The sequence below is a fragment of the Amblyomma mixtum genome, chromosome 3 (assembly GCF_055824585.1).
Source record: "Amblyomma mixtum isolate Tamu chromosome 3, ASM5582458v1, whole genome shotgun sequence".
Taxonomy (NCBI): Eukaryota; Metazoa; Arthropoda; class Arachnida; order Ixodida; family Ixodidae; genus Amblyomma; species Amblyomma mixtum.
In genome coordinates, this window is record NC_143014.1 from 103,824,387 (window position 1) to 103,927,617 (window position 103,231).

At 46.7% G+C, this 103,231-nt stretch overlaps 5 protein-coding genes and 1 long non-coding RNA gene across 6 annotated transcripts; 2 read left to right on the forward strand and 4 right to left on the reverse strand.

Moving 5' to 3' along the window:
* Nucleotides 1–1,167: 1,167 nt before the first annotated feature.
* On the reverse strand, nucleotides 1,168–2,438 carry LOC149351225 (uncharacterized). Its single transcript, XM_089576998.1, has one exon. It carries the CDS (start codon nucleotides 2,436–2,438, stop codon nucleotides 1,407–1,409), a length of 1,032 nt encoding a protein of 343 aa, XP_089433124.1. The 3' UTR covers nucleotides 1,168–1,406.
* An 11,330-nt stretch (nucleotides 2,439–13,768) lies between these two features.
* LOC149351226 (uncharacterized) lies at nucleotides 13,769–16,618 on the forward strand. Its single transcript, XR_016289493.1, has 3 exons — nucleotides 13,769–13,835; nucleotides 14,173–14,442; nucleotides 16,565–16,618. It is a non-coding gene; the product is annotated as an uncharacterized LOC149351226 (long non-coding RNA).
* A 10,137-nt stretch (nucleotides 16,619–26,755) lies between these two features.
* On the forward strand, nucleotides 26,756–86,448 carry Gdap1 (ganglioside induced differentiation associated protein 1). The gene is made up of 7 exons (XM_089580497.1): nucleotides 26,756–26,818; nucleotides 27,392–27,587; nucleotides 29,273–29,446; nucleotides 30,845–31,063; nucleotides 35,422–35,623; nucleotides 37,091–37,134; nucleotides 86,291–86,448. The coding sequence occupies exons 1-7, from the start codon at nucleotides 26,756–26,758 to the stop codon at nucleotides 86,446–86,448; spliced, it is 1,056 nt and encodes a 351-aa protein (XP_089436623.1).
* Nucleotides 35,679–58,444, reverse strand: LOC149351228 (protein disulfide-isomerase TMX3-like). The gene is made up of 13 exons (XM_089580496.1): nucleotides 58,335–58,444; nucleotides 58,190–58,247; nucleotides 57,932–57,971; nucleotides 57,683–57,846; nucleotides 53,776–53,856; nucleotides 51,817–51,934; nucleotides 50,573–50,726; nucleotides 46,608–46,785; nucleotides 45,209–45,262; nucleotides 44,599–44,797; nucleotides 40,445–40,513; nucleotides 37,880–38,009; nucleotides 35,679–36,692 (listed from the first exon to the last, which is right to left on the reverse strand). The coding sequence occupies exons 1-13, from the start codon at nucleotides 58,369–58,371 to the stop codon at nucleotides 36,664–36,666; spliced, it is 1,311 nt and encodes a 436-aa protein (XP_089436622.1). The 5' UTR covers nucleotides 58,372–58,444; the 3' UTR covers nucleotides 35,679–36,663.
* An 8,267-nt stretch (nucleotides 86,449–94,715) lies between the features above and the next one.
* Nucleotides 94,716–96,705, reverse strand: LOC149351229 (uncharacterized). The gene is made up of 3 exons (XM_089575600.1): nucleotides 96,111–96,705; nucleotides 95,630–95,771; nucleotides 94,716–95,117 (listed from the first exon to the last, which is right to left on the reverse strand). The coding sequence occupies exons 1-3, from the start codon at nucleotides 96,437–96,439 to the stop codon at nucleotides 94,716–94,718; spliced, it is 873 nt and encodes a 290-aa protein (XP_089431726.1). The 5' UTR covers nucleotides 96,440–96,705.
* Nucleotides 96,706–97,589: 884 nt separating this feature from the next.
* On the reverse strand, nucleotides 97,590–101,630 carry LOC149351230 (U-scoloptoxin(18)-Er1a-like). Its single transcript, XM_089580498.1, has 3 exons — nucleotides 101,163–101,630; nucleotides 99,232–99,418; nucleotides 97,590–97,789 (listed from the first exon to the last, which is right to left on the reverse strand). Exons 1-3 carry the CDS (start codon nucleotides 101,274–101,276, stop codon nucleotides 97,722–97,724), a joined length of 369 nt encoding a protein of 122 aa, XP_089436624.1. The 5' UTR covers nucleotides 101,277–101,630; the 3' UTR covers nucleotides 97,590–97,721.
* Between the last annotated feature and the right edge of the window lie 1,601 nt (nucleotides 101,631–103,231).

Below are 103,231 nucleotides of genomic sequence, written 5' to 3' on the forward strand. Positions count from 1 at the left end.
GCTTCTTGCATTTCAAGGTAGAAGAATTTGAGCAGCACCGCATCCGAGACAACACAGCGTGCAATCTAAAACAGCCCGGATTTCAAGCAAATAACTAAGATATTTCCCTGTTCTGTTCGGTCGCTTCCGTAATGCCTGCCTCTATTAGTTAGCACTTTCTGGAGAAAGGGGTTTAGGCTGCAGGCCAGCATTTCGCGCTTTGACCGCAAGCAATGGCTACTAGGAATTAACTGTTCCTTGCCCAATAGCACTGCAAAATGAGATAACTGAACTAACGAAAATAAGTGACGTGGCATTCAAGCGTACTCGAAAAGTTCCAAGCCACATTCAAAAGGTAAAATTTCAGTCAAGTTCAACATCACTGAAAGAGACGTCACAGGTAGCATGATGGCGGACCACGTACGGCTTTCATTGTACACGTCAGAACAAGTGCACAGGATTTTATATTGGTTGTAGTAGACCAACATGGCAGCTGCTATGACGTCAGTTCAAGCCTTTCTTCTTTCACTCCCACCTTCCTCCATTCCATTACGGTGCGGTTCAGGTGCCCACCGAGATATGCGAGACAGATACTGCGCCATTCCCTTTCCTCAAAAAAAAAACTGATTTTCTTTGAGCAGTCTCCACCGACAGGTTCGGAAAGATTTCAGCTAGAATGTACAGCTCTGCAGCATGCCATTACCATGACTATTTCAAATGGTGAACAGCTGCATGTTTACAGACGTATGACCGAATATGCGGGATCACTGATCCCGCCAGGCTGCTTTGTGATGGCAGCGAATTTAGAGGAAGTAGAACAGTGTGCAAGGTTCACCTCTGCACACTGTTATGAGCATGTAGCTCATAAACGCATTATCAGAGGTGCAGTTACGCAATCCGTCACTTCCAAAGAGTGCATGTGAAAAATGACGACGTGGTGCATTGTGAGCGACTGAGCGGGACCAGCGCTCGGAACGCCCAGCAGCAGCCTGCGCAGCCATCCATGAGGTGCAAAAAGAAAACTCGAGAGTGCTTGGGCCGGAAGTTTTATTTAGAGCCACCCTGGTCATGCAGCACAATGATGGGCAGAACGTAAAACGGCTAAAATTTCTCGAGGCGGCGAAGTCAATGCGAACAAAATGATAAGACGATTTCCTTCGCGTCGTCATATCAGAACGAGGAATAAAATCAAACGTGGAAAAGCAGGCCCAATTGAACGAGGCGGGCTTCAGGGCGCAGGCAAGTTTTACAAAAGCACAAGGTGGTAACGTTATTGCGACAGCTGTTTCCAAACTCTTAAAACATCCAGGAACCCCAGAAAAATATGTATGGAACTGGCGTTGCGCCACTTGTAGAAGACGAGACCAGTGAAGGCTGTGAAGAGAAATGTGCTGTCCACGGCGCAACATCCCCGACGTGTGCTAGGTCTACGGAGAGTTCAAATCTACATCGTAGAAGCTGCGTGTCGGAGACTCAAAGGAAACGTCCCTAAGCCTCGCGGTGGCACCGCTGGCACCAGTAGGAACCGTGCCGTCGCGCTCGAGGTCCTTCCAGGCACTCGCGTATCCCAAGCCTATATCGCGTTCGCTCAGGACGAAAACCGCGTTATCAGCGCCTCGCAGCTCTTCCTTGCGCCTAGACTTCTTGCAGCAGCACTTCGTGCATCGCTGACACCAGCAGCAACAGCAGATGGGCGCGAGCAGTACGAACGCGCCGATGCTTACGCCGGTCAGCCCCTTCATTCCCAACAGGCCACTTCTGTTTGCCGGTGGTTCGGTCGCCACGTCGTGCGGAAGAGCCGTGGTCGTCTCTTGGTTCCTCTCCTCGGTGTCGGCGAATTCGGAGTAGGCGGCTATTTCGCACACGGACAGCGAGCCGAATCCGCCGAGGTGCACGCTCAAGTAGCGGCCGCTCTCCGGAGACGTGCATGGCAAGAACAGCGAGCGGTCGCGCACGAGATCCGCTTCGAACACGCTGCACACGGCATTCTCGAAGCTCGTGGACGAGTTGCCGACGCGTACCAACATCGGAGTCTCGGCGACGAGATGCGGCAAGTCGAGCTTCACTACGCTGATGGGAAACGCGCGCCGCAAGTCCACAAGGAACCAGGGCGACAGATGACTTAGCGTGGAGCTGCAAGTGGTTCGGTTCCCATCCAAGGCGAACTTCGGGTCGTCGCGCGGTTGCGAGGAATGCGCTCTCTTGGCCGTCGCGACGTCCACGAGGCAGTAGGGCAGGCCTCGTGGGTACCAGCTGCCGTCGTCCTGGCACGTGCGGCGGCGGCTGCCCAGCAGTTGAAAGCCCTCGTTGCAGGCGTAAGTGACAGTCATTCCAACGGTGAAATTCCTCGCCATCTTGTCCCGTTCGGGGAACACGCCGTTTCTGGGCAGTCCTGGCGTTGGGCACGACAGGAGCTGCTCAGCCAACAATACAAGTAGCAACAGAGAAACGGCCTTCATGCTGCGGACACGATGTACGGTGTCTTCGGGTTAAAAAAGCACTATGCTTTCAGAGCGCGACTTCACAGCCTCTTCTAGCAGCTGTAACTGCATGATCGGTTGTGCGAAAGCAATCGTTATCAAATGGGCATGATCTTCACGATGCGCGCTCGCAGGTTGCGCGGCCAGTGTGCTTTATCACTCTGCAGCGGCGCGAAAGCGATGCAGTTCCATTGTCTGGTACGCGCTTCTCACTTCTCGTTGGAACTACTGCGGCCTTCTATAGAAACAAGCCCACGCAAGCTAAACTGCACTGGTTCATATGCATACTCTAGTGATGCGATGCAGGTTATCTTATTTTGATGCCCCTTAGCCGGGAGCTTAGTCGGGAAATTCAATTTCCCTTCAGTGATGCGTATTTGTAAGCGGCGGTTCTTTCCTTCAGCCATTATCTATTGCTATGAATAATTTTTCTAGAGACAGAAGCCAGGCAAACACGAACACGAAGGCTGTTGCCGTGCTTGGTGACGCTTGCTGCTAGGTGGTCGATCTTTCTGCCTGGTATGCGTTGTAAATATTGAAAAATGTATTCTCCTTCACGCAGCAATATATTCGTATGTTTCTTACAATTTACGCAGACGTGACAACGAGCGGAGGTAGTAGGAGCCAAAGTAAATGAAACACTTATTGTGGTCTGATGTCCGTGAACGCTCTGCCTTGCGGTATTTTAAGTGCCGTGAAGCGCATATCAGTTCTATGCCTGCGCATCGACACACTACGGCTTATAGTTATAGTTGGTTACTTTCAGTGCTGCCTGGACACTCCTGGCCAGTGCGACTCGCAACACTTCGAAGAAGTTCACCATGACAGCTGTCTTTCACGGGACGACGTGAAGATATAGTGCCTACTGATAAACAATAATAATTCAAGGTGGAATGAATTTAGTAATTTTGCTCTTACATTAAAAACTGAAAATTGACTCACGATCTGATTTTCTTGTATCTTCATTTTGTTATTGCATACTTGTCTTGACATCGAATTTCCCAGCAGTCCCAATATGAGGGCAGATATGGGTGGACCAAGACCCGCAACAACAAAAACAACAATTTCCCCACCGTCGCAAAGTTCACTAAAACAATGCTGAATTATGTGTTTGTACTGGAAAAAGCAACTAGCTTTTGTATAGCTTCCAAGTGCAAAAAAGAAAATTGATTCTATACGAAAAAGAACCAGTTAGCAAAGCGGGGCCAGTGTCTGGTTGGCTGTCACCTTTCTTTTTTATTCCCGTGGTGCAGTTTACAGTTATTACAATGCAGAAAAACTAGAGCCAATTCCAATGAGTTGTCGGTCACCTGTGAAGCAGAAGCGCTGTATTTGAACGAAACGCACTTCGCTGTCTTTCGTTACAAAGAAAAAAAATTAGCCTTATATATTCTATACCAGAGCGGAACAAGTCTGTTCGGCTCGTTGACTGTTTTGAATTGTGGATAAAGGAAAGGACACGAGGACAGCGTACGGAATACAGAAACTGAAGTAGCGCTTACAAATTGTATGGATATAGTTCGTTGCGCTGATCGACGCCGCTCCACTTGTCACTAAAGGAAAACCTTTGGCGCAGCTCGGACGCTTTGCGATGCGCAGAACATATCCCAAAATAATCCTTGCTAGTCACGATCACGGCGACCGCGAAAGGCAACCGGACGGTCGGCCCAGCGCATTTTAGTTTTTGGTGCAAAGTTTCAGCGGCAAGGTCTGCCCTCGTTCAGCCCCTTCCTTAGGCGCTGCCGCGTCGTCTGGGAGATGCGCCGAGTGCATTTAGAAACACCCGGCTTTCCGAAGCCACCCACGTGGAGAGGCTGCAGCCTCCCGAACCGTGAGGAAAGGACGGAGGAGCCACCCACGCACGAAAGGTCGCGCCGCTGGTAACACCTCTTTCACGCTGTTTCGGCCAAGGAAACAAAAGGAAACAGATACGTTCAAAAGTCCACTGCCAAATAAAAACCAGCGATACAAATCTCAGTGAAAAAAAAAAAAACTTAGGGAGACGCATTCTTGCGTGTCTTTCACAAACTTCTCTTCAAGAGGACTGACCACTTATTTGTTTCATAAAAAAGGAACTTGAACAGGTGTGTTTTTATACCCGACATCACCTGCCAGCCGGGAAGAGCTGGGTCAGCATTTTACTGCCGGGACATATATAGATGCGCATTAACAGAGGACAATGTGACCGCTATCACCGCATTGGCGGAAGAGCTATGGTTGTGCTCGCTGCAGCTCCGCTGTCTTAACCTGCTGCCGTTCATTCCTTCTAGCAAGAGTGTGAGCCTCCGCGGCCCCGCTGCGGTGGCTCAGTGGTTACGGCACTCGGCTGCTGACCCGAAAGACGCGGGTTCGATACCGGCAGCGGCGGCTGAATTTCGATGAAGGCGAAATTCTAGAGGCCCGTGTACTGTGCGATGTCAGTGCACGTTAAAGAACCCCATGGTGGTCGAAATTTCCGGAGCCCTTCACTACGGCGTCCCTCATAGCCTCAGTCGCTTTGGGACGTTAAACCCCAATAAACCAATAAACCAAACCAGAGTGTGAGTGCACACATCCGTTACGATCTCCGAGAAGAGCGCCAGAGACGTCCGTTTTCATAGTCGACGACTACCAGCTTTCGAACCGTCCTCTGTCTCTCTTTGTGCAATGCCGGAACACGCTAAGCAGATGTTGGTTTCGAGTCAACACTGGCGCTCTTCCATGAAGACACGACGCCTGAGCCAGTGGAGAGCTCTGTTGACTCACACGTCCCGCAAACGCCAAATGATTATTTAAAGCAGGAGGAGAGCACTCGCTATACATCAGACCTAGTGAAGCCCAGAATGGTGTAATCTTCGAATAGGTGGCGCTAGCTGCATATATATGTGCGAGCACATGTGTACCAAGCGTTCAATAGCCTGCTCTTAACGCCATTTGTCGCGAGTATGGTACGGTATGGTATGTCGGGTTTAACGTTCCGGAGCGGCACCTGGCCTATGAGGGAAGTGGCGTAGTGGAAAATGCCGGTTTTTTTTACGAAGTAATTGGGTTTCTTTAACATACGCTGACATTGCACAGCAGATGAGCATTTTTGCGTCTCGTCTGAGCTATTCGATCCCGCGACCTTGGGATCAGCGGCCGAACGCCAAAGCCACTGAGCCAATGAGGTGGTTCGCGAGTACCGTTTAAATAAATATTTCCCCAGAATAATTAATATGACTATATAACAAACTAAAATATAAATTGTTTGCGACGTGTTAATTTCGCGAGCATCCAGTACATAGTCGTAGGGCTTCCGAACGCAAGAGAAAACTGAGAAAAGGCTAACTGCGTTTGTAACGATGAAATGAGTGCGAGAAAGGTGATGATGAAGCGAGAAAAAAAAAAGGCTACTGCGCACTTGTTACATAATGCAGTTTATCATGTGTTCAGGTGACCTTAGAGCATATTTCTTGGTACGAAAAGGGCTGAACAATATATCACTGTTTCATGCCACCAACAAAACATCAGATATGTGGAGTTCGAGCATTGAATGTTTAATTTCTTCGAATACTCGGCATGGGCGGGCGTGGCACGAGTTCGGCACCATCGAAACCTGAAGCACCTTATCTGTGGCTAGCGGAAATAAAAAGACAGAGAGAGGGCAGGGAGGGGGAAGAAAGAGGGGGGCGACAGGAAGAAAGGACGGGGGAAGGCTGTATACAAAACTGTGCACGATACTAAAACTGCAATACAGCGCGACGCCCGCGCGCGTTTGTCCGGTAGTTCTCTGCACGCGGGCGCGTACGCACATGAAGTTTAACGCGCGGGCACGCACACACATTCCAAACGCGCAGGAGCAGACACGTGAAACTCTGCGCGCACGCGCACACGCACAGAATATAGCCCGCGACACACACACAAACACACACGCACGCACAGATTCAGCGCGCTGCGCACATACACAATATACCTTTCCCTCGGCTTTCACTGAGATAAGGCCCGTTCACACTTGCGAGTCGCAGAGGTCGCGCGACTGTTTTGGTCGAAAAGCGACAGTCGCAAACGGTCGCCCTGGTCGAAAAGCGACAGTCGCGGGCCAGTAGCTCGGTGCTCGATTTTTCAGCCTCGCGACTGCGAGTCGCAAACCTCTGAACCAATCAGCGAGCGAGCCAAGCTTCCGGCAACGACACCGCTCGCGGGCGCGCCGGGCGACGACCTGCGCTGCTCCCAGCGGGCTGCCGTAGTCGTCGCTAAGCCTAGCCGGTTTCATATCGATGTCGCAACTGAGGGCGCTTCGGATCCTGGCCAGCGCTAGTAATTAAGATGCTGCTTTCGTCACCACTTTATTGCGGACCTTGTATCATAATAATATCAAGACATGCTCGACTTCTGCGACGCCTTCAGCAGCGGAGCTAGCAGACAACAGTCGAGCCGCATGGAGCAGCAGCAGCAAAGCGGCTCTGGGAAGAAATTTGCTTTTGTCGCTGTTATCCCTTCTACCAGCAACTCGGTACTGGCCAGCGATCTTCAAAAATGATTCATTTTTTACATTCCTGTACCCAAGGGCTTGGTATGAACGCGAACAAGCAATCTTTGCGCATTTTTGTGACGCCGCGGCGGCCGACATACTGCAAGCTGGTAGGCCGGCCCTACAGAGAAGCGCGCCTCTGTCTTCGTGACGCTTGTACGACCTCGGTGCACATCAAAACCGTCACGACAACCTAATCTTCGCTCGGGTAGTTGTATTACATTGCGAATAGCAGTGTAGACTATCGAGCGCGAGTACAGGAGGCGCGGCCAAAACAGACGAAACTCTCGAAAGCGCGCGAACAACGTCATTCCCGAGAGTTTTCGCTTCAAACGAGAATCTAACGAGAAGGCGACCCGCTGGTCGCGCTTGCAAGTGTGAACAACGGTGTTGTCGAGCTGCTACTTGGTCGCAAGCGACTGCGAGTCGCACGCCCTTTGCGACTCGCAAGTGTGAATGAGCCTATATGCTGCCGAGCTCAGGGGCCTAAATTTACTTATCAACTGAATTGCGCAGTTCGAAGGATGTAAATCGGTTTTGTTTACGCTCTTCCCCACGCTGTAATTTAATTTTTTTAACAAAAAATAGTCGTAATTCAATTTGATATTTTAAACAAACCTTTTTCCTACTGAATTCGTATTATATTAGAAAACTTCACTGTTCCAATACTCTTGCTGTCGTGTGCGGGCACTAAGCTCCGAAATTTCCTCATCGAACCAGTGAAGTTCGCAGTGCTGTACATTGCTTTGCCGCATCTGGTTCGCGTTAGTGGAATATCCATTACGTTCTTTCTCTTGTGCCCTCCGCACAACTGCAGAGAAGGGGGTGAGTCCACTCGCTACCCAGCGCCGGATAGCGGAGGATTACGGGAAAGGTCAAACTCCCCCCAGGGACGGATTCATTAGGTCGCATCCTGTGGTGCATGTGCTTGCGGCGAGGCGGATCCGCGTCACAGTGCGTGGCTTTTGTCCCATGTGTGCAGCGGCGTGCGTTGACAGCTTGAAGCGCGGTCAACAGGATATTGCCACGCTGGCTGCAGGCACGAAGAGGGACGATGCTGAACAGATGGGTTGAAGTGACTTTCCTTGAACTTGGGTCAACCGGACGTTGGGAAAGTGAGTGTTCGCGAAGCTCGCAGCAGGAAAGCATCCAAAATCGTGATGGTAGAAAGTGTACATATGTGTACAGTGTTTGTCGCGATGGGTTACCTTCTTTTCCCAGTCATGGATTGGTTGTGTTGTCCTTTCCGAATTGTTTATGGGTGATGTTTTCCTTTCCCCTATAATTTATTGGGTGGATGTTTGTGCAGTTACCTGGTTAGTTATTCTCCTCACCGAGGGCGGGGACATAGGGTTTAAAACCAGCTGTTTCGGCAGGACCGAGGGCTGGTTTCGTCACGTAGAACTACGAGTCAGTCAAGTGTAAATATGTTTTCTCCTTGCTTGTATCTTCGTTTGTGTTATTAAATGTTATTAAAAGTTAACCTCTCCTGAAGTGTCCTCTAGCAATGCGACTGAGCAATTCGAATCTGCAAGACCTCAAGCATCCTTCAACAATCATTATCAACCCAATTTCCCTCTGCAAGATAAGAGAGGGGACATCAACTGAACCGGTTCTCCCTTATGACTTCATATACACCAGTATCGCGCACTTCGCCTCAAGCGGATAATAGCTTGAAGTGGAAACGAACTCTTTGTGCTGCGCGCCAGAGATTACCGAATGCAACATACTTTCGACGTTGGTGTGTTAAGAATCTTGAATACTCAAAGCAATACGCAGTAATTTATTGGTCGGTTTGTTTTCCATGTCTTCGAAAATGTATTGAAAAAAACGAGTTTCAAGGTCGCTGATTGTAGACCGTTGAATCGAGTTTATGGCAAAATTAGTTTCTTTCACAGGATTATGATATTTTGCGAGAGGTACTGGGATCGATACCCAGCACCTCCACCACACTGTTACAGGTTCTATTTACAATTACTATTTACAAGACAGGTCGAGCAGAGCCTGGTGCGCCGGCGGCAGGATACTGGACTTCCTCTTTTTCTTCCAGCTTGCGTACATCTTCTTTGTTCCTCAGGGCCCATGCGTAGCACGTGACAATATTACTGCCGAGCGCTCATGGAGCCCCAGGGGCAAGAGATAGAAGGCAAAAACATGACAGAGGCGTTGGATAGCTTCTTGCTTACGTGTAAGATTAGCCATGCAGAAACAACAGTAAAGTTGAAACAAACTCATGTAAGCGCTAACTCATCTGGGCTGCTTTCACATTTGAAAAACTGAACTATTTCAGAATGCAATCTCAGCTGCGCATGTTAAAAGTGGTCCACCCATGCATATGTAACCTATGTAGTCTGCAATATATTTGTTGATTAAAATGCGCTTGCTAAAACCAGAGAAGTGAAATGTCTGTCCCTAGAAGAGAGGATGTATCTTTTAATGGACATCGCTCCACTTGTGCAGCTAAATATGAGTGTTAGCAATACGCGCCCATCGTAGCTCCAACAGCTGCACTGCAGAGTAATTCTCCTCATTCCGAATAGTCAGCTCCGTTTCAGGAACAAGTTTTTTTTTTGCTCTTCCCTACGCTCTATGCGAATAGTGGAAGCAAAGTTCACGTACTGTCGCACCGTGGCTATACCGCCATGGCTGGCTGCAACGAAATGAAAACGGTTTTCGCCTTATCTGGGCGCAGTTCCTTTTTGCCAATCGAAACTTATTGCGACGGGCAGGTGAACAGGAGAGGCGAATGAGATAAGGTCACTCGGACGCCTCTGCCCAGCAGACCAATTAAGGTACGGCGCGAGACGATGCCTATCAGTGCGTGCTCTGCGGCGACTCCAGTCTGGGGGGACGCCGTCACGGTCGTCTAGGCAAAAACGCAAACGTAAGCACGCCCCTTGTAGTTACAGCTAGTGGTGAAGGGAAATTTTTCAGCTTTCCTTTCGTTTCTCTTTGAACGGAAGGGAGAGTATCAGCCTCAACTTGGAAAGCTCCCGGCCTCACCACCACCCTCCCTCCCTGTGCCCCGCACACAACTTATGCGTAGAGAGCAGAGGCAACAAACACCGAGCTGCACTGTGCGCGGATATTTCAGGCAGAACGGACGGTCAGGGTGAAGTAGACCGTGAATATGAGAATGGACGGCGGGGTTTGCACTTAACGATGGAGGTTTAAAACAACCAAGACAGTCCGCCAACGAGCATTCTGCGTCGAGAACGATTAGGAATGGGATGTAATTAAAAAAAAAAAAGAACGGGGGTTGAAAAAGAAACGATACAGTGATGAATAGTTTGCCGAGATTGTTTAACAAGCGTTTAGATGTACACTGACGGGAGACCTCTGGATAGGATCGGGAAGCAGGGAAGAATACAAGATCATACACTTTTCAACCAGGGAGGTTTTGTCTCAAGTGAATTATATACCTGTTTTTCAGAACTGCGCCTTTTTGTGCCCGCTTTTATGCTACATCATGCCAGCGTTCCCTTGCCACAGAATCGACGCATCTCGACCTAAAGATGGGGGCACCGTCGCTCCGTGCGGATCGGCAGCCGGCGGCGCCCCTCTGAAACGTATGCGCGGCGGTTCGCTTCGAAGTTTACGGAGGTGGTTTCTGCCGCAGAAAACGTGCGCTCTGCGATGGATGAGTGATATGCTTCTCAAAATGTTTCCATTTTGCCTAGAAAAGTGTACAATCGGCAAACGCTGCGTAAAAGAAGCGTGTATTGAAAGAAAACATAGTATTGGCACGCAACCACATACCCCCTATTTTGTGATTTTCTCACGTTTTGGCGAGCGTTTTTCATGTACGGCGCTCACGGGCCTGACATATTTATTGCGTCACACTTGCCTAACGGTAGTTTTGTTTTTTCTTCGCCTTTCCCCCGATGTGCGCACCATTGCCTATGCCAAAGAAGTGATTTAGTTACACGGGTGTCAGGCAGGCAAATTTAGTGTGACTGCCAGCGCGCATTTCGCCTCATGAAGTGCCACTGGCGACACGGTTCTACACTTAGAAGATAAGTGTCATTCGAAACGTACTTTCTCCACGAAGGTACTACGCATGCGCTTTCTCTCCACTATTTTCTAAGGCGAAATCGCAGTGCCTGTCTTCCATGACAGGGGCTTTACTGGGCAGAGACACGACTAACTTCGGGATGATACATTAGTCGCTGCGCTAGCATTTTCTAAGCCGACGCGAAGGCGCACGTACTTTCCGCCTTGGCATTCCTCAAGAAAGACGGACTGGTTCACTATAGCGTTCTTGAGTCTAGGATTAAGCGGGTTAAGTGCAGCGCTGGCAGCGCACTGCCCGGCATGTGTGTCCACAGATGGTGAGCGCACATATCTGCTCTGGCTAGATGACGCCGGCACCTCTTCGAACTGTTCCCCCAAAGTAAATCATGCCCGCATTGTGCAAGGATTTTTGCCGCACAGGAAAGCTGACTGTTCACGAGTACCGTGTGAAGAGTGTTTCAGCTGAGTGGAGTGAGCTCGCCGATCTTACTGCGAGGCTATGATTTCTGCAGCCAATTTTAGAGTTAATCGTGTGACGCTACGCGAATTACCCTAAACGGGAGTGTGACTCGTTTAAAATGACAGTCTGGCCATGTTTATTTATTTCCATGGAAAGAGGAGCTGAGGCAAACGGCTGACTTGCCTGACGAAGACCTCAGCACCCTCAGCATGTGACAGGAGTATTACGGTTACCAAAATTTAGCAGCTTCGGCGATTTATTTCTTACACATTGGAGTGCAAGCTACGAATTAGTCGCTGCGAAGACACTACAGATTACTGCGCGTGAGTGCGGTTAGGTGTGTGCAAGGACTTTTGAGGGAATAAAGATTTCTTTCGCGCTGTAATTATCGGCAGTTCCAGTCTTATGCAAACGTAAATTGGGGGATATTTGGAAAACAAGTACCGGAAATAAAACCTTCCATATTAATTAGCTGTTCCGAAAGAAACTGTTTGTTTTCGTATTCACGCGACTATTAAGATCTATTATTCCTCATCCAGTAAACACCGCCACGTATGAAGGGAAAGATAGTCAAGCGTGTATGATATTCAGTGCTATTATATTCCGGTCCGTAGCATGACGTAGTACATACGTTGCTAGCATTCTTATTTTAATTGTTACTTTTCAGGAGCAATGAGCTTGGTCGGGAAAACACTTGCATTTAGCCGAATACCGGCCTTACTTGGCTGACCATGGCGTACCTTTATCTAGTTTGGCCACGTAATATTAGTTGGGCATGACGTGAATCCTGAAACATTTTCGAAGTTTTGTGCGGCAAAATTTACTCACTGTTGCGATGTAGCGGATACGCAATAGCTTTAAATTTAAGCAATATTAAAGAATATATAAAAGCCTTCATTTTCCTTTTGAAACCGATTAGCATAGCAAGAATAAAAAATCAACTTGATCATGCAGACAGAAGGCATAAAATGGCCCGTTCAAACTGCTGACGGCAATGTACAGCCGGCCAAATCTTAAGCTGGCGTGCGTGACGGCCGTGTTTTCTGTGCTCCTGTAGCTTATGACGGAGCAAACTTGCGAAAATATCAAATCTAAGCACAGGCTCACTAAGCCCGTGCTTAATATTGAGCTTTCCGCAAGTTTGCTTCATACCAAATCGCAGGAGCACAGAGAAAGCGGCCGTCGCGCACGTCAGCTGAAGATTTGGCCGGCTGTACAATCTATGGGCGGCTGCATTCAGTTGTATGTGTGGCAGCGACCTGTTCGTTGTGCTTTGACACGCAACTTAACGCCATCGTCGCTGTGTTTAAGACGCCGCGCAGCTAAGAACCTGAACGGCCAAGGACCGACGGAAGATGTCATGATCCAGCATTACGTACTCGATATAAACAATTATTGTCTTCATTGCAGTGTAAAATGCAGACAAGTAAATAGGAGCACACTGAAACCGCCAAACAAACAGTCACAAGTAATGTCTGCAATACGCGCGCAAGCAAATACTGCTGGCTAGTAGACAGGCTCAAGGTGCCCACTCTGCCCGACTCTGCAAGGTGGCGACTCTGCACGTTCCCACAGGTGTGCCGGTGCGCTCCTTGCTCACCACTTTCCCTGGCCTCTCTCGTTTACGGCAAGAACCGAGCAAGCGGCGACGACTCACCCCTCTCCCCAACCCATGTTGCCAGTGGCGGCGCAAGACGGAAGAATTTTTCCAATGGGACAAGTTTTTGTCGTCCCCTGCGCTGGCCGCGACCGCCCTTTCCAACGGGTCCTCTCGAAAGGGCTGTCCACGAGTGCGAAGCCATTTTTCTCGGGAAAGTTTCCGAAAACAGGGGAAAGTGCCCGTCCCCCAAAGTGGGCCGCGAGCGCGCCCATCCAGAAAGAAAAAGAAAGAAAGAAAGGTCCGGAACGCACCGCGGTCAGACCCAGCCAGCGTGCAGGCGCCGCCGGCGGTCCAGGAGCGGGGACCACGATGCCGATAAGTGGCGACCTTGGCGGAGACAAAGACAGCAGCTGGGAAATGGCCCTACAGACAAGCGGCGCGCGTGCACGGAACCGAGCCCTTCCGAAAAAAGCCGCTCGGCGCGTTGACGTGGCCGCGGAACCGTGGAGGCCCCGGGGCCCCCGGTGAAAGATCACCCGGCCTCGACGGGCAAACACTCGGTGCAATGGACGGTGTGGCTTCGGCCAGCCGGAGGGCATGGGGGATCCATTTTGAAGACCCCCACGATGCCTCTTCTGGGGGCATTCCTCGACGGGGACACTGGCTCCTCCCTCTCTTTAAGGGGCCCGGATGCATAAAAGGGCTCCAGTCGGCCGCCGGAAAGCGTGTTCCTCAAGCCTGCCCACTGGAACAGGCGGTCCGATTCTGCTTGCTCCAGCACTGTGTTCAGCAAACACGAGCATGAAGCTATTGGTGAGTTTTCCGTCTTATATGGCTTTCGTCTTGGGCTGCTTGCAACATGCTAAATTTAATAGCGCTGGATGTACCAGTCTGTTCTTCGCTGAGTGAACTTGCTTGATAGCAATCACATCGGTAAACACCTTTTGTCATATGCAGGCCTCATGTTTGTGCTTGGATACGACAAAAGTGTTGCCTGCAGGTGTGGTTTGATTTGTAGCCTCCCATTTCTGCACTTTTTCGCATGGGCAAAGGCAGTGTTCTTGAACTTTGAAAAAAAATATTTCTATGGCAGTGGCGGCCCGCCGTACTAAGTATCATTTTTTTGTTTTTTTTTTGTCCTCCCTCCCAGTTCTTCGCCACCCTGTCGCTAGCGCTCGCAGCAGCAACGCTCGCTACCGTCGGCCTGGGGCTAAACATCGGCTATGGCGTAGGAAGCCCGTATGGAACCGGTTATGCTCCATACAGACCGTACGGCTATAGTCCTTACACTGGTTATGGCTATGGCTACCGACCATACGGAACCACTTATGGCTACGGCTACAGGCCTTACGGCGTCTCCTACGGCTACCCCGGCTACGTCGGCTAGCGCGCAGGCATCGCAACTCGAACGTTTACTCCGGTACGTGCAAAGGCTCAGTTTGCTTAACGGGATTGAATTGAACGAAGTCCACAACTTAAAGGAGCACAGACACCAAACTTCGGTTGCATTTTTCTTCTTTTTAATGACGCTTAAGACATTACTAGACGCGAATCACCACGTGGCATTCGCCCTGCGACCGCTTAATAATTTCTGATAGAATTTCTTCTCTCACTTGTTTCGGTTTCAACATCCGAGTGATGACTATGAAGTCAAAGGTCCGCTTAGGTCGCATGAGGCGTGAAGAAAACTGCAATATTATCGCTGCTTCTCCAGTCGCTGTAATTCCGACTTTGTTAGGTAGGCTGGCTTTAGCATTGTAGTGAATGCCTCACGTGACCTATACTGACATTTGACGTCATATCCATCTATTGGCTGTTGCAAACATAACCGAAATAGATGAGAGAATAAATGCGATTATAAATTATTTAACGGTAGTAGGGGAATACCACGCGGAGATTCATGTATACTAATGTTTTACAACACCATTACAAAGAACCCAACACGCAACCAAAAATTGTTGTGTCTATCCTCCTTTAAGCATTCCCTTTACCCTCCATGATGAATGTGCTGCCAATATTTTGCAACGCACCGTCCTTTTCATCCCAAGCCAACGGATTCGCTTCTGGGTTGCCATGCGGCTCATGTAGTGTCCCCATCACTCCAACTCTCTGGATGCTGAGAACTTTCCTGTTTACTCCTCTAGAAGTTTGAGGAACCAGGGGGGGACATTAGAGCTCTGTTGCAGAGTCCAGCTGCAAACCCTGTTGCCTGGGATGCTTGAGAACGGATGACATGCTCGAGCAAAGATATTTACACAAAGTGCTGCTGAATACCACCGACGAAACATGTTCAACTGAGTAGATTTTGCTTCCAAAAAATGAAGCAAAGTGGATTTTAAAAATGTGATAGGATTTGAACGTAGTTAAACAGAGTAGATCTGCGAAAGCGTGTGTTTAGCCTGGTTGGCTCACGATTTTGCTTTGCTGGGTCTTTGGCACGTCTGCCGACGATATTAGTTCGATAGTAGTGAAGGTTGCTTCATTGGTACGTGGGAAGCACCGGCGACGAATACTCTTGCACAAGTAATCGATGAGAGAGAGAAGCTCATTAATTTAAAAAAAAAAAACAGAATTTAGCTATTCAGGTGGCAGCTTGGACTTGTTAGTAGCCGGCGTTTAAATCAGCTGAGTTGCTACTCTGCATGGGGAAGGGATTCGGAGAGAGAAAAGATGACAGAGGTTAGGAAATGGAAGGACAAAGTTCACTGCATAGAGATTGCGCAGTGAGAGTGCTGAACGGAAAGTTTAGAGCTTGTCTAGAAGGCCAGTGTCGTCTAAATAATCAAATAAGAAGTTCATAGCGAGTAATCGATGAAGTGGCGGGGCGAGAGGCAGGATCACAAGGAGCAGTTCTCCAGCATGTGCGTCAGCCGGCCGTCTCATGAGCTTCGTTGTCGTTGGCGTCGGCGCATGATCTTCTTCATTCCAGTATTATTAGTTGATGAAAACGGTGATGTGCAACACACAGCGTCAGAGTATGTATATTACGTCCATAGTAGTATCAGTTTATGAAGACGACCATGTGCAATGGACAGCGCGAGGGTGTGTTGCAGTTTAACACGAGGCGTGATCGGCTGTGGCGATAGCATAGTGCTCTCGTGCAGTGGCCACTAAAGCTGACCTGTTCACGCCTCCGCGGGTTCGAATCTCCGTCGCGGCAGTATTTATTAACGCGATAGCATTAAAGGCCCCGTTCCTTAGAAAATCGGATGTTGGCGTAGTAGGCGTCGGCGTTGGAAGCGAAAAATCACGAGCATGACTCTGGCAGGTGGACCACGTGACCTCGGGGTGTCACCACGACCTGCCCACCGGATAGTGAGCAAACTGTCGACCGTGGCAAGTGACAGTTAAATCGGCATTCTGCTTCCAGTGCTTAACTTTTGTCTGATAGCCCGTCATAAAATTGCTCATCACACATGCGCCAATAATACTGTTTCTCTCGCAATTTTAAGGACGTTTGAATAGGGAACACTCATTTGTTTTGTTCATATGCTGCCTTACAACATATTTGACCTGTTGTCTGGTTTCATTCTATCCCATAGGACCGGAACTGCTACATCGCAAGATTCATCAACCTCCGCACTGCAGTAAATAAATTTTGTTCAGAAATGAGAGGCATGTATTTTTTGTGACAGATTCAGGTGTAGTCTGGAAAAGGGGAACGACACAACATTCTCGTATCATTCGCGCAGATCGTGCAACTCCAGCGCCGGATGCGCACAGTAACTGCACAACCTTTTACTGCTGGCAGTAAACGAGTTCGATATCAGTGTTGGGCCATGGGCATATTTAAGTGCGTGGTGGTGGTGGCAGGGGGGGGGGGGGGGGGGGGAATAGAGCAGCCCTAGAGTTGGCAAGAGCTCCTAGAGTTGCCCGTAAACTCATCCTTTTCTACGCCCACTGTTAAACCGTCAATTCGTGCGGACAGTGAAACATAACGCGTTTTCGTGCATCTCAAAATTTTACACGCCGGGGAAGGATAAGCAGCATTGCATACGTGATAACAGACACCATAACAATAGTAAGAGCCCGCCATTACTCACTGCCCCAGAATTGCTCTGGTGCATAATAATTAGCCGTTGACACCTCCTACGTCAGGTCTCACAGTACGAGCCTGAGTAGACATTACAAGAGTCTTCATATTCCTGTTTATTCTACAGCTGAACGACAGTTGCTTCATGGATGGCAAAATTATTGTTCAGGAATTTCCTGTTTACATTGCATGCTATCCAGCATTTAAATTATTAGCATTAACAAAAATACGATGACAACTAATCGAACTACATTCAAACAGAATTGTAATTCAGGCGACCGTTCATGAGCGTTTTCTACGCAATTTAACATACACGTCCATCTCAATGGTTCCTGTAGCAACACAAAAGCACCTGAAGCTTACCCGAAAGAGATGACGCCATGCTAACGTTCAGGTGAGAAGATAGCATGAGGAACGAGTTTCCGAGTCCTTTCCATGTCAAAACTTCTAGCGAATGGCCCATTTGAAAATAAAATGGAGTTTGAATGAATCCCCGCAGCTCCCCACTACATCGACTAGAAAACCGTCCTTAAAACTGTGGTTGCATGATGCCGTGAAAGTTGTTCATAATTTCAATATACCTGTCGAGAAATGGCATCGATTTCAGCAAATTTTCAGAGACCACGAGATAGAAACGTCTCCTTGCTGGAGGTATTTGTTACGTCTCACAATCACACCGCTGTAGGCAAGTCCGTCAATTCTACAAAACTAAACGCATGTGTCTTCAGTGCAAGGTAGATCAGCAGAAGACACCACCACAGTGCTAGAGGTCTGCGGCTACCAACTGTAACCTGCAGAATGGATAGTTCGTGCTAACGATTTAGCACAAGCAGTCAAAATTTGCTAACGCAGCTACTTCGAATTTCGCACAGCGAATGGTTCGCGCTTGTGAATCGACGTAAGGCTTGACCCTTGTATTTTTTGTTTTTCTTTCTTTTAGCATCGCTTTGGTTCCTCAGTAGCTTTGGTGTTCGGCTACTGATCTCAAGTTCGCGAGATCGAATCCCGGCCGTGGAGATCATGCAAGAACGCCTGTGTGCTGTGCAATGTCAGCGCGGGTTAATGAACCCTAGATGGTCTAAATTAATCCGAAGCCCTTCACTACGGCGTCCCTCATAGCCCCCTTGTCGCTTCGGGGCGTTAAACCCCGAAATTTACCATTTTTTTTTTATTTTAGCTCCCGGGTGGCTCCACATGTTCACCGACATACACCAGTCTCTACTCGATCGGAACTCGCCACAAAGCCGCTTTCGAAGGTAAACATTTTAACGCGACAGCGTTAAACACCTCGTGTCGCGGAAAATCCGACGTCGTCGTTTGTGTCATAGGCGTGCGTCGTTAACCGAGAGCGAAAAATCCCCAAAGAAGCAACCTAGGAGGCAGGTGGCCCACAAAGGTTACGTAACCTTGTGGGGCCATCACAACCTGCCCACCGGATTGTGATTGAACTGCGCACAGTGGCAGTGGCCGTTAAATTAATGATTGGTCGCGAGAGTTTGCTCGCGATGAGTAACCTGGGTCGCACAAGTCCCACCGGTGGCAGCATCTGTCATCGCAGGGCAGTGCCGCATCGCTTAATCGCTGCACCACTGCGCCAGGAGTAGTATGAGGACTCCCAGGGATATATGAATATTAATTAGAGAATGATAAATTCTGCATATGTGTGCATTAACCTATTAAAGCTATCGCGCTTTACCCTTAAGGCGGAGCTTAAGTGTATCCTCCAATTTTTACGACACTTATGACATGTTTCGCCTCACTGACAGTCCTCGAAACAAATCTTCGACGCAGTTTCTTTGACATTCAGTTGAACAGAAAGCATTGCTTCTGGGAAAGACGTACAGTGCTGAAGGACGTATGCCAGGCCTTTCATGCCGTTCCAGGGCACGCACACAAAGAAATTTCCGGAACTGTGTTCTGGCGAGCACCACTTGACAATTACCGTTTTTCTGTTCAGACGCCCTGGGGGAGATAAAACAGTTCAAGATGTTTTTCGATAACTATAGCTTCCCGACCACAGCCTACGGGTGACCAAGTTCGGCTTACTGAGCTTGTCCCAAGGAAGGCGGCTCAAAGCTAACGCCTGTTCATTTACAGTACCACATGCTTTATGTCCTACACAATGCACGTCTGCCATAAAACATGTTGTGAGTGACTAGGGACTGACATAGCTTTTATTGCGTACAAATTCTGTGGCAGTACGGTACGGGAGTCGCAGGTAGAAGCAGACGGATTATAGCGTAGGGAACAGGAAGGACGTGATGCTCCAGTCTCACACACGATGGCATTACTCATCTTTTGGAATAATGGGCCAGAGGCTACTGTTACAAAGTTGTGCTCTTACATAATTTATTTGCGTTGTTTATTTACCGACGTCGGCGCCCCGTTTAACATTTTCAGTTTAGACACGCAGATCGAGTACCTGGCGTACTTAAAAGATACGATTAGTTCGTCCAGCTAAGGAGCGCGATCAGGCACACGTACTTTTACTGCGATGCTCCAGACAATTTGCAACGATGCTGGTTGGTTATCAACAGATTTATGCGTCACGCTTAATTATCATGCAAGTGAGAGCTGCGATAATGCGAGTTTCAGTTTATGGGCAAGAGTTCGCTAACGCTTTGCCTTCGAAGCCTTCCTCTGCCTGTCTGCGAGTCTGCCTGCCTGCCTGATAGCTTGTCATAAACGCCTTGCGACGATATGTGGCAACGGTAAACCCATGGACGGTGACGGCGCAGCAAGCTAAAAATATATTTGTACCTGTGTCACCTGACTCTCCAGTCCGCCGCAGTAGAGGGCTATGAGTCAGGGCTGGTTTCGCCTCCTCCCAAGCGAGAAAGAGAGGAACAGATGAACAGAAAGGCAGGGAGGTTAACTAGGCGACGCCCACCATGGTACCCTAAACGCGAGAAAGAAAGAAAGAAAGAAAGAAAGAAAGAAAGAAAGAAAGGAAGAAAGAAAGAAAGAAAGAAAGAAGGAAAGGAAGAGAGAAAGAAAGGGAGAAAGAAGAGAAAGAAAGAAAGAAAGAAAGAAAGAAAGAAAGAAAAGAAAGAAAGAAAGAAAGAAAGAAAGAAAGAAAGAAAGAAAGAAAGAAAGAAAGAAAGAAAGAAAGAAAGAAAGAAAGAAAGAAAGAAAGAAAGAAAGAAAGAAAGAAAGAAAGAAAGAAAGGGAAGAGAGGAATGGGAGATAAGTTAGGGGTTAGGGTACATTTAGAACACAAGGGCGCACATCAAGGTACACAGACGCACACTGAAAGTTTATAGTCTAGAGCTCAACCCCGAGTCCTTTAATAATTTCACAAGCGCTTTCACGGCTTTCCTCTGACAGGAAGGTTCAGTCCTATGCCCCAGAACCTTGCCTTCTGGAAAAGGACGAGGATCCAAGTGGCGGACAGTGGCAGCCAGGAAGACACGCTCGCGCTCAAACCGATCGAGGGAAGTCACAAAGCAGGTGGTTAATCGCCTCAACGCACCCGCACTTCTCACACGCTGAGAAATCAGCCATTGCGATAAGGTTGGGGTAGGCATTTGCAAATGCCACTCCCAGCCACAGGCGACACAGCAGCATAGCATCGCAGCAGAAGTCGGACGGTGGTGGTCAAACTTAATTTTGTCGACCCAAAGAGTCTCTTGATCAGTGTGAGGTCAGCCCCCGACAGATGGCAACAAGCCCTTGGCTCTCGGCGACCTCTGTGGCTTGTCTCATTACCCAGAGTTGTATCTCAGGGATGGAGCTGAGCCGACGAAGCAAGACATCTGCGAATGCTTGCCCGAAACGTGGCTTTAGCGTGGTATTCACCCCCCCCCCTCCCCCCCCCGGAGGCTCGGCATGGCGTTTTGCACCACCTGGACCCCTTACTTCAGCTAAATATACTGGCCGGCCTCCCACTGCTCGAGAGCTGCAAGTACTCCGAACAGTGGAATGTGACGCTAGTCACATTTCGGGCAGGCATTCGCAGGTGTCTTGCTGCGTCGTTTCTTGTCAATGGTATGCGGATAATTTTGGCTCTGGTGTGGGCGGATCGAGCTCCATCGTCAGCTAAGTGGTTTTCGACAATGCCACTATGGCCTGGTAGCCACTGGAAGATGATGTCGTGCTCTCCTTCCAGTGTTCCGGGCTGTGGATGTCTTATCTCCGCTGCTAGTTGTTCGTGGTCGCCATGGATTAATGAAGATTGCGGACATTGTAGTGCAGCTTTAGAATCGCACAACGCAGCCCATTTATGGGGTGTTTGTTGACTGATGTATCGCACAGCCGCGCGAAGTGCGTCTAATTCTGCCCCAGTAGATGTTTTATGCAAAATTAAGAGGTTAAATAATGGCCTGTCTCGCAGGAACGACCATGGCTCAAGCTGAACTAATAGATGAGACCGAGCCAACCGTATATAAGCGAGTATGGTGGAGTAAGGACAGTGGCAACTTCTTAAGGGGTAGCGTTGGTAAGACCGATTTCTTCGCTATCCCCGGAATTGTAAGGCGCACACATAGGTCCCGCGCATACACCACAGCGGAGAGGAAGGTCGCGCAGCCGGGGTGAACTGTGACGGCAAGGGTGACTGATGGGCTGCTAAAACCTTTGAAAATGCAGCGTGCGGGCTCTCTTTGTACTGCCACGGACACAAGGCCATGCCGAGGAACCCTTGCAAGATGACATGTACATTCGCAGAGTGTCAAGGGTGGTTCTTGGTGAGTGCAATGGTTGCAACTGTTGATGCGTTCTGAGAGACCCAGGCCTGTGCGAAGGGTGACCTTGTACGGTTTGCAGGGTACACCAATTTGTCTTGCACGTGTTTGAAAGTACGGGTATACTTTAACGGTTTTGTGCTCTGTACAGCTCCAGCACTGACTGAATCTACGAGCCCCGTGATTTTCGGTCACGAAATTTCAGTAAGTGAGAAATTTTAGATAAGAAAATCATGCTCAAGTCTTTTTTCGACTAAACAAGTCCAAGAAATACATGATTCAAATGAGACCACCCTCAACCCCCCCCCCCCCCCCCCCTCCTCCACGAGCAACCCATAAAAATCTGCCCCTGCTATGGACCAATTCTGATCACGTTAGTTTCTTTTACGTGCAGAGGAATCTCGATACCCGAGAATTTTTTTTTTTTCGCCTCCATTGAAATGCCCGACCATGGCACCCAAGAGTCGAAACCACGAAGTTGTACTCAGCATCAGGATGCCGTACCCTATTAGGAGGAGTTGGACTTTTCGGTTTAAACTGAAAAAAAAAAAAAACGATAAAAGTACGCCGAATTCGCTTTTTGAAGTTCGGTTTTGACCGAAAAAGGTCATTATATTTGGCTTGCAAGGCATAGCTAGCTCGCTGGTGAATGCAAGTAGCACTCCCTTAAAGTTGAAAATTAACTAACCATGGAAGCCAGGGGCATGATGCGACGATGAGGATAAGCAGCACAGTTGTGCGCTTTGAGATATTGCTCCGCTAGCTTTCACGCCTCTGCAGACCGGGAAGCACCATCTCCTTGCCGCCTTCTAGCTAAGCACTTTTTCGTCACTAGATAGTCGGTTAATTAGGTTAATGAAGCGTGACAACCCAACGCTGACATGTCAATCTAGTTCTCGGAATAAACTTCCACTTCCGTTTTTGTCTGCTGGCTATCTCATTGTACTTGAGTTACTCTTTTCATAAGAATAGCAACTTCTTCTACAAGCACAGCTCCAAGTACTACCATTTGCACGTTATTTACTGGTAAATAAATTGTTCAGGGCGACAAAAATACCGATAGACTTTAAATGACTTTTGACAACATTGAAGTGCTACATTAGGTCTCCGAAAAATGTCAGTATTTCATTCGTCGAAAATAATATTCGCCGAAAAAAAAACGTAAGTAGCGTCCTGAAATAGAAACCAAAAAATGTACGCCGAATTTTCGAAAAATAAAAATTTAAAGGTCCAACCCCTACCTATGAGCTGCACCACAGCGCCGGTTTAACAAGCTTCAAGCACTGCACCTAGTCTCAGTACAGTTGTAGAATGAATGGGTTCTAACATGCAGCCAGCCTTCCTAGAGGGCATCACGAAGGATTCATGCATATAGAGGTCGAAGGTGGTACACACTCAGCGAAAAGTAATGCTGACAAGCCAGAAGCGCGCTTAAGTGCCAAGGTTTGATCAAATAGATGAACGCAACAGCTTCGCTGCAGAGCATCAGTGGTTAAGAAAGACAGGGGAGGCTCTACTCTGAGAAAGGGTGAATACATCGGCCGAAGAAACATGAATGTATCTGGCCTGCTGCTCACACTGGGGGTGAGGGGAAAAGACAGAAAACCACAGAGAGTAGTGGTAGAAGGTGATATTGTCATTGTAAATAATCTCCACCCATGCTGTCCAAGACAAAATTATGTAACTGCACGCACATATCCCACACACAGCCTTCACAAGAGCTTCAGAAACGGGCGTTCGAGTCGGTCTCGCTCAAACAGTGGAGCACCACCTTTGCCAAGCGCCTAGCCAACGGCCAGGAGCACGGCCAGGCGTCCTCACACCTTCTCCTTCCTCTCAACATCATCCCTCCTGCATTCCTTTCTCTGACATGAGTTTAACACGGGCGGCAAAGAACGCTTGGCCTACCGCTAACGCTTGCCTGTCTTCAATCCCTAAAACTAGATGCATGTTATGCACAAAATATAACACAATTAAAGGCTAAGGGGATTGCGTGCCCTAACCGAAGCAAGGCTGAGAACAGAGGTTTCCCGAGGAATTGAAATCATATAGGAGCCTAAATTTCTAGGTGGGGGAAGGGTAGAGAAGCGGTATTCATTTTGAATTTTTATTTGTGTCGTTAATGTGTCGCGTAGAACTAGCAACGTTTATGACTATACAGCACTCATGACAGTGATTGCGAACAATTGCTCCACTTTACACAAGGACTAAAGTCGTATTTGTGGACGAACAAAACTAAAGAAAAAGGACTACATAAAATGTGTCGAGAAAGTATGCATCAATTCGGATCACTAGCAATAAACCTTATAAAAAAAATTGCTGTTCAACACCGCTCGCATAGCGCAGACGCATGGAAAACGCTGTACAACGTATTGAAGTTCGTGTGGAAGTCCTGGTTTCTTCCACCACAATCCAGCTATGGACGATGTGTCCCTTCATGTAAAGCATTTGCCAAAAGTAACCAGGCTGCATGTTTTTTCTTCTCAGTCGTATATTAAAGCTATTATGCCAGCCCTCAAGCTCTAAATCTCTGTATGGTAAGAAGAACCCCTGTTCTCACCTTCAATGAACTTTTTGATCTTTAGGGAAGCCGTGAGGGCTCTGTTATACGAATGAGAAGCAAAGAATGGAGCCTGGTTACGTTTGACAAAGGTTGTACATGCCATTTTTCAGGCACGCACTATTAAACAAAATTTCCCGTCGTATGTAAAAAAAAATTGTTACAAATTGTTAAAAATAATTGTTAAAAAATTGGCTAACACCATCTGCCGGGCTAGTTGGTTGCGATCAATATGTATCAGCAGCGCGAACACAACACAGGAAGAAGAAGGAGAAGATGGGGGGGGGGGGGGGGGGGGGGTAATCAAGGCGCGCTATCGAACTGGGACCCACGTACACTCTGGGAACGCACAAAATCTTGTGAACACAAGTTGCAGGACAGTTTTTAGAGCCAAGTGCTGAGGCTGACGCAATCAGGGTACCCGCAATCTCTCCTTTCGTCTGTAGCAAAAAAAGTCCTGATAGGTATGAAGCATGAATGTGAAGCCCTGGATGATACGCGACAGCGGAACAAAAGGGTCGCTGTTCTGCCATACCTGCACCAAATATCGCATAATTTAAAGAAAATTGGCAGAAAAGCAGGTGTAGACGTAGTCTTTTCCGCCCCTCTGCGCCTGTCAAGTCTGTGCAACAAAGTTAATAAAAAGAAAAAGAAAAAAGAACAGTAGCTGTACAACCAGGCACCGAGATCCTATTGTGCCTTGTGCGGAGGGTGTTGTATACTCCATACCTTTAGCTTGCGGTAAGGCTTACATAGGCCAAACAGGAAGATGCTTAAATGAAAGGTTAATGGAACATAAGAATGATCTAACTGGGGCGCCATTGAGGAATCTGCCCGCCCATTGTCGCGTATGTGACAGTAAAAAGAAATGCATTCCTCATTTTAAGAAAGCAACTGTCTTGAAGAAACATAAAAACCAACTAACGCGCGAAATCATTGAAGCAACATACATCTCAGGGCTCAAGGAAAGTTGCGTTAGCACCCCTTCTATCTCATTATCTGAAAAAGAAATCACCTTCCTCTCTGGTTTTATCTGATTTTACCTGGTTTTTAGGGGCACACTGCATTTTCGTTCTAGCTGTGTTAATTGTTGGCGCTCACCCTTCGTATCGCTTACCTTTTTTCTGTGTTCTCGCCTTCTCATGTTTTAAGCAAAATTCGCGCCCTCAACTCTGTTTTTCCATTTTTTCCATTTGCGCACACTCAACCCTGTTTTTACATTCTCTTGTTTTCCGCATGTCATTCGTGCTTCATTTCATTGAACTCATTGTATGTGCGATTCTAGTTATCTTCTTGATGCCCTGGACATCGTGTGGGTCCCAGTTCGATCGCGTGCCTTGATTACCCCCCCCCCCCCCCCCCCCCTGGTGGGATTTTCCTGGTATGTGTATATAAGTGCGGGTTCAGTTTTGTTCAAATAAAAGTTGGAAGCTCAGCGCTCTGTACTATCTTCTCCTTTTTCTTCCTGTGTTGTGTTCGCGCTGCTGATACATATATGGATACATATAAAAAAATGGCGCCTTTGGAAAAAAAAAAGAGTTTACCTTCCCGAAGGGGTGTGCATGGAGGAGGAGGAAGAGGAAGAAAATGTTATTAAAGTAGTAGAGCTTTGGGTGGGGTCCTTATTCCAGGGCTCCACTAGCTTGAGCTGCCTTGCGGACCTGTTGAATGAGGGCTCGTTGCTCCTCCAGGGAAAAACCACTGGCTCTGAGGCCCTAAGTAAACCAGCCCCTCTGACTGATCAAGAAACTCATTCACGTTGTATGCAGCTAAACTGCACACACTGCCGTTACAAAAATGAAAAAAGCCCCCCAAAAATTTACTTCCTTGAAACGAACACCCGCAACGAACTTCAAAAACCTGACTCATCCCGTTGGAACTCGAATGTGTTTAGTTTTGTACCTTGCATTTGCGCAGATGCTCCGTCAACTTTTTTTGGTGCGTGTCCAACGCTTTCTTTCCTCCTCTTTTTTTTTTCACCAATAAACGCTAAAGCTCTACAATTAATTTAGGTATGCTTCCGCGACATCTAATTCCGCATATTTGCAGCATCCGTCATGTGAAACTTCTGCTCAGATCTGCGCCACCAAACAAGAGAAAACGCACTGGTGTGTTCAGTTCGGCGGCTAATGTGCGCGTTTATGCCGTAACCATTGTGCAGTGGTCACTTGTGAGGGCGAATGCGGCTAGCCGTGTCCTAAACAAAACAGGACAAGCCACCGGGGCAGTTGCATACTTCATCTTTCAAGAGGCAGCCGCGAGCGATCGCGAATGCGCGCGCTGGCTCGCGATGGGGCACAGGGCAGCAGGGGAGGGGTCCACCTGGCTGAGTGCCCTGTTGCCCCAGCGCATTCAATGGCCCGAAGATGAGGACGACGAGGAAGGCGGTCCACCGCGGGCTAGCCGCCCCGGATCGCTAGGGCCCTGGGAGAGAGGGCCGTCGGAGCCGCCGGCCGCCATGCCGTACACAAACGAGCAGATCATCCTATTCTTCTACCCCAACACCATTGGCTCCAGAAAAGTAAGCATTCATCTCGGTACGCAGCGCACAAATCGTGCGACCCGATGGTGTGGACGTGACTCTTGAGTGCCATGCTCTGGCTTGCAACTCTCGACTTCCCGGCCTTTCCAGAGACGCTAACATTACCGCGAGCAGTGTGGAGTTAATTGACGGAGCTGCTTAACGTTTTGAGTTGGCGGCTTTATCACCTTTTGTGCTGCTCTGCTCGTATGATCTTAAGATATTAATCACGAAGTCACAAACGAAAGCAACAAGCTGCCAGCGCCTCCACTAGCGCGCTGACCGCCCTGCGGATCCGCAGCTTCGTAAGACGCAGTGACTTAGCTACTGTGAGGTGTGCACGTAATGCAGACTTCCATTCCAAATATAAGCGGTCATGTTTTTCTGGCAGTGCGTTACAAACTTAGGACCATAATCGCTAGAGCGGTCTGCCCATGCTTTTGAACCCGACTTCAGCATCACAAAAAGTCTGTGCACTACCCCAGCAGATTTGTTAATATTGTTTAGGAAAAGCAACAGCGCGCGGTTTTACCCGGTGTATGTGAATTTCTCTTCCTACGCATACTTATGCAGATGTTACTGGTCTTGTACACGAGAGGAATTAGCTTCATGCCTCGAGTCATGGACGTTCTGCACGGAGAGCAGATGGAGCCCTGGTTCTTGGACATGAGTCCGCTCGGAGAGCTGCCCGTACTCAAGCATGGCGACAGTATCTTCACGGACGTTGACCAGATGATGCTCTATATCGACCAGATATGTCCTTCCACAGGTAACTTGTCCCTCTGCATATGCACTAGCATTTCGTGCGAATAAACTAAACTGCTCTACGTCAAATTTCCTCTTCGCTCAGATACTTCATTAATAGTCATCGGGCAAGTGGTCTTCAATTAGTCATTTTTTGGATAGATGCTTCTGTGCTGAATGCCCCGAGGTGCTTTCCTCGCATTTCCCAGTAAGTGGAGAGTGTTTGTGTGCGTGGTGTGCACTCATTCGTCAGCGAATAAAAAACGACGCTGCGTAACGCGTGGCCTAGCATAAATTAGGCGTCGCGTGATAGTTCGCCGCTGAACTTTTCAATGACTCGTTTAATGATGGAGGTGCGCGGTGCACATGTTAATCGTTCGCTTCTCACTACCTCCCCATAGCTGCTCGCTTGTAGTTGTAGTTAATAAGTGTGGTCGTAATAAGGAGCGAAATATTGCAAGGCAATAGACGGCAGTATACCACTGAATCATTCTGGTACAGAAGACAAACCCAGCCGCTATTTGCGCTCGTGCAGAGAATGATGATATTCACCTTCTTGCACCAGACTTCTCAAAATATCAAGCCGACAATGTGTAAGTTGTTCAACCAGAACAAATATTCTGGGGTATGCCTGATCTGCACAATGGCTTCTACTTTCACGTCAGCGCACTCAATCTGCCGGCTTTTCTTGTATCTAACGCGAACGTCTGAAGGGCGCTCTTAGCAAAAACTACGAGTGGCGTAAAAGCTGCACCTCCAAAAAGAATGCCTGGGTCGTGCGAGAAAAGGTGGTGGAGACTTTCTGCAGGTAGCGTTGGGTAGCGTTGAGAGACAGTAAGAGAACCGAATGGGTTAGGAAACAAACGCGAGTTAATGATGACCTGGCTGAAATCAAGAAGAGAAAGGGCTGGACGCGTAGTGTGCAGAACAGATAACCGATGGTGCGTTAAGGTAGCGGAATGGATTCCAAGAGAAGGTAAAGGTAGCCAGGGGAGGCAGGGAGCCAGACGGGTAGATAAGATAGGAAATCTGCGGAGACGGGGTGGTCGTAGCTGGCGCAGGACAGGGTTAATCGGAAGGATATGGGAGAGGCCTTTGTCCTGCAGTGGACATAGATGGTCTGATGATGACTGATAGAAAGTCAAGCAAATATCATTTTCTCAATTAGGTACTCCACTAAGCGATCACAAGCGTTGCTTGTGAATTACTAGCGGTATGATATGGGTGAAGCATGATGTTGGGCTAATCGCTTCATAGATTCAGGAATTATAAAATTGCGCGGAGAAGACAGGACGAGAAGAGTCACGAAGACGCACACACAAGAGCAGGCGCAGTGTGTGCATCTTTGTGTCTCTTCTCGTCCCGTCTTCTCCACGCAGTTTTATAAGTGCTGCGCTTTGGTGCTTCTCTGATAGATATTCCCCTGCAGAGGTAAAGGGACAGAGATGATCCCGGTCAAAAAGTACCAGTTGGAACTGGCCAAAACAGTTGGAACCAAGTGGAACCAGTCGGATTCCAATTGGTTACAGCTGCGTTTTTGCCAGTTCCAAATAGTCTTTCTCGACTGCGGAGGAATCTTTCGCGCATGACAAGCGTTGTCGAGAGCAGATGTGACGTAGAGCACACGGCCTGCGAGCCGTTTACCGCGCTACTGCTAGCTAGGGACAAATTCATGAAGTGTGCCGTCCTCTCTTGTTTGTACTACTACAGATCCCATAGGAAAATTGTTCCCCGACAAAGGAACCGAACTAGGCAACATGGTGGAGAGCCTCGTCAGGGACCTTTCAAGAATCAACATTCCGCTCATCGTGTACGGCACTCTGTTTCACCCCGAAATGGCCGTATCGTCCGGCATGACCGACGACGAGCAGAAGAAGAAGGCTAGTGAGTAATCATCGCAGAAACATGTTGCCTGGAATAACAATAATAGTAATAATGATTTAGATTATTGGGAGTAAGAGTGCTAGGGAATTAAGGCCCCAATTCAGAAAAGGTAGAGAGGTTGGGCTGTTGGGTTTGTCTGTGCTGCTTACGCAGGGGGAGGGTGTGGAGAACAGCAAATATAAAGACGGAGGCCGGTGTGTGGTGATGATGCAGGGTCTACGCCAATGAAGACTTGTTAATCTCTACGGTGCTCATCGCGGGCGTGTGTGTGTGAGAGAGAGGTGGCGCGTCGACCAAATCGTTTCTGCGAGGAGGGTGCACGGTGAAAGGAGAAACAGTGCACGAAAGTGCGTCGGGGAACGGAGGGGAAGCAGGGAAACGCTGAGTGCGTGACGCTAGTGCGGCATTATCATCGTGTGCCTAATGCACTGCGGCGCACTAGAGTCGACCCTCCCGTCTATCCTACTCTGTGCGCAGGATGCTGTTGTCACATAGCACCATCACACGTGGATGCCAAGCACTGCAAGCCTCACGTACAAAGTGAGATTATAGTACGTAGTTCTCGATGAGCCCGTATTTTGTTCGGCTCCATCCATGGCTTTAAGGGCTAATGCTAGTAATGCCAGTCGTGTTATATTCATGGGATTTGTGGTTCCTTAATCTCTCGGTCTATGATCATCCGCTGCGCCATGCTCGGCACTGCTGCTGTGCGCGTGGTCACCAACAATGCCCACATGTTTAACTCAGCCTCAAGGTTCCATAGTCATAAGACGAAAACGGGACATTCGGCCCACTCAGCGGCGCCACATTAAACAGCTTCGAGGAAAGCATCGCTTCTCTTTCTCCTGTCCATTCGATAGCGCGAAAAATCCATGCCGCCGCTGTGGCGTTGTTTCGGCGTCAGCATAATTAAGGGTATTGAAGCAATGACTCGGCGACGACAGATCCCTGCTTGGGTCCGTATGCCGAGCGCTGTAGCAGGCGTGACATGATGCAACTAGTACAAAATTCTGGTCAATCCAAGCGTACATCTAACGATCAGCTTGCGGTTTCATATTTTAGCTTCGGAAAATGGCGCGTTTACTCTACTCGCAACGAAATAAACGAAGTCAAGACGCTCCTCAGCTCGAGCGGCGGAGTGCAGAAAGCTCCTCAGTCGACGAGGGATCTTGAGAACAGAAACACGACAGCACAAGCACTTCCAGTGTATTGTCCTACGGCCGCAGTTGATTTTTGCGCAGTATCTGGAGGAATTAAATAGCTGTTTTTCTTCTGTAAATTTTCTCCCACATACCCCGCATCGCAAGTGAGGGGCAGCAGAGAAAGTGGGGAGGGGGGGAGCGAGAGCAAAGCATAAATGTGAGCGCACCGTGGCTTCCCCGCGTTCGGCGCGCGCAGCGTTGGTGAAGCAGGGCAAGGCGCAGATCATCGAGCTGATGGAACGTAACCCGGACTACGTGAGCTCGTACGTGGAGAAGCAGCGCGCGTACGACACCTTCCTGGGCCTCGCCCAGTCCGAGAACGCCGTCAGCAAGGAGCTCGAGGAGGTCGAGAAGGTCATGGACAGCATGGAAGAGCTGCTCAACACAAGGAAGATCTCGGGCACCACCACCCCAGGTACGTCAGCGCCGACAGCGGCTGTGACGAAGCGCTCCGCTGCCGCGCGGGCGCACAGCAACTGGCATGAATACGGGACAGCTAACACCGCAGCAGAAAGCTCTAGGTCTACATGAGGAAATTAAATGCGAAAGAAGAAAAACGCCTCGCCCTAGCCGAGCCCTGCGTGGTGGTGCCGAACAGAAGCAAAAATAACGTCGCATTCGAACATCCAAAACTGATCTTGCAGTATGTTCACATGTATATGAGCGATGCAGAGAGGCCAAAGAGATGGCCTACATCTAAACCAGAAATGTAGAAAAGTGCGCATAACCTTTCGATGACTATCCTTTCACTCAAAATTGTAAGAAGCTACTAGCCTGGGTTCTAATTTTCAGACAAATGCGCAAACTGCGAACTTAGGGCCACCTTGGACCACATACTATGGGAATGTCCTCATGCTCCCCGGGAGGGACGAGGTATAAACACAAAAGATCAGTGGGAGACCTTGCTACTGAGCTCCGACCCGGCGACTCAGTTACAACTCGTCCGACTGGCCGAAGCCGCCGCCGAGAGTCAAGACCTTTCGGCCGTCGTGCCAAGTCCGATGCATCAGGCAGGCAGACTAAGCACTGAGTGGATCGCATGCAGGCACCCCACCACCACCGCTGGTCGTGCGTGGCTAGTTTTGACAACAGGAAAAAAATATATATATTACTGTGAGCTATTTTTCTTTCGCGAGCAAGACTTCCACGGTTTCCTATCGTGCTAAAATTTTGGAACATTTCGCAGACAAAGTTTTGTGGTACATGGCCAGAAAAAAACTTTGCACGCCAGCCCCAACGTCTGCAGAAAACTGGAAACCAACATGAACTGATGCCAGTCGCCAGCAAAAGACTCTAGCAGCCAAACACCCTCAATATTCCAGACAGCCATGATGAACTTTTATGCACTGACAGGTTGCATGTGTATAAGAGGGCTTTGAAAATATGCAATGGTGAAGCAATGAAGCATAACGATGAGGTCTATGCACTGGCATCACGTAATTGTGTCAAAGAAGTCCACAAGACAGGCTTCAAATCTTACTTTAGCCACTATTTTAGATATGTTAATGACACAGGTTACATCGTTATAACACGATCATCTCTGAATGTGCGTTTTACCAAATGTAAACTGATGGCAAAGGAAGCACAATGCATTAATAAGCATATTACATTATCACACCTAAAATTTTTCTTACAAGCAATTTCTCGTGAACTGCACGGGCTATTTAAAAATCAAACAAAAATTAGGCATTCACAACAGCCATTTATTATAACGTGATTCTGTGCAACGTCAGCATTACATCATGGCTTCCAAGATTTGGAACTTGATTAAAGGTGGCCTTAGAGGCAAGTTCTAAGTATTCTTGAATTCAAATACGAAACATTAAAAAGGAAATTATATGCTGATCATTCCCAATCTATTTGTAAATATGAACGTTTGCACACTGCTAACATATCTACAGTTCAATTCAATTACCTCAATCCATTAAGGCAATGTCATGGTAATCTTTCATTATTCAACGATGTAGTTTTCAGACATACAAACAGCTGTTATACTCGCTCTCAAGTGACCTGTGGCTTATAAGCTACGGGCAACAAAGCAGAAGTCAACATGGTGCCAGTGAGAGCCACACCAGTGACTTCTACCTGTTGCATGTGGTACCATATCGATCGAGCTATGCAATGGCTTCCACTCACTTTCCCTTCACGAGTACATAAGTGCACAAACATGTAATCCACCCTGAAGAGAGTGAGTTAACAACCAAAACGGTGAACATAAAATATCCTATAAGGATGCAGGAATTATGGCAGACATGATCGAAGTTGGATGCTTGGAAATGCTTGCTGTTCCATGTAATCCTAACTATGGCACCAAGACTTCTAGATCTGATACCGTCCCGATATTATATGCTAAACAGAATAACAAAGGCTCATTAAGTCAACGAAATAGACCAGCATTCAACAGTAGAGGGCACTAAATTATTCATTTAGTATATTAATTCGCAGAGGAGTTTGATTTGGGCTTATTGGTCCATTATATCAAGAATGTAGATAACCAAGACATTTGAAGGACAGTCTTCTGGAAAGCTTTGTCACATTTTAAATTTTTTCCATTTTTGAAGCGAAAGCGTCACTACGCTAGGTAAAGCCACAGTCACCGTGTCTGGAGATTTCACCTTCATTTGACCTTCAGATAAATCAAAGGAAAGGAAAGGTGCATAACTGGCTCCCTGGGTCAGTGGGCACCTTAATCGCGCTTTAAGCTACGAAACCGATGAAGAGCGGGAGCTTTGAAAGCAAAGGAAAGGCGCATAACTGGCCCCCTGGGACAGTGGACACCTCAGTCGTGCTTTAAGCTATGTGGCTGTAGAGACAGGTGTGCGCTGCATGCGTTGGCATTGACAACGTTGTGGCAGAAACACGGCACTGAAGCCATAGGCCGTCGGCGTTCATGTTTTAGACTCCAATGATTTTAAGGAAAGAAAGTGCGCATAACTGGCTCCCTGGGTCAGTGGACGCCTGAATCATGCTTTGAGGTATGTGGGATGGCGAGAGAGAGATCTGGGCTGCATGCATTAGTGCTGACAATGTTGTAGCAGAAACGTGGCACTGCAGCAATACGCCGCAGCGTTCATTGTATGCGCAAACTCTCGCGACCAGCCATTAACTGCCACCCGCCAGGATGGGCGCGCTGCCTATCCAGTGTCCGGAACGCACTCAATTCAACATTACAGACGCCAAGCCGCATACAGTTGTCCGATATGCCTTAGCTTTCGCTCTCTAACCACGTTCAGCAGTAGTTAAACTACAGCTAATTTTTTTTTTCCGGGTGGTGGGGCATTCAATAACTGAACCTTCAGACAACTGCTGCATTTCTTTCACTACTTTTAGTCGAAATTAATGACAGTTTACAAACCATCATGTTATCTTTGGTTGCCAGCCATATGTCATTCATGGGTCTCTTTTTCTTGCTCATTTCTCACGACTACAGTACAGGTTGCATACCGCTTTGCTGTTTAATCAAACAGTACACATTTCTATGCCCATCATTTAATTATTCTATGATAGTGAATCAGTCTAGGCCTGTTTATTTCGGTTGCAATGACCATACATCATTTTGAAAAAAAAATAAGTAGATCATTTGCATATTAATCTTTTTCTGATTTTTTTTTTTATACTGAACAGATATTTGGTTCAATACGTGAAGGCATTTTTTCTTCAAAACCATATTCGGTTCATATTCTAAAATTTTAATATCTGCACATCCCTAGCGAAAAGTGATGAAAGAGTGCTGTTAGTAGAAGCACCACTGCAGGGGCATGGCCTGCCGTTCGATATACTGAACAAGCAGCGAAATTTGAATTACATATAGTGCCAGACTTTCCTATTCTTTTATATAGGTTTTTCAAGAGGAGAAGCAATGTGTTCGATATAACCAATAATTCAAAATATCCGGGTTAAATATATCAGAGTTCAACTGTAACTTCATATTTTTTCCCAAACACTTGCGTGGGCACCTTGTTGCATGCCTTTTCTTGGCTACAAAGTGTAGACTTCAAGTGCCTTTCCGTATTTAACCCTTTATAAGGCGCAAACTGTGTGCATGCCTCACATGCATACAAACGGAAAAATTGAGCTCAGCTCTATTAATTAAATCACACCACTTTCAATACATTTTGACAATTGTCAATACATTTTGACGCCTTCTTAAAAAGTCCTCAAATGTGGCATTTATCCTAACCTCAGTCTTTTAGACATACAAGAAACCATGCATTATAACTGAAAATCGCTTTAATGTGTATTATGAGGCAGTTGACTGAACGTAGAGGCTAAAAAGCTCAACAATTTTTCAAAATTTATTTTTTCTACCTGAGACAACAGCACGGATGCCCATTAGCAAAAGATGAAAACACGCTGAATGGTTTGTTTGATAGTTTAGTATTCAGCATGCAAAAATATGGTACCTACATGCAGCGTTGTGCATGTGTCAGCCTTTGAAGCAAATGGGACCACGTGTGTCCCATTGTCCTAAACGGGTTAAGCTGGCTAGCTTTTGGAAGTAAAATCAGTTGGTAGCGCCCATCTCTCTCTTACGTGTCCTTCATTTGCCTTTTTTTGCGCTATTTTACATTTTTGTTACTATTTTAAACAAGAATTCCACTCAGCAGCGGCTGCAGCTCATTTTTTATTTATGCTTTTGAGTGAGACTTTACTTACTGAAGCAACGCAACGGGCTGTGAAGCCCCAATGTGGTGGATGGCTCTGAATTAATTTCCTTTGCCAGAGGTTCTTTCGTTCAACTCACCAACATCTCCCTCCTCTCCTTGCACACAGATGCAACTCAGACCTGGCTGTTCTCAATCTACGTGTCAGCGGCCGACATCTACCTCATGGTACTGCTCCATGCAGTCTACAAGGCAGGCCTGTGGGACCGCTACTTTGAGAAGACACAGAAGAAGCACAAAAACCTGACGAGATACTTCAAAAGGATGCGGCACGACCCCCTCATCAGCAAGGCACTCCCAGGGCTCATCAAGTAGAATATCTCCGACACCTCCACTGCCATGAGAACAAAATCAGACTCAGCCAAATTTGAGAATGTCTGTTTATGAGACAAATACAGTAAATTGAGATGCAGACACTGCTGTCGTGCATTTCTTTCAGAAAAAAATGCAAGCATACAGTGTAAAAATGGTGGGACTATGTATATCGAAGATGGCACGTAGCTATTCATGCAGCACATTCGCACACTTTTGTACCACTGCCTCTCCTCTAAATAATACCACATCACAATAAGTGTGCTAAACATATACCGGCGCTGCCACATGTTCACAAAACAAGACAAAAGGTCCTGATGTGTCTTGACAAGTCATATGTTTGACTGCTGGGCACATTTCATGTGCCCAGAGAATAAACTTGTGGTACCTGTTTTATAGAAAGCAAGACTATGTAGAGTGATCTAAGAAGCATTGCACTGTGCGGCAGATCTATAAGTAAAGCGACCCCAGCTCCCCCGAGATAAAGCTAAATGTAAAATAGAAGAAAGCTAAATGTAAAATAGGCCAAGCCTGAAAAAATTTTTCACAATGCCAGAAAAAAAGCAATATATACAAGTTCCCCAAGTTCATGACTTTAGTAAAATAAAATTAGCCCAGACAAATATGCCGCACTCAGCTGTACGAGTGTCACTTCAAAGGTACCAATTTTATACTTTGGATCTTTTCTGGACAGGTACAGCTTAGCAAAATACATTTGTCAAGTTATCCCCGCTTCATGAAGATGACAAAAGTTTAAAGCTTATATCCTAAGCTTTTCACAGAGTAGTGCTAAAATAGCACATTCAGAGAGGCCAGCACACCCCACATGCTGCAGATTTGCCAGTCTGCTGTGTTATTTCATTTTATAAAGTTGATCCGCTTTCATTTGCACTGTGGGTGAGAGGCCTAACAAGCGAGATGTTGACTGCATGCAGGCAGTGTGATCTGACGGTGTCCACTGCTCGTTGGTCATTAAATTAAACCGCACAGAAGTGCCTTATGCTTCCTCTTAAGTGTAACCACAGTTGACGTGCGCTTCTCACTCCTTCTTCTCATGACTTGCTTCATCTGCAATGGTAGATAATTAAATGCGTTTGAGATTAACATGTACACAATCAGAACACAGAATTATACGACTGTCTGTGCAATTAAATTTAAAATGTACTATTATATCGGAATGGCATTAGTTAAAAAAATAACTACACATGTGCGACGCAGGTAAAAATTTAGACTTGCTTCTTTTCGAAGCTTTATAAATTAATCTGTATGCGTCAAATGTGTTCACTGTTAATGCAATCTGTGGCCGAGAATCAGATCTTAATTTGGCACCGAGTAGCAATTCTGTGAGAATATGACATTTTGACAAAATCTGACAAGTCACAAAATCAACGTAGCCACAAAGTATGTGCGCTTATGCTGCCGCATGACAACATATGCTCCCTTTGCCTTTGCTCTTTGCTTTTCAGTGCCCTTGCAGGCCCTGAAGAAGCCGAAGATCAAGTGCCGGATGGTAAGCGTCACAGATTCTTTTCTTCAGGCTTTGAATGTAAGAAATTATTACACAGAGCATAAGCGCCGAGATACATAAATACCAAAAAGAAAAACTTCTCAGTACCTGAGAACCATTTGAAAGCAGAGGCGGGAGTAGAATGCAGCAGCATAAGCAGTAACCGAGAATACTCAGTTTCAACAATCAAAGAATCATTACAGCATTGGAAAAAAAATTCTTTCTCCCCAGTTTAACCAGACAAAGTGCTTCTCATGATGCTATTGCCCCAACTGTAGCATAGAATGATTAGTGAACAACACTACAGCAAACAATTACACATAGCAGTGCCAAGAGGCTTCCTTGCCTACAGCAAGCGGCATTGTTGTGCTTTGGCTGCACGACGTTTGGTGTCTGTTTTGTTTTACATTGCTTTCCTTCTTGAATTTACATGCCGCGAACTATAGGAGCTGCAGGGTAATGACCCCAACAAAAGAAAACGTTCTGAAGCTCTACCAAAGAAAAACAACACAGCTCCAGCACTTAACAAACACTATACAGATAAAATAGAAATTAATGTTAGAGGTCAGTGGAGGCAAACATGGATTATTTTTGCTTTTTTTAACAAGCAGTACACTGCCTTTTTTTATCTTCTGCATGCAACAATGCATTTCTTTTTAAATTAAGACAACCAGTGCATATAAGGGAAATGAGGACAGGCATTTGATGGCCATGTGCCAGGCAATTTGGTTAGTAAAACAGGACTTGCCTGCTTCCTCATCATCATCGGATGCCTCAAGGACATCACAGCAACACGTAGTGTAGCAAATAATACTCAGGAAGCCCAGAGGAAGCCCAAACAGGACAGCAGTTAAAACTGGATTCCCACGCCACATTCCCTGCAAAAGAAAGAGAGTTTGCAACAATTGAACGGCATGTATACTTGCACCTTTAATTCATAAATACCAGTAAAAAATTAATACAGCTAAAACTGAACTCCAATTTAGCAGCCACCATACAAAGTGCGCTTTCAGACATCCCCCCCACACATATAAAACATAAAACACGCATATAAACATATAAGGCACACATATAAAACATGAACAGGCATGCATATTCCTAAATATAATGTAGGCATGTAACAAACAATACCATTAAGGCCCCTAGTTTCCTGCAATTCCGCAAAAAATTGCAGACTTCAGCTTTTTTTGCAGAATTGTGTTAGCAGCCACACGCTCTTTCTTTGATGACATTGTGTGTGTGGATGTCAGTGGGAATAATAGAATAATGGAAATGCAGAGCTGGGAATGGCCAAGAGCATTTTGGAGCAGGCTTTGTGGCAGGTGAAAATTCTATTTGCAGCAGCTTCCTCGTGTTTTGTAGCAGGAGCCCTATAGTGAGAATGCTACGGTTAAACGCACTGCATACGGTTAAACGCACGGTTAAATGCTACGGTTAAACGCACTGCATTCGAAAGAATAACATAACGCCTGTAATAAGCCCACCCCTCATGTAATACCCCAACTGGGGCATTTGAGGTATAATAAATAAATAAATAAATAAAGATTTGAGTGGTGCAGGATTGTATGCAGCCGTCTTAGCTAGCTCTGCACATTTTTTTAAAATGCGCCCAAACTTATTTATTATGTAAGAACTAAAAATGAGTGCAATTTCGGAAATTTGCAAATTTTTTGGTGAAAAAGTTGCAGAGAATGTTTAGAAACAAACCATTTCAGTTGTTTACTTTTATATTACTTCACGCGATTTCTTTTTTAAAACTTAAAAAAAGCCCGCATGATTCAAAAATCTCCACATGACTGCGCTCCTTTGTCGTGATGTGCTTCGATTAAAGACAGAAACCAGAATAAGAAAAAGGCCACTGCAGTCACAGCGATCATTCCGTTTCACGGCATAGCAAGCATTGCGCAGGTCCACAGGAAGGCTATGACTAGTTTCTACAGTCCAACACAGCCACGCCTCTCGCGATGAAGCATTATATCACGCATGCGTGGTCCTCATCCCAAGGAGCACTGCCATTTTCTTCCAATAATGGGTTCAGCGTTGACGTGTGCTTCCTACGTGTTTCACCGCTTCCACTTCAAATTTTTGCGATGAAGAGATTCTGTTCAGACTTCCTCGCACCATAACATATGATTCAAGCTCATGTGGCAGAAGATGTTTGGCAACAACACAAGCTAGAGATTACGCATGCACAATGTGGTCACCGTATGCCAACACATGTAGAATTCCAGCCCATTACTGGAAGTAGCTCAATTTAGTTAAAATTCCTATTCACACGAACCAACTCTCTATGCTGAAGTTTCGAGTTAACGTGGTCTACTGTACAAACAAATCAGAAGCTTGGATCTTGACGGCACTGTTAAAGCTAATAAGCACGAGTGAGGCCCGCAGAATCGAGCTATATCAGCTGGGGCACGTCCGAAACCTTTCTCAAGGTCTTGCACTGACCTCATAAAACACATGGCGGTGCTGCACAAAATCCCTATAAAGCTAGCAGGACCAAAATTTAGCACTAGTTCTTTGCATGTGCATTCGCCATGAAAAGGAATGAGGTTGGATTCTGTTGGTCATCTTTCTTATCACGTATCGCGAGAAGAAACAACTGCCACGCCTCTGCACATTAGGCGGTAGCTCCCGCCTCTTCATACCGGTCACGGCTCTCATTGCTGGAATACTATTATGGTGCAGCCGTGGCACAATTCTATCGAAAACCAGTAATTTGTAGCAACATGTAGCAGGTTTAATGCAATGGCGCAGGTTGGTGCAATTGGCGTAGCATTCGCACCACTGGAAATGTGACTAAGTTATTCGTTCAAATTTTCTTTAAATGCAAAAACTGCTAACGAACAAAGTTCTGGTGGTGCCTTGACAAGCTTGCTTCACCATCCAATCAAGCAAGCTAGCGCGTCAAGCGCTGAAGTTCTCGCAGCAAGGTGCTTGCACGCTTCTATAAGATGAGTCATGATACTGCCTCCTGTAGAAAGCCATATTACAGTATTCCCACAAATATAATGAGAGTTTTTTGTCTTCAATCATCTGCTTCAGAAAGCGCCTCACGTTATATTTGGGGCCAAACCAAAATTTTTTTCTCGCCGCTCGAGATACTCTTAGCGCGCTCATCCATTAGGCTTGTGCGCTTTTTCTCAACTTCTCAACGACCATGGGTCATCATAGAGGCGAAGCACGCGGCTGCTTCTGCGCTAAAGCATATACAGATTCTTTGTTCTCACTTCGCACAATTTAACACCTTCCGCCGCAGAAAGTTAGGGACCTTAAATATGATATATGGAATGGTATGAATGTATATACAGACCGCTAATGCTGTCTTGGCTTCAAAGTAGGCACGGTACAGCCGATAAGGAAAGCTGTCTCCACCATAGGGCTGCCAACAAAGAAAAAGAAAATATGCTCGTTAAACTTTTGTTTTTCATTCAGTAGTACTAGTACACTGCTCACCACTTGATGCAAAATTTCACTTCATTTCAGTTTATTATGCCATCACAGCCTAATGGCACTACAGAGAATACCAAACAATTTTGATGACAGCATACTGAAAAGGTATTAAAATCAGCATCACAGAGAATGTTTTGCCCTTATATACTGGCAATCCTGCCAGAAGTCAATGGGAGGCTGCTAGTACAAAAACTCTATCCTCTGTGCCACAAACTGGGCTGCACTTGCACCTCAAGAAATCCGAAGCCCGAAAGACACATTTGGTGATTCATTGCAAAGCGCAAAACTGTTAATCAATTTTTACTAACACAGTCATTTTGGGATGCCCTAATAACAAACTAAATCAAGAGACTGTCACAGCGTTTCATGTCACACACCATGGGAACAAATCTATCCATCACCCACCTGTGGCCTTGACATATCACAAAATTATCTGTAGCACTGCTGCTGTCTGTAGATTTAACATCTAACAGATCTTCCATACGCTCTTTCTTTTGATGGTTTTGAGTTTTTGTGTTGTTACGTGACGAAGGTAAATATTCTTTGTCTATTCAAATGAAACAAGGCAGTTATGAGCCGGGACCTGACCCGCTGTTCTTGCTGAGGTTCCAATTTTTTGAGCCATATGTTTCTTGGTATGTCACCATACCTACTCACCCATTTTCTCTAATTTTACACAGGATTAATACCTAATTGTAAAGGTAAAAAAACCTGGAGGACACCTAACTACCATTAGCTGTGACAACACCATAGCATAAGAACCTCATTGTGAGCTGCCATGCATGACCACACATAAAAGTGGAGAGGAGTTTCACCTGCCAAACATGGCAGGTTGCAGCTGACTCTTCCATGTACCACCCTTGGCAGGTGACAGGGTTCTTCCTACCACAGCCACCTTCCAGTCTCTCCCTCCTCTTTCCACCTGGCCACCTGCCAACCATGGCAGATGGCTCTTCTGTGTTAGCAGGGGGCAAGAGCCACCTACCAAGGTGCCACTTGCCACCTTGCAGGTGGCAAGCGGCATTGTTCTCTCTTCTTTCCCTAGAAGGGGAGGAGATTTTCCTCCCTCCCCTTTTCCACCTGTCAATCATGGCAGGTGGCTCTTCTGTGTACCAACCTTAGCAGGTGGCTCTTTCCACCTGCCAAGGTGCCAAAATGAGACACTGGTGGCGGGTGCGAGGACATGGGTCTATTATGCTATCACATAAAAATATTTACGACCGCAGAGGGCTGCAGTAACTCAAAGGTTGTAGAGCTGAGTGCTACAGTGATGGAAGTCAACACCACAGCATTCAAGGCAGCCTCCCTGAGGAAAATATGCACGCTAAAAATTTACTGTTACACATGCATTAAAATGTAGTTGTGCCAGCATACTAAGAATATGAAATAACTCTAAACTATGAGACACGAAGCTTCCCGGGCACTACCAGTGACTGCACCGCCATTAAAGAATGCAATAATGATCTCACAGCATTCCCTGTAGCACATGTGTGTAGCATGACTCCACCTGCCATGCCCAGAAAAGCTGGTTTTTCAAAACTTTTGACAGTTTGGGTTGCCAAGAGCAGCAAATAATTAGGAGGCGAGAAAAGCAACAAAGTTTTTCACACATGCAGACAGCCTGCGCTGCAGTCAGGGTGGAAAACAGCATGTGCAACCACCAACAGATGAAATGCTGGCCTAGTGCTTGGCTTCTCTGGGGTGAAATGCCTGAAAAATGGGTCTTTGACTTTACCTTGTGCCATGGCTCTCTTTGGCCAAAGCTGCCTTTGAGCTATTAAAATTCATTATCACCAACAAATGAACTCTGACGATGAGAGCATGTGGCCATCAGTATATTCAGCACTGCGGCAAACTTTGCGTGCTTCAGAAGGTGCTCGCAAATGTGCCACTTGTACAAGCATTCTCATGGCTTATATCCCAAAACTCTTTTTGAAGCCCTAAAACAGGCATCGTGCAGTTCAAAGTTTTTTAATGCCCATGTGCAGTGAAGTATTGCCTTTGATTTGTTCATTACTCTACCTGGTGTTGTGTGATGGTACATCAAGGTTGGGCAGAAAGCTGCACAAATGAATGTACTTGCTGTAGCAATTTGTACTTTTTATGCCTTTGTTAAAGTAATGCGACTTATTTTTACCGATGTTAATTATTAGCGCTCCTCACCAATGTGCCTCTGCGTGCACAGCTTTAGTAACTAGCCAGGAAAAGCACACTGTGATGCATGCAAGTATGTTTGGTTTGGTTTAGTTTATGGGAGTTTAACATCTCAAAGCGGCTCAGGCTATGAGGGACGCCATAGTGAAGGGCTCCGGAAATTTCGACCACCTGAGGTTCTTTAACGTGCACTGACATCGCACAGCACATGGGCCACTAGAATTTTGCCTCCATCGAAATTCGACCACTGCGGCCGGGATCGAACCCGCATCTTACGAGTCGGCAGCCGAGCGCCATAACCACTCAGCCACCGCTGCGGTGCATGCAAGTATGTGTCAATCAACATAACACTGAAGAAAACTAGCAGACTGAATTTGCGACCGAGATGAACATGTGCACCACATGGCTCTCTAATTAACTGAGTGCACATTTCCAAATACATACAAGCAAAGGGCCATCTCCACCTATTCGCAGTGTTTGCATTGTGCCACCTAAATGCATGTCCTAACCCCCCAGGGATGATGAAGACAATATTAACATGCCTGTCCTAATATAACACTTATCCTAGCTCTCTGACATATTATGAAGCGGCATTTTCTGTAGCTGCAGCACAAAAATCTGAAATTTGCAGGCATGCTAGTTGCTATTTGGGATGCGCATCACAAATGCATTTGAAGCTGTCCCCTGTTTCATTTCACTACACGCATAGCACACTATATATTGCCCAGGCAAAGGAAAATGCCCACAATATTCATTGCTGCAGCTCTATGTGCAAGAAACATCGCTTTACACAAAACACATCGCAAACACAGTATTTCATTGCAATGCTTGCATGAGAACAGTTCTGTAAAGCCTGGCTTGATTTAGCACATCTACCAACATCACTAAGAATGAGAAAATGCCTTACACACTGGCACATCTACCCATGTTTGAAGCGTGGATATGGCTGGAAGCCAGCACATTTCCTGGCGGGAAATGCCTGTAGGCCCTTGAGCTCTGAAAGTGACCACTTAGGACAAAAGCTTCACTCATGGTAGGGGTGTGCTGCTCTTGTTTGCTATCGCTGGCATCACACAGAACACTACCACAGGGGCTACACCACTGTCACTGCTGTTTTTCAGCAGGCACCTAGCATCTCTAGGCTCTCATCTACAGAACACAACATGCAACAAATTTTCACCAAAATGTCAGGCTCTAAGAAACTAACAGTACGAACTGCTAAACATCTAGCCGTTCATGATCATATCGCATGACTCTTTCCCAAAGTTTCTAGCAGGCCATCTTCTATCAAGGCAACAAATTGCTATAAGAGTATCATTTCAATTCATGACTTTCTTCCCATCATTAAAAGTAAGCCTTCGTCAAACATAAACAGTGGCCCATCATAATGCTTTCTACATGCTCCTTGTTACATGAGAGCTTTGCTTTGCTGCTACAAGTAGTTCTTTCTTCTTCAGCCTTCCTTGATGTGCAAAGCTCTTAATTTTGTTTCAACACAGTGGAAATCGGCATGCTACAATTCACTTGTCATCAGCTATATCTTTTCTGTATCCCATTATGAAAATCACTAGTTTGTTCCCTAGGCAATTTGTAAATTGTAAAAATTGTGGGGTTTAATGTCCCAAAGTGACACATGGGCAATGAGGGATGCCTTAGTGGAGGGCTCCAGATTATAGACTGCCTGGGGTTCTTTAACGAGCGCGACTTTGCACAGTATATCAACGCTCTATGTGTTTGTTCTCTATATGATCTCAAGTATGCAAAGCACTGTAAAATGAGCAAAAAGCACATGCGTGTGAAGGTCAGGCCAACAGATAGCCACAAGTTAGGATTGTTGGAAGGTAAGCAAGGCAGACAGACCACAGCAGAGCCATCCAGGATGGTATTGAGTAGCTCCAGCACTGCCTGCGGAGATGGGGGCTGCTCGCGAGAGTGACCTTCGGGCAAGAAGTACTGGTATGTCTCGGGCTGGATCACAAGCAGGCTGGGCACTGGCAGGTGCATCATGGCCACGGAGTTGGCAATCTCAGGAGTGCCCACCCAGCCAAACACAAAGTGCCTGTGAAGCCACGATGCAATGCACATGCGCACAATTATCCAGACTGCTAAGGAGTTACACATAAATCGGGAGAAGATACCAAGCATTTACTCAAATCTGCATGACCTATCAATACAGAAATCAACAAATGCTTCTATGAAAAACGTAAAACATAGCAGTGAGATACATTTAAATTCTTTCCGGGCTTTTATGATGGCTCGGAAAAGGATCAGGCAAGTGGACAACTTGTCCATGCCATTAATGTGGTGAGAAATATTGCCACTTAAAATGAATAGGATCCACTTGGTAGTTGCCATCAAAATACAGACCACAATAACCAACAGCCCTTCTCTCCACTATTCACGAGAAATCATAGCACAAACACATGCAAGAAATGTTGAAAACATCATGCACTTTGCTCTCTAAACTTACTCATGAAATAACTCTCTTGTGTTCAGTGCAATAGCTTCAAGCATATCTTTGAACCTGAAAAGCAGAAATAATGAGCAAATGTAGTAAATCCATACTGTACAATTTTCTTCTCTTGCCACTGGGAGCCAAAGTAATTTAAATATGATTTCAGAAGTGCTAAAATTTGAGACTAACACAGGGAGACAGACACAGAGGAGCGCTAGTCCATTTCAGTCTCCTTGTGTCCGTGCCAAACTTTAGCACTTCTCAAATGACGTTTAAGCACCAACTAGCCCGATCCACCACCCTTGTGGAATTTAATTTTAGACAGTTGCTATTATTTACAAAAAAAATGCAAGGCTAACCAAATGCATCTGAGCCTGGCCTCATATAACAATATAGAACTGAGATCTGCGAGCTACACCACTGCCTTTTTAAAAACAAATCTAGGCTTGGTTTGGGTTATGGCGTTTAACGTTGCAAAGCGAACCAGGCTATGAGGGACACTGTTGTGGAGGGCTCCGGATAAATTTGGCCATCTGGGGCTCTTTTTAATGTGCACTGATATCACAGAGTACAAGGATCTCCAGCATTTCGCCTTCACCACAATGCGACCACTGCGGCCGGGATCAAACCCACGTCTTTCAAGTCACCAGCCGAGCACCGTAACCACTGAGCCACCACGGCAGCAAACACAAATCTAGATGAGAATTCGACTGACACGCTTGGGTGATCCAGTTCACTAGAACACAGGAGAAACATAGCAACCTGAAAGCAACAACCTACAATCTGAAAGCAGCCACACCAACAGTGCAAAGTGCCTGTCCAATGCCAAAATGCAGGCAGCATATTGGACATTTTTGATACTGTCTCAGGCTGCTAGCATCAAAAATATCTAATTATTGTTTTTTGGTGAGCACACCAGACCAAACAGTACCTGACATCAAGCATGGTATAAGGTGAGCAAGGCTGTGAATGCTGTTAAGTTAAACAGCACTGTTTCCTGCTGCTCTCATATCTACCGAAGGGGTGCATCTTAGTATAAATACAATGTCTACCACTCACAGTACTGAAACACGAAAACCAAACACATGGCATGAGAGAAAAAAATAGTGCTAGCCAAAACCTGAAACAAAGCTTTAAAAACTTTACAAGTATGTTTGGTGACTGTACTTGATCATCTATATAGTTCGTAGCACCACCGCAAAGGAAGAAGAAGCGGTGGGCTCGCGCAGGGCAGAACACTCCAGACCTTGGCCTCAGCTGGGCGCTGCCGCCACTGCTCTGCCAATCGTTACATCAGCTAGTCTTTTTATGAATGTGGCTGCAGTCGCCTCCTAGGTGACCTCCACAAGTTTAATGCAACCCCACACCCTTTCATGTTCCAGTTAAGATAGATCAAAAGGACAAAGCGACATACTCTTGCATGCGCATCGTAATTTTTCCAATTTGGTTCTCCTCCAAAACAGCAGTCACTATCTTCTTCCCTGTTTTTAGTATTTGATGGAAATTGCCATAAGTTATTTTTTGGAATGTTGGAAATCTCTCTCTGTTCATCCAGTCGAGAAACGTCATGTTTTGTTCCAGAGCACTGTTTTCTGGAAAGAAAGAAAAGACAGCAGATAAGAATCATTAAAGGGACACTAAAGGGAAATGCTCGACTGATAGGTTAGCATCACGTGATAGCAAATATGCCATTTTTGCCGAGAACAAAGCTTTTATAAGCCAGAAAACTGTGTAAAAGTAAAGTACACGTGGTGCCACTCCACACAGATTCACACTGCTGAAACTGCTGATGTATTCTTGCATTCTCTCGAACACTATTTCACCGTCAATGGTCAATCACCGTTGAAATACAAGAAAAGCAGCATGGCCAGTGTAGCCAAGAGTGCGAAACGTGTCATATTAAAACAGTGCAAAACATACGACAAAGGAGAACACTGGTGAGGAGGCGTTCGTGACGCTTCCCGATAGCCCGATAACATCCACAAGTACCGTAAAAACCCGCGTATAATACGAGGTTTTTTTCCATAATTAGCGTCCTAAATTTTCGCCTCGTACTATTTGCGGGTCCGAACAAAAATTTTCGAAGTTGCTCGAAGTTTTGGTTTCGTTTTTGCGGCCTCGCTACGGCTTGGCTTTGCTATTGGCACGTGGCTACGGCTTGGCTTCGTTAATCTCGACAAACGACGTCACGACGACGTTTTTTTGTTGATCCGTTGGGTGCGGCGGGGGATCGCGGTGTGCCGTGTGCCTGTTGACAACGCACGTGCTCGCATGTACGGCACGCTTCGCGAAGTGGGTATTGTTTTGGGGAGTACGATGTCAGGGTCTTGAAAACCGTACTCGGCTGCTTTCAAACGAAAAGTGATTTTTAGCTGCGGAGAACATCGGCAACGGTGCGGCCGGGAGGCAGTTTTCTGTTGTCGAAGAAAGCATTCGTGGATGGCCATGACAGAAAGAAGCCCCTTTCGCGTGCAGCGGAACGCGACGAAGCTTTCGCGGCCGCTTGATGGTTGTGTAAACAAACCGTTCAAGGATGCAGTCAAGCGGTGCTACGCAGAGTGGATGCGCTCAGGTGAGCCTGCAGTGACGCCAACTGGGCGGCCGAAGTGGGCTTAAGAAGTGCAGCATCTCGAACGCCCTCGATGGCACGGAAGATGAGTACATTTGGGATGATTTGTCGGACAAAGAAATGTCCGAAGGAAGCGCTACTAAAGAAGAAAGTGATTGAAGTGGAGTGCGGGAAGCGATTTGAATAAATGTCTTCTATGAGCTTGCGTCACTCGTATTATACGCGGGTAAGACGTTTTTCCCATTTCGCGTCTCTAAAACTTCCCCTCGTATTATATTCGGGTTCGTATTATACGCGGGTTTTTACGGTATATGCCTGCACATTTCGAATATAAAGCCTACGACATTTACGTACTGCATGCGACGTAATGCGGGGACCTCAGTGATACCAGTATCGCCTTTCCGCAGTGGTGATACTCCACACAAAGAGAATTTAAGGCTATAGACAAACATACGATGGAGAGAATTTAAGGCTATAGACACAAAAACGATGGAGAGAATTTAAGGCTATAGACACAAAAACGAGAGTGCTGAATTTTTCACCTCGCTTTCTGAGCACTCAGGCGATTCACAAACGAAGAAATTGCAACCACAGAAAAGTCAATCAAAAGGGTCGTCTGCAATCATGCTAACTGTGTAGTTAGAAGGGTCATCTGCAATCATACTTACTATGTAGTTAGTTAACAAACACATGATAATTAACAGCAAAGCATGCCGTTTCATGAGCAATGCGCACACAATTTTTCACTCTCATGAGGTACGTTAAGAGCACGACTGCTGCTCGCATGCTTTTTGAGGATCCCTCATAGCTTATGTGTGCACTTAACGACAGTAGATAAAAGCCGCCTGCTCGTGTCGTCGTCGCCAATGCAAATGTGCTAGAGCGCAATCAGCAGTTTATTCTGCATCTACCCTTAATAACTTCACATAGTTTCTTTCGCACACAGGTGCCTATTTCTACTGTATGCGTGCGTTGCAACCAGATGCAGCTGCACACCATGCAGAGGAATCTGCCTTTCGATGGGACGTGCCTTTTGATGGGGGGTGGGGTATAGTGGGAGGGCAGAGGCAGCCTGCATTTTGCCAGTTTCCAGTCGCATTTCCGCTTTTTGGAAGTGGCCTCTTTGATTGGTCAGAGAGCTCCATTACAAATGCGCCAAAGAAATGATGCAACTTTGATTCTTTTTCGCAGGTGGTTTGAATGTGAAGAGTTTCAAGACTTTCATTTGCAATTTTCTCAACAACACAGCCATGTTTCCATGTAGAAAACACTATCCATCTTGCACGTTTTGATATTTTACTTTAGTGTCATTTCAATATACAAAAAAAGAACCCTAGTGAAATTAAGCCCAAGGAAGCGCAAAAACTGCATCAGGTACCTGGAACGGCTTCACTTCATCTGAAAATATAACCAGAGCTCTTCAATGCACTTATGGGTCATGAAACTACAGAACAACTTAGTACAACTGACACAAAAGTTAACTAGACGCACGTATGTAAAAAATATTTTGACACCATCACACAAGCCAATTACCCCAAATTCCTGTAAGTATAAGGAAACTCTCAATTTTCATCCGCTCGTACCAATCATTCAGGCCACTTCCATGTATGACAGGCGCGGCAGGAGATCGTTGAAACAGCCCTCCTCAAAACATGAGTTCATAACGCACAGTGGCTCGCACACCTCTGACATGCACGTGACAGCAGGCGTGATGACAAACGACAAACGGATGGCCCATTCTCCGAGAACAGCTCGACTGCTTAGTTTCAATTTCGTTTTTCCGAGCTTTGTGCCAGCCCGAGCAATGGTGGCTCGACCAGCCAGCATCAGACAGCCTACCTATCCCAGCTGAGAACCAATTCAGGCCCTGAGTGCGTTGCTGATGTGCCTTTCACCCCCCCCCCCCCCCCCCCCCCCCCGCCTATTTTCTCACCACTTCGGCACCGTTTTGTCTGTGCGGTTTCGTTCTTCCAGTGCACTGAAACTGCGCGCTCGTCAAGTGTTACTTGCGGTTCATGCGGTGAAGCCTCCTCACACGCGATGGTACCCCTTATGATGGGTGTTACACTGCAGTGGTGGAGCTCCACTGGGTTGCACTGTGAAGGAGGCGGAAGAGCCTTACGATGTTGGAGCACTCCTGCTTCGATGCTCCCAACAGTATGCACGCAATAAAGTACTGACAGAAACACAAAAAAAAAGTCTTTGTCAAGTTGTTCTCATCATAAAATCAGGCAACCAATACCCAGTCTTTCACCAAATACAATTAACTGAGCTGCTAGCAATTCTCGGCAGCTTTTTAGGGTTCATTCAATGGATTCAAAAATTTTTTTGGTCCCTTAAGTTCGAAATGACGACCTTTTATTGTACAATAAAACTGTAATGAAGGTGCAACCATCGCTTCAGTTTTGCATCATGGTAAAAAATAATTACAGCACGGGCGTGCAAACAGTTTTTCATAATATAACTAAATACTATATGCCACCCGTGCAGGCTACCACTTGCAAACACCTACAACAAACACAATCATAAACTTGCTTCAATACAGAGCTTGGTCACTGAATCTTAGTACTTAATAAAGTACATTAGTACATTGAAGCAGAATAAAAGAAACTGAATAGTAATACACAAATGTAAAAACATGAATGCACTTTGACATGAGCAGCAATAAATGCATACTGCTGGCTTTCACACAAAGCTCTCTTGCCCTTTTCAATAAAAACCTGACACACAACAGCTGCACTCATAATGTTTTTCATAATCATGACCTGACCCCCTTGTATCTCAGTCCGCCACAAGTGTTTCGTTCTCACCGTCATAGAGAAAGCCAGTGTTGTCCTTGACTACATAAACAGCAGGTGATGCAGGAGTGGTCATGTTCTCCCCCAGCTGGCCAACACAGGAAGGAGGCACCGTGAAAAAATAGTTGACTGGCTGGAACTCCTCAGCCATTTTTGTAAAATTTTCCTGAAAAGGAGGTGCAACAAGCATGTAAACACAGAAGTTCTACTCTGTCCTTCGTACACAAGGTTTCTTCATAGGTTCAGTTGGGTTATTGCCCTAACACACTATAGCACCACACTGCTGGTTTTAGACTACAGCAAATATCCTGCAGACCTTTGCACAAGACTTTGAAGTGGCATGAGAATGCTGTTTTCAATTCTGAAGTGCCTAATTCATTAAAATGTACAAAAAATTTGTCTCAATGACACTTAAAGAAGAAGCAAATTTTGCACAAGTTTTGCAACTTAAACTTTGGGTGCAACTTAAACTTACAAATGGTAAATATTATATTACCATTATTACTGCAGCTATACATACGCCTGTCAGATGGGCAAGGTGAGGTGCACCTCATGCAAGGGCCAGTCAGATTGTGCCATTTGCATCTCGTCGAATGGGAACTTTTAGTGACATTTCATCTTAAAGTGAGTTAGCAAACTCACTTGGCTCATACACTGCCCTAACACTATCTGCATAACCTCGATAACAGTGCTTCCAGAGTACACACTTACTAAATTATTGCAATATTTTACTGCTAAAAAGTGCCCATGAGCATGAGCTTAATGTATTCTGCCCTTTCATGCATGCAAGTGCTCGACTTGCTTCAGTGGCTACGCTGCTCAGCTGCCAACCCAAAAGACACGGGTTTGATCCCGGCCACGGAGGTCAAATTTCGATGGAGGCGAAAGTCTAGAGGCCCATGTACTGTGCAATGTCAGCGCACGTTAAAGAACCCCAAGTGGTCGAAATTTCCAGAGCCCTTCACTAAAGCATCCTTCATAGCCAGAGTCACTTCGGGACGTTAGACATTCATAAACCAATCAATCATGCTTGTCGTTACTTTTAACATCTTATTCTGCTAATAATGTTGTGTTGACTGCTTTCATTTTTAAAGAAGGCTTTTTAAGGGTACTCTAGTTAGGATGACAATATAATGTGATGCAATATAATCAATATTAATACGAGGGCATATCTGCTTCACCTACAGTAACACTTTACTTTCTGGTGCCATGCTTTTGGTTTTTAAATACTAAGAACTGTTGGACGAGGAAAGTACCTTCAGGATACTGGAGTCATCTTTTCCCTTTTCACCATCAGTATAGATGAAGAAAACTTTGTGGCGCTCCCGCATAGCTTTCAGGTCATCGCAACTTGTCAAGTGATGCACTGGTGGCCTAGTCAACAAAGCCAGTTAAACAAGGATAGTTTTGCACCCCGAATTGGAACAAGCAAGTAGCATACAAAAAATAATTAGCATCAACTCGCAACTTGTTTTCTTTAAATTACATGCATAAAATTTAAACTGCACACACGTTTAATTCAGAATGAAACACCAAAGTCAAATGTAAATATCAATATTAGCTGTGGTCGACAACTCAATACACTGAAATTCTCACAGAGAGTTAAAGGCAGACAAAAGTAAGAGACAGAGCACTGCTCAATGTAAGAGTCATAAAGCTGGCATTCAACAGACATAATCAACTGAAGGTATAACCTTGAAGTAGGTCATTTAAATTAGCCCAAACTCCCATTACAGCACATCTGGAGTAAGCAGTGAATAATACAGTTAATAATAATAATGAATAATAATACAGAATAATCATCTAACATTCTTTTGTTTGCTGACGACTGTGTTGTTTTCCGCGAAATAAAATCCCCCGACGATGCTAACCTCCTTCAGCGTGATCTCTTTAACATTTCTCTTTGGTGTAATGAATGGCTTATGGAACTTAACACTAATAAGTGCAAAATTATGCGAATATAAAGAAGTGCCAACGCTCCACCTGTGTACTACCTAAATAACGTTCCTCTAGAAGCGGTTACTTCATATAAATACCTGGGTGTTCATATTTCTGCTGACCTTAACTGGATGCGCCATATTGAGTACATTACTAACAAAGCTAACCGCATGTTGGGCTACGTGCGCCGTAACTTTTCCAAAACTCCGTCTTCCTTGAAACTATTGCTTTATAAAACACTAATACGTCCTAATCTGGAATACGCCGCCGCCATATGGGATCCCCATCATGAAAAACTGATAACTTTGCTTGAGTTAGTTCAAAATAACGCTGCTCGTTTTATCCTGTCCAACTTTAACCGTACCGCAAGTGTAACAAACATGAAAGCTAATCTTTCTTTGCCTCTTTTAGCATCCCGCCGGCAGACAATTCGTTTGAGCCTCTTTCATAAACTATACCATCATCCCATGCTACATGATGCCCTCATTTCGTCCCCCAGATATGTGTCAAACCGCATTGATCATCGTCACAAAGTTGGCATTGAAACGTTTAACACTGCAACTGCATTTCAGTCTTTCTTGCCTCGTACATCACGCAAATGGAACCACCTTCCTGCAGATATCGTCGACATAAGTGATAACCAGCATTTTCGTTCTGCACTAGCTAACATTGTATAACAGGAATATGACAATACTTTGTTTTGTATCATGCATTGCATCTGTTTATGTATTTTCTTGTTTTTGTAACCACTCCCCTCTTTAATGCCTTTGGCCTTGAGGGTTCAATAGATGAAATGAAAAATGAAATGAAAAGTGCAACACATAGAAACTTACTTCATCATTCCTTCCACTTCTTTTCCATTGACCATGGTCAAATCAAGACTAAGCTTAAAAGCACAGCATGTCATGCACTGAGAACCTGCCAAATTTCATTCATCCAATACTCAAGGCAGATTGTGGCTACTTTCCATAAGTGGCCAGTATTTAAAGGCGTGATCTATTCGCTACGCAACAACTAATGAAGGTATCAGCTGTCTAACAGTCACATTGAACCAACACAATAAACGAACAGCCAAGATATTAACACACCTCTGGTGGTTTCCAGTATACATCATGCACTCACAAATGCAGCTAATGAAACTAAACTGGCACAACTCATCCCTGAAACTAGCACATGAACAAAGCATACTACATATTTGTCTAAAGCAAGTAACAGCCACCTGCACTGTCGCACAAGTACCATACAACAAAGAGAAAAATTTTCACAATCGTATTTACCCATCCATCCTTCGTCCAAACTCTGCAAGCTCCTCCCTGTTACGGTCACCCTTGTACTCAACTGTCTTACCACCTTTGATACTGCAAATAACAAAAAAAAAAACCAAAATCTCAATGGAGCCATAATTCAGTGATCAGAATCTTTACCACAGTGAAAATTTTTGCACAGAAACACACTGCGTCATTAATGAGGATAGGAGCCTTTTTCCTTTAAACTACTTGCTCCATGTGTCTGAAGAGATGACATTTGGCAGTGGATTGTTTATAACACCACATCTGGTTACATTACTTTACTCTTTATTCCAAGACAAATAATATGACCCATAATTTGTGGAGATGACAGAAAAAAAAGTGTACAATTTATGAGCTCAGTGCTACTTGTTACTATAAAGGGGAAATAGATATCTTCCATTTTTCTTGTTTCGTCTTTTGCTGAATATATAATCGTTTCTTGTGCCATGGTTTCTTAATGCGCAAAATTGTATGTTACCAGGACAATACAGTTGCACCATTTCAAAAGTAAATACATAACATCTGGCCAAACTTTTAATAAACTGCCCATCTGGACCTGCTTCCTGGAAAGCAAGGATAAGATTTTGTGACCCTCTCTACCTCTTTGCAAGGCCATAATATTTGACTTGATATTTGATATTACGGCCTGTAAAGATAAATATAAAAATGTTGCTCACCACTCTTATTATAGTGATTGCCCTAAGCAGATAGGTGTAAAAAACTAAAATTCACATACACAAATGCTCACAAACAGCAGTCATCACAAATCAACGCGCACATGTCTAAAAAGAATTCTTTTCCAACAGCTACAACTGTACTTCTAACTGTATCCTTTTTGTTTGTTAAAATTTAAATGCAGCTCCCAGCTGGGAGCCTTGAAATAAAATGAAAAATAAAAATAATGAGAAGGAGCCAACTACACTGCTGTGTGGCTGGGAGTGATGAATAAACAGAGTAGCTGAAGAGGGAGAGAAGGCCACATAGCGTAATCACTACCATGCCCGAAACAGTGTGAGGGGCGGCACTTAACATGTCTGGCCAGGCTTCACAGTCACCTTAAAAACAACAGTGACAGTACCATTACAAAGCTTGGCATTGGTCCAAACCCAAGCCCTCTATGAGGTTCAAGCACAGGATAGTTGAGCACAAACGAAGAAAGCCATTTGCACCTATTATTAAAGCAAAGGTCACTACAAAGCACAAAACCACAGATAAGCACAGAGAATAACTACAGTCTCACATTCCTGTGTTTCAAAACTCATATAAAAATGAGTTTAGCTCAATGCAGCCAGCAAAACTCATGTACACAAGCAGTCTCACGGCAGTCGGTCAGCGTTCTCCAATACAATCAGCATAAAGCTACCCACAGTGCCACCCACAAGCTACCCACAGTGCTTGCTTTGAAGAGGCCATCAAGCATGGGTTGCTGTAGAGCAAGTTCACTGTGTTTATTTCAACACGTGACTGCCTAAAGTTTGACCCTATCAGCACACAATTTAACAAAGAGGTGTCTATCAAGATGGTGACTCACAAGAGCAAAAAGTAATTTAGGATGCCTAAAATGCTTTGACAAATTATCAGTGTAGTGTCAGCACTAACTTGAAGCAATCAAGGATGTTGTTGTTGTTCTTGATGCCTTACTGACATGGCACATAACCCCGGCAGGGGATAGGCCAGGGTTCAGTGAAGAGAGCCAAAAGAAGAGGGTAAATTGGTGCTAAGCTAATGGTTTTGCTTTGGGTAATAAATCAGAAAGATATAGAGGAAAATGAATAATAATAATAATAATAAACGGGAGAGAAGATTAGAGAATTGAATTCATGGAAATTGCTGAAAGATCCTTTTTAAAGGCGGAAATTTTGGATATCATTAGCAAGCGAATCTGCCAGTAGCTATTATGTAATCATGGAGGCATTTGCAAACTTGATATACAATGCAAAACCTCTGGCGCTAGCACAGAAAGAGAGAAGAAGCGGGACCAACAAAGTGAGTCCCAACCTTGTAATGGGAATTTCTAGATGCGCCCTTCTCTAATGTGCAAACCTCCGGCAAGAGAGTAGGAAATGCTTCAGTGTTTCTACATCTCCACAAGCCGCGCAAAGGTTTGAGGGACTGAACCCGCATCTGCATAAGTAAAGATTTAAGCGGGGGATCCTGCTCCGCAGGAGAGTCATCGCTAGAAATGTTGGTAGTCAGCGGTAGAGAGCAAGGGATCGTTGCACATGGCGGTTATATACTGAAAACACTGAAAACGAGACATTCCGAAAAGGATGAGATTAGGAATGCTACAGGCGACAGGTGCATTGAGAGCTGATTTTGCCAAGAAGACTGCTGCATCGTTTTGAAAAATACCGCAGTGACCTGGAATCCAAACAAAGCGCATCTTTTTCACCCATCCAGGAATAAAAGACTTTAGCGAAAGGCTCAAAAGAGCGTCCCGTGTGGACTCCAGCGCCAACAAAACAGAGAGACAATCTGAGAGGAATATCACCTGGGAAACATTGGAAAGCCAGCCCAAGACCCATAAATTCCACTAGAAATATGAGTGCACAATCCGGGACTCGAACCGAAAGGCTCCAAGAGAGAGAGACTGAAAAAATACCAACTGCTGCCTTCTGGCCAGCCCCAGACGCATCTGTAGCAATCAAAGTGTGGTGCGGGAAATTGCTAAGGCGATCAGGGAGGACACCAGTTAGTGCTCTGGCAGGCAGACGCTTCGCATTAGGTGGGAAACTATAATCAAAAGCAATATCCACAGGGGACATTTCATATCCTACTCTAAGCACAAAACTGAGATCTACACCAATGCTCGATGAAATGTTTTGAGTAAAAACAACTTGAGGGAGGCAAACCTTGGCCAATGATTAGTGAGAAAAAGAGCCGGGTGGCAGACAAAAATAGGTGTAGCCACACCAGGAGCAGACTCATTTTCCCGCAAGTAAGTTCTGACCGCTAAAAGGTAGAAATGGGAGTTAAGGTCGGGAGTACAAGCCTCCAGGTACAGAACTGAGGTAGAAACTGATTGAGGGAGACCTAGGCAGAGGCACAGTGTGTGCCTTTCTAACAGCACCAATGGATGAACCTTGTATTTAGGGGAGCCAGAAAAAGAGTATGCAGCCAAATTCCAATATGGGTCTGACATAGGCTTTGTAAAGAAGTAGGAGCGTGTCCCGGCACATGCCAAATTTCCTATCCTACAGAGTGCATGCTCACCTTCCTCAACGTTAGTCTCGATGTGGGGCTGCCAATCCATACTGGCATCATAAATAACGCCTAGATACCTCAAAGATTCCACCTGTGGTATGTTGTCCGAGCGATAGTGTAACGAGATATGTAAAGGCATGTTGGATTGAAAAACTAACACGCAGCTTTTCTGCACATTTAATAATCGGGTTGGTTCTGTCTTAATTAGCAACACATTTCTACCAAAAGCGTCACGTGGGCAGGCTGGATGTAGTTCATGGTAAACACAGTTGACATGAAGAACTCAAGTTCAAAATCTACGAAATCTGTTTATGCAAGTCACATTACAAGAAACCTGAACAAAGGTTTTGTGGACATAATAATATGCAGTACAATGTTGGTGAGCAAAGTTAAGATGATAAATCATGAGCAGCGTACTAGGCAGCAATGTGACCATTGCATACAGAATGATCAAACCATCCCGAGAAAACACTACAAATGCAAAACTTCAGTTTACTTGCTCTATAACTGCATGTCATCAGCTTGCATAATAAGCAAGTGCTGCAACTACTTGTGCTCTTCCCGGCCGACAAAGCCTGCAGCATTACTGCATCTTAAGGTGACTAAAAAGAAAGGTCTGGCGTTGAGCTATACTTGTTTCATTTGGCATTTCTTTTTGTAACGGGCACACAATGAAAAGAAAGTTCCTCACAAAAGTACGGTGGGGAAACCTTTGACGCTGTACTCCATAGCGACGGACGTAAACCGCGTACAGTCCACGCGGCTCACACGGATGTCGGTGTCTGCAAGGCTCTGAGCAACCTGACTCCAGATAGGTTCCAGCATCTTGCAGTGACCGCACCAAGGCGCGTAAAACTGCACCACGACAAAAAAGGGATGAGCCAGTGGAAACAAACCGTGAATACTGGCGAAATTGCAAAGTGTAAACACAAGCATCTACCTTGACAAGCCATGAGCCTTCGTGCCGCACGTCCAGAAATCTGGCAAAAAAACATAATTAGCGGATCACTTTCATTTTCGCAGGTCGTAAGACCGAGTGTCCAACCCGGAAAAACATGCTCAAAAAGAAATGTAGGCACTTTCCTCGAAGTGCGCCTCTTTAACAGCAATTAATGAGCAATTATCGCGAAACGCGTTTTCAGTAGGTGCTATATTACGCGCCAACACTCAAATAATAATCAAGAAAAAGGCACACAACCTGTCACTGAGTTCCAAAACTTTGCTCGCATAGACGACCGGCACACAGATCAGCACACCTATCAGAGGAAGTAAATTTTTAAGTTTACACAGTACATTTACACAAGCTTAGCACCATATATCACTTCGCACTTTTGTCTGCTTACCAATTAGTAGAGACATGATTAACTGCGAATGATACATGATTAGCTATCGTAAAGCACCATCAATGAACGTCGCTTTCACCGCACAGCCGCCATATCGATGTGATGTGAAGACTTTTCCGCGGGTTCATAAAGCGCTCGCCAGATGGCGCCACAAGTATTGTTTAACTGGCGCCAAGAATTAAACATGGCGTAGAGCAGCACATCGGCCAAAATAATACTATGGTGGCTCTCTCCGCACCTTTCTCTCACACGGCGCGTGTATGCCGCCTGCCGCACTGCCCCTTCTCGCCACCTTAATAATAAAAAGTACACTTCGGTGTTAGAGTTTTTTTCTCACATTTCCTGTGAAAATGTGGTTTTCGGTTAGACCTAGGGGTTGGACATTTCGGTTTGAACCGACATAAACGGATAAAAGTACGCCGATTTCAGCTTTAGAAATTCGGTTTTAGACGAAGAATGTCAGTATTGTTGGCATGCAAGGCACATATAGCTGGCTATTGAATGCGAGTTGCACTCGGTCAAAGCTGAAATTAAGCAAGAATCCAGGCGCATGATGCGACGATGTTGTTGGATATATAGCTCAGTTGCGCGATTTGAGGTATTGTTCTGCTCGCTTACACGCCTCTGATGATCGAAAAGCACCAACTCCTCGCCGCCTGCAAGCTAAACACTGTTTGTTCACTATCATCGCCTGCTTAGAGCAATTAGTCGGTTAAATAGGTTAATCAACTGCATGCAGCAGGATACTGACACGAAACCAAACATGGGCACCACGAAAATGCATGATCTGGCTACCGCGACAATTCAGCGGCAGTTCCATCGCTGCCATCGACACGCAGACCATGTGATTCCCACCCTTGCGCTCAACCCAGCGCGACAACCCAACATTAGCATGTCAACCTAGTTCTTAGAAGTAAACTTCAACTTGCGTTTTTGTCAGCCGGCTATATCATTTGTCGGATTTTACTATTTTAAAGACAATAGCAATTTCTTCCTTCCAGAGGCACAGCTCCAAATATAATACCATCTGCACGCTAATTACTTGTAAGTAAATTGTTCATGATGACAAAAACGCTGAGATAGACTTCAATTGCCCTTTGACTACGAAGGATTTCCGCATAAAATCCGAAAAAAGTCAGTATTTCATTCGTCGAAATTAATATTCGCCGAAAAAAAAAACTAGACTTGGGTTCTGAAATAAAAACCGATAAAAGTCCACCAAATTTTCAAAAATAAAAACCAAAAAGTCCAACCTCTAGACCCAAGCCCACCAGCGGCATTTGCTGGCATATCTATCAAGTACCTTCTCACTCTGGATAGATAAGGCGTGAAAGGAGTTTGACCGCCGAAGTGTGATCCGTATTATCTTTGCCGAACCTGTACATTCAAGCATGGAATAAACAAGCAACAAGCAATGCGTAGACAAATGGTTTGAACATTCCCACGACTCTGTGCCAAGGTGCTTGCAACTGAGAACTAAATGTCGAGTTCTTCGCGATTTGTCCAGAAACCTCTGGTGACGTCAGCACCAAGCAAGAGGGAACATCTTTGTGTAATAAGCTATAAAAGCACAATAGCATAAATCACGTTAAGTCACTAGAGCGGCTTGTCGCGCGAAACCCGACAGTCAGCAGAAAGAATTAGCCACAAAATTTGACTAATTTAGAGGAAAAAAAATCAAAATTAGCAATTCAAAGTAGAAAGAGTGGAGCGCAAGGCGCAACGCAAATAACCACAATGAAAATTTTGCAATGGCGTCAAAATCCATAATTAGTCTATTTGCAAAAGCTTTAGGTTTTGCGAATATGTATGAACCATGTACAGGAACTCCCAAGGGAAGAGCATTAAATATGTCCGGAACATAATAGGATCGAGTGTATCTACCGAACTTGGTACGTGTATGAGGAATGGAAAATGAAGGTGCATGACGTATGCGCCGATATTTCACCACGGGTATATTACATAATAATAATAACGATAATGAATTGCTTTTGAGGAAAGAAAGGCGCAGAAACGGTCTCTCTCTCGGTGGACTCCTGAACCGCGCCTTGAGATAGGGAAGGAATGAAGGAGGGAGCGAAAGGAGGAACAGATATTAAAGAGGAACCGTAATGGAAAGCTGCAGATCAATTTCGACCACCTGACGTTTTTTAGCGTGCAGTGATATGCCATAGCACATGAGCGTCTTTTGCAATTCGCCTCCATCAAAACGCTGCCGCCAAGGCTGGGATGCGATTCCGTGTCCTCGGGTTCAGCAGCCGAACGCCATAACCACTGAGCCACCGCAGCCGGTGTCTTGTTCTAACGTTATCCCCACGGCTACAACTGCTGTGCAAAGTTTCAAATGCCTTCAAAGTACTCCCAAAGATCCCTAGCAGTTCTCATACCATTCCTGGCGCAGGGGTGCAGAGGTTAAGCGATGCGTCACTGCCCGACAGGTAGCTGAATTCAAACACAGCCACAAATGGGAGCCACCAAGGTTGCTTTTCCGGAGCAACCTCTTGCGAATAATCGTTAATTTAACTTGCCCCTGCCATGTTGAGCTGTTTGTGATGACGCCATAAGGTTACGTGACCTATAGGTTGCAAGTGGGCCACCTGGTTTTTCCTTCACGAGGATTTTCTGCAGAACGGCAGCTTTAACGCTATCGCGTTAAAAACTTATTTCTGCGTTGCCTCACTATAGTCGGATAATTAAGTAAGGCAGCACGAATGAAGGTGCCCGAAAATGAAACGAAGATGGGACAGGAAAGAGCGCTGTATGGACCGACTAGCCCAGCAAAAAGTTTTACTTGAATACCTTTCTTATATAGTGGATCATTCGTTATGTGTTTCTTCTCCTACGGCACAACTGGATGCCCTCGTCAATCAGCGCTCTTTCCTGTCCCATCTTCGTTTCGCCTTCGGGCACCTTCATTCGCTCTGCTTTACTTGTGTCAAAATGGACCAACAAGCCCAGCAGAAATTGGAGGAAGCACTTGAGCTCCGTTTCAAGGGTATGACGTGATAGCGTAATGGGTTAATTCCCACATATGCACAATGTCATTCTCTACTTAACATTCATAGATCCCTGGGTGTCCTCGTGCCCCTCCTGGCGCTGTGGTGCATCGGTTAAGCGATGCACCACTGCCCTGCGATGGCAGGTGCTCCCAGCAGTGGGAGCACCTATCCGGTGGACAGGTTGTGATGACGTCGCAAGGTCACGTGATCTAGGTGGACCACCTGCCTCCTAGGTTGCTCTCTGGGCACCACCTGCCAGAGTCATGCTCGTGATTTTTCGCTCACAACGCCGACGCAGGATTTTCTGCGAAACGGCGCCGTTAAAAGCTCTGCGAAGCGGCAGAAATAAGGCCCTCCAGCCAATGGCGTCTACTGATTTTCATGATCCCGCGATCCCCTTCTGTCTGCCACACACTGTGATGTCACGCTAGCAGGTCTAAGGGGATTACCCATGACGTCATGAGAATCGGTCGACGCCATCGGCTACAGGGCTTCATTTGAGGTGCATTTGCCGTTTCGTTCTTGAGTTGTATGTATCCGACTATAGTGATTAAGTTGTTATTCTTGCAGAAGAGAGAGCACGCACACCCCTTCACGCTGCTATCCGTTTCTCAGACCTGCTTTGCCTCTTTTTTTTTTCGCAAACCCGCCTCCCGCAAACTTTTGTCCACAACTGTACATACAGGGTGTTTTACCTAAGACTGTTTTCAATTTTTGAAAATAGGCTTTGTGAGTTAGAAGAGCGCTTATTTTCGGCATAGCATTGTCAATGGTGGTGTGACGCGTCAAGTAGCAGGCTGGTTAACTAATATGAAATGGTTAACTTTTAACTGTTGTCCCCTTTTATTGAGAGGTTTGTAGCCCACCGGAATTAATACCTACGTAGTTTTCAGATTTCCGAAAATGCCATTCTCGCCGTTGCTGCAGCGGAAGGAATTTTGGGGCCTCACACAGGCGAAACTGAAATTGTGCGGTCGGAGAGAGCGCTAGCGACGCCTACAAGTGCGCGTCACACAACGGCGCGAAAGTCACGTGCTCTTTTCGCAGCTCCCGAGTGGTAGGGGCAAATGGAGAGTAGTGAAGAGAGCAAGTGACAAGCACGCCACTGTGCGCTGTCTGGCCGGCGGTTTCGGTTTCGCCCATGTGGGGTCCCGGAATTCCTTGCGCTGCAGCGATGACCAGAATGGCATTTTCGAAAATGTAAAAACTGATACGGATATTATTTATGGTGGGCTACCAACCTGCCAATAAAAGAGGATCCCAACTTGGATAGTTAAAAGTTGGCTATTTAGTATTAATTAATCACCCTTCTAGTTCACACAGCTGTACTCTGAAGCGTATCACGGCTAACAATACTGTTTCGAAGAAAGCTCTTCTAACTCAAACAGCTTATTTTTGAAAATTGCTAACACTCTTGGGGGAACGCCCTGCAGTATATGAGACGGACAAGCTACTACTGAAATATAGGCGCGGCCAAAATAGTATGCACGCTTCGGCGTGCGGAGTTAAGTAAAGCTTTCAGCAGAAAACAAATATTAATTTTTCTAGGGTTTATACTCAAGTGCACCAGTGGCACTTGCCAACATTAATTACCTTCTAATTTTCCTAGGAAAGGCAGGAGGGAAATGCGTCCGTATTATTGTGGCCGTGACTGTACGTGTGCTGTATGCATGAGATATAAACGCGCATTATCACGTTCGTAAGCTACTCCATGCTTTCCTAAAGTGCTTCACTACTTTCAACTTCACTTACTGTTTACTCCTCTATCACGCCACATTGTATTTCCAAACATACCAAAAAAACATGACGCCACACCTCCATGACGATCTATGTCAAGCATAACAAGCCATCGGCGCAGGGACAGGACATGTATAACATTATACACGGACGCCACACGCTCTAATATGGGGCCATACGCGTATGCAATATATGCATCGAGAAAGACAATCACCCACACAGCTGGGCCATATTCCAAACCTACCAATATAACCACTCTAGACGCTCATGCGATAATACATACGCCATACAAGCAGCATCTCTACTCACTAAACACCGAACCACAAACATCAACATGTATACCGACTACAGCAAAGCCATTCACAATAAACAACGCCGACTACTGTAAACCAAGCCACATGCCATTCTAATAGAATGCTATAACCGCAATCCAAACATTACAGTCAGCCTGCGTTGGATACCTGGTCATGCTGGGATCGAGGGAAATGAGTCGGTTCATTAACGGGCCCACGAAATTAACATCCGTGCGCCCTTGATCTCCAAACCAAATCCAACGTCAGCGGAAGACGGCGCAACATACGAACAGCAAATAACAGGACACTACAAGGACACCACGCGAACCGCACAATTTTATTCCACCCTCATCCGTCACTCAACGCGCAACAAGCCCATGTCCTTCGCAAAGTTCAACTAACACTCTACTCACCCTACTAATACTCTGCAACTTCGGATGGCGCACGTCACACAGCTCATGGTCCGAACTGCAGGGAGCTCAGGGCAGACACAGAACACATTCTGTACTCTTGTAACGCTGTCATGACCTCCCCTTATTTCCCTTAACCTCCCCCTTTCTCCTGGAGCGATTGACTACAATATAGCTAGGCAGGCGACCAATGGGCCTTAGCGGAGCAAGGGATATTTTTCACTTGGCCTTAGTGCTGGCCTTGAACAAAATTTTTTACTCCTCCTCTTCCTCCTCACTACTTTTGAAATTCAGTCGGTATATAAAATTTGCATGACTTGCCAGACCCTCCCAGAAGCAACTGAACACGTACAAAGTACAGAATCCTGGGCCAATCATATGCGTCGCCATGATTCTTTGTGAGCTTATATTAGTGATACACGCGTAAACGTGCTGTGCTCACCCCTTCCGTACAAGCAAATCTTATTCTCGGTCATCTTTTTCCCAGAGACACACATAAACCACGCTGGTGAGATTTTGAAACTTGGAGGAAGCGAACAGATAAAATCGGCGCTCAGTGGATGGTCCGTTTTAACGAGCGGGTTTCGAGGTCCTTGTGGTAAGCGCGCCAGCCAGTGATTGCGAACAATGCGCCGTACGTCGTTAGGGCACAATCCGTTTCGGCAACCGCGCTAGCAGTGCAAAGGGTGAGGGTTCCCATTACTTCATAGGATCTCGTTTCTGTTCAGCGAAAATGCGGCGATATGGCAGAAAAGCGTGATGAGCGCTGCCAAGATGCCTTTTTTTGTTTTCTTCGAGATGAACAGTTTTCTTTCGCCTTGTTGCACCTCATACAAGGGAGATACTTTCCCGATTGTGCCATCCGTATACCTCTGGACTGTCGATACCGGGTAGCATCGCTGGAAAGGGATCATTCGAGCGCACTCAAAAGAGGAATCCTAGTTCGTCTATCCGAGTTGTTGACTCCTTTTGCTTTGTGTCATAGATGCTCAAGACGAAGTGCTCCAGTTTGCCGGCATTCTTCCTCTTTCCGAACTCTTTTGCGAGAGGGCTGTATAAAAAAACAGCAGAAGGCACTTCGAACGTTGGTAGCAATGAGATACTTCGTCTCTTCATGTACTTCAGGGGACCCTGAGCAAAAGTTATCTTAAACGAAAGTTCGCCTAAACGAAATGAATACGCTACGGCTTATTTTGACGAAGGAGAACCAATATCAAGATTTTAAATGCCGCCGCGGTGGCTCAGTGGTTATGGTGCTCGGCTGCTGACCCGAAAGACGCGGGTTCGATCCCGACCGCGGCGGTTGAATTTCTTTGGAGGAGAAATTCTAGAGGCCCGTGTACTGTGCGATGTCAATGCACGTTAAAGAACCCCCGGTGGTCGAAATTTCCGGAGCCCTCCACTACGGCGTCTCTCATAGCCTGAGTCGCTTTGGGACGTTAAACCACATAAACCAAACCAAACCAAGATTTTAAATGGATCTTAAAGGCATTTATTTCTTAATGCTGAATACTACTCGAATGCATGAGTATTGTGCACTTGGCACTTTTGATAAAATGGAGCAGTTTTCTGCTGGGCTTTTGGCATTGCGTATTGCTGTATCATTGTAATCTGAGCGAGTTCAGTGGTGCTGTTATTTTCATTTGGTACAATTGCTTGCTGAACCGCAAAGGCTTTCAACTCCTGCAGCCTCTCGCGCAGAAATCCTACGCTCATTGACTTCTTAAACAGTTTATAATTTTAGAGCGCGAAAGAAGGACAAGGATGACAAAGGAACACCTCAAAGCGCTGTGGCTTTGTAGTGTTCCTCTGTCGTACTTGTCCTTTTTTTGCGCTGTGGAATGAGAAGCATGAGGTACCAACTAGCTCAACAATTCGTTTTGAGCTTTTTAAGCAGGAGCCTCCTTCACCTAGCTGTTCTTGGTATAATGTGATGTAAGCTCTCGAGTAGGAAGTCCTGCACACATCTCAACGTTAGAGAGACATAATATATATTCTTCAAAAGGAACAGCGCTACATACAGTTGTTGCGCACATCGTTAACTAGGATACATTATTCCTTCGAAATGCTCAGAGCTATGGCACAATTTTAGAATTGCGCTGTACACTCTCTCACCGGCGAAAATTTCTGCATGTCTATCGAAAGAATTCCGACCCGGGTTAGGGCTTTCTGAAACGTTCGTAGGACTGAAAGTTGTAACTTGATGAAATGCGTTCAACTTAGAACTCTCTTACATTGCATACAATGCCGTTTCGGCAGGGGATTTCGCAGAAGTTCGTTTATCTGAAAAAAATTGTTCAGGCAAATTTTTTTTTAAATAGCATTTCACTGCATAACGAAGTTGAGCATATATTCCATGCGATGAAGGAGCCGAGCACAGCTTACTTTTGTGCTTGAAGTGTAGAGTAAGTCGAAACGCATCACGTATAATCGAGGTGCGGTTGCACGGGGGACCCGACCTGAAATACGCTTTGCTCTTTGAAAGGGTCTTCCTCGACGCTGAGGTGTGGAACTGAAACAGAAAACAGTTCATGATAACAGCGAGGTGAACAGACCCCATTTCACTCGGGCACTCTCCCTCTCGCTTCGCGGTCATCGTTTAGTAAACACCAGCGCACCACGCAGGCATTGCAGTCAGTCGGTAATCTGCCTCACTATAAACTGTGCATCACCGCGGACGCTGCCGCCGGGGACTGCATTTCACGAGGCGGTCTGCATGCGGCACCACTTCCTCGTTGGCGGACGCCCTCGCCCCAACCAATGCCGATAGCCGAGACTGTACAGAAAGTCGTGAAACGCCCTCGCGTGCGAAGAGGTTTGCGAACTTAGGTCACGCGAGCTCCGCCTTTCTCATCGCTGCACAGTTTTCGTGAGACGGAGCACATAAGCGCTCTCCGTTCGCTCGTTTGGCTTTATTTGCTCGGCACGGCGACGGGCGCAAGTTTCCGCGTATAGTACATACGCAGCGTTATCGACCAGCGATGTTTCGAGCCGCGTCGACCACAAACAAGCGCGCGGCCGTGCCGTGTCGTATATCTCCAGCCAACTATTCCCCCTGGTCCTCGCCCTTACGCGCGTGCCTGGCGTGGCCAGCTGGAAAACGAGACACGGAAGAGCCGCGGCCCCCGTCGCCCTCGCCTCGCCGCGCGCCCGGCTGCGGCGGCGCGCCCGGCTGCGGTGGGGAACAGCGTGTTGGCGTCGCGCGCGTGCCCCGTCGGCGAGTCTTTATTGCTGCGCACCTGGGCAGGTCGATGCGGCCTCGTTTCCAACTCACTTCGATTATTGCTAATACTAATTTGGCGCAGGTCTATGAACCGCGAGTTCACCGCGCGGGGGAGGGCACGTCCGGGTTCTTCTGCCTAGCAGAGAGCGAATCCGTTCGTCGCTACCCCCGCGCGCTCCATCCTGGGGGCTCTGAAACGATCTATACGTACGCATGTCCGGATGCACTCAAATGCCTTCCCATTAATACGACGCGAGTGAGCAGTTAATTTTGAACCTGTTTTTCTGCCGGTGAAACCACACCAGACAAAAAAAAAAATTGGCATGGTAGAATGGCTATAGCTGCGGAGTGTGGGTGTGCTTCCTTCCTGACGGCGTTCAGAAATCTCGAATTCTTTCATAATAAGCGTCGATGGATGGATGGATGGATGGATGGATGGATGGATGGATGGATGGATGGATGGATGGATGGATGGATGGATGGATGGATGGATGGATGGATGGATGGATGGATGGATGGATGGATGGATGGACGGACGGATGGATGGGTGGATGGATGGATGGATGGATGGATGGATGGATGGATGGATGGATGGATGGATGGATGGATGGACGGACGGACGGACGGACGGACGGACGGACGGACGGACGGACGGACGGACGGATGGACGGATGGGTGGATGGGTGGATGGGTGGATGGGTGGATGGGTGGGTGGGTGGATGGGTGGATGGGTGGGTGGATGGGTGGATGGATGGATGGATGGATGGATGGATGGATGGATGGATGGATGGATGGATGGATGGATGGATGGATGGATGGATGGATGGATGGATGGATGGATAGGAGCGCCCCCTTTGAAACGGGGTGGTGGCAATTGCCACCATGCTCAGCTTTTCTTTATTAATTTTTTTTGTTTACTGTGTTGGCAATTCTCATTAAGATTCTCCATCACCTTTGCCTACGGTTTCCTACAATTCTAACCCTATGCCACATCTCTGCTTTTCAGCCACCAATCCTCCAATCGCTTTTTGCTGACTTCCACTGCAGATTTATTTACATGACCGTTGTTATCTTTAAACCCTAGGGCCTCAGAAAGAGTGACTGTGCCTGCATCGACATCCGGATGGATACCATCACATTTGATTATGAGGTGTTCAATTGTTTCCATAGATCTACCACACACTGCACATGTGTCATCTTCTTCGTTAAATTTCTTTTTGTAGCTGCGCGTTCTAAGACTCCCTGATCTAGCTTCAAAAAGTAGGGCACTGCCTCTTGAGTTATCATAGAAAAATTCTTTCCTGATCTGCCTTTTCCAGAATCGATATAGTTCTACACTATGTTTCTTTTCCATTGAATTCATCCAATTTTTAACTTCCGCGTTTTTAACCTGTCGTTTAATGTTTTTTTTTCTCCGTCCTCATGACCGGCATACTTACTGGTTAGTTTTCTAGTTCTTTTCCGCCACTGTGAGTCAACGTTCTTTCTGTATAAATATTTAAATACCTTAGCTGCCCATCTGTTATCGTCCAATTTCCTCAGGCGTTCTTCATATAGTATTTTACTCTTAGCTTCCCGTGCCTCGAACGATGCCCAGCCCATATCCCCTTGTACTGCCTCGTTTGTGGTTTTACCCTGGGCACCTAGTGCTAATCTTCCAACAGCTCTCTGATTTACGTCTAATCTCGACTGAACTTCTGCCCTTAAGCACAGAACCGCATTGCCGAAAGTAAGTCCCGGCACCATTATTCCTTTCCAAATACCTCTTAGTACTTCATATTTGTTGTACCCCCATAATGCCCTATGTTTCATTATCCCGGCGTCTCTTCGTCCTTTTGCCCTAAGAGCCTGTTCATGCTTTTCCGTGTATATCTGCCCTTCGTTTAGCCATATCCCGAGGTATTTGTATTCGGCCACTTTGGGTATTTCGTGGCCTTGTATTTTAAGCACCTGCCGCAGCCTTCGCTCGCAGCCTTCCAGCGCTAGAGGCGGATTTTACGAGAACTGCTTCGATTTCACTCCATTATTATGCATCTCAGAGTCGACGAGGTGATTCAGACGATAATGGAAGCGCTGGAGACCTCGAAACCGAGTTGTGGACGGGAGAAAATGAAATTAAAAAGAAAAAAAAAGAGTTAAGATGATGTTTGGACGCGCCTGTTTAATTTTTCTTTAACTGTCACTATACTGAACACTTATTCACGTTGAGTTTATGCGTGTGTCCCAGTGAGGCAGTGTTCAGCCGTTTGTGTGGCACAGCCGCGCTTACCGTGCCGACCGGCAGGATGCAAACAGGAAGATACACCGCGCTTCGTCACTGCACGTCAGGCTTCCACTCTGACATTCCCGCCATCCGCGTCCCTGCGAGGGATTCAACATTCAAAAGTTTAAAAGCGCCGAGTGACGATGGTTAAGGGCGAAAGTCGAAACGAGGCTTGCTTTATACAATCATTCACTGAAAGACGAACGGTGCACTCTCCAATTTTATAGATTAATTAAGCGGAAAATCAAAGCGAACATGCACGCGTGTCCATAAATATTTCGATTTGTAGACGATCTCTCTTTTTCAGGAAACAGTCTAGCACGGCGTTATACTACATTATAACTTTAAGAAAAAAAAAGAGATGTCATTCGAATATGTTATTTTCTGTGTGAGTTATCGCCTACTGCCTTGCTGATTCGCAGGCCCATCAAGCTGTCAGAAACAGCTCTTTCCTCGAAAGTGCGCCATAATTCTCTGGGAAATAAATGAATTATTAATCTGAAGAAAAAAAACGAAATACACTCAACTCTTTCTACCAAACAACGCTGTGCACGTATGATTTGGCGCTGCAGTATAGGATGGGTACATGTTTTCTTTCTTCAAATGCATTACGCGCGAGAGGTCTGTGCTGTGTATACTAAAAAAAAAAGCGTTTTCTGCTTAATTCAAGGGCAATTTTTTTCACATTTGAATTGTGCATGCATACTCACACATAGCTTCTTGAGGGGATTTTAAACTGTAAAGGTCATCTTAATCACTCTGCCTGCCGTTACTGTGTTGGTATCGAAATAATCTACAGGGACTTTTCTGGCGGTCTGAATGCGACTGCTGTGAGCGTACCTGCGTTTAGTCTTTGGTTTTCTGACAGTTTAATTTGTCGTCATGTGCGGTCAAAAGTAACACACGATAAATTTATATTTCTTCACTGTCCCCACCACTGCACCAACAGTCATCGAAACTATTGAAAATATACAGCCTGCTGAACAAATATCTGCGCGAAAATGAATCAAGCTGGGGGTATTCCAGCTGACTTTGCTCGGGTAAAGCAACCTGGGTCTCACACTCCACACCGGTGGCTGCGTTTTAAACAGCCACGTGCTAGTGCAATGGCGCATCGCTTGCCGCTGCGCCACTGAGCCAGTAGTGGCATCAGGACTCACCGCGTGACGCATTTTGCGTATAGTTGCGTAGTCGGAATTGAAACAAGTTCGGTACTGAAAAGATTTGGAAGTGAAAGATAATGGACTTGGAATTGGAATAGGATCAGAATTGGAATACAATCAGAATTAGAATAGATTAATTGGAGAGTTAAAGAAGAATAATGCTAAAGCTGTTTTGACGAGTTCGTTTATCATGACGAAAAATGTAGCGCTCGAAAAACAGCACGAAACGAAAAGGACACCACATGCACTAACTTTCAACTTAAATTATTCAACGCAAGTACACGTCTTTGTACACTGCGAGAACATGAGCATGTCTTCCTACAATCCTATCGCACAGCTAGTCACTTTCCGCCGCACTTTCTAGATTTTGTTCGTGCCATCAGAAAACACCATATCCTTCCTTGATAGCGAAACAGAGGGAGTGCTCGCACTATCATCGTTCCAGTTTTTTTTGTTATTTCTCTAGGCTCCGTGATCTCCCGTGTTTGTTGTTTTCTACTCCTATTTATGACTTTGCATTCATTGAACATCGGACTGCATACTCATGGCTTGCACTCTTACTGTTCACCAAGGTTTCCTTTACAATTTTGTGCATTGTTGCTGTGTTCTCGTAGCCTTTCAATTAGACACGTGCCGGTTTGGCCTCGGTCGCATTTCGAAGGAGGCGAAATGCTTGAGGCACTTGTGTTGTTCGATGTCAGTGCACATCAAAGAACCCCAGGTGGTCGATATTATCTGGAGCCCTCCAATACGACGTCCCTCATACCTTGAGTCTCTTTAGGACGTTAAACCGCATAAACCAAACCAAACCAAACTTTTCCGCACGACATTGGCAAGGAATATAAAACCCCTTCCGCACAGTCAACAAATTTTTCTTGAGCTTCTTACTGCAGATTTTCTTGTTTACAGGAAACGGATTTGTCATCTTACAGGTTTTTGCCAGTTTGTCTGGTGCTGAAAAAACTACTCGAACATCTGCTTTCTGGCCTATTTTCTTTGGATAATGTGAAATATTGTGCATATACGGGAGGACTGCCGTTTCCTTATACTTCTCAGGAAGGAGCCGCCGCGGTGGCTCAGTGGTTATGTCACTCGGCTGCTGACCAGAAAGACGCGGGTTCGAACCCGGCCATGGCGGTCGAAATTCGATGGAGGCGAAATTCTAGAGGCCCGTGTACTGTGCGATGTCAGTGTACGTTAAAGAACCCCAGGTGGTCGAAATTTCCAGAGCCCTTCACTACGGCGTCCCTCATAGCCTCAGTCGCTTTGGGACGTTATATCCCCATAAACCATAAACCAAACTTCTCAGGAAAGCCTCGAGAATGACGCTTACTGATCAGGCCTTCGGCTACAGACACCAAGATATTTTTGCTCTAACCTGCTTCTCCAAACCATTTCACTTCATCTTGAAACTAATCTTTATCAGGTGTTCGCACGACTTTCCCAGGTGCTAGAAAAGTCGCGAGAGCACTTGATAAACACTAGTTCCTAGGATGAAGTGAAACGGCTGCAAGAAGCTGGTTATCCAGAAGATAATAAGGGAGTAATTACTCGTTTCCATCCACCCAAGCGCAGCCATACTGCTTTAAAGAAAAGCTATACAGCACAGAAACTTCGTAGTTGAAGAAAAATTCTTCCTGGTCCGGAGTTCGAACCCACGACCACCGCTCCACCGGTGCAGCCGCTCTACCACCTGAGCTAACCGGGATGGCTAGTATATAGTAGGGCGAGAGCAAATTGATCAATAACTCGAAGTTGGAACAGTGTCAGTCAAATTTTTAAGGGAATCCCCCAAAGTGGAGCAGATTCGTAACAAGGGAGTAATTACTTATTAGCTTCCACCCACCTATATCAAAGATATCTTGGTGTCGTCAGCCGAAGGTCTGATACTTCATTCTCGAAGCCTGCTTGAGAAGTATAAGCCAACTGCAGTTGTTCCGTATTGTACAAGATTTCACATTATCCAAAGAAAATAGGCCAGAAAGCACATGTTCCAGTAGTTTTTTTTAGCACCAGACAAACTGGCAAAAATCGTATGATGACAAATCCGTTTCCTGCAAACAAGAAAATCTGCAGTAAGAAGCACAAGAACAAATTAGTTGACTGTGTGGAAGGCGTTGTATACATTCCTTGCCAATGTTATGAGGTAAAGGATACGCAGGCCAAACCGGGAGGTGCCCAATTGAAAGGCTACACGGACACAACAAAAAATGTAGAAAATGGCAAAGGAAACCTCGCTAACACTATCAAGAGTGCAAGCCAGGTGTATCCAGTCCGATGTTCAATGAATGCAGTCATAAACAGGAGTATAAAACAGCTAACACGGGAGATCACGGAAGCTATAGCAATAAAAAAACTGTAAAGATGATTGTGTGAGCGCTCCCTCTGTTTCGCTATCAAGGAAGGATCGAGATAGTGTTTCTTGATGGCGCGAGCAAAACGTAGAAGGCATGGTGGAAAGTTATTTGCTGTGCGATAGGAATGTGGGAATATATGTTCATGTTCTCGCAGTCTACAAAAACCTGTACTTGCGTTGAATAAAAATCAGTTGAAAGTTAGCGCATGTGGTGTCCTCTTCGTTTTGCGCTGTGTTTCGAGCACGTCATTTTTCGTCGAAAAATGAAAGTTTTTTTTCTGCATCAAGACAAATGATCGCCCTTTAATCTTTTTTTCTTTCGGGGAGAGGCATGAATTTAATTTCGGACAGTTATCTCAAGAAACGCTTATCCATGCGGACAAGCCGCAGTATATATATTTTTTCGTGTATTTAAACGTACGCGTCGGAAACGCGTGTTCGACCTTCCCTCAAAACAACCTCGTCATATGCGAGTACAGTTATCATCCTATACTTTTAAACTCTTTCCAGTGGTTCGAAAGGAGAGAATCCTGCGCGCGTCAAGGTCGCATGACGTGTAGCGTTTTAGTATGTTGCGTCCCGACTAGTGGCTCCCAGCCTCCAGTGCGTGTATACCAGTTTGACACCGGCCACGCCCTTGCCGCTTCTTCAAAGCTAAGCTATTTTTCAGCGAATGCGCAGCCTTATATAGGAGAGTCTCAACTAAAAGGGGCAAGCGTTCGCCGCCATTCGAGCCCGCGGTCTTTATGTCCGTCCGAGCCGACCGCATGTCTCGGCCAGTAGAACCGGCGCGTACTGTACATTATAACGACGAAGTCGTTAAAAATTACGGCACACGGGGGCGCTCGTTTCTCTCGAAAGCCGTATTTGCCGGCTATCACCATGGACCTTGTACAGCTGGCTCGAAGCGGCGCCGCAGATAGCGGCACTCTGCGCCCGTTGCAACAGCAGTGTCCTCATTTCTCTAGGACAACGCGAACAGAGGCGCAAAACGCCGGACACAGCCTCATTCAGTGCAAGTATAACGCTTTCTTCGGCGCGCATACCATTGGATGCGGCAGTTTATGCTTCGGCGAACCTTGCGCTTATCCGTCGCATATTTATGTCAACTAGCTCGTCGCAATGACATTAACGGCAGCAGACACGGGGGCTGTGAACAAACGCGCCTACTATTGCTACACTGTCGAGAAACTGAACAAAGAAAAATAGAGGTTTTGCTTTGCATTGATCGACGCACTCGTTTAGGCACACGTGCCCGCGCATATCGCCGACATAGCTGTCGCAACAGCGCTCACGAGCGTCCATGAAGAAAAAAATAGTAGAAGCGCGGCTTTTGAGCATTGCGCGCTACCGCCGGGATAAAACGCGTGCTGTTGGTCGTTCTGTCTGTTTGTTGTATCTTCTTCCGCGCGTGCTCTCGTCGCTCGGCCTCTGTCTCGCGAATACACCGTTTCTAAACGACCGGACACAGGCACTGCTGTGCTGCGGTCACTGCGAGCTCTACTCCAATAACGAGGTGGAGAGCTACGGGAGGGCCGTTGCAGGTAAATGAAGCAGTAGGGCGGGAAGCCTACAACACGCGCGACGCCAAAGACTGACAGTGGGAGACGCCAGTGAGCCGGCAACCCCGCATCCGCTCGCTAACTCAAACGAAGTGGCCCGCCCGCCGGAAAGATTGCCCCCACCCCCATGCAGTCAGCGGGTGAGCCCGGGCAGTTGCTACGCTCGCCAACGACTGCCCACAAAACACCTCTCGCCACCACCCTTCTCCTTTGTCTCCTCTCGTTGCGAGAAAGGCAGGATGAGAATGGCGGTCGCAGGCCACGGGAGCGGGCCGTCCGCGGCGTGCCGCCAGCATCCTCAGGGGAGCAGCGTCGACAAGCGTGGCTGGACACAGGCGTTTCCCGGGGCGCGCGCGTGTGCCGCCGCCGTCGCTGAGCGCCGGTCGTTACGGTCGTTACGGTGCCCAATGCACAACGCCGGCGCCAACGTCGCGCTGGCTCCTTTCTACGGCGCAGAGCGCCCACCAAAGTTGGCAAACGTGCCTGCGGTGAAAAAGGAAAGCTGAAGAAATGGAGACAGGAAGAGGGGGGAGGCGTAAAATGTTCCTTACGGTTACTTTGCAGGAACGTGTACTGAGCCGCTGCGACCTCTTTACCTGCTCGTCTTTTCCTTTTTTATTTGATTTTCTTTCGCTCAGTACCACACTGTCAACGAAACTAGAAGCAAGACGTCGAGCGCCTACTCGACGTGCATGTCACAAGGAAAGAAAAGAAAAACTGGATGCCCGCATATATTAGACGAAATTGGGGATATGTTATAAGGGAGGGGACGTCATGGCTAATACTGAAACGATACCATGATTTAGAGCCGTGGCGAATTTCATCTTTTCACGCTATTCTTCAGCGGCCCTTCTTCCAGTGGCTGCCTTCGCCAGCTGCGGGCGAGAGGGCGAAAGGGGGCCGTACATAACACAGGGCCGAAGTGAGCCCTCGGCTCGAGCGCCGACCATCGTGTGGCGCCCGGGCAGTGAGCCTCGCAAATTGCAAAGGCCGTTCGACCAGCTCGGCCCCGAGGCTCTTTGATCATCGCTCGAAAGCGAAAGTTCCCTCCGACGTGGCTATCAGATGCACCCGACGACGGCTGCACGCACTCCAGAGAAGGGTGCGCGAACGAGATGTGCGCGAAGAAGGAAAAAAAAGGGGGAAAAGGACGGTGATCGCGCGAATGGCTCGCTGACTGAGTGAAGAAGGCGCGGATGAGAAACTTGGCTACCACCTCCCATTTTTGGGCTGGACATGAGAAAAGTGCACAGCGAGCAGAAATGTCTCAGTGGCATACGCGAGGCTTCGCCGCCGCGCCCCTCTTTCGGTGCGTGGTTGTTTCGTCCTGGACTACGTTTCACGACGTAAAATATGCGCCGCTATAGACACCTCGTGCTGCCTAATAAACGTTTCATCTGAATGCAGTTCAAAAGGCTCGCGCTCAATTCCGATGAACGAAGAAATTATTCTGCTGCACGGAGTACGCCGTACGCGAGCAGTGTGAGCAAACGAGGGTGGATGCTTTGGCCTAGACGCTTAACTGAAACGTTCGCTGTGCCTCTTCTGTCCTGTAGCTCTGCGGCGGCAGGTACAGAATCAGGGCGGCAGTCACCCGCAGCTTGCATTAGTATATCTTTTCATATTTCCTGTAGTAACGTCAGTGTTGACGGGCCGCCGTGGTGGCTCAGTGGTAACGGCGCTCGGCTGCTGATCCGAAAGGCACGGGTTCAATCCCGGCCGCGGAGGTCGAATTTCGATGGAGGCGAAATGCTAGAAGCCCGTGTATTGTGCGATGTCAGTGCAAGTTAAAGAACCCCACGTGGTCTAAATTATTCGGAGCTCTTCACTGCGGCGTCCCTTAGCCTGAGTCGCTTTGGGACGTTAAACCCCCATAAACCATAAACCAGTGTTGGTGATGCCGCCACTGTCTTGCTTAGTAGCACATAGTAAGAGAAAAACAAAAGAGGCAGGAATCACCTGACGGGGCCGATACGATCGAATAAAAATTCGAATGAACAATCGCACCGTTCCAAGACGGGACTCCGAAGCAAACAAAAAGAACGGTGCAGCGTATTGCCTCATAGACAGTATATCGTTCTCGCTGTTACGAGGCTATCAGGCTGTACGAGCGGAAATGTAAAGGCCATGCGAATCGTTTACCACGCGCTGATAACAACCTTCACGAGCAAGTTTACGATCCAGCGGTAGCTGAAGGTCCGGTTCTTTCTATTTGCTTTTTTTTTAACTCTTTCCCTTCACGCCCAGAATACGACCCGATCGAATGGAACTGAAGGCGGTGTTGAGCAACAAACGCCCACTCGTCTCGTGGAAAGATAGCCGACGTGCGCTATTCACGTTTGTAACATCCTTCTTGGGTTTTTCGTGCGGGTCACAGGTTCGCCGATATTCGGTCACATGACGAACCGAACGGCCCCTGACGACTCACTCAAGAGCGGGCTACCAGGTACTGTTACTCAAACGCCAATCACGTTGTTGCTTGCGCCCGAGCACAAAGACCTTTGGTCACCATTTGTGACCAACTGTGAGTACGGCTATAGAGCAGGCGACGAAACACCGGGCGCATCGTGTGCTGGTATCGGTGCTCTTTACTCGTGCAGTCAGATGGCAAAGTACGCTCGGCTGTTTAATAACCATTCGCCGTTGCAAGCTGAACAGAGGCACCCCACTCGTTCCATTGTCACGTCTGTCCTCAGTATTTAGCCTTACTTTTTTTTTTTTTTGCGCAGCAAGTGTACGCATTTCCGTGTCAGTCTGCGGTTTCAGTGAAACGACATGCTCTCAAGCTGCTGAGGTCACCAGCCGAATCATATGTGGTCGGGCAATCGGATAGTGCTGGCACCGTTACCAAGGTGTTGATGACAAAACTCTTCATGAAATGTGAGTGAGAACATACTACTTTACTATTTATAATGTTTAGGCGTACTATTTGCATTCCTCGTGTTGGTTACGCAAAGAACTAAAAAAAAAAGATCAGCTAGCTACAACCAAGAAATGTTCACTGTCAGAGACACGGGGATAAAAAAATTCAAAGTTACCCTTTAAGGTCTAGTTAAATTCGTCAAACGTTTCTATGAAATAAACCCATCTTTACGGAAGTTTTCTTTACGGTGGCGTCTTACCGTAAAACAAGAAATCATTATAGCAAGACGGAATTCCTGAAAACTGAAGGATTGTTTGTTCACTTGAACTAGGCCAAGAATACCGTGAACCGATTTTCTATGCTTTACTTCAAACGGATGTTATCTCCCAATGGAAACGTCTTGCTCAAAGAATAGCGCAGGAAAACCAAACTGTCCGTTCGCCTTCCTTCTGTTTCACGCTGTTACGGCCCTGTCCAATGCACACACGCAGCCGACTTGCAGCCAGCCGTATCTTCTGGCCCGCTAGTGGCAACGTTCTTGTCATTGTTTTCATATTGCTCGCGGTGGTCTCTGTTCCTCACTTTGCTTCCTAGCACTGGTTCCATCTCACTGCTCTTCACCTCTGTCTATGAATTATTATTTTTTTTTGCGTGAGTTCCAAACAGTGCCCTGCACTTGCCAGCAAAGCATCTTTATCAGTATATTCGCAGAACTGCGCAGGAACCGCAATAACATTCGTGAAAGCCATGCACGGGCGTTTACGACTTGCGGATAGAGTGAAAGAGAGGAGGTAAAGGGTGAACAACCGCGATATTTGAGCGCAGTTCTGTCGCTCGCGTCCTGCGTTCCTCGTGCTCCGTATCCTCCCATTTAGCGTTCAACTGCTCCCGCGGCGCCTCCAGGTGCGAGTATGCACGATGTCCTCCGAAAAGCGTGGAGGCGGAAACATGCGAGTTTCTTTTCCTGGAGTGGCCAGAGTCATTTTCGGCCGGCTATCTTGAAGAGCAATGCCAACGACTTGTTATCGCGAAAATGTGGTGCAGTGAGTCCCTCCTGTGAACTGGCACGGGCGAAGACAGAGATAAGGAAAGGAGGAGGAGTTCTGCCTCTAGCCGCACGTCTTGGGAAGACCGCTTTACGCTGCACATTCGTAATGATGCGGAACCTTGTTTCTCCAGCTTCCTCTGCACGAAGGAACGAAGGGAGAGGGCACAAAAAAACGTCCATGATGTTCGCGTGCGAGGAGGCGCAGAACTTCGTCCTAATAGTTACAGCTAGCCGCAGTGACCTGGCACTAAGAGTAACGAGTTTCTGCGCAGCGTACCGCTACACATCAGTTACTACTACCCGACTATTTCGGGCTAATAAAAAAAAACAGAGGTGGGAATTTATTACTAAATGACCGTAGAGGTTGATCCCTCAGTTCGCGCTAGTTGATGAACATTTCAGTCTGCGACCAACCGGCATTTAGCTGCATCATGGGACAGTTGCGCACGCAGTGTGTCATAATGGCAGGAATTAACGGATACGATGCGTCAAAGCAGCCACTAACTCTCCGGCTTTTTCCCGTTGCTGTGTGCTGGTTCGCCTGTGTTCGACATACAGTATGTGTCATACTTAGAGAGAACACGAGAAATTGTTAAACCGGCTCTTAAGGTGGATAAAAGTAGGTTGCACCGCGAAGCAAGAGCGAGCTTCACTTCCTCCTCTCGAGCTTTCTGCGCCTTTTTTCTTCGCGTCGCGGTGAAACCTGCTTTTCTCGAGTTAAGGGAAAGTTTAACCCTTTCTCGTGTTCCCTCTAAGTATGACACATACTGTACGCCTACACCTTGAGATCCCGTACGCTTTCTTGTACCATTACGTAATCGCTCGCAAACAGACTGTGCTTTCCGTTTGGCACATTTACCATGGACAAGTGTACGTGTGTAACTTACTTTTTGTTATGCTCTGCCTCAGGCATACCGAACTGGCTTTGAAGCAATGCTATGAGTACGCATCTCTGGCTGCTTTTACCTTTTGATTCTGTAACATTTACGTCTTTTCACGTCATTACATTTTGTTTCTCGACTTCATGAGTGCTTTTATTTTTCATTTAATCATTTCTTCTTCTTTTTAACGCTCGAGACGAAGCATGTAGCTAACTACCACGAGCTCTGTTTCGTGCATACATTTATTCACCTTCACCTGTCGTCTTTACTGCGACCAACGGCGCACCACTACGCACGCCATGCATGAAGGCCATCATGGCGAAGCATACATTAAATCTTGCGCTAAGATTCTAAACATACAATGAGAAAAATATATTGCGTAGCTTACGCAAACATTTATCTTGACCTACTATACAAGGTATAAAGCAAAAAGTGCTAGTCTACGGCGTTCCTTTCCATTCGATCTTTGCTCTGGGTTTGAGTACAAATAAATCCAGTCCAACGAAGAATAAGAATTTGCTAAATGACTGGCATACCATACCTTAATTGTGCATCATCGGGCTGCATTTTTTTCTATTCCTCTTCGTTCATGGGCACAGCGTCTCTGAATACTGTTTGCACTAAGGATGAGGCCTATATACGGCACTGTTGGTGTGTTTTCAGTAGTGTATTGCATTGCATACCGGCAATAACTTGATCAGATCTGCTTGTTCCTCTAAAACATTGAACGAAAAATGCATACTGGAAAACAAGACCCTTCAAGTTATGGCCTCAAAATGAGCCCGAACCGATAGCATAAAACAAATGCTGTTTTCGCGTAAGACGGAAAGGAAATAGAACAGCTTGGGCAAACAAGACCAAAATTAAAAGTATTGTTTTTAGCTCATGTCTCATTTTCGAATATTTTCTTCGATATTTTTAGTGCGAATGCGTTGCACTTTGAGTCACACCATTATGATTTGCATTGTTGGTGCATACGATGCCCTCAAGTGACGTAGGTAGGCGACGGATACTTAGGAGCACCGACGTTCTGTAGTAGAAGGAATAAAACAATGAGTGGCATATGGAACTGTAAAACCTCCACACGCAGGGGCTTCTGTGCTCACCGCATAGTCTGACGTATATGATTTTGCGCCAACCTTGCACAGAAATGCAAGGGCATTTTCTGAGCTGTCTCTGTACACGCCTGGTAACTAGCCCCTTCTTAGGTGCTTCGCTTTGTTGCAATTCTTTATTTTCTGAGTGGCATTCTGCAGCGTAGAGCATTTTATTGATCACTTGCTTAATACGGTTCACTACAAAAAGCTTTTTTGGCAAAAATGAACGCATCGAAATTGTTGCGTTCAGTACTATATATATATATATATATATATATATATATATATATATATATATATATATATATATATATATATATATATATATATATATATATATATATATATATATATATATATGACAGAAGCCAACAGCCACAGAAACCAAGGGGCACAGGGGATTTTTTTTTAGTTATTTATTTTGTGGTGTTGAGCAATTTAGAATATTACTGAATATGTTATCGTTTAAAGATAACTGATTAGAAAAGCAGAAGAAAAAACAACCACCTGCCGCCGGTGGGATCCGAACCCACGACCTCCGAATTACGCGTCCGGTGCTCTACCTCTGAGCTACGGCGACGGCTGTCAATTTTTCTGCTTTCGGGGGTATTTATGTTTACAAGTAACCTAATCTTGAGAGTGTTCATCAGCGCCACCAACGTTCATAAGCGGCGGACGTAGAACGTCCTGAGTTACCGCAGGTGTGACGTAGAACGTCATCGAACGGAGAGGGTGGAAGCTGCGTGAGAACTCTCTTATGCTTCCTAAGGCGTCAAGGCTGCCAGAATCGAGGCCCTCGCTAAGCAATTAAGCAAACAAGGGAAGGGGATGAGGGGCTCGTTATAAATATGACAGAAGCCAACAGCCACAGAAACCAAGGGGCACAGGGGATTTTTTTTTAAGTTATTTATTTTGTGGTGTTGATCAATTTAGAATATTACTGAATATGTTATCGTTTAAAGATAACTGATTAGAAAAGCAGAAGAAAAAACAACCACCTGCCGCCGGTGGGATCCGAACCCACGACCTCCGAATTTCGCGTCCGGACGCGTAATTCCCGGAGCTTCCCGGAGCTTCCCGTAAGCCCGGAGCTTCCACCCTCTCCGTTCGATGACGTTCTACGTCACACCTGCGGTAACTCAGGACGTTCTACGTCCGCCGCTTATGAACGTTGGTGGCGCTGATAAACACTCTCAAGATTAGGTTACTTGTAAACATAAATACCCCCGAAAGCAGAAGAATTGACAGCCGTCGCCGTAGCTCAGAGGTAGAGCACTGGACGCGTAATTCGGAGGTCGTGGGTTCGGATCCCACCGGCGGCAGGTGGTTGTTTTTTTCTTCTGCTTTTCTGATCAGTTATCTTTAAACGATAACATATTCAGTAATATTCTAAATTGATCAACACCACAAAATAAATAACTTAAAAAAAAAATCCCCTGTGCCCCTTGGTTTCTGTGGCTGTTGGCTTCTGTCATATTTATAACGAGCCCCTCATCCCCTTCCCTTGTTTGCTTAATTGCTTAGCGAGGGCCTCGATTCTGGCAGCCTTGACGCCTTAGGAAGCATAAGAGGGTTCTCACGCAGCTTCCACCCTCTCCGTTCGATGACGTTCTACGTCACACCTGCGGTAACTCAGGACGTTCTACGTCCGCCGCTTATGAACGTGGGTGGCGCTGATGAACACTCTCAAGGTTAGGTTACTTGTAAAACATAAATACCCCCGAAAGCAGAAGATCTGACAGCCGTCGCCGTAGCTCAGAGGTAGAGCACCGGACGCGTAATTCGGAGGTCGTGGGTTCGGATCCCACCGGCGGCAGTGGTTGTTTTTTCTTCTGCTTTTCTAATCAATTAGCTTTAAGCGATAACATGTTCAGTAATATATAAATTGATCAACACCACAAAATAAAAAATAAAATTAAAAAACATCCCCTGTGCCCCTTGGTTTCTGTGGCTGTTGGCTTCTGTCATATTTATAACGAGCCCCTCATCCCCTTCCCTTGTTTGCTTAATTGCTTAGCGAGGGCCTCGATTCTGGCAGCCTTGACGCCTTAGGAAGCATAAGAGGGTTCTCACGCAGCTTCCACCCTCTCCGTTCGATGACGTTCTACGTCACACCTGCGGTAACTCAGGACGTTCTACGTCCGCCGCTTATGAACGTTGGTGGCGCTGATGAACACTCTCAAGATTAGGTTACTTGTAAACATAAATACCCCCGAAAGCAGAAGAATTGACAGCCGTCGCCGTAGCTCAGAGGTAGAGCACCGGACGCGTAATTCGGAGGTCGTGGGTTCGGATCCCACCGGCGGCAGGTGGTTGTTTTTTTCTTCTGCTTTTCTAATCAGTTATCTTTAAACGATAACATATTCAGTAATATTCTAAATTGATCAACACCACAAAATAAATAACTTTAAAAAAAAAATCCCCTGTGCCCCTTGGTTTCTGTGGCTGTTGGCTTCTGTCATATTTATAACGAGCCCCTCATCCCCTTCCCTTGTTTGCTATATATATATATATATATATATATATATATATATATATATATATATATATATATATATATATATATATATATATATACACACACACACACATATATAGCGAAGTATACGCTTCGTTAAAGGAAACATATTTATTCTACTCTACGTTTCGATCGGAAGACCGATCTTCTTCTTGACTCCTGAAGAAGATCGGTCTTCCGATCGAAACGTAGAGTAGAATAAATATGTTTCCTTTAACGAAGCGTATACTCCGCTATATACTCTTGTAAGCAGTCAAGTACTCCATGCTTTCGCAACCTATATATATATATATATATATATATATATATATATATATATATATATATATATATATATATATATATATATATGAAGGAAGCCAACAGCCACAGAAACCAAGGGGCACAGGGGATGTTTTTAATTTTATTTTTTATTTTGTGGTGTTGATCAATTTATATATTACTGAACATGTTATCGCTTAAAGCTAATTGATTAGAAAAGCAGAAGAAAAAACAACCACTGCCGCCGGTGGGATCCGAACCCACGACCTCCGAATTACGCGTCCGATGCTCTACCTTTGAGCTACGGCGACGGCTGTCAGATCTTCTGCTTTCGGGGGTATTTATGTTTTACAAGTAACCTAACCTTGAGAGTGTTCATCAGCGCCACCCACGTTCATAAGCGGCGGACGTAGAACGTCCTGAGTTACCGCAGGTGTGACGTAGAACGTCATCGAACGGAGAGGGTGGAAGGTGCGTGAGAACCCTCTTATGCTTCCTATGGTGTCAAGGCTGCCAGAATCGAGGCCCTCGCTAAGCAATTAAGCAAACAAGGGAAGGGGAATGAGGGGCTCGTTATAAATATGAAGGAAGCCAACAACCACAGAAACCAAGGGGCACAGGGGATGTTTTTTAATTTTATTTTTTATTTTGTGGTGTTGATCAATTTATATATTACTGAACATGTTATCGCTTAAAGCTAATTGATTAGAAAAGCAGAAGAAAAAACAACCACTGCCGCCGGTGGGATCCGAACCCACGACCTCCGAATTACGCGTCCGGTGCTCTACCTCTGAGCTACGGCGACGGCTGTCAGATCTTCTGCTTTCGGGGGTATTTATGTTTTACAAGTAACCTAACCTTGACAGTGTTCATCAGCGCCACCCACGTTCATAAGCGGCGGACGTAGAACGTCCTGAGTTACCGCAGGTGTGACGTAGAACGTCATCGTTCGTCATCGTAGAACAGCGTTGCGAACATAAGCGAATGTCTTTGCTTGACCGGTCGTCTGGGAGCGCTAAAACTGCTTCCCTATCACGTGGTTCTTTTTGTATTTCGCGCTCTTTCTTTTAAGGCGAATAAAAGAAGCCGTATCAGTGGTACTTGGTTGCAAACACGGCAACTGGTTATTTTTCTATTGTACCTACAATTCCTGCATTGACACTTTCTTCCTGAAGGCAATAATTAAAAATTTAGCTAATTAATCTCTGCTAATTAAATACGTTTGCATAATAAAAAATACTACAGACTAGGACGCGCGACTGGCAACAACCCTCAGTTGGTCTCACTGGGGCTAGGGCACTTCGTCTTTTTTAAAAGCTTGGTTACATTTAGCTGGGACACCCTGTATACATACATACATACATACATACATACATACATACATACATACATACATACATACATACATACATACATACATGCATGCATGCATGCATGCATGCATACATACATACATACATGCATGCATGCATGCATACATACATACATACATACATACATACATACATACATACATACATACATACATACATACATACATACATACATACATACATACATACATACATACATACATACATACATACATACATACATACATACATACATACATACATGCATACATACATACACGTACGTACGTACATACATACACGTACGTACGTACATACATACATACATGCATACATACATACATACATACATACATACATACATACATACATACATACATACATACATACATACATACATACATACATACATACATACATACATACATACATACATACATACATACATACATACATACATACATACATACATACATACATACATACATGCATGCATACATACATACATACATACATACATACATACATACATGCATACACACACACACACACACACACACACTGGGTGTGTCAGGGAGCACTTTCACAAATTTTCAAAAATAGGCGTTTTGGGCAAAAATGTGGCTTTTGCGGCATAGTATTACCAGTGTTGGCGGACACCAGAAAACCTGTGAATCAACTTAAGTAGTAAGCTGGTTAACTAATTATTAATAAGTAACTTTTAACTAGTAGAGCTAGGCGCCTAGTTGCAATAAGAGATTTGTATCCAGTCCTTAGTAATAGCCATATAAGTTTTTAGTATTTTGGAAACGCGGTTACCCTTGGCACTGTGGCTCGACAAAATTTGGCTTTTTCGACTAGTTACGTGTACTGGAGGGGTTGCTTTGCCTGCATGCTTTCGAAAGCGCAGGGATTTTCGCCCGATGCAGCCAATTTTTGTCGAGTCACAGCAGCGAAGGTAATCGAATTTTCGAAATTCTAAAAACTGATATAGCAATTACTAACGACCGGCTACAAATCGCTAATCGCAACCAGTTGCCTATCTGTGATACTTAAAAAGTTAGTTATCAGAAATTAGTTAACCATCTTACTACTTGAGACAATTCACCGGCTTTCCGGTGTGCGCCAACACTGGTAATATTATGCCGCAAAAGTCACATTTTTACCGCAAAAAAGCCTATTTTTGGAAACTTTTTAGTCTTCCCTGAAACAGGTAGTATATGTATATATAAAATGAACCATTTAGACGCAATATTATCCGCTACTTTCTTTGGCTCTAAGGCTGAACCGGAACTAAGCCGTTTTCTCTGGACCGGAACTAAAGTCGGGACGGGAAATACTTCGATTCGACATCCAGCTTTCCACCACCTACCCTCTCAAGCAACCCACTTGCGCACGGCTTACCCCGCAGATGGGCGCCTGTAAATGTCGTTTTTTCCTCATAGAGACTGCTAGCGCAACAAAGCCCTCTATACGAATGAAAAGAACAGGGGACTCTTCAATTCTAGGTCTTTGTCTAGGAGATTCTTATTGCTTCTTCCCTTTCCTCTTTCTTGATCAAAACTTCTTATCAAACGTGAAACCTATAGAATAGGGTGGTGGACGAGGCAAAAGAAGAAAGGAAAACTCAGACGTGACCGACGGCTTCACCCAAGGAGGGAAAAGTGGATTAGCGGGTTTCGCGTCTCGCCGTCGACAGAGTAAAGCTTCTTTAAGAGGCGCCGTTATTTCTAGTTTCGTTTACGTCACGCGGCAAACGTCGGCCACAGAGCGATCAATGAACATCTGCGCTTTTGTTTTATGTTATTGAAAAAGGTGGGGCAATCCCCACCGTAGGCGTCCTGGCTGCGCCGCAGACGCCACATTTCGACAGCCCGCGTCTACATGGAAGTGTCCTTGTTTCACCGATTCGATTGGGCCCGGTTCGCAGGCGGTGACGCTGACCCGCCGTCCGCTGTGGAAGCCGAGAGTGACAGAGCCGAGAAGGCCGGAGCCGAGGCGCCGACCCGTGCTCGTGGCCTGATGTGCACCGCGTATCGCGTTCTCCGCGTTCGCTTCGCCGTTTCGTCGCTCCACTGCTCCCGCTGACCGGCCACGGCGCGTGCGCTGCCTTCTGTCGCAGACTGAGACCGACCACATCTGTCGCAGCCGCCGCGGACTCCCTTGGTCCAAAGTGCCGGCTGTGTGCCGATCCCGGAATGAGATTGGATAAGAATTACGACCAGATGTTTGGCCAAATTCTAATAAACGAAATTGTAACCCTTTATTTAAGAATTTTAACTACTTACATAAAGTAAAGGGCTCCGGAAATTTCGACTCCAGGTGGTCGAAATTTCCGGAGCCCTTCACTACGGCGTCCCTGATAGCCTGAGTAGCTTTGGGACGTTAAACCTCATAAACCAAACCAAACCTAAAACTTTCACATATTCAGCATTTTTCAGCGTCTTCTACTCCCGTCAGTGGGATGCTGCTTGCTCGAAATTCACAAATCCAGGCAACGAAGCTATGCACGTTGGCCGTACGCTACGATGTGGTGACTGCTTCAGATGGCGCTTAACAAAAGTGGCCCATTACGAATGCAATTATCACATAATTTAATTTGTTTTGCGGAAAAATAATGACCAAATTGCAAAACATTTGCGGATAATATGAACTAGCAAGCCGCTGTCATTAATAGCGCATAAAACAATGCGCCAGTATTCAGCAGTATGCACACTGCAGAAACTTAAAGAGCTATCTGTGATCGCCTATTAAAATTTGCAGAGTAAAAGTAATGACAAAATGCACGTACTACGTATTACTAGCCCGGAGGACCAGAGTTATTCTTGCCTTCGAGATCTGGAACGCTAGGAATATATAACGAGCCACACGGTGTGGCTCATAAGTAAACACCCCTGGGATCTAACTTTTGACAAAGGGCGTACCGTGCGTTCTACTATTCGTCCAGTGGCTCAGAACGGCAACGTGCAGCAGCGCTGCTAAAAGGGTGACTGGCGCTTGTGCCCTCTTACGTCGGTCCTCTGTAAAGTTTCTTTAAACAGCGTAAAAGGCACGAACACAGACAGAAGGGACACACACCGTGTCTTTTGCGCTGTTTAAAGAAGCATGTACCACCAACTAGCCCGAACGTCTACCCTTGTAAACCTCTGTAAAGTGTGCGTGCTACTCGAGGGACTCGTGACGTTGTGCACCTCTGTTCCTTCAAGAAGACATAGCATATCAAGCTGTTTTCTTAACCCTCCAGCGCCTTTGCGGTGGCTCAGTGGTTATGATTGTCGACTGTTGACTTAAATGACCCGGGTTCGATCCCAGCCTTCATGGTGCGAATTTCAGAATTTCAGCCTTTATGGTGCGCACTGCTCCACCGCTCTACACAAAGGCGACAGAAACAGTCTAGTGTCTGCCTGCGCGCTGCCTGCACGTGGTATCAGAGCTAAAGGCGAAGATCTGATTGGGCAGGTGACGCACGCCACGTGACCCGTAGGGACAGATAGGTATACCTAGAGACTGGTATTCAAACTTCTCAAATCGCTCTCATTGGTTGGTCGCTGGCCGCGTGCAGTAGCTTCGCTTCCAACGCTGACCCTGTCTCGCGCTTACCATTCGCACTTTAGACACTTTGCCCAGGCAGCGCACGCACCCACGTACTGACCTTGTAGCTTGTCTGGGCGCTCTTGACCATTGGCCGGCAGTTAACCGCAGTTTCAATGCCGCCTTTTGCATTGTTTTTTTTTTGTTTCGGAGAGCTTATACCCCTGCCACACGGCAAATTTAATGTCATTCCCATCGAATGTCATTCGTTCGACCTAATGTCATTAGTTTTTGCACGCTGCTACACGGCCAAAACTAATGTCATTTTCAATTGATGGCAGTTGCGATGGACAAACACTGGCGCAGAGAAAATATCTCAATATATGTTTCATTATGTTGCGAAAGTTGAGCAAAAAACAGGTTTAATATCCTTCCTGCGCTTTCTATGCCTTTTTATGCACATTTGCATTTGCACTGAGTTGTCAATCGTGACTAGCCATCACGAGTTCCATCCAAGCCAAAACAAGGCCACTACTCGGACATGCAAATGGCGGGCCACACGATGGACAGCGCACCTGCAGAGGACGTTAACTTGCGACGGCGGCAGCAGACGGTTATTGCTGCTCTTCTGTGCTTGCGAGCACAGCGGCGCGCCAGGCTAGCGCAGTGCCGAAGCAAGCTAGCGCAGCTAAGGTCGGCCATACGCTCCCAAGAGGCTGCTACAAGCGACTTCGAGCAGCAACTCGGAGCCAACGCCGCCGCGATTTGTGCTGCGATTGCCGCAAGCTCGCCAGCTGTGCAGAGAGAGCGATGGGCCTTCCAGCGCAAGGAAAGATGGTTCGAGGAGACGTTACCGAGCCTGGGCGACTTTCATTTTCGCCAGTCGCTGCGCGTCACGCCTACCACATTCCGCTATGTTGTCGACGCGCTGCGGTGTGTGCTCGAGCGTACAACTACGAACATGCGGGAGGCCATTCCGGTGGAAAAACGTGTGGCGATTGGACTTTACCGGCTACGGTCGAGCGCCGAGGACCAGACAATCGCTCACCTGTTCGGTGTGGGGCGTTCCACTGTGAACATCATTGGCAAGCAGATTTTTGCTGCAGTCATTGAAGTATTAGAGGCACGGTGGATCCGCATGGTCAGTGGTGAAGAGATGGCAGATCACATCCGCGAGTTTTACGCCCTAAGCGGCTTCCCGCAGGCAATCGGTGCCTTGGATGGATGCCACATCCCAATCTCGCCGCCACAAGAACACGCTGCTGACTATTACAACTATAAAGGATGGTAAGTGTCTTCCGGCTGTTGTTAATTTCAAACTTCATCTAAACGGGAAACGTCCAGCCCGCCGCTGTGGCTCAGTGATTATGGCGCTCGGCTGGTGACCCGAAAGACGGGTTCGATCCCGGCCGCGGTGGTCGAGTATCTATGGAGGCGAAATTCTAGACACCTATGTACTGTGCGATGTCAGTGCACGTTAAAGAACCCCAGATGGTTGAAATTTCTTGAGCCCTTCACTATGGCGTCCCTCATAGCCAGAGTCGCTTTGGGACAAGCCCTCATATACCACGAACAGTTTCCCTGAGCCCTGTTGACATCCTGTTTTTTCAATTTGCAATTTACAAAGTTTTGGAGTGCTCAAACGGACATGCAGAGATCACCTTGTTTCATTGAAGTGTAAATGACTTTGGTAGTTACTGCTGTCGAAGCGTTGAAATGCATAGTGTTTGACTTTTTTTTCTTTGTCATGCAGGCACAGCATCATACTCCTGGCCATCGTAGACCATCGATACCTCTTCAGGCATATAAACATCGGGAGCCCGGGAAGATGTCACGACGCCTTTGTGTATGGCCGGTCAAAACTGTGCCGATACATCGAGAGCGGCAGCTTCCAGTCTCCGGTGGCGGTGATTGAGGGAACGAAAGTGCCGCCGGTGGTTCTTTGTGACCAAGCGTTCCCATTGTCGGCTAACTTGTTGAAGCCATATGCAAACGCCTCGGGGCCCCATCAAGCAGCATTCAATTACAACTTGTCAAAAACAAGGAGGATTGTGGAGAACGCATTCGGCCGACTGAAAGCCCGCTTCAGATATACAATGAAGCGCATGGAATGCAAACTGCCAGCAGCGAAGCGGGCAATCAGAGCCGCATGTGTTCTCCCCAACATTTGCGAGGCTCTGAATGACCCCGTGGAGCAGCAGTGGGTGCAAGAGGCACATCAGTTTGATGCGCTGTACGCACAGCCTGTGCATAGCACTGATGCAGCCAGTGGCCACGGACATGAAATAAGGGCAGCCATTGCCACCTATTTCACGAAGAGGAGCCAGCATGCTCAGTGAGGGTCGCACAAGCAGCAGAAAAGAAATGTGTGCGGTGTGGTGTGTGTGCAAGAATACTGTGTACACTCATTAAGGATTGGTTGGTTGGTTTATTGGGGTTTAACGTCCCAATGCAAAGATCTCCGGAAATTTCGACCACCTGGGGTTCTTTAACGTGCACTGACATCGCACAGTACACGGGCCTCTAGAACTTCGCCTCCATCGAAATTTGGACGTCGCGGACGGGATTGAACCCGCGTCTTTCGGGTCAGCAGCCGAGGGCCGTAATCTTGGTCGATGGTACTCCTCCCAGCGGACCCGTTACTCGACCCCACCTTATCGCCCCGACGCTGCAGACTCAAGCTCTTTCTCGTGACTCTTGGGCACATCAATACCCACCACCGACGTCCCGCCGCCCCGCTTCAACCGCTCACCATCTCCGCAGCGCCGCCAGTCCCGTTCGTCGCAACGACTGCGTGCTTCCTCTCCCAGCCCCTACGGACGATCACAGGTGGAAAACTAGTTTCTGCAGTGTCCAGAGGTGATGGTGCAGATACGACCCGGCTCCAAAATCCTCTTTTAGTTCTTCGTGCGCCATGCAATTTACTGACCATACAAGCCGATGGCGTTGCCGTCTCTGCTCTGGTTGACACGGGCGCCCACATTTCTGTGATGAGTTCCGACCTACGATGCCGCCTCCGCAAAGTACTGACGCCTGCTCCTACAGCCGTTGTTCGAGTTGCCGATGGCACAACGTCCCCAGTCCTCGGCCTGTGTGCTGCTCGTGCGACGATTTCTGACCGCCAAACCACCGTGCTCTTTTCCGTTCTGAATCAGTGCCCTCATGACATCATATTCGGCCTTGATTTCCTTAGTGAGCACGCAGCCCTTATTGACTGTGCTACAAGTGTTGTTGAGTTGGACCTACCGCACCTCTCAGAACCACCTGCCCCAGTTGTGCACCGTCTCTGTACTGCCGAGTTCACCCGCTTACCATCTGAAGCCGCTACTTACGTATTGTTTAAACCTGTTCTACCTCTACCTAACGGCCAGTATATCATCACCCCTGTCCTTTATTTGCCCGTCACAAAGAATGTTGCCCTTGCCCATACGGTTGTCGCAGTCTCGGCAAACAGCGCGTGGTTACCTGTTCTCAACTTCAGTACGCACGTCAAGACGCTTCCTCAAGGTATGTGCCTCGCCACACTGTCCCCTACCGATGAATACGTGATCTCTGCAGTCACAAACTGTGTATCGTCCTCTCTCCGGACGATCATGTCACAGCTCTTTCGAGACCTGACCACTTTGCCAATATGATCGCTTCAGATCTCTCTGCCGACCAAGCCGAGGCGCTTACCCATCTTCTGGCATCTTTTCAGGACATATTTGATTTCAATGACCGCCCTTTAGCTCGTACGGCTATTGTGAATCATCGTATCAACACTGGTGACGCCGCTCCTCTGCACCGCCAGCCTTATAGGGTGTCCAGTTCCGAACGCCAAGTGATACAACAGGAAGTCGAAAAGCTGCTCGCTAAGGACATAATCGAACCGTCGTCCAGTCCTTGGGCCTCTCCAGTCGTCCTTGTTAAAAAGAAAGACGGCAGTTGGCGTTTCTGCGTCGACTACTGCCACCTGAACCGCATCACAAGAAGAGACGTGTACCCACTCCCTAGGATTGATGACGCTCTCGACTGTCTCCACGGATCTCAATACTTTTCTTCCATTGACCTTCGTTCCGGTTATTGGCAAATCGCCGTTGACGAGCAAGACCGAGAAAAGACAGCTTTCGTCACACCTGACGGTTTATACCAGTTCAAAGTGATGCCGTTCGGACTTTGTAATGCACCAGCTACTTTCGAACGGATGATGGACTCACTCCTTCGCAGATTTAAGTGGACTACGTGTCTGTGCTACCTTGACGATGTTGTTGTCTTCTCGCCCACATCTGCCTCGCACCTTGAACGTCTCAGGAGTATCCTGACTGTCTTTCGTACGGCTGGGCTCCAGCTCAACTCGTCCAAATGCCAATTCGGCCGCCGGCAACTCACCATTCTGGGACATCTCGTCGACGCCTCCGGTGTACGTCCTGATCCAGCTAAAATTGCAGCGGTGCAACAGTTCCCTCGTCTAAATTCTCAGAAAGACGTGCGCAGTTTTCTTGGGCTGTGCTGCTACTTTCGCTGTTTTACTCAAGATTTTGCCCTTATCGCTCGTCCACTCACTGACCTCCTGAAGACGGACACAGACTTTACCTGGGGCTCTGATCAACAAAATGCGTTTTCCACGCTTGTCCGCCTGCTGACATCATCCCCGATTCTGGCACATTTTGATCCCGCGGCCCCTACTGAACTCCGCACGGACGCCTGTGGCTACGGGATCGGAGCTGTGCTGGCTCAACGCTCCCGGGGCCCACACCGCGTGGTTGCGTATGCTAGCCGCCTGCTTTCACCTGCCGAGCGAAATTACTCCATTACGGAACGTGAGTGCCTCGCTCTGGTTTGGGTTGTAGCTAAATTCCGGCCATACTTGCTCGGGCGTGTTTTTTCTGTTGTCACGGACCACCACGCCCTCTGCTGGCTGTCCTCGCTGAAAGACCCTTCTGGGCGTCTTGGCCGCTGGGCGCTACGCCTTCAGGAATATTCGTACACTGTCGTGTACAAGTCTGGACGTCTCCATCAAGACGCTGATTGCCTGTCTCGGTACCCCGTCGAGCCACCTGCTCTCAGTGACACTGACAATATCCCTTCCCTGTTTGGCATTTCTGATCTACACAACATCGCCGAGGAGCAGCGCAAAGACCCATATTTGCAAACCATCATCGAGGGCCTCAGCTCTGGAAGCTTGAAGCGCTCCCTGCAGCTCTTCGTTACTAAAAATGACATTCTCTATCGCCGCAACTTCCGTCCTGACGGGCCCTCACTCCTTCTAGTCACTCCCCAGCAGCTGCGGTCTTCTATAATTGCAGAACTCCATGACCTGCCTGCAGCTGGCCACCTTGGTGTGGCACGAACTTACGACCGGATACGGCGCCGTTTCTTTTGGCCTGGATTATACCATACAGTCCGGCATTAGGTCACCAATTGCGACCTTTGTCAGCGCAGAAAGAAGCCTTCGGCACCACCTCCTGGTCTTCTGCATCCTATCGACGTGCCTGTGGAGCCGTTCCACCGTGTAGGGCTCGACCTCCTCGGACCATTCCCGACCTTGGATTCCGGAAATAGGTGGATCGCAGTAGCCACAGACTATGCCACTCGGTATGCGATCACCCGTGCATTGCCTACGAGCTGCGCGACCGATGTCGCTGACTTTCTTTTGCACAGTCTTATTCTACAACATGGTGCCCCTCGTCAATTACTCACAGACCGCGGATGCTATTTCCTGTCCAGAGTTGTCGACGACATCCTGCGTTCGTGTTCTACCAAGCATAAGATTGCCACAGCATACCACCCACAGACAAACGGGCTAACCGGGCGTTTGAACCGAACATTAACAGACATGTTGTCTATGTACGTCTCCCCCGACCACAAAGACTGGGATCTCGCCTTGCCCTATGTGACGTTCGCTTACAACACCTCCAGGCATGACACAACTGGTTACTCTCCGTTCTATCTCTTATACGGCAGACACGCCGTCCTGCCATTGGACACACTCGTGCCATCCGCTGACCGTCCCGTCACCGCTTACGCCCGGGACGCCATTGCTCAAGCTGAAGACGCTCGCCAAATCGCCCGAACTCGGCTCCAAGCGTCCCAACAAGCGCAGAAGTCATTGTACGATAATCGCCATCGCCATGTCACCTACGAACCGGGGTCGCTCGTTCTTGTGTGGTCCCCTTCCCGTCGCGTCGGTCTCTCTGAAAAACTTTTGTCTCCCTACCATGGTCCTTATCGTGTTGTGCGTCAGGTCACCGATGTCACGTATGAAGTTGCTCCTCATACACCTGCACCCTCTTCATGTACACCACCCGCCGACATTGTTCACGTTATGCGCCTCAAGCCCTACCACGCCGCTCCTCTATCATCGGCCTAACGCCGGGACGGCGCTCATGCCACCGGGGGTCATGCTACGACGAAGAGGAAGTGGAAGTCGAAGTGGCCTCCCGCGTGGAAGGGTCGCATGAAGAATAAGAGGTTGATGGTGCTTCCTGCTGGCGTTGGTGCTTCCTGCTGCTCGCCGCTAGGAACTATTCACCTACCGCTTGTAAATAAATGTAAATAGTATTTCCCCGTAACAATATGTAAATAGATTTATTGCCCAGTGTACCTCTCCCCCTGTCCTTTCTACTATCCCCTCACCTCTTTCGTTTCACTTCTACGCACTGCCTGCTATCCTTTATTTCCGCTGCCCCAATTCACGTGCTTCCAGACACGTTGGCAGATGGCGGGGCTAGCAACAATCTTTTCCCTTCCATATGCAATGTTCAATAAAACCACTACTAGTACTACTTGTGACCGTATATATGAAACCATCATGCAACATGAAAATAAACAAGGTGCTGCAAAGTTTATTTTTTGCATAATTCGGCAAGCACCGAAATGAGGCGTTCTTCTCTTTCTGCAGCCTTGTCCTCTCTTGCGTTCGCTGCCTCCTGAACCTTGATCTCACGCTCTCTGAGCTCGAATCCTTTTTCCTTAGATTTCTCGTACGCTATGCGTAACTTTTTTTGTTCTTCCATCAGTTGGCCAAGAAAAATATCTTGAGGCCTTCTTGGCCGTGGATTTCGAGGCTGCTGGCGACGTGGAGAGGGACTGCCTTGGGGACTCGGTGCGGGTGGCCCGGGCGAACTCGCCGTATCAGTTTCAGACACAAGGCTCCCAGAGCCAGACAGCTGCAGCTGTGATGGGCTGCTTGACTCCAGCTCGTCATCCACGGCTTCTTGGCGGCCGTGCACCATACTATGGAAAAGCTTGAACAATAACACAAGCATCAAACATCAGTATGCGCAGTATAAAGTAGTATGTGCAAGCCGAGACGCACGATGCTAAGTGTAAATGCCACACTTATATTGTATACGTCATGTAAAAGACAGCATAACTGTAACAGTATGAGGACAATCTTGCTTGCCAGGCATACATCTAGTAACCTGTGTAACATATTGTGGTGAACTATGTATAATGAAGCAACACAATTACAATGAAAGCAGACTGTATTGATGTTTATTGAGCATGAAGTGCAATTGCTTCCTCTGCATTAAGTGATTTTAACTGAATGTGTGGCATCCTCAAATAAAAAGACAAGCAAAGAAAGACATAGCTTCATAAGTATGCTCATCCAGGGAACAGATATATAGTCTGCACTAGCTTTCTCTGCAAACAAAACTAAAATGTTGCCATCTGCAGCACCAGTACCATTTCAATTGCATGAACACATGGTAACAATATGCAATATCCCTTGTAAATGTAACGGTATTTTTCTTACTTCTTCAGCAGTGGCCTCCTGACAGCCTGTTTCTTCTGCCAGTGCGATGTCGTTAGCAGGCAGCGTTCCCAGGAACTTGTGCAAGTCCCAATAATACTTCCAGGCTATTCCGCCCTGCCCTGTAGCCTTTTTGCTCAGCTCCCTGGAAGAAAAGAAAGTTTTACTTGAGTACTTAAAAGGTTACTATGCTCCGCATGCCGATTTTTTTTTTTTTTTTACGAGGAAGCTGCTAGCAAACTAGCGTAGGATGAAATCGAAACGTGGCTGCCGCGGCCGGGATCAAACCCGCGTCCTCAGGCTCTGCAGTCCAGCGCCCAAATCACTTGACCACCGCGGCGGGGCGGACTGGCGCAATAAAAGCGGCGCTGTCGGTTACGACGACAAAAAATGCTGGTTCAGTGCACGTCCACAACGATCATAAGTTCGAGGCTTGCGCGCGGCAGTACCTGCCAAAATACCTCAAAAAAGAGAGAATGCTTACCTGTATTTGTTTCCCAGATTTTCTATTTTTGTTTTGATGGCCTTCAGCGGCTTGTCGATGCCCTCAGCACAGAGGGCTTCTTGGATGGCCGCATAAACTTTGGCATTGCGCTTTGTGCGGCGCAAGTCGCACAGGTGGTCTTGCCACACTCTTATGAGTGCAAACGTTTCGGACTCCGTCCACTGTGCTCTATTTCTGACTTCGGCCATCGCAAACAAAACAAAACAGAACTTCGCGGACAGCAGCTGGGCACCGTTTTGAACTGTCGCGGCAGCACACATGCGCAGATGGCCACAGCGACTAGCACAACAACAAACATGTTCGCCCATGGTCGCCCGACAACTTGGCTGGTTGTTCACGAGAGTAGTAGTTTTATTTTTGCAAAGCTATTCAGACTATTCACACAAATAAAGAAATAACTACAAAGTTACGCGAGAAAAATATTATTAAGAAGCTTCAGAAACTTTTGTAACTAATTTTGAGTCGATATGCTCACCGAGTCTCTGGTTCGAGATAATACATTTGCTCGGACGTCGCAGGCGAATGTGTTCAGGGAACTCATTCGATACCGAATGTCGTTTCCATCGAATGACATTAGATTTTCTCGTGTGGCAGCAAACTAATGTCGTTTTAAACGAATGTCATTCGATGGGAATGACATTAAATTTGCCGTGTGGCAGGGGTATTGCACTTTCTTTGCCGGGATCACAGTAGCTGAGAGATGCTCCTCCATCCCCGCGCTAGCGAGAAGAGCGCGTTTTTCTAGGTGTGCGCGAACATTACTTTTTCGAGAGCGAATCGAATACGAATCGAGCAGTGAAACAAAGAATAGAATACAAATCGGATATTTGTGTGATTGTTCGCCACTTGTGCGACTATTCGTGTAAAACCAATATTTATGCGGAGGCCGTTGATTCGCTAGAGTCCATAAAGTCTATTTTTTTCTGTGCACAACCTCTGCGGTTCTGTGTGACACGGAGTCTTTGTACTCGGCTTCACTAGCGGTGCCTTTTCCGGGATATACTTGGCAAGCTGTCGGGACAAGAAATTTATTTCCTGAAAAAAAAATAAGGGTCACGTTAAAGTTTACGTTCGAAACAAAAACAAAGCGCTGATTATAGCTCGGGGAGAAGTACAAAGGCAAAAATAATTTGTGTGTGTTAGAAGCGGGGTTAAGGAAACTGGGAAGGGCATCTCATTAGCAGCGAAAACGTTACAGTTCTCCCTGCCTGGGTTCGGGTTATGAGTCTGATGCTTCTGTAACACGATGCCAGCGCAAGAATATTATAGTCTCGTGTAGATAGTAACTTTTGTGCACCTGCGACAAAAACAAATAACAGAGCAAGAAAGGGTACAGTGGTGACCCCACAGCATGTCTTAACCATCATTCTTATGCGTCCGAGCCTAATAACGGCGTAATAGCTAGTTAGAGTACAAAAAAGTGTGAGAAGAATATCTGTAAGGAAAATTCTTTCTCTCTTCATGTACAGACCGTTTTATTCTCGCATTTAAAGGATGCTTCTGTTATCGCTCTTTATTTGTTATCGGCACAATAATGTGCGACTACAACTACGTGTTACTTCTTCCGGTTCACTTCACACCATCGCCGACTCAATGATCATGGTCATCTTCTGGGCTGCTGTCCTCGTTGGGGCAGATGTTGTCGTCGCCGCAGATACCTGACGATGAAAAACAGAAGACGCACACAAAGGCAAAGAGGCATTTTGGAATTTCACGCGAAATACAAGCCCACTTCTTAGTTGTCTTATTTCGCCTAGGTGAGCATGCTGCTATATATTGATGAGATAAGAAAGATTAACATCTTGAAAAGTATTATCGTCAATAATATCCACATAGTTGATCAGCAAAAAATGTTTTTGGTTGCTCGCATTTCACAAACTATACATTACTGCCGTTAATCCTGAATGCCACGCCTCAACAGTAAAAAGAACAAAAACAAAGACGACAGATTATTTTTGCTTAATAGATGTTAAAATAAGCGTCCGTTTCTAACAGGATATCTCACGCTCATCTAAAGTACGTGCTCTTGTGTTTCACTGCGAACGAGATAGCTTGATGACACTCTCATATCCCCCATCATAAACTTTGAAGAAATAGTCCGAATTTTAGTTATTAAAAATCTTGTAGCAACTTGTTGAGCTTCCGCGTACATCTTGAATTAACATTATCACGCAGTTATCCAGCGACAAGTCGGCTGCGGTAAAAGTATTCAGCACCAGGTAAACAAAGTCCCTGAAACGCAGCTTACTGGATAACAGCCCAATGTCAAAAGTCTGCTGCGTCATAAACACGCTAACGCTCCTCCTCAGTTCGAATCGGGCGGGTTCGGCATACTGCCAGCGGCAGTTGTACGTGCGTCCCATTGATATATAGTCGGTCTTCAGAGTCAGTGTCGAATAAAACAGATCTCTGAAACTCTTCGTAAAAGCAAGGTACTACATGGCCAAACAAGTGAGCACGCGTATTATATCAACTGGGGGAGCACGTCGCGTGCTGCAGCAAGTGCCCAAAGGAGCGATACGGTGCATATACTCTTGTGGCCCGGAGCGTGAACTGTGTCATCAGTTCGTTTCAAACGCTCAGGATGTTTTAACTTGGATCCCAAAACACGGCTCCTTTTGTTGCGCTTCGAACTTTTGGCTGCGTATTAAGACGTGTCCGAAGCACAGAAAAATTAGAATCCCTCTTTACTGAAATGTGTGCTTGTGTGTTGGTTGCTCTGCTGCGAGTGCCAGTGAGTGCTTAACAGTGCTTTACCGCTGTTTGAAACGCACGTGAATCCGCTTGCGTTTTTTCACCGCCACCATAAAATGCGTCCGCTCTCGTCCTCACCCTTTTCGAAGGTTCCTGGGGAGGAGGAACAAACAACACGCGTTTGACCCTACTCCTCCTAAGACAGCATCATAAGTTTTAAAAGTAGCTGAGAAAGAGCTTTTTGCGGCACCACGCCACCTTCCACGGCTGCTGCGCCTGTCATTGCGTCGTCCAATACAATGGGCGAAAATTCCGCAGCAGGGTCTCAGGAGGATGTACGAGGTACAATGCACGCTGCGCTCCAGGTTTCAGCCAGAGCGTATCGTGACATGAGACCAGCACTCACCGACGCGGCAGGGGCAGTGGTTGACGTTGGCGCCACCCTTGACCTGCTCGAGGCTGCAACGCTCCCCGGGACCCGCAGCCGCGTGGCACTGGCCGGGCGAGCCAGAGCCGTCGCCGTGGAAAACCTTGAGACAGCACTTGGACACGCACTCCTCGTTGTTGTGGCAGCTGTCGCCGTCGTGCAAACCCTGCGCGCACGCCCGCCGCGTCATGCGGCTACTACAAGAGCGGACGGAACAGTGGACGTCCGGAGATGTCAGTGGGTGAGAACAGACACTGTTCAGGCGTCTGCTGTCGGACCCAGCAGTATGAAAACCACCCCAAATTTTTAGCCCATAAAAAGCAGTTGATTTGATGCCCCGATGAATTTAAACAGCAAAGCTTCAGCTCTGAATTTGACCGTCGTTAATGTTCTATGCCGTTGGTGGTGGTTTTATTTTATGCAATCAGAAATTTTTCTTCACGAAGGCAGTGTTTTTCATCTTGGATTATCAGGCAAGCCGCCTGTCCGGTCGGTCTGTGATTGCCATTCTGTTAACGTATGTAGTCTTTCTGCAGGCGATATAGCTAGACAATTAATAAAAAGAGAATTGACCGTACGTGCGAAAAAGGCATTGACTTATATTCAGGCAACGTGAGGTGCCCTCAGTGCTTGCGCATATGACCTAGACTAACTGTTTGTTTTGAGTAGGAGACCACATCAACTCTACGAAAGCTCTGTGCCCTGTGGCTTTCTGGTCAACGTATTCTGTCGACCCAAGCGAAAAATTCCAAACTCCGCAACTGCGGCCCCTTCAGTACAGTACATGTTCAGTTAAACTTTTCTGCAATAATAGATCCGTATTCAACAGATTCTGCACATAAACAAAAGCAGTGCTAACTAAAGTAATCGCATAGAAAACAATGCGTTTCCTTCTCGAAATGGACACTCCTATAACAACGGGTGCACAACGGCATGAACCGTTATGATAGGTGATCTGTTCCAAGCTACTGTGTTTGACGCGGTACACAAGAGCAAGCGCTTAAAGCGACAGGGGTTTAAACATCGAACCTTTGATTTATCACAAAAATAGCCAGAAGTTCCATCCTCTGGCCTTCGGTCATCACGAAAAAGCACTTGACATCGCGCATGGCAATTTTGACCAAGCGACAGGCGTACATTATCAAAGGTTACATAGGTTGCTATAGCCGTTAAATAAGAAGCTAAATCGAAACCGCAGGCGAGAGGAAAGAGCAACGCATTAAGCCCGTAATAACGTGACCGTAAATGCCCGCACCGAAGCGTACTATTCATAGTGATGCAAATAATCATATGTGCAAGTGCTTGCCTCTTTTTGACCGAAACTTCTCGGTGCGGAATAACACACTCTCGCTTCCATGATGGCGCATTCGTTGAACATGTCGTATGATGCGCACTCATGAAATGTTGTGGGAGGCATTCTCGGTATAAGCATCATCTGATTCCACGGCTCAAGAAAGTGCTGGTACTTTTTAATGTCGCCAAAATGACTCCGCTTTCTAAGTTTTCTATCCGTTGAATCTCCAGTGTCTCTGTGATTGCTCGGTTTCGCCAGCACATAGAGCCACAGGTACAGTCTTTGTCAAAATTATACAGCCCGAGGGGTTTGCTTCCAAGTGGTGTAATGGGGCTCTTAAGCAAATTTGAGAGTCCTAAACTTGGGACGGTTGAGGACTTAAGATCATCTCGCCTTCGGAAGCACAGTCGAAACAGCGGAGCTTTAACTATACAGGAAAAAGAGAATGCAACAATCGCTCGTGTGGGCAGGGTCAATCTGTGACTGCCTGCTGATACAAGGTCACGTGACAGGCATTTTAGAAACGTGCTCAGACTGGCACTATGCGTGGAGGTGCGCGTTACTGGAAAACTGGAAATCTCCCAAATGTCAATGCAATGGCGCTTTCGATGCTCACAGAGCGTCGAGGTCCCGTGGCAACCTGCTGCACGTGGTCGTCGTCGTCATCGTCGGCCCGAGACAGGCCGGCCAGTGCCACCAGGCACAGAGACACGAAGACGAGCGGCCTCATCGTGGAAGGCAGAAGCGCGTCGAAGTGAATAGTGGGATGTCAGCCGGCTAGTAGAGAGAAACACTCTGATCGGCGCGCGGCGTTCGATTGCTCTTATTTATGTGCGCGGCTCGGCACCGACTCAATCGTAGCCCGCAATCGCACCGGCACCCCTCTGTGGTGTCCACCGGCGCTTCCTGTCTGTCAATCCACAGCGAGTGTACCGTTATCGCACCGGTGATTTGCCGCCTCGTCGAGTGTCTTTTCGATCATGAGAGACGTAATCTCATTCCGCTCGAAATGTTTGTTCATCTCCCTTTTTTCAGCCTCCACTCGTTGCACCTTTCGCGAGAGCTGCGCGTGAGATCACAGAAACAGAAATAGGAGAGTGCGGGGCGTGATGCCGCCGAGAGTGGATCCGCTGGAGGAATCGGTGCCGTTGGCTCCCGGGAGACACACACACGCAAGAAAAAACGCCCCCGCCACTAAGGCAATCAACATCACAGCAGCAAAGTGTGCTAAGCTATCGCGTTCCATCGAACAAACATCAAGCCGCCGCCGCCGAAGAGCACGTCGTTCCGGGAACGGCGCATATGCGAAAACACGCGAGGAGGAATAAGTGCCCGTCGTCCGATATGTTTGACATCGGAAGCGACAGGGCGTTCTGGAGTTCCCTCGACAACGTAGATAAGAGAACAAGGTCGAGGGCTCGCTGTCGGCGGTGAGTGTAGGCTCGTGGCAAAAATCCTTCCCCAGCAGTCAAGAGTTTGGAGGGCTCTATCCGCGCGCTCAACAGAGAGTCGCCTCGTGGAGAGGTTGCAGGTTATTTATGTCATAACCGAAAGACAAACTAAGGGTACATATTCATGCAACCCGGCTTCGTCCTCCTGTTCACGGTCAGCAGACTTTGACCCTGCAGAGTCTGCTAACACTCGCAAAGCCTTGTTCGAAAAGGGTTGAGCTGCAAAAGCGCGTCCCTTCGTCACGGCTCCATTCGTACCTATTATTAGTGAGTGACTGTTTCCCTTCCTGCATCTTAATACACTGCGTGCTTTACTCTGTGTTTTTACACCCAAGCTATTAGCGGCTAACTTGTGGTGTGAGTGCCGGCGTCTAACGTTGGTGTAACACATCAAGCGACCAGCGAGACTCACGTGAATGTGACGTCACGTAAAGGGCAGCGAAGAGCCATCCGTGAGCGCTCCGCACTCGTGTTGAAAGTCTCTTCAATTTTGTGGTGAAAATAGCGCTTACGCAGAACGGAGCAGAAGAGGGACACATACATAGCTGTGCTCAACCAGATCATGCACCAACCAGCCTAATTGCTTACCTCGTTAAAGCACCTACCTGTTTACCTTGTTAAAGCAACTTTTCACTTAATCACAGACAGCCAACTTTAACGTCTTGCTTGTAACGCATTTATGCGTTTAATAAACAAAACAACATGCGTCCGATCCAGCGGTATACGATTTAAACGTTAACACATGCGTGCATTATTCCTCGAGCCTGCAACGCGACGTCGACGCGTAACCAGTCGGTGAATTCACACTTCGCAGGACGCTTTAAGTAGGAACATTACTCGCGCTAGTTGGTCACTACAGCCGAACATATAAAGAAAAAAACATTGTGGTCTGTGCAAAGGCGGTGTCCTCGTTGGATGTCGGCTCGACAGTGCATACTTGATTCGTACTAGAGTTGGCGGTGGAACGACGAATCGAAGCTTTCCTTTCTTGGCTGCATCTTTTCGAGTAACGCTTGGTATTTATTTATTTATTTTTTAAGAAAACAGCGGAGGGGGGTCTAGGTTTCGTATTTATGCGCGCAGTCTCGCGGCTTCCGCACTCCATCCAGAATCAGAAAGTAAGTGAGACGATAGCAGATTTATAAAATGAAACGGAATTCCTCTTTCTTGTAAAATGGTGCATCTGAATAAAAGCATCCGTTTGCTTCGGTCCACGTTCCAGCAATAACATTTT

What these genes read in the sequence shown, in the direction of transcription:
- LOC149351225 (XM_089576998.1), bottom strand. Translation starts at nt 2,438, where the DNA reads ATGAAGGCCGTTTCTCTGTTGCTACTTGTATTGTTGGCTGAGCAGCTC.
- Gdap1 (XM_089580497.1), top strand. Translation starts at nt 26,756, where the DNA reads ATGCCGTACACAAACGAGCAGATCATCCTATTCTTCTACCCCAACACC. An exon ending in CGAGCAGAAGAAGAAGGCTA is followed by an intron (nt 29,447 to 30,844) that starts GTGAGTAATCAT and finishes CGGCGCGCGCAG; the next exon opens with CGTTGGTGAAGCAGGGCAAG. An exon ending in CGAAGATCAAGTGCCGGATG is followed by an intron (nt 37,135 to 86,290) that starts GTAAGCGTCACA and finishes CCCGGTTCGCAG; the next exon opens with GCGGTGACGCTGACCCGCCG.
- LOC149351228 (XM_089580496.1), bottom strand. Translation starts at nt 58,371, where the DNA reads ATGTATCATTCGCAGTTAATCATGTCTCTACTAATTG. An exon ending in GTTTTGGAACTCAGTGACAG is followed by an intron (nt 57,972 to 58,189) that starts GTTGTGTGCCTT and finishes TTTTTTTGCCAG; the next exon opens with ATTTCTGGACGTGCGGCACG. An exon ending in CGATGATGATGAGGAAGCAG is followed by an intron (nt 36,693 to 37,879) that starts GCAAGTCCTGTT and finishes CTACCATTGCAG; the next exon opens with ATGAAGCAAGTCATGAGAAG.
- LOC149351229 (XM_089575600.1), bottom strand. Translation starts at nt 96,439, where the DNA reads ATGGGCGAACATGTTTGTTGTTGTGCTAGTCGCTGTGGCCATCTGCGC. An exon ending in AATCTGGGAAACAAATACAG is followed by an intron (nt 95,772 to 96,110) that starts GTAAGCATTCTC and finishes CTTTTCTTCCAG; the next exon opens with GGAGCTGAGCAAAAAGGCTA. An exon ending in AGGAGGCCACTGCTGAAGAA is followed by an intron (nt 95,118 to 95,629) that starts GTAAGAAAAATA and finishes TTATTGTTCAAG; the next exon opens with CTTTTCCATAGTATGGTGCA.
- LOC149351230 (XM_089580498.1), bottom strand. Translation starts at nt 101,276, where the DNA reads ATGAGGCCGCTCGTCTTCGTGTCTCTGTGCCTGGTGGCACTGGCCGGC. An exon ending in CCACGGGACCTCGACGCTCT is followed by an intron (nt 99,419 to 101,162) that starts GTGAGCATCGAA and finishes GCGTGCGCGCAG; the next exon opens with GGTTTGCACGACGGCGACAG. An exon ending in CCACTGCCCCTGCCGCGTCG is followed by an intron (nt 97,790 to 99,231) that starts GTGAGTGCTGGT and finishes TTTCATCGTCAG; the next exon opens with GTATCTGCGGCGACGACAAC.